This window comes from Gymnoscopelus microlampas, assembly GCF_963454915.1.
Source record: "Gymnoscopelus microlampas genome assembly, chromosome: 20".
NCBI lineage: Eukaryota > Metazoa > Chordata > Actinopteri > Myctophiformes > Myctophidae > Gymnoscopelus > Gymnoscopelus microlampas.
The window spans coordinates 17,212,350-17,320,356 of record NC_139957.1 but is presented as its reverse complement, the minus strand read 5'-3'; the positions used below and the strand labels follow the sequence as shown (position 1 = coordinate 17,320,356).

The window sequence follows — 108,007 nt, the reverse complement described above, 5'->3', positions numbered from 1 at the left end:
CTTGTCATTTTTACAGGATAGGAAATAAAGTTGGGCCTATTAAATGTACTCTGCTACTTTCCATATAATTACTTTTATCATTATGGACCATGCCAAGAAAACAGCAGTGGTATTCACTTGGTGTGTTGAGTATATAATGCTCTTGTGAAGAAAAACACTCCCGCTACAATGAAGTTTATGTTTTACCTGTCTGTCTGTCTGTCTTTCTTTCTTTTTCTTCCTTTCTTCTTTTGTACTTTTTTGGGGCTTTTCTGCCTTTATTTGATAGTCACTTGAGAGACACTGGGGACAGGGAGAGAGAGCTGGGGAGGAACGTGTAGAAAATGGTCCGGCCTGTCCGGCAATTGAACCGGGGCCTATTTGGTACTTGTCCTAAACATTCGGTCACCCTGTTTGCCTGTCTTTCTTGAATATTACAAATGTTACTTATTGTCTCTGCTATCAACAGAAAGAATCAGAATCAGAATTTTAACTTGTAAAACTGCCCACTAGCAAGCTTACTGTATAGAAAAGGCCTGCAAGTACCTCTGTTTTATAAACATCCAATGATACTCAGTAAAATCCTGAGTGTTAATTTAACTCAGAGTTAAATGAACACTCAGGATTTGACCCTTGCCCAGTGTCCTGTCTTTTCCACACAATCACTGTCCCGCCGGAGCTCAGGATGCTGTGGGCTCACTGGTCCTGTGAAGACCGGGACCTTTGTTTGCCCCCAGTTCACTTCTCCAGCCTTAGTTAGCCAGCAGAGAAAGGAACACGTTTTCTGGATAGTTTCAACAACACCCCCGACCCTTTGCTTTCTCCAACACCCCCGCTTCCTCACTCTCTCACCACCCTGTTCTCCCAATGTGCCAGTGGGGATGGTACGAGGGGTCCCATGCGAAGGAATAACCCCCCCTCCACCATCACACCCGGCCTCCTCCTCCTCCTCCTCATTGCAGCAGGGGAAAAGGTCTCTGAGACAGGGCTGTTAATTCAATCAGCCGAGTGGTATGCTCAATTAGGCATCCATAAGGGCCCAGGATGGGTCCTAGGGGCCCCGTAGAGGGCAGGCGGCCCAGCCCCCAGGAGGTATTAATTGTGGCTGACAGTGTGTAAACAGTGGTGTGAATAGACCGTGCAGGTGCGGGACACCCAAGTCCAGACTCAATGGGCCTTTTCACACCCGTGGCTCTATCTTTCTGGCCACTTTCTCTTTCAAGTCTGCCCCCTCGCTATGAAAAAATAACACCGTCCCTCGCACATCTCCCTGGTTAATGTAACAGAAAAATTGGCTTTGTGCAGGCTGTTTGTTTGTTGTGTTTTGCAGGTTTTATGTGTTTGTGTCACGCGTGCGTGCGTGCGTGCGTGCGTGCGTGCGTGCGTGCGTGCGTGCGTGCGTGCGTGCGTGTGTGTGTGTGTGAACAGTGTAATATGAGGCAGGGTTGCTGCTGTCCAGAATTATTGGCCAGTCAAGGACCATGCATCTCCCCGTATTCAGGAGCTAATGAAAATTGCGGCCAGTACATGTAAAGATGTGGAATTTATTAAATGAACTCCAGATGAGACTTTAAAAGGAGAGGGCACTCAATCTGACCTCAGACTTTTCTATTTAATGTCCCCCACGCCTTGTCTGTCTTTCATTCATTTTTATAATTGTATTCAATTGTATAGCTTCATTTATAGTCATTAGTCATCATTTAAATGTGCATCAAAGCCAGTAAGCTTGGAATACACTTTTAACATAAACAGATAATTAAAACATTTAACAACTTAAACATTTGAATTGTATAATAAATAATACAGATTACAGCACTGTCATTGTGTTAGCCTAATTAATTATCCATATCAGTCAGCATACCATGATTGAACTGTGTGCACGTGTGTGTGTATGTCGTGCACATGTGTGTGTACGTCATGTATGTGTGTCTCGCTATATGTGTCTGACCTGTGTGTGTGTGTGTGTGTGTGTGTGTGTGTGTGTGTGTGTGTGTGTTGTACTTGATGAACATCTGACATAATTGAACATCTGTTCAGACCCTCCCCATGGTGTCAGATCTTTGGGTGGCCTGTGGTCTACCCCGTCTGTTTCTGTGTGTACAGACACCTGCTAATTTTCGGCCTTGTGTGGATGGTGGATTAATAAGCTGGCAGGGGACAGCAATTGATGGGATCTGTTGGAAGGGCCGCCTCGGTAATTGGGAAGTACATCTCCTTTCAGTGTGCTCATTCATTCCTGTCCTTGTTTTGTGTTTGTCGTGGTTTTCTTTCATGCTCGGCCAAATGACAACAGAATTAAAGTGTCGAGACATTGCTGCTTTCCCTACAACACTTTCAACACCCCAGAAAACTCTGTCTTCTTTGTTAGGGTGGAGGATTGGAGTGAACGGGCGGGGGGAGGAGTGGGGGGGCAGTAGATATAAACTGTTCTCGTTAACATTCCCGAAAGACACTCCTGTCCTCCCCCCTTCTCCCCTCCCGTCCCCTGATTCCCCTGTTACCCCCCCCCCCCCCCATACACACACACACACACACACACACACACACACACACACACACACACACACACACACACACACACACACACACACACACACACACACACACACACACACACACACACACACACACACACACACTCCTTCTCCCTAACCACACTCTGTGCCAGTCGGTCCACACTCTTGTTCCAGGCTGTGTGAAGTTATGCTGTGGGAGGTGAAATAAGTGTGTGTGTGTGTGTGTGTGTGTGTATGGGGGGGGGGGCTGATGTTATTATCCAAAGCCCCAGGGTGAGAGGCAGCGCCATGCAAGGCGCATCCCACCTCTCACGGACTCTGGTGGTGATAGTGCATGCACAGTCATGTCCAGTAAAGAAAAGTCCAAGTTAACTAAAACATTTTACATTTTGCCAGCTTTTTCATCCCCCCCCCCCCCCCCCCTTTCACCCTACTCCACCAAACCTTTCATTTTGGTTTTCGCCTTTCATCTGCTGCCTCACCCCACCCTAACCCCCATCCTCCTCCTCTTCAAGTTTGTTGCCCTGACCCTCTCAATGAATTGTCTGTGTTCCTCGTCCTTACTAAGAAAAATGCCCCTCTGTTGAAGCCGTTTGTTGCACACAAGAAATCATTAATACTGACCCTAATTGTGCCAATTCCAGCAGCTCAATAGCTCTAATTACAAGGCTCTTCACTGAGGCACTCAAAAAGCCGCTGAACTGTCATAGACAACAATTAAATAATATCTATGGGACAAAGACTGAGAAGAGGGTAAAGGGAGGGGGTTGTCACCCATGCCATAGCTCTTTTCAACTCTTTAAAAGGCCCACTTTCTGTGGATGGTAGCTGAACTAGAGCTGGACACCTGCATCCAACATTCTCTCTATTCCCTCGCTCGCCCTTTCCTCAACAGATCTTCCGGCTCTCTCTTTTCTTTTTTACCTCTCCCTTTCTCTTTCAAAGAGCCACACAATTGATCTGAAAGGGGGGAATATGAAGGGAGAGTGAGAGAGAGGACATGGGAGGCTGGGTGACAGGGTTGTATAACATTACAAATACGCATGAACATTTCATGAATTCAGTTTTCATATACAGTAGTTTTATGAAGCATGTTTTGTGTGAACGTGTTTTGATTTTGCATAATGCACTTTCATGTAACAAGCAATAGTGCAAATAGTGTCCTGCAGTCTCCAAGCCTATATCACTCAGAGATTGAGATATTAAAATAAGGTTTATTTTCAAAATAAACGAAAAGAGAATACATGAGGATTGAGGATAAACCAGTACAGACAGATGTAGTTTGCCCAACAATTACTCAGATCTCTATCCTCCACAGCACTCACACACGCGCACACCTCAAACTGAACTAGACGCTGACCTCCTGATGGGCTGGTGACAAGTATTGACGTGTCAGTGGATGTTTGACATAGTAGTATACAGGTGTACAGGCTGAATGTCACAATAGCAAGGCTTTTTATAGACGATCATAATTATGTCTTTGAATAGGGATGAGAACACCACATTTGTATCTTTGCTTTTGCTTTGTCATTTTGTTTTGAGACCTGTGATAACATCCACCAGCTGAAACAGTGACACCAAAGAGACAAAGAGATTTTTTTGGATTAAAATATTCAATGTCAGCCCAGACCGCTGGCGTAGCGGTCCGGGCACCTAGGCTACAATGTAGCCTGACAGCGCGTTGCGGGTTCGAGTCCTGAACCCGGTGGCCTTTGCTGCGTGTCACTCCCCATCTCTCTCTCTCTCTCTCTCCATTTCCTGTCAGCCTACTGTCCCAATGATAATTAAAGGCATCAAAAGCCCCCCCCCATACATTCAATGTAGCCAATTGATGAACCAAATCAAAACCCATTCATGTGGGAGCCCCCCCCCCTCCAATATGAATAGATAAATATGTAGCCTATAACTGATCAGCATTCCAGGCTTCTTTTATGGACCGTTCATTTGCTCTATATAAACCTGTAAGAGGTGAGAGGACCATCTTTTTTTTGGTCTTATGCTTGAGTGCGAAATTAACCCTTAACCACTTAAACCCCAGCATCGGTATATTGTGGGGAAAGTTTTAGCTTAAAATAGCAGATCCAACCGACAAGCTCACAACGCCACACAATAACAGAAAACAGAAATACACTAGTATTGAGCCCTGAAGGACTCCGGTTACCCATGTGGGGGTTTAAGTGGTTAAAGGGGGCGTGATCATATGTTCCTAATGCTTGTGATCATTGGACGGTTTGCGCGTCAGTCCGTGTTTCTGTGCCCACCCTTGCTTTTTAAATGAAGTTGCAATGGATGCAGAGCTCAACCTGTCGGAGTAGGGATGCACACAGCTGACCCTCACCATTGGATAAAACAGTCAGCAGTCATTATGGTGACACATACATTCTTAATTTCTCGCACAACCGACGGCACTATGTGAACAGTTATTGAATAAAAAAAAGCAAAGGACGTTCGCTTAGAGGAAAACAGCGTGGAAGAGTGTCAAGGATTTGGGTTTTTTAGGTTTTTTAAACATTTTTTTTATCAGTCTGATTGAAATAAAAGTGCACGGCACTCTCACGCCCTCCGATCTGTGTTTTACCGCGATCATAATTATTATTAATTATGTTATTGCCAAGCTTTGTTATTTTTGCCTTTTCTCACTTTTTTGCACTTTTGCTGCTCTGTCATCTGCCTCAAGTCTTCGCACAGAAATCGACTGGTCCACGGGTGAGTGCAACTTAAATAGTCTGCTGTAGACCTACCTGTGTACAGTGGTGGAAGAAGTACTAATATGTTTTACTCAAGTTAAAGTATCAATATACCACAATGTAAACATACTCTGTTACAAGTACAATTTCGGTATTCTGAATTTAATTGAGCAAAAGTACAAAAGTATTGGCATGACAAAAAGTAAAAAGCATTCATTATGCAGAAGTGTAATGTACAATTTTCAAAATGTAAAAAAATCTTTTGAAAATAGATTGAATACGTATATTTAGGCCTGAAGTGGTTAATGTATGTTTTGTAATAATAATTAGAATCTACAAATTAACTAGTAACTAACGTTTTCAAATACTTAGTGGTAGTGGAGTAAAAGTGCAACATTTGCCTCTGAGATGTAATGGAGTAGAAGTAAAAGTATTGAATATTACTCCAGTAAAGAAAAAATACCTCAAAAGTGTACTCAAGTACAATACTTGAGTAAATGTACTTTACTCAAGCCTGTATGCTGTTCTTGGAAGAATGTCTCCGAATTACTTTGAAGGCTAGGGTTAAGCTATAACGCAATAATTGTAAAAACACATTCATGAGAGATCTGCCCGAATCAGAATCAGCACCACGTCTGTAGATAATTTAAATAAAGTGCGGTGCCAAATTAATTTGCTGCCATGAATTCCCCTGAGAAGTCATTGAGTCAAATATCTGAAATTAATAAGCAGCAAAAAAAAAAAGAAGACGCTTGAGCTGCCGTTTCCCCTTCATTAGGCTATTTATGTTCTTTTTATTTTTGCATAAAAGACATACAGTATTGTCACTGACATGAGACGGTTCGCACTGCCACACAGGTGCCAGTGCCACTGCTTAATTATAGCGTGCAAAAGACTCATTTTGGGATGATAGTCTGCAGAAGGCTACACACTGGCTCATGGAAACACTATATGTTCAGAGAGAAATGTTATGACAGAACTCTAGGCTATGTTTGCTATGACACGTTGGTGACATGTTTATGACATGTTGGATCCAGGCTAGAGTACATTGTAGGCCTATTACCGTTTATTAATTTAGATTACAATATGGTAGTCTATTTATTTTGTCAGTATCTTGTTGCATCACAGCCCTCAATCAAACCTTTGTAGTCTAGATTAACTAAATATTTGAATTTTGCTTTCTCTTCCCTCCTAATCAGGGATGTAGTGGAGGGTAGTTCATTCATTCAAGCTCATTTAAACTTAATGTATAGTTAAATCTTGATCTGTTAAAAAATAAACTCATAATAACATCATAGCCCCCCACCCCTTGTACTAAAATGCCCTGGTCAAAGAGAGAGGGAAATAAGTGAGACAAAGTGGTGGGGAAACGGCATTGTTCAATTCACAGATATTTGTGGTTAGAGAGGGGGAAGATGACTCAGGAAGGGATGAATATGTAATGCGTTCTCACATATTGAAGCCATTTCACAGTGTCTTTGAACCCTCCCTCCCAAGATATCGTGGTTAAGACTGTTGTAAGACGTTTATATGCTGTTCAATAATACTTCGTTTTTGTTTTTTGAGAATTTTCAGTGGGTTCTTACCATTGTGTCTTTCAGGAAATTAACTGGGACGAGTGATTGGTATTGTTTTATGTTCTTGAAGCTTAGATGTATCTTTTTGCCCATCATGTGTACCTGTCCTGTGTTTCATATTGTGGTGCTGCTATGACAACCGAATTTCTGTCATGGGATCAATAAACAGTCTATCTATCTAACTACTTTCAATCTGGCATCCCTATTTTGGGCATGTCATTATAGGTGACATTTTTCAAAAGTAGTCAAAAGTAGCGAAAATAGCAGCTCTAAAAGCTCACAACGTGGAGCATCCCAATGCGCTCTGAGCTTGTGGAATGGCTATTTTCAGCACGTAACACCATCAAATGAGGAAGTATAAAATAGGGCTTAAGTGGTTAAAAAAAGATAGGTTTTCCCACCGCAGGATTGGTACAGTATGTGTTGATGTCACAGAGGACTGGAGTTCCTTGCTGTGCATCTGTCATATGATAACCATAGACCCCCCCTTCCCATCTGCCTTATACAAAATCTTCCTTATACTGGAGAATATTACAATGGAGAAATCATTATGTGATTGTTTGTAGAGGGATGTACACATTAGACCGGTGCTCTGAAGAACACACTGTCTTGCAATAAGGCTCGATAGGAACAGAATTCAAGGTTAACCAGATGAACCAGAAAACAGAAAAGTGTCCCTTTTCTGGGAATGTCAAAATAGACAAACTTTATGCTCAAACAGCATATCTACAACTCACAAATGCGCGGCAACGTGACACGTTGTGAGCTTGTGAATTGGTTATTTTTGACAAAGAGAATTGGTGTAGAGGGAAAAAGGAGTGGGCCAAGGATAGAGCCCTGATGGGGGACCCTTGTCAACAAAGTATATACGGTTTAAGTGGTTAATAATAAAATACATCTACTAATACTACCTGGGACTCCTTGCAGGCTTAAACAAACTCTTGAAGTTATTTACTAATGCTTTTTTATCCAAATCTGGTGAAGAGGCACATCATCTATTCGCCAATATTTGTTGATGGATACTAATGAAGGACTGAGAGTGGATAAAAAAACATTTCTCCAGAATTGAACATTTCTCAATGTTCTGTAGAGTTCAAACCCCTGTCTTTGGAACATATCTATCGGTGAGGCTATATCCCCATCCCTATCCTATAAAACTCTCACTTCATCCGTTTCAGTTAATGCTCTTGGCAACGCTCGGTGCTGAGCACAAATAACATGGCTACACACAGTCTGCTGTCTGCCTGCAAGCACACCCCAACTAGTACCATGGTAGATACTTTTAACATTGCTCACAGCTGCTGTAATCCCAGAATTCACCCTCCCTCTTTTCCACGTTGATATGAGGGATAACAAGGCCAAGCTCAGCTAACTCGCTTCATAGCACCATTCCTGGCTCATTCCCCTGAAGGCTCCATGATGCAACATACGTCATAAAGCCAATATGTCCAGCTACTTTGGGATTCTAGGATGGCAGGAGACTAACACAACTGTCAGATGCAGATCATTTAATAATAATGTTGTTTTTTGGTCATGCATGGAGCAGATATGCAGAACTTTCACTCCAGTCCCAATTATCATTCCATTAACTAGATCCTGGGATATAGAACTCTGATTGCTTATTGATTCCTATACTTCGTTGATAGCGGTCCCCCAAGGGTATATGCTTTTTTCGAGACTCATACATTTTTTGGCATGTCATGGTAGCTCAGTCGGTAGAGCTGTGTTTAATCCCAGGCACTGCCAACTCAGCGTATGAGTAACATGGCTTGGAAGACATGTACTAAGTACTGCACAACGTGTCGTACCGCTTACATGTTGTGAACTTGTAGATCGTCTATTTTTGCTATTCGTCGTACGACAAAGTATACAGTAGGTCTTAAGTGGTTAATTGAATCCCTACCCCTGGCAGAGTTGTTGCCATTGTGTAACCAATGAGCTAGACAAGACCAGAATCGATGTCTGATGAAGAAATGCAGCAAATGGACTGGACAGTTAAGGAATCCTAACCATCCTTGCTATGTGCTGGGAATGTCTTGTGTTGGTCAAATGGCTGCTGGTCCCATTGAGACAGCTGTTCAAATTAAAGCCATCCAGGACATTTCACATACAGTCAAGTCGATTTAAGTCTGGTCAAGTTAATATACAAAGTGCATTTTTAACACACAAACAAAGACAACTTTTGCTTTATCAAATATTGGCTTTATTTGAATTGCAAATAACCAACGAAGCATACAACTTGTTGTATGGCACTGGAAGTTAAAATAATATAAAGTCTAGGACTTATTTCCATTGTGGTGTGTGTGTCATTATACAGTATACAGTTAAGTGGATGGAGGGACAGATGGACGAATGTACTGTATCGTATACAGCAGTGGTTTTCACATTTTGAGGGGGGGGGGGTACTCACTCTGAATATTTTTTATTATTTTTTATTTGTACTCCCTCTGAATTAAATTAACACTGAAGACTTTACTGTGTACCGACATGGCTATTGTCACACGCAAAGAAATTGCACAGATGTGCAGATTTCAATAGTGTATTTTTCTGAAGGAAAACATTCTTGGCAAACTGATGAGGCTGTAGTTTGGCATTGTCATCTTCTGTGTGACAAGGACAAGACATATGAATCTCTTAGATGTTTTTGTACTATGTCCTGGATTTTTGTAGCACCAGTTTTTGATTATGTGTTCAACACATTTAAACAAACTAGCGTGCGCACACACACACACACACACACACACACACACACACACACACACACACACACACACACACACACACACACACCGCACACACACACACACACACACACACAGACACAGACACAGACACACACACACACACACACAGACACAGACACAGACACACACACACACACTCTTATACTCACAAAAAAACACACACGCACTCGCACGCCCATATGCACTCAAGCACACATTCAGGTTCACGAGTCAAAGACGTACGTACACGCACGGGCACCTCGGCACCCCTCATGTTTCCCTGGAAGTTGACAGCTGGCTTTTAAGGGTGACTCCAACCAGTGACCAATCAAATTGCTTTCACATGCCGCTTCTCCCTCTGATGAGCGGCTCAATCAGCCAATGCATTTCATGCTTAATTTCAGGTCTTTCTAATCAGCGTAATGAAACGCAGTCAAAGTTCAGTGAAGGAGGGGTGGGGGGGGGGGTTGCTGAGTATTTCATGGAATGCACGATCACTGCTTCACTCAACCTCTCGTGCCTAATTTATACTCCATCATACGGCCGTGTTGAGCGCCCAAAATAGCAGATAGCTCCCAACACGTTGCATCCCCGAAGATCATCTATTTTTGGTGTTCAACACCATCTTACCACGAAGTACAGGATAAATCACTGGCTTCACTGCCACTCAAAAAATCTTCACAGTAGTTGTGGTGCACAGGGCACGTTTGCACGTTTATTTACTATACAGACCTATGTCAACCTACTGTGTTAATGACACAAGCTCTGTCTTGTCTTTGCCTGAATAGATTGGAACCCCTATTACTTCCCTTTACTGTTTAGCGTAATAAGAGTTATGGCTGTAATCTTTTACATAATCAGGACTGTAGAAACACTTCCCTTTCCCTCTCCTCCTGGCTTAGTGTAGATTAGCTTGGTCACTCTGCCTTGCATTTAATCACTTCCTTTGATAGAGCCGTGTGGTCTCAGCTTAGGCATGCGAAGGAGGTGTGGAATGATTTTGATGTCACACACACACACACACACACACACACACACACACACACACACACACACACACACACACACACACACACACACACACACACACACACACACACACACACACACACACACACACACACACACACACACGCACACTTCCTGGGTACAGGGGAGACAGCTGACTGTTATGTAGTGAGGATGTGTCATGATAAGCAGATTTACACGCATTTCCCGAAAAAAGGGAAGATCCCCCACCCCAATCTCATTTCATTTTCCTCATAATACTTCACAAGAAAATAAGGAAGTCATTGACTTCCTTTTCATTCATCTGATGTTTAATCTCTCCCTGAACATTATCGTAAGAGGAAACGGCAACTTAATGTGGAAAATGTTTTCACAGGCTTTCGTTATCAGATATATTGGATAAAAGCTAGCCATTATGATTAGTTATGATATTATTAACTGATAAGAGTGCTGTTACTGTTCAAGTGATCATAGTTTGTAAGGGAATTTGCTAGATTTTTATTTTAGATTAGTTTTTATTAGATCACATTTCATGTTATTCTTTATTTCTCTACCTAGCAGTAAGATCATGGTTTGCTGTTTGAGTGTAATTTCCCTTTTCTTATATAATATTTTATTTCAGGACATCACTCCAGTATGCACCTCCCCGATCCTTCCCAATGTGTCTTTCTTTAGCATGACATTAATACTGCAAGAGTTGAGGCTTCCTTTCCCTGCCTAGCTCAGTGGGTAGAGAGCATGATACTGTAGGGAGTATCATGCTCCGACTGGGGCCACACATGCAAAAAATGTACTGTAGGCCTACTCATGATGCTGTACAGCGCTTTAGACTTCCAGGTAAAACACTTGCCCACCACAGCAGAGGGCCAGGTACCCCTGGTTGCTGACAGGTGAAAAGAAGCGGCTGGCAACTGTATCGGAGTAGTAGTGTACTCTAAGCCTGCATCGAAAAAAGATCGGGAACTCGATTCAGATGCCTTTGCGATCTCATTTCCAAATGACGGCGATTCTATGACGTCATGCTGCACGTGTGTTTAATTATTAGCTTCTGAACAATCTGTCCATCATACTTATTGCAAAAACAACTCTATTAATTGAACATTAACGTTAAATGGAATCAGGTCCAAATACCATAGCTATGTGCCGTGCAGTAGGCTACTTAAAAAGGAGCACAATCAGGTGTGGATTTGCAAGGAGTTATAATTTGCAAGCAATGGTTTGAGAAACAAGTGATGCAAGGTAACAAACACTACAACTCTACAACCACCCCGAAGATCACGTTGAGATCATTTAGCAAAACACATCACAAAACCCCAGCCGCCACACCACAAAAATGTAAATAACGCAAACGCTATATCAACATTAATGGTCAAAAACCTCCACTTAAGCCATATTTTGGTAAAGTGATGATAATATAAGGAGACATTCAAGTACCTGACAATGTATAAAGTCACCAACCCACTCTGATGAGGCAGTATTGTGTTGTTCTACAATTTTTTTTCCATTTCATGAATAGTTAATATTTTGGACATAGCTGGTTTCTGCCCGACAGCAGAGATATCATACTCACATACATGTACGAGTGCAATCAATGTTTATGTGTATATATCGTGATTCACATTTTAGCAAGAATCGTGCAGCTCTAGTGTACTCCCCCCCAGGACAACACTGGGGGAGTTTGCTATAGACAGGGAACCACATACACACTGACAGTGCACTAAATTGGAGAGAAAAGTGGGAAAAACAAACAAACAAACAAACACGCATACAAGAAAACAGTCAAAAGTACACGTTGTTGGTTCAGCAGTGCCCTTGGTCTGACGGCTGTTTGGTTCTAGGACAGGGTAGCATTTAGACCTCTCTTTCCCTGGTGACTTAGATAAGGTTGAGTGGATTATCACATTGATCATTGTTGTATACATACAGTCCGATACAGTACCATTTACAATCCATGTCCTTTGCCAGTTTTTAACCCACATTTTTTTAACTAAGTTTATTTAAGGCATTTCTGCCGCAGTTGACTGCACAAATAAAGCGGAACGAGGCAGGAAGGAGAGGGGATGATGTATGACACATAGCATGAGCCAGATTTTAACCTGTAATGTTGCCAGCAGACTTTGTGTTAAGCACATTAAATGGATGGACCAGCTGTGATACCTGACAAACGGCTTAATTAGTATCAATGTATTAAAACAAGCAAATAACAAAAATAATGAAACATTAAAATCACAGACTTTGATGCAGTGTGGGGATTATAGCTCGCTGCACAAGTCCCGTCCCCTGCTGTGAGTGGCACACACACTTTGCACCTTCTGTGTGAAATTCATCCAGCCCCCTTCTGTTCCTGCCAGTTCACAACATGCGGGAACCCAGGTTTTAAGAGTTTACTTTGAAAATGTTAAATTACAGGTTTCTTTTTAACACAAAGGCTAATTAGAAATTTAAAAGGAGCGGGCGGGGGGGAAGGGGGGAGAAGGGCGAGGTTTTTCTTTAATACATTCCTCTTTATTTTTTTATTTATTTTTTTATAATATGGTTAAGTAAAGTGTGTTAATTGGAACAGCATGGGGGATGGCATTCGCTTTATAGATTTCCTTAAAACAGAAATGCTAATTATCGGACAAAAGTGATTACATTGGCCTGTTAAATCCACATAACAGCACACAATTAGTCCTGGCATCAGTGGACTCCGTTAGTTAGCCGTCGTAATGTGGTACCTTTCTGTTGGCTCGCTTTTATCCTCTGCACTTCCTCTTTTCTGTGGCTAGCGAGGGAGCGCCGGTGGCTTCTGGCCATTAATCACACAAGGATGTGTAAGATGACTGTGTGTTTGTTTGTGTGGTTATTGTTTATTGTTTTTATACCCAAGTGGGATAATGAGACCCTCACACGTTAGAGTGGAGTTGGCACACATAACTCGCCTTTGTCTCTCTTTCAGTTCTCTCTCTGACTCTCTGTTTGATTTTCTCGCTCACTCTTCCCCCCTCATATACTCTGATTCGGTTTCGTTCTTCCCTTCATTTTTGACTAATCCACTTTCTTTCTCTTTCTCTGTCTCTCTCTCTAACTCTCTCCCTCTCCCTCTTGCTCTCTCTCCCCCCCTCTCTCCCCCCTCCCCCCTCTCTCCCGTCTCCCCCCTCCCCCCATCTCTCCCCCCTCTCTCTCTCCCCCTCCTTTCTCCCCTCTACCTCTCTTTCTCTCTTGCCCACCCCCTACACCCACTAGTGTATCACCATCTGTGCATGCAGAACAACATCCTTCTCAGAAAAAATGATGTCATTCATGTCAAGGTGTGTGTTCCTGTTAAGATACAGCACTGACTGGACAGTTACACGATCATCCTCCTACAAAAGAATTGCATGCCTGTGACCTCATACATGTTTCAGTCATCTTTTAGGTGTCTCTTTATACGGTGTACTCAATTTGATTTAATGGGTGAAGTCATGACTTTTCATAGCTTTTTTCCATAATTGGCCTGGTCAATCCTTTGCCACAGAGAGCATGCTGTGGTCACGCAGTGTATCATTATGTGGTCCCATTACTTATCAAATAATATGCTGTATACTGGTATATGACAAATAGAAGATCAAAGTGATACTCATTCCAAAAAATGTTCAAGTGCACAGTGTTGTAATTTCTGTCACCCTACTGTTAAAGCTATACATTAACACTCGTAACTTTTCTGTGTAGGTTCATACCCCCAGAGGAGTTTTGAAAGAGGTGGCCTCCTTTTCTAGTTGTGAGATTTGATTGCTGGTTAGAGCAGATGTGTGTCTGGATACTGATTCTGATTTACTGTAGAGTATTAGAGCATGTTTTATTTTCAGTAGTCGCTGTTACATGATGGATAAAGGAAAGATGCTGGGTAGACAGTATGCAGAGCATAATCTGTGCTCTAAATTGGCTAAAATCTCATTAAGCCTATGTTGGCAAGCCAGGGTACCTACTAAAGCAAGAACTGCACTGCAGGTAAATGGTACGATATCTACATTTTATATAGGGTTTTATTGTCTGGTTTTAGGAGAACAACTGTCCAAAGAAATTAACCATAAACTGCACACAAAATATCAATTGGAAAGTTACATTTTATTGGTTTTATTATGTAACCCATTTTTCTCTTTCTTATGTGGTCTTTGTTTATTTACTGTCTTTGTTACATTTCATGTAGCTTGCCTTTTCCTCCTTAAGCCTTTTTTAAGATGTGTGTATAAAAATGATTGTTCTGTAGGTGTATAGGTTATTGTTCCACTGCTGTGGGTCAGGCTGGGACTGGAGCTCTCTGCCAGTGATGGTAAAAAGACTGCTTAGCTAATGCCGTAATGGTTGCACAATGGGGTCGTATTTCACTTGTTTTATGAGTGGTGGAGACTGAGCTAGGTGCGTCGTGTGCTTCTGAGTGAGAGGTGGGGAGAGTGTGTATGTGTACAGTATGTGTGTGTGCATGTCAGGAGAATTTGTCTCGCTAAGGACAGGATCTCCGTACACCTTTTTTCTGTGTTGAGACATTGGTGGCCACAGAACAAACTGTCATGCATATCCCTAGCATATTTGGTTTATCCGACCTCTACACTCTGACCTTCCTAATGGGGGTTTATCATGGGCCACAAAGCCATGCCCACAACATCATGGGTTTGAGTCCCACTCAAGACCATTGACATCATCCTTGCTCTCTCCCATCTTTCCTGTCTCTCTGCTCTGAACACTATATAATAAAGCAGAAAAAGCTATTAAAAATAACCTTTTAAAAAGTGCGTCTCTCGATGTTTTAGCAACGTGCAGGAGGCTGAATACGTCAGCATAGTTTCTGTTTACATGGTAAAGGGCTCTCAGCGGTCATTAAAATGGGATTGTTGGCTCAGGGGAGCATTCATCGCTCCATTAAGTTGTTTGGCACATTGTCTGGCCACTTTGTAAATCTTTGATGCATTGGCTGTTATAGTAAAGCATAAAAGGTACCATATAATGTATTGTGTGTGATGTATAATGGCGATTAACGGGGAGAAACAGCGTGAGGTTCTCACTGTAGTTTTCGCTAACTCTATTACACTGTTTCACCAAGCAAAGACAAGCCAAATTGTATTATATTTCATAGACATGACAACTCATAGGTCATATTGGGTGGGTCATACACTTGGTCATTATTATTCTGAAGGAATGGGCTGTTTTCCTTGATAATGGTATCCCCTCAACTCCTGGCTAATACTGTATTCGCTATTTCTGCTATCGGCTAATCTGACACACTGCCCAATTTTACCAGTTGCAAGTAAGAGTAATAATAACATTTGTGGGGAACCTGAATGGTGGTAACCTGACGCTACCAGATCCAAACAGCTTGCTCCACACATTGTTTCGTAGCTGTCTTGAGGAACCTGGTTACTCAATACCGCCACCTCTGGCAGGGTCAGGTTAGAATGGTGGGGCTGGGCATATCAAATTAAGATAATTCAGATACCGTAGCACAGTGGTTCTCAATCTCAACCTATTCTGGATCAGGGCCCACTTGAAAATATCAAAAGTGCCCACTTATCTGACCACAGATGGGTGGACTCAGACTGCATGCATTTTCAGAGTTTATTTTAATGATCAATCAAGTGATTATGTTTTATGCTTGGATCAATGGAACCAACATAGTATACTTAACATTTGTATTGATTGGTATCACTATGATCTATGTTTTAAATGTTAATTGCATATTATCATTTAAATCTTAGTGTTTTGCCAATTATTTGGGGCCCACTTGCAATACCCTCACCACCAGTGGGCCCCGGGCTACAGGTTGAGAACCAGTGCTGTAGCATCAGGTAAGCTGAAAGTCAAAGAAAGATAACAAGTGCTTTTCAAATACCTGGCTATAAATATCCTGAAACCTATCATATACAGTGTATAGTACTGTTCTGCCCTAGTTAGAACATCAGAAAATTCTCAAATACTATAGCTATTTGCAAATAGTAGGTGATTTGACCCAACCAACCCTGTTGTTACTTACTTGATGGGAGATTCACTTGATTGTTCAATTTCTTCCTACATAGAAAATGAAAAATGTGTTCTTGTGAGTGGTCTTACATTTTAAGATTTTAAGGATAACATCTGAATCCATGAATGTGCTTCTGAAGGTCTTGGTGGCCCTATAGTGACCACTGTGAGACATGCGTTGCATTATCAGTGTAAAACCATAAGAAGTGCGCCTGATGCTGTGCTGTGCGTCTGTTAAACCAGATTATATAGGACACAGCGTTCTGATTTAGTATTATTTTGCAGCGATAGTGGCAGGGCTCTAAAGCAGGTGTCTTTTTTTAGCTGAAAGAGAGATGAAGCAGGGACCGCCACTACAATTTAACATTTTCATTGATTTCAGATGCAGATCTACAAGCTCACAACGCCTTGCAGCTCGAGGCGTTGTGAGCTTGTAGATCTGCTATTTTCGGCTAATGTTCCCCTCAGAAAAGGGATGCTACACTGTAGGTTTCAAGTGGTTAATAAAAATAAAAAAGTAACTCTGAGGACTCCCTAGGGGTCATGGACCCCCTGTTGAAGACCTGTGCTCTAAAGCATAGCTATGTCTTTTGGTAGGTCTGCCCATCCACCACTTTACTTCCAAACGAGATATCTGAAAAACTATTGGCTGAAATGTAATTTTCTATGCAGCGTCATGCTCTGCTGAGGATGAACCTTACACATTTTGGTGACCCCATGCTCCTTTCCACCATGATTAGTCATTTTTTTTCAAATTTCACACAATACAGTATATCGTCTCTATATTTATGTCCAAAACTGTTACTTTTCAGGATTCAAAAGTAGCAAAAGTAGCAGATCTACAAGTTCAAAATGTGTAGCGGATCTGCTACTTTTGATGCTTTTGTGTGACGCTCTAGTATGATCAAGTAGGGTATTCATTTACTAAAAAACACAAAAAGTTAAAATATAGGAGGTTTGTGTCCGACAGTGACAATATCTCAAAATTGAATGGCCAGATTGCCATTATACTTGATAAGTGTATTCATGCTCCTGGAGGATGAACTCTTACCATTTTGTGGTACTTCATGACCTTCCCTGTATTGCACTCTCAGGCCAAAATGTCAACTTTGCACACAAGATGTGTCATAATAATCTAAATGGCAGATGGGAGCACATTCATGCTCCCCAAAGGATTTTGATTTTGGAACTGCTTGTTATTTAACAAAATGCCCTAGCCAGTGACCAGACGGGGAGCTTTTTTACTTTATTGGTGATGCTTATTATGAGGTGCTTCATAGATGTATGCTACTCAGTGGCCCTTTTGTTTTGATACATGGGAACATTGGGAAGAATAATTAATCAATACATTAATATAATAAGTTGACATCTAACCTGTGTATATTAACAAATTATTTCCATGCCAACATAGTGAAGTAACCTAAAAGAAACTCTGATCTGAACTCTGATCTCAGCAACTCGACATTGCATGTATTTCCTGGAAGTTCTGATTTCACCTTTCCAGACCAGGTGGCTGTGGGTGGTACAGTGTGACTAAGAAATGACCGTAGTTACCACAGGGTACTAGTGGGAGTGTTCAGTCTTGCTTACACACAATGGTTCCCCCAAAATCTCCTGATTTACTGCTTTATTGTGACAGAGGAAGTACTGTGGAAGGCTAGAAGCACTATGGGCCATTTCCATTAGGGTTATGAGTAAGAGAGAAGGAGGATGGAGTCACTTGCATCTGTGTGTGGGTAGAGAGGCCAGACTCCATGGCTCTGATGGAGCAGATTTAACCTAGGGGAATGGATGGCTATAGGTCTAAATCACTTTTAAGAATAGCTTGCTACAGATGGATGATTTAATGGTTCATCACGTAGGAGCAGTGTGTTCTTTCCAAAACAGTTTGGCTCAGTACAGACTTACAAAGTCTGGGAAATACCACATAATTGAAATTTTTGGTGTTTTTCTTGTTCTTGGTAGAATTGAGAGTTGACACGGTCAGTGTGTTGAGTGAGTTTCATGAGCCCCGGGCCACTGATACATGTGTATGTTATAAACTCTATTGTGCGATTTCAGAGATTTATGGGCTTCGATGACAATAAGCATTCTTCTCGTCGATCCTGAAAATGAGTTTTTGGCAGATTGGTGGTGTTTTTCCTTTTTTTTGGGGGGGGTTGTTTGACAACAGAGATTTATTCCTGTCCTTCGCCAAAGACAAAGGGAAGGGGAGATCTTTAACGCAAGTTATAAATGAAAGGATCTGGTATGTTTTCCTCCCGATTTGCAGCTCCTCATAAAAAAGGGAACATCATGATTTAGTTTTTTCCCCATTCACTGTCTGACAAGCACTCAACTTCTGCGCTTCATCACCAGAGTTTACCTTATAAGCCTTTTGACCTGCTCAGGACACATTGTTACGATGGGGAGTTTTGGTGTTTTATTATAGCCCATAAATGATCAATTTAGTATTTAAATTTCCTAGTACCTTGTTACATCTATAGAATCTTTTATGGAGGTTAGAGAACAACAGTTACATACGCAGAAAAGATACATTATTAATAATTCGTTTTCTTGCATATCCCTTTGAGATGCACATATTTATGGTGTACTGTACTGTACATACTTAGTTGTACATTTTACCAGAGTGGCACCTGGTCAAGCTAAGCATTCAGTGACAGTAACACATTGCATGTTGCAGCAACTGATTCTACAACTTTGTAGTGCCTCAGTCTTCTCTGCCAGTGACCTTGTTACCTTTTGACCTAATTTGACTTGTTTCAGTTTTTAGACTGTCACTGTGGTGTATTTCTTTGTTCTGTTCTGTTTAAAATGTTCTAGACCATTATCTACGCTAGTACAGTATACTGTCAGACCTGTCAGCACTGGGATATATACAACGCTGAAGTAACAAAGACACACAAAATCTTTTCCGTTTGGCCAGTTGGGCGATTGGCATATTATTTTCTAACCTGAATCTCATTTCTTTGCTACATTCCAGTGTTTTTTCTTCTTGTTTAGCTTATTACAAAAACAACCCCATCTAGATTTGTCTGTTTCTTGTTTGTTTGTGTAAAAACAACTTTTTTTATGGCAGAACTTGAAAAGCCATTAATGTCAAATAGCAAGAATAGGCTAAATACTACTGTGACCGCATGATTCATTTTCAAGATTTTCAATACCGTTTCACTTGTTTTGCTGCCTTCAAGTTTTTAACTTTCAATTCATTAATATACAGACACTCTACAGACACTGTAAAGGAAGATTTTCATTATTATACAGACAATTTACATCAGTGGTCTTCAAAGACCCTCATATTGATTGTATGTATTTGGCTTTGAACCCCCATCTGAAAAGATTTTACACAGAAAGAATATTTCTTGCTTAAATGTTTCAAAACTATTCAAAATGTTCAGCATTTTTCAAGATTTCCCTAAAACATTCAAAAATAGTAGATCTACAAACTCCCAACTTGTCGCGATGCAAGTCGCTGTGAGCTTATACATTTGATATTTTTAAATAGCCAAAGTATAAAATAGGGTTAAAGTGGTTAAACTTATTTTGATGTGATATTAACTCATGTTGCTGCATGGGACCCCCTGAAACCACCTCAGGGACCCCTGGGTGTCCCCGGACCCCACTTTAACCACTGCTCTATATGTATTGCTGCAGGATCATTAATATACAGACAACTCTACAGGTACACTGCTAGTTAAACTACTCTGTTGCGCCTAGCTACACTGTAAAATCTGTGAGTGTTAACTTAAACACTGCTGGGTAGTTGTAGGTGGAGAGTGCCAGATTGCAGCCCTCAAACCACAGGCCTCAGAGGTACATTAACCGTCAGGATTTTATTGTAGAAGGAAAGCAAGAGGGAGACAGTGTGCGAGGGAGGGACAGACTTGTGGATTTGAACAACAGAAGGGCATGCTGTGGTTCCACAGGCGAGTGTCTTAACCACTACACCATCGACGGGCACCGTCCTCTTCTTAAAAAAATATTGTGATGCAGTGCAGAGCCGGACAGGAGTCTCATTATGGAAATGTCAGAGATCTTCTGCTTAAATGTTCACCGAGTTGTGAAAAGAAAGATTCTGGGGAAAGACGTAGTGTAATTGGGAAATATTTAAAGCATGCTTTTATTGGCTATTGTCACATACTTACAAGTTAGAGAGAAAAGGATTGCCTACAGCATAATGGAGGCTTTCTGAACTGGATTCTTCTTTCTTTTGACTTCTTTTTGTGTTATTTCCACAATATGAGTGATACTACTGTACATCACAATCAACTAAAAGAATAGAATACAGCTGGACAGAATTGAAGCTTTATTGTCCACGTGTGGAAATTTGCCTTTAGCGTCACTGTGGCAGATGTACAGTATAAACAGGCAGGATACATTGAACACACAATCAAATCAGCACAATACAAAGGAACAACAACAGAGCTTCCAGTATGGTGGTATAAAGTGCAATCACTGGTGAAAAGCTTGTGTAATTCAGATTAGAATTCAATAAGGCAACGGCATAATAGACCAACAAATGGATGAACTCTGAGAAAGAGTTCAAGTAACCACATGAACCCTATCGACCCTATTCTGGGCGAACATTGGGAGAAAATTGCCAATTCACAAGCTCACAACGCATCTTTGTGAGCTTGTAGATCGTGTAGAGGGTGCTGTACCCCAATGAAGTACAGTATATAGGATGTATAATAAATAGTGAGTGGTTCAAACCTTTTTGTTGTGCAGACAGGACGTCCAAAATAGAGACATAGATTGCCTTCTTGTAAATCTCTTAAGAAGGACTAAAGTGATGAATGGTGATTTGTATATGTGATACTCCAGTCATGCACTAGCACATTGATTACTGCAGTGGTTTGGCTTTCTTACCTTCTGCATGTTGTGCAGGTCTGCCTGATTGCTTTTTATGCTGCTTAGACCGACCGAGAGAGTCTGTCTCCCAGCAACATTTCATGTTGTTCAAAATAGTGCTCCTTTTTTTTTACTTGGAGAGAGAGAGAGACACACGCAGAATATATTTATGAGTTCTTTTGTGATTGTGTGTACATGTGTGATTGTATGTGTGCGTGTGCAGGCTTTGCACATTTGCATTGTGGCTCATTGTGAAAATGGCCTCAGATGCTGTGATAGGATTTGGCTTAGCTTGGACTGGAAACTGTGCCCTTTGTTTCTGGCTGTGTTTCATTTTCCACCACCTTCCTCCCTCTGTACCTGCCCTTAATGAGATCTCCTGTGTCAGATCAGAGCCCAGATCCAGTGTTACATACAGTTCTCTGGTAATTGTTGAAGAGACCTTGGGTGACAAATGCATTAAAAAAATGGTTTTAAGCTTTTGCCTGACCACTATAATGGTTTGGCATTGGCCATTATTTGACTTTTTGGATGACATTGGTATCAGCATTATGCAGCCGATGTGTCCCGATGTTTAACCACTTTAAAACTTGCGTCCCCCCCATCACCATGCCACTATAGACAATACTTTTCAAAGATTTTCAAGATTTTTTGATTTTCACCATTTCACCATTTTCACCATTTCTCCTATACGCACCAAACTTGCCACAAACACTGTTCATATATAGGTCTGCCATGACAATAGTCATGGCACACTGTTGCTCCAATTTGCACCATCTGTCATGACTATAGTCACACCAAAAATATAGTAATTTGCACAAATATGTGGCACTACAGCAGTGTTACAGCAGTGTCACACATTTCAAATGGCCATAACTCGGTGACCATGCTCTGATCAGTGCAATATAGGACTGGATTTGAAGGCCGCGTATAGGTCAAAACATCAGTAATCATAATCTGACCCAAAGATCTGGCATCGGTTGGGCTAGTTTTTCTTACAGAGAATCAGGCCTAGCAGCTGCAAAAGCACAATCATCACACACAAGATAAGAAAAACCAAGCACTCCCTGCTGTGTCTGTTCAAATAGTCTGGCAATTGCAGGACAGAACTCGCAAAAAAGGAAAATGCATTTGAAATGTTTTGTGTAACAAGGCATCTGAGCAGCTGCAAAAGCAGAATCATTACAGGTTAACCTGATGTCTTTTTTCAAGTAGCATGCATTGCTTGGGGTGAAAAGGTCATTTGAAATGTTTTTTAAAGTATGTTCCTAACTTTTTACCACTTAAAACCTATATACTTTGTTGACCGGGGTCCCCCAGGGCTATCCTTGGCCCACTGCTTTTTTCCGTCTACACCAAATCTCTTCGGCGACTAGCCGAATTTCAAGCTCACAACGTGTTGCGTTGTGATGTGTTGTGAGCTTGTAGATAGGCTAAATTTTCTGAATGTTCGCCCCCAGAATAGGGATGCTAGAGTCTAGGTATGTGGTTAAGCTTATGAAACACACTAGGCATTAAAAAAGCTGCAAAAGAAAAGCGATGCCACTCAAGTAACCCAGTAAACGTAATTGCCTGCAGGATAAAGAATGCAAAATGTTTTTTGAAATTAGTTCAGATATTAACTCATTGTTTGATTATTTCAAAACATTGTCTTAGCAGCTACAACAGTGCTACCATCACACACAAGATGGGACAAATCGACTGCTCCATGTATCTTTTCAAATAGTTGAATAGTGTTCAACAGCAGTTGGCTCAGGTGTGCAGCTGTTGGTCTGTCATTCATGGCAGAGGATTCTGCTGCTGCTCAGTGCACACTTTCTCTTTTTTCTCCCTTTTTTGTTTTACTGTTATTTAGTTTTCTTTTTTTCTTACTTCTTTTGCTACTTCATGTTTTTGGCCAAGTTTCTGTTGCTCTGAAAGCCCTTAGACTTTAGATATATATGTCAGATGGACAGGAAGCCAAGAGTCATTATGCCTGTCAGGGGGAAGACCTCCATCCAACAGTACAGTAGAATGGATTCACTAATAGAGTGTGTGTGTGTGTGTGTGTGTGTGTGTGTGTGTGTGTGTGTGTGTGTGTGTGTGTGTGTGTGTGTGTGTGTGTGTGTGTGTGTGTGTGTGTGTGTGTGTGTGTGTGTGTGTGTGTGTGTGTGTGTGTGTGTGTGGGGGGGGGGTGTTAAAGAGGATTCCCATTGCATTGACTGTGGTTTGGCTGCTTTGAAACATAATGATGGTTCTTTCAGACTACCTTCAGCCAAAGATCCACAAGATAAATTAGTGTCCATGTTGGGCTTCCATGTAGAGGCTTGCACATGACCACATTACACTAAATGAAGATGGCAGTGTCTGGAGAGTGTGCGCGGAGCACAGTGATGTATTGAAGAAAGTGTAATTTGTACATTGTTCCAGCCAAATATGAGCATGAGATTCCACTGAATTCAGTTCAGCAACTGTTTACTCAGATGGGGGAAAACGTTGTTTGAAAGGTGTGCTCTGGAAACTAGCACAAAAAAAAAATTGGAAGGAAAGAAACAAAGGATGAAAGTGAAATAAATGAATGGACTGCATTTATATAGCGCCTTTCTCCAAGGCGCTTTACAATGTATTTCACATTCAAGGAAACCATGCAAGGAGCCAACCTGCTCATCAGAAGCAGTTAGGGGTTCAGTGTCTTGCTCAAGGACACTTGCCAGGAGGAGATATGGATCAAATCGGAAACCCTCTGATTCTAAAACGGCAGCTGAGCCACTGCCGCCCCATATATAATGTATAAAACTTGTAATGGTTGGGATTGGCATCGTTGTGGTTTGGATAGCCTATTATTTTTAAGAACTTTACGGTATTTCTTTAAGAGAGACAGGAAGGAGACTGTGCCTGCGTGCGTGCGTGTGTGCGTGCGCCTTGTGATATATAATACCTTGTGAAATATAATACTTACACTAATTGATACAATCCCAACATTGTTTTGCACATCACCTCTATTCACACTCAATGTCCTTGCTTACATTGAGTGTATGTCTATCCCTGCAGTGGCTGATCGGAGACAGGGAGAGCCACTGTGGAATCATCTGCTCGCGGACACAGGGGAAGCCGGTGTGCGGCTCCGATGGGCGGAGTTATGACACAGGCTGTGACCTGCAGAGGGCACGCTGCAAGGACCGCACTCTGACGCTGGCCCACCGCGGCCGGTGTCGAGGTAAAGGGGGCCCGAATCCCTGCAAGTGTGATCTATGCACCACGCTGGCTTGCACGTGCACAAAGAATCTGATATGTACATCTAAACATGCTTACATACATACAACCACACATGCAGCAGCAGCACGCACGCACACATGCATGCATGCAGCCAGGCACGCAGGCACATTATTATAATTCATGCCCAAATAGTCAAAGAAAACAAGTACTGTGTGCAGTACGCACACATGCCATACAAACGTGCACAGTTGTTTCTCATGTGCCTGTGACACATTTGTTTACTATTTAAGATGCCTGCAAGACTGAGTCTGCTCACTAACTGGTCTTGTGTTTTTAGGTAAAAACTGGGTGAGGATTGACCAGCCGCCAGTTGTCCCCGCACCAACCTCCTCTTCTGAGGGACGGGACTTGGAGCTGAAAGGTAAGGTCCTGTCCTGTTCCTGTCCTGACTTCCACCGCAAAAATCCCCCCAATGATTTTGAACAATGGCCTGGCAATAGGCTGGGAACACAAGAGGGTGAGTCAAGTCGACTCATAGTTTTGGCGCTGTTTGTTGTCGACCCTCTGGTGCCTCCCAGACTGGTGTGTGTTCTTTTTTGGCTGATCTGAAAAGGAGGAACTTGTCATAGGGTTCTCCTAAAAAAAAGAGGGGATTATTGCCCTCGTTAGTCAGCCCTCGTTAGTAAAGAATTGCCGCAAATGTAACTATATTCTCACTGGGGTTCTCATGCCTCATCCTAACTTTAAATGGAAGAGAAAGTATTGTGGGAGTGAAGCATTTTTTTGTGACTTCAAAAATAGAGTGTTGTATTGTAGCTGCACTATTGTAAGGCATACTGTTGGGATTCTAGTTTTCTCCTAAACGTGTGATCATTTATTTTAATATCACTAGAGGCCTTATGTCTAACCTTAATTTTGTTGGAATCAATCTTTTGTTGTCATCATCTGCTGCCACAGATGCAGATTTAGAATGTTACTTACAGACACAACACATTTAATTTAACACAGAGTTTAATTATCATTTAATATGATAATTAAAGTTATACTGTATTACTTTTTTAATTAAACAAAAGTTATTTTTTTTTACAAATCTCTTTTATTGATTTTAGGCAGAAAACAAAGACTTAAACAAAAGTAATTGATGGTATAATCTTCCCACATAAATGTTTCAACTTATTATTAAACATTATTTTTATTTGCAAGTGTCTGCCCTCAACTCTCATGCCAAAATGACTTAGGCACTGGAAATGTACCGGAAATGTATTTATTTATGTATTTATGTCACTAAAGCAGACATTCAACATACATACTGGTGCCCTGGTGTGTACTGACAATAGCGAAAGTAGCAGATCTACAAGCTCACAATGTGTCACAACACGTTGTGAGCTCGAAGATCAGCTAATTTCGGTGAAGAGATTAGCTATAGAGCGAAAAAAGGAGGGAACCAAGTATAGACCACTGGTCAACGATGTAAGGTTTAAGTGGTTAAATTCTCTTCTCCTGTGCAACCTTTACACAAGTCTCTCAGCTCTCTGCTTTCAAATGTAACTCTTTATAAAGAAACCTAAAAAGAAGTCCTCTTAGTAGACAACTAACTCCTCTAAAAGAAAAACTCCAAATCAAAAGGAATGCCAACCAGAGGAGTGGGAGTTAGCAGAGCTGAACAGAAGATGTCTTTCATTTTCCACCCCTCGGTAGGCGTGTAAGTCTTTACAGACTGTGATCATACAACTTCTTCAGTCTGTGGATGCCAGCCATTCAACAACAGCAGAGATTGATAGGGCTAGAGTCAAGGTTGGAACATGGCATTTATGTGCCTTGTTTCGGTTCCCATTCCCTTTTAGAAAAATAACAGCAACAATATCCATTTTTGATTTGGATTGGATTTGTTTTTGCTCACCCTCTATATGGTAATACATGATTTAATTTCACATCTGAGATCTTCCAAGGAAGGGAACACTGTGCTAAGCTCTATTTGCCTTTGTAGAAGGAACAGGCCAGTTTAGTTATAAGATAGTGCTTAATTTAACAAGGCAGGTCAAGAACATACTGTATGTTTGTTTACAATGGCAAGGCCCTAGCAAAAGCCTTTGGAAGGGTGGATAGGATTTGGATTAAAGTGCATGCAACAAATACACTTGACAATCAGACACTTAAATTACTAACAGATTCCAGCAACAATAGTAGAAACATGAAGGAAAACTATAGATTTGACAATTACCTGACCATAAAACAACCTAGTCACAACTCTGACTCAGATTAAAATAAATATGGCATTATCCCACTATTATCTTTCAAGTCTAGAGGTTATGGTTAGTAAAAGTATTATTTGGTTAACCAGGGACTATCCTCTATGAACTAACAAAAAGTACCATGACTTGTTAAGTACCATGGTGCCAAAACGTATTATAATGTTTGTATGTATCCAATCCAAAAGGGTCACTAAGTGGATAAGTCATTTAAAATTATACCCTCACTTTCTCCTCTTGTCTTTTGCTTCAAGCATTTGGACAGGATTATGTATGTGAGCACACTGTTTGTTATCCCTAGCCAACCTACAAGCACATGTTCATAAGCAAAGACATAATGAAGACATTTTAAAATGCTATAGCCACTGGTCGTAAAGTTGTTGTTTTTCACAGCAATGTTGCTATAAATCGGGGTTAGCGGTCAGGACCCATTATGGGTACGGGGTTGTTTGTGGTAAGTCCCCATCTGAGAGCAGTGCAAGCGTATTTTAATGAGCCTGCATCCCAAAACAAGACTGAATTAAATCAGGTTTTAAAGGTCTGGGAAGTCTTTTTGTTTATCTTCTATCTGTTCTGCTTGATGACATCATCGCCCACGCCCAGTGTTTTCACTGAGCGTTCCGTTTTGAGCCGCTAACTGTGTGTTGTGTTTTTAACCATTACCCAGAGATGGGTTATGTAGAAGAGCATACATGCACTTTTTTTCATCACTAGCAACACCACATGAACCCATGTATAAATCAAGCAACACATGCTTGATTTATACTCCATCGTATGGCGGTGTCGAGTGGCAAAAATAGCAGATCTGCAAGCTTGTAACGTAGCGGATACGATGAGTTATGACCTTATAGATCGCCTATATTCAAGCTTGCAGATTGGCCATTTTCGAGCTTATAGATCATCTATTTTCGAATGTGTAGATCTGCAATTAAATCAGACAGTAATCTGAGTTATGTTTAGTTTAGATGAATTCTAGTTTATTATTTAAGATTAGTTCCAGATACCAAAGAGTAGCTTGAGTAGTGAATGATACAACAAAAACATGCACAGCAATAATAAACATACATAAAAATACACAGTCACATCTGTGGGAGCTTGCCAGTTCTCCACTGGAGTATCTGGTGTCCTGCTGAAGGACACATTGACAGTAGAGATTCATGTCCTTGGCCTGGCCCCTCAGAGCTGCAGTGACACAAATTCAGCTTTATCTGTGGTTTGAAGATGTTGACCAACACACTTTTAAGTAGACAAATCACGCTGCAATACTAATTTCATACTTTCAGGCTTGCTTTGGTGCCTAGAGGTGTAGTGGTAACTTTTCAATATACAATCATGACCATCGTTGGACTTAGAATATACTAGCACAAACCAAGCTGTGTTCCTCATAGCTTACAGTACATCAGTGTACCTACATATGGCAAGCCATCTATCACTGAGTGAAGCCAGTGAAAGGCAGATCAGCAGGTGGTTAATGTTTAACCTGTACTGGGCATAGAGTGTGGAAGCATGTGTTGAGTACTGTACATTATGCACACTACGGTGTGATACTCTGAATAGGACCCACACAAAATTGTTAGTGTTAATGTAACTCTGAGAGTGTAAACATTTACCCAAAGGTAAAGTTCAGGCCTTGTTTACTGTTTTTGGGCGGTGCAACCGCCCCTATATGTGAGGTTTGGACATTTGGACCCACTGCACCCCCCCAACCCTGCGCTGTGATTGGCCACCATTGTACCCCCCTAACCCTGCACCGTGATTGGCCACCATGAGACTATTCCGGACTGTGATTGGCTAGAAACACATGACACATGTGCATAGCCCTATAAATAGGACTATGCACTTAAAAAAAACACTTTTATGTTTTTTTTAAGTGAATAACTTCCATCACTGTGATGACCACTGTGACCACACCGCCCACTTCACACTGGGTGTGATTTTTACTGAGCAGGAGCTATTGTTGAGACTTTGTTTTGTGGAAGTGAAATTTGGTTCCAGTTTAGGTCAAGTAAAGTCCAATTTAATGATATAGCACATTTTATTATGCTTAGTTTAGTTGATTTAATCAGAGTTATTGTTTAGATTAATTCTAGTTTATTATTTCAGTCTAGTTCCAGTATACTCAAGAGTAGTTTGAGCAGTGATAAAACAAAAACATGCGCAGCAATAATAAATATAAATGAAAATAAATTAGATGGTGAATAAAGATGATTCATCATTCTAGAAACTTGTAGGATGTGTAGTGTAATTTGTATGGGAACTTGAGTTGCCTTTTTTTCCTCCAAAATTCTAAATATGTGAGTAATGCCTCTTTTGACTAGCTGTGATGAGCTATAGTGCTGTTTAGGCTGCAACTGGATGTATGGAGGGACTGGGAGGGAAGGAAACGAGGGTCTTGTGTTTTATGGATGTCTGAGTCATGAAGCGTCTTGAAGCCTTTTATGCTGTGAAATCCTGATCCTGTTAATTAGACTCGGGTTCATTTGGTTACACATGTAACCAAATTAACCCGTAAAGGGTCCATTTGGTTTACATTTGTTGGCGAGTTACAAATGGATAAAATAGGTCTGGACTCCAAATAATCTGGACTCCAAATGATGAATGAAAATGATTCAACATTTCACAGATAGGAAGTTGAAAAACAAGGAAGCGTATTTGATCAAATAGAATACATTTTCTGTTACTGCATCGTCTATTTCTCGCTTCAAATGTTTTCAAAAACATTCTTGAGAACAACATTTAGGTGCAAATGACATTGTGTGTTTGTTTACATGGCTGTCATGTTGGATACAGCATAAAATCAAGCAGCGCAGGTTGATATGAGCAAGTGCTCTGTGTCTTTGATTAGACAGAGGTCTGTTATTGAGCTCATCGGTCATTATCCAGAAACAACACACCGCTGAATTCAGCGATTGACCAATCAGAATCAAGCATTCAACCAAGCCGTGTAATAATAAATAATAATCAACACTAATCAAATACAGTATATGTATCAAATATAAATGACCAGGTACAAATGATCAGAGATATAAAATCAAATTATATGGATCTCGGGATCCGCATGGGAATGGCGTGGCTCCAATGTGGATCTTGGACCAGGATCTTGGATGAGGTTAGTCATCTGTGTCGTAATGGATATATGACATATGTCTCAAAATTTGTGCAAGATTGCAGCCTGATTGACCTCATTGAATTCCATTCTAAAATTAAATTAAATATTTAAGAAATATTGAAAAGACATAAAGAAATGCATGATAGTTGACATACTGACTCTCTCTATACACAAGATATTTGTTGCTGATTGGTTCAGCGGTTTGAAAAATCTCCAGACAAACACACAGACACACACACACAGACCGATCCTCTTATAGATGGCTAGCCTCCAGCAGATCTATGCCGTAAGAAGAAGGAAAATACAGTATACCTGGTCAGTGGACATAGTTTTACAAGGTGGAATGTGAAAGCTGTCGTGGCTCACGTTGTGATTTTTACAGATGGAGGACAATCCAAATGTCGAGTTGAGAGGAGCCAGGCCCTGGAACAGGCCAAGAGGCCGCAGGCGTCCACCTTCATCCCAGAATGCAATGAAGACGGGACGTTCGCCCAGGTCTGTATGACTGCCTTCATTTATCTCCTCTCTTCTATGTCTGTCTTTGGCTCTCACCTTGTCTCACTCACTCACTCTCTCTGTCTCTGTCTGGCTTATTGTCTGTCTGCATTTGTTCAGACTTTTTATTAGCTGACTTTATTTATCATGACATACTAAATATGCTATTGTACGTGTTATTGTATATTTCCTATCTTATGTATGACTAATTTGTATGTTTCCGACTCCCCAGGTTCAGTGCCACACTTTGACTGGGTACTGTTGGTGCGTGACTAGTGATGGCAAACCAGTGAGTGGTTCCTCTGTACACAACAGGACCCCAGTGTGTTCAGGTACTGGCACAGAGGACCTGGTAGGCTGGAGAAAGAGACTTCTAGCCATTAACCACATAAACCCTAGCGTCCCAATTCTGGGCATGTCATAATATGCGAACATTCTGTGAAAACAGGCAAAGATTTGGCAAAAATAGCAGATCTATAATTGTCCATGTAGCCTATTAAAAAACAAACCTGTACCTTTTGACAACAAGGAGTTTGAGGTCCTACTCCTCTGGAGGATCTAGAATCATATCCTGAGAATGCGTATCCCCCGCGCCTGTCCTACATTGATTTGTTCTTCGTGTCTGCCTCGGCAAAGAAAAATACTTAAAAAAAGACTTCTCATATTGCAATTTACATAATAATTATTTTCCAAGTAGTCATGGCTACCAAAGCATCAACTCATCACTGTCTTGAGTGAATGAATGAATGTTGAAATTAATTTCGGAGATAAAAAAAAACATAAAATACAAAAATAATACACAATACTAATGCATTAAAAACATTAAAAACAAAATAATGCACAATAATAATAATCATAATTCCTATACAATAACAGGAGTAGGAATGAAGCTATGCTTATCTGGTCCTAACCCTATTCTTACCTCAATGACCAGTGGAAAGCCTCACTACTGTTCCTCCCCCAAAAAATCTTTGCTGTAATCATCTTTGTTTGGTACAGATTTAGCCAGCGTATAAGTTCCCATTTCCAGCATTTATATCCCGTAATACTATTGCAGGATATTTCCTATATCTGAACTGGCCTCAGTCTGCTAGTATGCACACAGTAAAATCCTGAGTCTTCATTTAACTCAGAGAGTGAACAAATGGAACCAAATGGATTTGTACACTCTCTGAGTTAAATGAACGCTCAGGGTTTTACTGTACACACATTTAGGAAAGTGATCCGTCTGTGGAAGGCCACAAAGCCACTGCGGTGTTGAGATTACAGTTTACTGTTAGTAAAGAGGGGCACACAGCCAGATGTGTAGTGTATGTCATCTGGCGTAGCAGGTGCGAGGTCAGGAAGAGAGGGCTAATAGCCATCCATCCAGGGGCCTCTTAACCCCCTCCATCCCCTGTCCTCCCCCGCCCCCCTCAACCCTCACCTAATGCTTGATTTATACTTGGTTGCGTGGCGCGTTGCGCAGCGAAAATAGCAGATCTGCAAACTCGCAAAGCATCACTCCGCCACGCGTTGTGAGCATTGTAGATCTGCCTTTTTGTGGTGCGCAACACCGGCACGCTAGTAAGTAGAAATTGCGCTTAACTGCTCTCAGCAGGCCAGAGCAGAGTAGAGAGAAGCAGGCTTCTCTGGTCGCTGTTCAACCTGGATGGGAACACTTTATGATAATCACCATCATTTTCTCTGTGAAGATAATACACAGGGGCCTTTGCCAGAACGTGGCTTTGTGGAGCCGCGAGAGCATATGGTGCAAATTTGGTGTGGAGAGAGCAGTGAGAGAGTGGTTGCATGCCGCTCTCTCTGGCTGGCTCTGTGTGTGTGCGTGTCTCTCTCTCTCTCTCTCTCTCTCTCTTTCTCTTTCTCTTTCTCTTTCTCTCTCTCTCTCTCTCTCTCTCTCTCTCTCCTTGCTTCCTCTTTCTCTTAGTCTCTATCCCCATGGTGTCTATCCCTTTGCCCTCTCTCTCTCTCGCTCTTTCTCGCTCTCGCTCGCTCGCTCTCTCTCTCTCTCTCTCTCTCTGTCACCTGTATGATCCCAGATTCAACCTGTGGCCACGCATCATTTCTTCACTCATCATTAACGCTCACATACCGAAGATGGAAATAATGTGTCCATTCATAGCCAAGAGCAGTTCAGTTTTCTGTTCTGAATAATGCACAGTATAAGAAAGCAGATTACGACACATCGCACAGTGTCTACCAGTCTCCCCTTGTGTCCTGCATAAGCTCCAATATTTTCGTTGTTTCTTGCAAAGGTGTATGTACCCCACTGTCAGCCTCAAACAAACACTGACTCAGACACCAGGGGCCAGTTGCACCACCTCACACTAAGTTCAAACGTAGCCCAGTTATAGCTTAAATGGCTTTTAAAAAAGCCATTTAACCCATTTAGCCGGGAAAGTGTCTGTGTCATTTTAGATTTCTTTGGCTATTAAAAAATAGCATATATACAAGCTCATAGCGTGGCACCGAGTGCCGCACTATGAGCTTGTAGATCTGCTATTTTTTGTTTTTTTATGTGAAAATTTGTGCAAATCTTTAAATATATATAATTTAAGAAATATATATTCAAAGATTTGCACACATTTTCACGCTTTTTCCAAAAATAGCAGATCTACAAGCTCATAGCGCGGCACTCTGTGCCGCGCTATGAGCTTGTATATCTGCTATTTTTGAATAGCCAAAGAAATCTAAAATGACAGAGATACTTTCCTGGATTGAATGTGTTTAAGCTATAACTAGGCTAAGTTTGAACTTAGTGTGAGGTGGTGCAACTGGCCCCAGAGGATTAATAGCAGTGGCTCTCTCGTTCTGGTCCTGGGGATTCCAGAGTAGGCTTCTACTGTTTTTTGTTTTGTTAATGTTAACGACAGGACTGGAGTTGAGAAGCCACTGCCTTACAGTACTGTATGTGTTACTGCAGTCTGCACCTAATAACTCTGCCCTCAATGCGCTCTCATTGCAAACAGCGTTTAACTCACAACTTCAGATGCCCCCCTCTACACCCTTTGACCCAAATCAATCATTTCACATACATTTGCAGGAAACTTCCGTGAGTTTATGGGAACTCATGCTGGGACAAGTGGATTGACAGGTAGTAAATTTAATTCCAATTGCCTTCATCTAAATCCCCCCCTCACACCTCATATTGTAATGGGTTTGAGTCGTATTTAATTTCTTTTTGGCCTATTCCCTCAGTATCCATGCATGCCACTTGACTTCCTGCATGCACAAAATCAGTTAACGTGTCTCAATATGATCATAACGGCTCACCCGCTGAATCAATAATCACAGATACATGTAGCTCTCAGTTTTGCCATATTTGGTGCTAAAATATTAAAATATTTGTTTTATATTGTTCAAATCTTGGGCCTTGGGTGGTATAATGGGACCGTATGGGAGTGGATTGGTCTACTATTTTGTGCTGTCTGCTGAGTTGATGAGGGAAAAAGGTTTTTCCTTTCTTCCAAAATTAGATCCAGCCGTTTGGATTCAATGATTGAGATTTTATTGACATAATACATACATGAACATGCATATCTGTAAAAATGATAAAACACCAAAAAGCTTGAGAGCTTATACAGTATTTAAGACAGTCACCTGCAAAACAATTGTTTGTAATGTGTGACTATTATTTGAATGATTTGAGTTTTTGCTGAAAATATAAAATGCTATTTAGGAGAGAAACCTTTTGCTTGTATTGGAGGGAGGACTGCTGCTGTTGTCCAGTGAGTGTCCAATGCAAATGTTGTGGTTTCTCTCTGAAGGGTCAGTAACCGACAAACCACCTGGGCCCCCCAGCTCTGGGAGAAAAGGTGAGTTGAGATCTGCTGTAAGGTGTGTGTGTGTGTGTGTGTGTGTGTGTGTGTGTGTGTGTGTGTGTGTGTGTGTGTGTGTGTGTGTGTGTGTGTGTGTGTGTGTGTGTGTGTGTGTGTGTGTGTGTGTGTGTGTGTGTGTGTGTGTGTGTGTGTGTGTGTGTGTGTGCGTGCGTGCGTGCGTGCGTGCGTGCGTGCGTGGGAGACCTTGTGTGATGCTTACTGTATACAGTACATGTGTAGATGCATTTGCGTGTTTGTGTATGTGTTTTACATAATGTAAAGTTCAACATCTCTTTTGACCTGCTTTCGTTACATTTGTGTACAAAGTCCAAATGTGTGCAAAGTTGGAAGATACAACCCCCACTGTTTTTAATGTTTTTAAAGAAAGAAAGAAAGAATTGTGCTCAAAATGTAAAACTAGCCTAACATGTGTCTAAATCAATTAATGTGTAAGGCTACAAATTCACAGACTTTGACCTTTCACAGGTGATTTGTACATGACCTGCCTATTCTGTTTATGGCAGTGTTTGTTGGACACAGACTATTAGACTTTTTATTAGAGTTTACAGTAGGTAAATTTGTAGCCATTGTGCTTTAAGTTAACACACTGGGATGAACATTCTGCATACTGTGTCTCTTGCCAAGCACACATAATATATATTCATTCATTACTGCGTTTTCTCTTTGTCCTATAGCAACATTCTATGTATCAAAGCTGCTATACAAATAAAGTTGATTATATATATATATTTATAATCATATATAACGGTTGCCTTCAAAATAGCTTTGGCAGCTAAATCAATCTTGGGGAAAGTTGCAGGTAAAAAAAAGTGCTGTGTGTCGTGCTCCAGAGATTCCTCACCTCTGGCAGTGGAGCAAGCTATCCTCTTGACCAGACTACCCCCCCCCCCCCCCCACACACACACACTTTCCCCCCTGAAACCCCAAACTAGATATAGATACATTCTTTACACCTCCAAAGGACACAAGGTTTACTACTGTAAACCACCCCTTGTCTTTTCCTAGCCCCTAGGGTGGTGTATACCGGTGGAGCCTTAATGTGCTTGAGTGGTGTGTGTGTTGTGTGTGTGTGTTGGGAGGGGAGGGGAGGGGGCGGGGGGTTGGTTGGTGGGGGGGGGGGGGGCAGCAGATGCATGTGTGTGCTGGACTGGTCTTTCCCCCTTTGTAGCCAAATGGACCCATTTGGTTACATTTCTACACTCTCTAAATTACAAATGAACATTGAGGATTTTACTGTGTACTTGACAAATAATTATTGTTTTAATCTACTTTCAGCAGCAGCTGATAAGTGCTATTTATGACATCAGACATTTCAATACAGATGTTTACAACACATAAAAAACACTATGTTTTTACTGTAACAGTTAGTGTAATCACATTGGATAATGCAAAGTGTAACAGAAGCATTTCATTGAGTTACTAAACAGTTATAGTAAACAGAATGAATTCTACATACATATGTGTACATTCAAGTCACGGGAAGTGATACTTAACTATGGAATATAGCTGTGGAAATGTGATGGGGTTTAGTTATTAAAGCTGCTGCCATCACAAGACTCCTCAGTCGTTCGCATTTGGTTGGAATGTTCCGGTGACTACAAGACTGGATACACACAGGTAAGTATTTAAGGCAGCTCAATTCACTGAAAAAGGGAAAGTACCCACACACTGTTTTTGTGTTCCTGAGTATGATTTATTTATTTAATTGGATAATTTCTTACTGTGAACACGTTTTGCTCAAGTCTGGTCTTCGTCAGGTAAAGGTGATCACGTAATCACGTGGATTGTGTACTGTACATACAATCAGTGTTATTCAAAAACTAGACCATACCCGGTCGACGCATCCGTGGGGGGATATGCGCACATGATCTGGCAACCCGGGAGGCGACATTGTTTCACACATAAACGCTAATAAGAAGCTGAGATTTGATGAAATTGAAAAACGGGCTTCACAGTTAAGTTCAGATGGTAATGGTCAATGGCTGTGTGCAAAATCAGAGCAATTGCTCCAGCCACTGAGGAGAAAACTGAGGAGAACCGGGTAGCTTCACGCACCACTACAGACAGACTCACCCCTTATTAGAATTGTAGTAGGATAATATAGTTCATGTTGTAGTGTAGTAGCAAGACGTCTGAAGACCTTACTTGCAGTACCTAGAGTCCGTGCTGCTCATTACACCCAAATGAAAATGTTGGCTCAAGAAGGATGGTACCAGAGGAAAGGCTATAGGGTCACCAAAATTCAGTAGGCTTCATCGTGAATCTCACTACATTATGAGATATCCTTAGTGCAAAGCTGACATTTTGGCCTAAAGGAAAGGTCATGGGGTTACGCAAATAGTTGGGGTTCATCATCCAGGGAGCATGACTTTAAAAGTTTCATGGCAATCTGCCCAATATATTTTAAGATTAAGTGGAAGGTTTGACCTAAGACGGCGAACAGATCGGCATAAATTTAAACTACTTCGTCTATGACCAGCCTAATTACAGTATAAGACAATGGCATGTGTGGTCTGTAAATACAGGTGTGTTCACATTTACCCGATGAAGACCAGACTTGGTGAAAACATTGCGCTCCCAGCAAGATATAATCCAATAAAAAATAAATCCTTCTGGGGAACACAAAAGCAGTCGGCAGGTATTTTCTATTTTTCTTTAATTATTTTTTGCTACCCAACGCCTGCAAAATTACTATGGATGTGTGTGTTTCTTTGAGACCTTTAGCCCAGCACAAGACTGGAAGATGACCTATTCACTAGACCTGAATTAATTATGACTTGAAATCCTTTAAACTTCTTTCAGCAGAAAAATGGGCAGTTGTTTGACATTTGGGATAATCTAATTGAACCTCTATTTGTGCCAGGTGAGATTAATCTATTCTAGAGACATAGTTGGAGTCACTTCAAATGCTAATTTGAACCAGATCTGCTTTGAAATATTTCGCTTCCCCTTTCCTTATCTACTGGCACCCTAGTCCACCCTAATACAGAATTCATAGGGAATTATTTATTACAATTTAATGAGCTTTAGTTTAGCGAATGTGAACATGAATATTGCTTTCCCAAAGCTAGAACAATATTATGGGGCGTGCTTTAATGTGGGGAGAAACAAATACAGACTGAACTGAAAAACACATAGGAGGAAACCGGCAAAATCTTAGCTCTTGAACACTGCTGGTGTACTGTATTTATCCAACAAACAATTGAGATTAATCTTCTCCTGTTCTTTAGTAGTGGGGCAGCCTTTCTTTTGTACGTTTTTTGTTGTTTCCTTTGTCAACTGTACCCCCATAGAAAGCTACATGAGAGCAGGTGTACACCTGCAGCGCTCATGCGGGCTACAGTCAAGAGAGATTCTTGATTGGGGGGGGTCTCCTCATTCTTGTGTCTGTGTATGTGTGCACTGCTTCTGAGCATACGCACTTGTGTGTAGGGATGCATGGTGGATGTATCGTATATGTGATAGCCTTATCATGCTGGTGTGAGAACGAATGCCTATGAAAGGAGTTAATTTCCTGTGTGCAAGTGAGATATACAGTAGACGTGTATGTGGGAGGTCTGTCTCCATGATTCTGTGATTCAGTCTCTTATTTAGTCTGACTTTATCTCTAGTCTCACTCTTTATTCTCTCTCTCTCTCTCTCTCTCTCTCTCTCTCTCTCTCTCTCTCTCTCTCTCTCTCTCTCTCTCATATTACTCTGCTCTCTTGGCCGGGCCATGTGCAAATCCCAACCATTCAACAGTTCTGGAGAGTAGATTGTATTAACCTCAATAATGGTAGTCTCCTTCCGTTTCTTTCTCACCCTGAACCCAGATGATGGCTCCAAGCCCACGCCCACCATGGAGACCCACGTCCTCCCTGAAGGTGAAGGTAGGTTCTCTCCATTCTTAACCACATGATCACTAGCGTCCCTATTCTGGGCATGTTATAATAGGCAAACATTCGGCGAAAGTAGCCGGTCAACACGCCCCATTGGGAGATCGGCTTTTTTCTGCGAAGATATTTGGGGTAGAGGGATGGAGATGGCATACTACAGACCCTGGGGGACCCCGGTCAACAAAGTATGTAGGGTTTTAAGTGGGTAAAACAACAGTTATCTCATCTCATCAGATGCAGCCTGTGGTTATGTAACTTGCAGTCTAGTGTCTTCCTTCTCTCACTCTCAAATCATTCATGCTTCTGTCTTTGGGTTTTGATTGATTGAATTGATTGAATACTTTATTAACAGTTTGCAAAAAGTACAAAGGTACAGTTATACAATAATGCTGATTGGATTATTGAAAGGATAACAAAAAACAAACAAAAACATCCATTGTGGTTCTATCTATTCAATTAATGGTAATACTTGCTCATAAGGTACCCGTAATTAACGCTTCATTTATGATTACTTAATTATTTAAGTGTTAATTAAGCGTTAATTAAGCATTAAGTAAGCATTATTTCATCATTCCTTGAAATTCATCATTAGTTAACATCATTAGTTAATCATTAGTTAAGCAAAGTTACTTAATACATGAACTACAAGGAATTTATGATGAATTCATGATGAATTAACGCTTAAATAATGTATTAGGTAATCATAAATGAAGCATTAATTACAGGTACCTTATGAGCAAGTGTTACCAATTAATCAAGTACAGGTTCATTAATGCATTAATCTATGAATCTGTTTTCCGCATACATGTATACTTGTATCGCTATTGTTCTGTAGTCCATCTATGCATTCATCACGCATAGATGGAATCATTTATATTAAAGTAAGCTTTCCATGTATATCATTTAGAACATGGCGCGAATAACAATCAACACCAATAATTGTGTATACCTCTTATTTTGTCCATGCAACAAGTATTATTTTAAAACAAGACTCAATGAAGGGGAGGGAGACAGAGGGACAATTTCACTCACACCTGATTATGCTGACCAGCACTGATCAGTGCAATAACCCTGGCAACGCCGGGCAAGCTGACAACGCAGTGTCTACATTTACATGAATAATAGATATGGGCAATCTTAGTGAACATCTTTGATTTGTCCTTCTGTACTTGCAGAGATCACTGCTCCCACACTGTGGATCAAACAGTTGGTTTATAAAGAGAACAAGCAGAACAGCTCCAACTCCAGGAGGCCAGGTGAGGGAAACCCATTTACTGCACCCATACACCACTGTACACAGATACATATACTGTACATCACTGTACACCAAATACATACTGTATCCATAAACCACTGTACACCAAATATATACTGTACACCACTGTACACCAAATATATACTGTACGCCAAATACATATACTGTACACCACAAGTGAATGGCCTACATTGTTGTGTAAGAGTGTCGCGTAAAAGTTGTGAAATGCGTGGCTTGTAGATCTGCCATTTTATCTACTTTTGAAAATGGTTTTAAATGAAAGTGGTTAAGTCTGTCTGTCGTTTTTTATGAATATTTATAAGAGCTTGGGACTAAATAATAACTACATTGGATTCACTGGAACACAGGTTTCAATTTCCTGAAAAGTAACGGGTTTTTACACAACAGTGTTGTTATACTGACCACACTCTTTCCTGATCTTCCTCTTGAATCACGTCTTCGGAAATTGATTGTGTGATTATGAAATATTGAGCATATTGGTTCCTGGGAATTACTTACATTTCCTGTAACAGTTACCGGTGTGTCACCTCTTTCGCCTCTTACATAGACTCTAAAATATGCTAATGTTATAGACAAAATGCTTTTAGCAAACCAGTCTCGCCTCAGTACACTGTCCGTACATGATCAAACATACCACTACACCACAAGCTCCCATGAATAATTATTCTATTTTAGTTTATTTTCACAATAATAAAACTAAACAAATACAACGATATGATGTACAATGTTAACAGAAGTACTATGATGAAGCCAGAGTTTTCTACTGTACATCCAGATTCCACCAATAATTAATGTTGCACCCCTCAACAGGCAGCTGCTACTACACCACTGTTTTGACGACATTATTGAGGGGGGAAAAGCCTCTTGTGATAACTAAATAAATTGTATACTTTGAAAACGTCAATATGGCTCCAGTCTAATTCGTTGCAAACCTTTTCGTGTTTTCCACCAGGTTCTGAGATGAAATGTAAAACATTTTCAAGGAAAATCCAGGCCATGCTCCGCGCTGCTGGGATTAGGTTTCTCTAGTTTCTTTCCTTTGGTGTAATTTGTTTAGCTTTCTCTGTCTCCATGTTCACTGCCCTCTAGGCATGCCCAGTCCACTGGGCTGCTTTCACGCTCCCTGCACCCAGTCACAGAGTGAGGTTGGTGGGGGGTTTGTGGGTCTGCGTATGTGTGTGTACGGGCGCACAGTAAAATCCTCAGTGCTAAGTTAACTCAGAGACTGTACAAATGTAACCATTTGTACAGTCCACTCTTGGAGTTACAAATGGATAAATTATCACAGTGTGTGTGCGTGTGCGTGTGCGTGTGTGTGTGTGTGTGTGTGTGTGTGTGTGTGTGGATCCATGTGACCAAGTGTGAAACTCAGCATTGGTGTATGCACAGTACCTGTTGGTGAATATTTGAGTATGGATGTACACAAGACATACATCCATTCATGCATGCGTGTGTCTATACATGCATGCAGGCATGTATTTGTGAGTACTCACATGCTTACATGAAGTGAGCATGTATATGTGTAACGTGTAAGTAGTGCTAAATACCATTGCACCTAAACATGGGCTCCAAATCGCTTCTACAGTAGTTGTAGGTACCATTTTATTCATTACAGTGATTGATGTTTATTCGATCTGCTCTCTGTCCGGCATCCACGCTACACTTCTGTGCACAGGAGTGTGAAAGGAGTTTGGTTGTAGCATAAGGAGGATATCAGGGAGGCAAGACAGGGAAGTGGTTAACTTTGAGTGATGGTGTTCCAACAGGGGAATTTGAAGTTGGGGGCGGGGGGAGTGAGGAAGGACTGTATTTAATGGACAGATATTCACTGTGACAGCGCTTTGAAACTGCTATGGAAACACCGGCTTCCTGTTTCTGATTAGCATTCGACGTCCTGCGAGGGACGGAGGACATGGCCGACAGAGGGGATTTGTCAACACTTGAGAGGCTTAGAGAGGAGAGTGTGCGTGTGTGTGTGTGTCTGCGTGCGCACGCGTGTGTGTGTGTGTGTGTGTGTGTATGGGTAGTTGGGCGAGTGAGTGTGTGTGGGTGAATATGCATTTGTACAAAGCTGTATTTTTGTTTGTAGGTCTATTTGTGTTTTGGGATGTTGCAGTGAGGTTGTTAAATTAAGTGGCACTAGTCACTAGATATAGTTATAGGGTGAATTAAATTAAAACTGTGAGCTGCTACTACAAGACATTATTAGTCAGAGTACTTTGGAGAAGAATATCTCTTTTTATGTACCTTTTTCTCACCCTCTGGTTGGAAAACCTGAGAGCTCAAACACTTTGAAGAGTTTGACAAGTACAACATTATTAACAAGATTCCTTTCCCTTTCTTACTCTAATCCTTGCTCTCTGTATCCCTCCCCATCAATGTTCTGCCTATGTCCATTCTCCCTATGTCTTCCCTTCTTTCACTGTCTCTTTCTGCCTGTCTTCCTTGGAAAAGCTGAGTGCTCACCATGAGAAGCCCTCCTGCGTTCTCACTTAAAGTGCTCCGTTCATTCATTGGCTCCTTGTCTCTGGCTATTCCGTAACTCTGATTTAGGGAGATGTATTGAGTGGAAGTGTGTGTTTGCTTGGGCAAGAACAAAAAAAAACTACCGAAAGCCAATTTTTCAAACCAAGGCAGCCATGTCAGGTTTTGACACAATGTTGTTCGAGTACTGCAAAGAGAAGAGAAAAAATAAACATAAACAATACATGCTCTGTCATAGAGAACATTTATAACCTGTAACAGAGAGCAGAACATTTGAGCAGCCGTAAACCACCAGCTTCCCTCTTCATGGGCTAATGAAAGCACAGCAATAGGGCTGGGTGATATGAACAAAATCTAATAGCAAAATGTTTGACCAAATACCTCAATATCGATATTGTGACGATAACACTGTATTGGGATTGTGACACTAATACATTTCTTTTTTTTACATTTTCAAACACATTGTGAAAGATTTGTGCAACCAACTCTGGATCTTTACAGATTGGATGTGTGTTGTCCTAAACAGCACTTTTATTTTTAGGGAACCTACTCTTTATCATCTGCCTCTTTCTTTTTTATCTAGAATCGCCCGTCTCTTTGTCATAGACACACACACGCACACACACGCGCACTTTCCACAGTTTTTACAGCACAGAATGCTCCAGAGAGTATTGCCGTGATTAGACCACAGCTGAAAGTGATTGGAGTGTAGCGAAGAAGAGAAAGAGTGTGTGCGTGTGTGTGTGTGTGTGTGTGTGTGCGTGTGTGTGTGCGCGGGCGATATTGCTGGACTAGTGTCTAAAAGAAATGGAGAGAGATTGAAAGAGGGAAGGAAGAAGAGAGGTTTGGGGATAGTGAGATAGTGGGATGGATTGAAAGCGTGAGGAGGGAAAGAGAGGGAGGATAGAAAGAAGACAGGGAAAGAGAGTGGGATATAAAAAGAGGAAGAGGGCTTTCTCTGATTTCACTGTGGATTGTTGGACTGTCATTTTGCATTCCTCTAATAATCACAGAAGTAGGTCCAGCTCTTGGTTAAAGATCTCACACACACACACACGCACACGCACACACACGCACACGCACTTACGAACTCCACCCCAACTCAGTCTTACTTGTACACTTCTTTTAGGGACACTGATCTGTTTCTAAATGTTCTGCAAATGTTCTGCATTTCCAATGCAGTCCCTATCATTGGAGCAAGTGAATTGGAAAACAAAAATGAAACCTCCCCCATCAATAAACAGTAAATAGAGCAGAAATGAATCTTTGTGAGGCGGCTCAGGACGAGAAGCATGTAGATTAAGTTTCACGTACACACAAGAAACTTGCGGGGGCTTACAGAGCCTGTGTCCAGCCTTTTTCCATTTGAATGTATAAAAAACAAATTTCTTTTGGGAATCGCACTGCCTGGCGCCAGCATACCCCTCTGTATAATAAACAGTGCTAAATAATTTTGATGTGAAGAGACCTTGGCAAGGAGTGGAGCGGCCGCACAGCGCTAAGAACACTTGAGCGTGAGCCCTCTGTGGAAAAGTTCTGGGGGAACGGAGGGGGACACGCTTGGCCTTGTGATGGCAACTTTGCTCAGAAAGCAGGCGTACATCCTCTCTCTCTCACACGCACGCATGCACGCGCACACACACACACACGCACGCACACACGCGCACGCACACAAGCGCACTCACACGCACACGCACACACACACACACACACACACACACACACACACACACACACACACACACACACACACACACACACACACACACACACACACACACACACACACACACACACACACACACACACATATACATGCACACACTTGTGCTGTAGATGCATACATGCAGACAGACAACTAGACACACATCAGACCAGGCTAGGTCCCACTTACAGTGGGTCTTGAGATGATAACTTACAGTATTTGTAGGTTTAACGCCCAATGTGGTGCTAGAGATATTACAGTGTGCAGACAAAGATTAAAGGGTTAATTAAGGGTTAATTTATACTGGGAAGAGTTTGCCAAAAATACCTGATCTACAAGATCGCACACTTTAGTACTACGGATTATGACTTAGGCTTTACAATGTACAGTAAACCGCTATCTGAGAAGCATGTGTCAACTGTGGCTTGGCTAGTTCTATACATTTCTTGGTAAATGACCACTTTTATCAGTTTACAGCAATGTGGTAAGCACCAGTTTCCCCCCCAGGGTTTTTCAGTATTTATTTAGTTTGCTGTGGGTGTGGGTTTTGTAAATCCTCTAAATGAAGTTGACTTACAGTGTACTAGCTGCCTTCGTGTCCCATTAGAGGTAATATGGAGACATGTTAAACAGCCTCTGCTGGACCCAGTGGGTGTTCAGACCACCTCATCAAAGCAATCCAAACTAAATGAACCAAATGCACCCGATTTGGTGCCATTTGTATGCTCTCAGAGTTAAATGAACAGTCTGGATTTTAGAGTGTAGTGTGTCCATCCTCCAAATGGCTATATCAGGTACCATACTTGCCTGAATACCCCTTGAGCTCAAACTACAGTACCTGTGTGATACAACTTAGCTCTGCGCTGTGAGGAACCATAAAAGGATTCTTCTGTTGTTGCATCGTAATGGTTTATAAACACACTTGATTGTAAAAATGAGCAGAGGTGGACAAAATACTCCACCACAGAACTCAAAGTAGATACTCCTGCAGTCAAACATTATTCAACTGCAAGTGAAAGCTGCTCTGTCAATTTGTACTTGAGTTAAAGTATGGGAGTATTCAAAAGTACAAATTACAAAGTACATTTTCTTTTTTTATTATCAATGCTGTATTGAAATTTAGACATTTCCCCAAAATTCAAAGATTTTCCCTGAAAATCAAAAAATATAAATAAGTGAAAATAGCAGATCTACAAGCTCACAACGTTGTGATGTAATGTGTTTTGAGCTTGTAGTGAAAGTCATCCAAAAATACAAATACTCAAGTGTCCAGATATACCACATACTGTATACTACATGTACTAATAGTACTCAAATAAATGTACTTTGTTACTGGAAAATCAGAAAGAGATAAGTGTTTTTAAAAAAAAAGGAGGTAAAAGGCCCTCTTCATCGCCACAGCAACAGGATTCGCTTTCACATGTGGCCATTGTTCTGCTTTGTCCTTGTCGGTGCGTTGAGAGTGAGCGATGAACTAAATGGAGGTGAATGTAAATACAATGAGGTGAAGGAAGGTTTTACATGAGCATCTCTCAAGTGCTGAGCGCCTGCTGTTGAATGATAGTGGATGAGATTGTGGTGGATGAAAACCCAGTTTAAAGACTAATGCGACCTGGAGAGGGACTGGAAAAGGTCCCTGAGGCCAGTCTGGGGTGAGGGGCTTGGTGTAACAGACAGAAGAATATTGTCTAGAAAACGTTTAGAGAAGAAGAAACACAGCAACCATTCAAAAGCATTTTTCTGTTTTGTAAAGCAATCATTTAATTTGCTATCTTTCACTCCGTCCCACACAACATATTTCTAAGTCCATCGAAGACGGCCCTTAAACAACTTTTTAATTTGTCATGTATGTGTTCATTGTGTGTCAGCAATGATATGTCCGTATTGAGTGTGCTTCTCACGATTTTTAGAGAAGGTTCCCTCTTGTGACCAGGAGAGGCAGAGCGCTTTGGACGAAGCAAGGCAGAATCCCCGTGAGGCAATCTTCATACCAGATTGTGGGCCCGGAGGGCTCTACAAGCCAGTCCAGTGCCACCAGTCGACGGGCTACTGCTGGTGTGTTTTGGTGGACACGGGGCGGCCTATTCCTGGAACCTCCACCAGGTACTATAGGATTACGTCATATCTATCTGTCTGTGTAACTGTCTGTCTGTCTGTTTCTCTATATAGACCTATTATTTACTACTTTAGCACCTGGACACCACTTTAGTATGTTAGAATGTGAAAAATTAAACTCATTGTTTGTTTCATTGGCTCAGAGAATCCTGTAACTGGAAATAGAACTGTCCAATTGCTCAATTTGAATTTCACTACAAACTTTGGCTTGAAAGAAACTCTGAACCCATTCACCACAGTGGCCGATCAGCATGAAAAAAAGTTTTCTTTCACCCCAACAGCAATTTATATCCTAGCAATATCTATCAACAACAGCTTGCTATGACATTTCTTTTCAGTACAACTGCTACTGTTTACATTGTTTTCGAGGAATGGCAAAATCTGAATGAGTTTTTGTGGGCACCATGTCAGGATAATGGATATGATGCAATAGCAAAAAGGACAAAAACTGTTAATGATGCCTTCCGTCCATGTTTTGATATGTTGTCTGAGATTGTTTAAAGGACTTTTATGATTTGTTTTTAGAATGTGAATATTACAATTGAGAAGATTTACTGCAGAAAAAGACAAAGAGATCGGATGTCTAACGGATTGAAAACTTTTGCGGGTCAGTAGATTAGCTATTTTTGGTCTCCGAGGCATCATTATTCTCACTGCAGGGTTTTAAGTTTACAGGATGTGCTATACACCTTTTCTGTGAGAAAAACAAATTGATGAATGAGTTGTGTTACTATTCATACTGTATGAACATGCTACAGATACAACTGAATACAACTTGTGAATGCTGCTGGGAACGCTATATATATATATATGTATTTAGCAAAGTGTGGCTAATGAGGTAGAGTGGTTGTCTCGACTCTCACTCCTCCTGGCATCATTTTCGTTTTTTGTGTTTTTTAAAGTAAAGTTTATTCAAATAGTAGAGACATGTACACATGACCTGGCATCATGTTGAGGAGAAGCGGGGAAACCAGTCCTTGAGCAAGTTAGTGATTCCCTACCTGCTGCCGATGAGCACATTGGTGCTCTGCATTACTGCTTCTGCCATTGGTGTGTGGATAGAATTCATACATTTTAATGCACTGTGGAAAAAGGTGCTATACCAATGCAGACAATTTACCATTTAATCCTCCTGCACTGAAACAATTACTGTAGCAATAGCACTGTAATGTGGTGTAGGTTGCATGCCTTTTGAGGGTCTCTTGGCACCTCACATTATTTTAGCTATATCTGGAATGACAACAGAAAAACAGTTTGTGGTATATCTGGTGCCTTGAATATCCAGTTCCAGCCAAGTGTTTTATCTCTCATTCTTATTTTTCAACTGCATGCTGTATCCATATTTGACTGATCAAATTTACCAGCATTGGCTTGCTAACTCTTTGAAGTCTTTTGGATTCTTCGCACTTTTCCAGGGCATTTTTCATTCTTTCCATCATTCTCTTTGTCCTCTGTGATTTGTCTCTCTCATGCAAGCCTCTCCCCTCTGTCCTCTCTTCGCTCTGTAACAGGTACCAGACCCCAGACTGTGACAGTGCAGCTCGCTCTCGAGTCTCAGACACAGAGGATCCTTTCCAAGGCAGGGATCTGACAGGTCAGATGCCAAGAACTTGGAACCACACATACTCACACATCCTGGCCAAGGATGGAATCCTACTGTGCCTCAAAGACAACCACAAAAGGGCAGCAGGCTGGCCAAGAGATTTAGGATCAATCAAGACCTCATTTTACCATCAAATCTAGATGTGATGGCTGTGATAGTATTCGCCAATAATTTGCAGCATTTGTTTTAACCTGCATGCGGTTCCAGATTTGTAGGGTTTACCAATACAATTAAAAACAGTGACAAATTAATTGCCATTATCAAAAAGTATATTCACTGGAACTAGTTTCACACTCATTTTATTGTCCTTTGTGGCAAACCCTACTCATTTGGCACCAAAGTAGGGCAAAACAAACCATATTGGCAAATACTGTTGACGCAGGTGTTCTCTGACATGCTTCACATACCAGCCAAGACCAACTTTAATGTACTCATGGAAATTATTTTACTCCAAAAAATGCATGCCCTTTCAGTGAACATGATTGTGCTGGATTTCAAGAACAGTGTGTTGTGTCAGTGCACAGCTTGGTAAAATCTGATGTTAATCCACGCGCCCTTTAAGAAGCCACCAAGCCACACTTTGTGGTGTTTGATTCCCTGTGCCGGGAAAGATCAGAGACTCGACTCCAAACCCCAAGGTCATAACCCTTAGCTCTCATACGCCTCTGCCGCTGTTACTGCTCACTTATTTTTTGTTACCCCTGTGTTTCCCCATCATTTAAAAGTTGCATTGTAACTCTTATTTAATTCCCCCATCTGGTGAGTTTACAGAGTCAAGCGTGGCTTCTGACTGCGCAGCAGATGTGTGGTATGTTTTTATGGAAGGTGTGAGTGTTGCAGAGGTGCGGTGGGAAGGCCGCAGAAGGCCACTTGTGGTGTTGGAGACCATGGTGTGTGTGTGTGTGTGTGTGTGTGTGTGTGTGTGTGTGTATGTGTGTATGTGTGTGTGTGTGTGTGTGTGCGTGGTTTGGGCTGGGAGGAGATATTTTGATGTACTGCAGTGGGATGTTCTGAAAGGCCACAACAAAGTGTGAGATTTCATCACAGTCACATAAAGGCTGAAGGGGTGGGTGGGGGGTGGGGGTGCTTGCGATTGCACGCAAGGCTTTGAAAATGAGGAAATAGTTCAGAGGGCTGTTGGCAGGTCCAGTATGTCCACTACTTACTTAACTGTCCCTGGAACCCCACATAATAAAGCAACTTCTGAGCTTTTCATCTGAGACCAGGTGTGGGATACAAATAACTTTCAATTTAGTCAGTCGAAAGATTTTACTTAACAATTCAGATATATTAAAAAAGTAAGTGGTCATTGGGTGTTTTAAGTGAAGTCATTTCATTCCTGAAGTTGTAGGCAGAAACATCTTGTGTTGTTCTTGCATAAATTACATTTATTTTACTTCACTTAACCACTTATAGTGACTTATAGTCACACTATAATGTATTTTAACAGTGATTATAATGCATTATAATTATTATAATGTATCATGACCATTTTTTAAAATAATTATAATAGAATTATGATCCCGACCAAAAAAAGTCTGTGAGTGACCAGTAATTATGATATTACTGTTATGAGTATTTATATATTTGACCTAATAAGTCATTCTAAAATGCTGTATAATGTGTTATGATTGCATTATTAGTACTTGTAGTATAACTGTAATTATACAGTGTTATAAAACAATTACATTGCTTTTATACTTGACCTCATTCTAAATTATAAAATGCTTTATAATGTGTTATGATTATTGTTACAAAGCATTATGAGTATTCATGAGTTCTTATAACTAATTATACAGTGTTATAAGCAGAATATAATGCATTATTAGTTTTTATTATAAAGAATTATAGACATGGAATGCATTGCAAGTGTTAGACAAAATTGTGAATGTGTTTTGACTCACCTGTCTTTATAATCACTAGGCCGGTGCCCTTTGGGCCTTTTAGAGCCATGCATGTCGGGAACGTAATTCCACTTATACTGCAATGCAGCACAAATGTTACGCGGGTTAGCCGACCCATCGGACGGCTAACCCGACCGATGGTTTAGGTTGGCCAATCGGGGTAGCCCATGCACACAATCTCATACAACACAAAGATAATTTCTGCCTCTTTCTCAGACCCACAGGCAGACAGATAGTACAGATCAGGGACGCAGAGAGCGTTTTGCAACCGAAGGGAAACCCATGCACGCGCGCGCAGGTGTTTCGTGCGTGTGTGCGCGTGCAAAGCGAAAATTTGCAAGAACCGTCGTCGCAAGAACCACCTAAAACACCCGCGCCCCGGGTCTAATCCGGCGGCCTCGGTCCGCGGGAAAAATGTGGCAGTGTGTTTTAGGACGAGCTGGATAAGTCTTCAGGTCATACTGTACTGTATGTCAAATCAAACCAAAAAATCTTCCCAATCCTGTCTGAGTGTGCCAGTGGTCCTATGGCCTACACACAGTGCGCCCTTTTTGCCACATAGGGCACCATTCAACATACAGGGGTCGTGCTTCATAACGTCCTAATTTAACACTTGGATAAAGGTGCAGCGAAGCAGTGCATCTCAAAGCTTGTCATGTTGTAGGAATTGCTAATTGGATTCACCTGGCTGGGGCACCGGACCACCTCCCACAGAATGCCCTGAGCCAGCAGAAAGGGAATGAAAAGAACCTTGGACATTGAGGCCACAAAGGGGGGGGGGGGGGGAAAGAGAGAGAGAGAGAGAGAGAGAGAGAGAGAGAGAGAGAGAGAGAGAGAGAGAGAGAGAGAGAGAGAGAGAGAGAGAGAGAGAGAGAGAGAGAGAGAGAGAGAGAGAGAGAGAGAGAGAGAGAGAGAGAGAGAGAGAGAGAGAGAGAGAGAGAGAGAGAGAGAGAGAGAGAGAGAGAGAGAGAGAGAGAGAGAGAATAATAAGGACTCATTGAGAAGATTAGTTTACTATGCAGCGAGCAGTGTTTGAAGTTACTCTTTTAGAGACACAATTAGCAAGGAAAAAATTGCACTGGTTGAGCATGCTATTAAAACCCATACATCTGGGCAATTAAAGAGAGCTACCCAAGGTGTTCAGCATCATGCCATAAAACTTAACAGGTCTGCACTGCCCAACAAAGCTCTCTTATCACCGTGCACTCCTGTGCCTCTTCTCCCCATGGGCCTCAACTCTGGCCCACTCTCTTTTCCTGAAACCCCCACAAAACACAAGCCTTTCAAACTATGCCTTTCCTGCGGGGGGGAAAAAAAGTTCCCAAGGCTTTTCTGTAATTGGTTGGTTTATCTCTCTTATTCATTAAAGGCTTTGGCTAAAGTTTGCATTCTAGATTTTACTGTGGAACACCCCTGTTCCTCTTTTACATTTCTCATACTGGTTCATTTGTGCCGTGGCTTTAGAGGCACTTCGCTTAAACTGTGCCGTAACGACTCTAATTGGTTGTGGAAGGTTAATTCTGGTGTTTGTTGTCTTTGATTTGTGCCAGGCTGCCCCGAGGGAAAGAAAGTGGAATTCATTACAAGTTTGTTAGATGCCCTCACCACAGACATGGTACAGGCCATAAATTCACCAGCCCCCTCCGGTGGTGGGAGGTAAGTAATGGCCTGCACCCCACAAGATCAACTTAAAACTATAATATTACTCATTAACACTGTAGAGCCTTTCCTTTCTTTGTTGCCTGAGAGTATACATTTATATTACCCCCAGTGGGAATTGAATCCATAAACTCCTCCTGGTAGTGTTAGTGCTCTTCCTATTTAATCTGGAACCTTTCCTGATTAATTTCAAATACTTGATCTGGTAAAAACATATACATAATGCTAACCTTTGACTGATTCCTATCCGAGTCTAGATTTAAAATATCTTTGAAATACCTAAAAATCCTCATCTGCCTTTTTTATGATACCTTCCTTTGTCCCCAGCATCGCATAGAAGTTGAATAGGTCCATGGTGTGGTCCCAGCCCAGTCACTTCTTCTGACCCCCACATGTGTCTTTACAGGTTTGTTGAGCCCGACCCCAGCCACACCCTGGAGGAGAGAGTTGTGCAGTGGTATTTCGCCCAGCTGGATAACAACGGCAGCCATGACATCAACAAGAAAGAGCTCAAGCCCTTTAAGAGGTATCTGAAGAAGAAAGCCAAACCCAAGAAATGCGCCCGCAAGTTTACCGACTACTGTGACTTGAACAAGGACAAGGCCATCTCCCTGCAGGAGCTGAAGGGATGCCTGGGCGTCAGCAAGGAGGGTGAGTAAGGAAGATTAATGCAGAGGTCGACTTGAGTAGGAAGAAAGGAAACGGCATGCTCCTCGATGGCCTGATGTAAGCTGCAAGCATGCTTACAGAGTGTTGAAAACAGGGAGGCACGTATATACTTTTTGCCTTACTCCCGCATTTAGAGCATACTCTAAATGTACCAAAGACATTTTATAGACACTTTCCATGGACAGTTCACATGGATAGCGGATAAAAACAATTACTGCTGCAGGACCGGTGTCTGATCAGCGATGTCTGATCAGCATCATTATGTCCTCAATTACTTTGTTTTGGAGACATTATTGTCAGGATGCCCTTCAGCAAGACACTTACTGTAGCCTAAAGGTTATTTTATTCTTCAGCATACAGCAAGCTCTTGAGCAAAGCACTTATCCATCATATTATACCTGTCCACCATGCATTGTGAATGTGTGTAAATGAATGTATGAAAGTAAAGAGTTTTTTTTAATTAAAACTTCTGTGGATGGTCAGCAAACCAATTGCCGGATTAATAAAAGTTAATAAAATCTTTAATTGTTTTAAGATGAGAGTATTCCCTGTTTTTTAAAATGGTCAAACAAATGAGACACTTGCTGAAATTTTAGGATAGCGATATTCCCACACTTTTCGTTGATGTTGCTTAGTATTTCATTATAATGACTTCATTAAAAAGCGATCTGTCATTTGGCGGGGAAGGAATGAACAAACTCTGTGATGAATGTGACAAACAGATGTCCTGGCAGTCCAAACAAGGTGCACTGACTGCTCCACTCAGCACCAGCTTTAATGCAGTAGTAGGGTATCTCTAGACACTGTCTGGGCTCTGAGCTTGGAAAAACTCATTGTGGCTTCACAGTTTAGCCTTTAATAAAGATTGTTAGCATCTGTCAAAGGGCCTTAGACTAAGGCATTGCTGTCAGTTAAGAATAGTGCATCTGTATAAAAAAGAAAGGAAAACTAACAATAATAATACTACATTTGCAAATGAAACAAGGAATGCTTATTATTGGTTGCACACTTTTGATATCATACTGTCCCTGTCAAAGCTCCTTAAATAACTATATTATTAATCTGAACTGGAGCTCAGGTAAATAGCAGTTTTATCGATTTCAAAAGTTTAATCCTCAAGGAGCTCACTCGACACGTCCATATGCACTTTCAAATCAAGGGAAAAGAAAAACATGAACCATAATATGTGGTTTAGCAATTCACCAGCAATAAGGTATTTTTCTTTTAAACAGAGGGACTCGTACTGCATTCAAGAAATTCACTTTCACCCTGGGACCCAGTCTAATAAAAACATATTAATATTCCTGACAAGTGTGGTCCCATCTGAAACATTCAGGGTCCCAACCCACATTCTTTAGGAACAGTCTTAGAGCAGTATATTGAGACCCCCCAGGTGGACGCCAGGCCATTTTGAGGGGTATGTGAGATGAATTATGGAATTCTAAAACAAAAACTGTAACACCATTCTCTCGGCCAGGCCATCAGATATGGGACAGCCAGAACTAATACTGTCCACTGTCCATGACCAGAAGGATCATTAAATAATATCTTAATTGATCTTAAATTACAGTTTAACATCAATCATCAATTAGTGACATTTGTATGTTTTGTTCTGGTTTTTGTTTCTCTCGCATGCAGGTAGCCCTACAAGCAGCATCAGCCAAGGGACAAGGCAAGGGACAAATTTGTTCAGTAAGGCAAACTAATATGCTTCCACTAACCCTGCTTTGGCTTACAGTGCTGTATATCAGCTTGAGGCATAATCCATTAACTTCCATATTGATGACGTATGAAAGTTTGCACTGGAATAGTTCATCATAGATCATCTGTTCACATGCAAAGCTTTAGAAATGTTTATTACAGTATGATTCAGTTTGTGTCATTTGTGTGCATGGGTGTCTGTGTGTGTTTGTGTGCTGGTGTATTCTATATGTTTGCTGTTGTATATGCTGGTACTTATACAGTATGTATGTATGTATACAGTATGGTGTAGCTAGCTACACACAGCTGTGCACTGTAGGTTATTTTATGTTCCCTCAGTTGCCAATGCAATCTGGCTGGTGGTCTTCCTATACTTTCATTGATACATTTAGACTCTGGTGTCATTACACAACAAAGAAACCCATGTACCTGTCAAACGACTTCAAAAACGTCAAAGACGTCCACAATCACAACACCAGAGGGAGCTCCACAAATCACGTTCAACCCAGATTTGTCTCAAACAAGGGGTTACATTTGTTCTACTGTTTTGCCACCAAAATGTTGCTACCAAAAGAGCACTTACAGGTGGCTGCAATTCGGAGCTGGCCCCTGTTTAAAGTCAAAGCCTTTTCTTTTTCATTACTATTCGTTTATATGATGTTTTTGCATAGTATTGTATATCTGTCTGTCATGAAATGTTTTGATGAATTGAGTACACAGGACACCAATGGAAACAAGCCAAAGCGCTTTCTTGGGTATAATCCACTTAGCAGACCTTGTATTGAACTGTACTTTCCTGTGCTTTTTTTGCAAACTGCTTAAGTATTCAATCAATCAATCAAAGGTAGAACACGTACTGTTTGTAGTGCTGCCTTAAGCTCATTATGTGTGGAAGAGCGGTGGAAATTTGCCTTCTCATGCCGGGAGACACAGTTTCAAATCCAAGGCAGGACCTAAAAGTGACAGATTGCAGCTTTAAAATAACACTGAGGATTGTACACTGTAGATTGGGGTCCCAGAGATATGAAGTCCTATAAAATGGGGGTCCGTTGCCTAATGCATATCAAACTGGGGGTCATTAAATTACAAAGGTTGAGAATCACTGAAATGTTGTTTGTGTTCAGCTCTCCATCACTTTCTGACACACAGGTCTTTCTCCCTACTTGCTCTTGTGGAAACAGACAGCATCTGGTGACAGCATGGTCCCACTGCTCTGCTTCACGCTTCACCTCCACCCTCTCCCTCTCTCATCATTCACTTTAATCCTATGGTATAGCTGGAATGTTGGGGTTAGCAGCACTGTTCATCGTGGCTTCTCCTTCCCTCACTCTCCTCTTCATGCGCTCCTTCCTCGTCCTTCAGGAGGCTGTGCGATGTGGTGGAGGATGCGGATTAACAAAACAGGTCCAAGTGAATAAATAAGCTCCTGTGTACCTTGCTGCTGCTGGGGCCAAAGTCTGGTTGCACTTCCCTTTGCTGTTGCTCACAGGGCAAACATTTAAATGTAAATACTTGAGAGTAGAGTGTGATGCCTGACCTATACCTGGTTGAGTGGTGGTCTCGCTCATTGAAAACAGCAGCTCTACAGGCTCAGAATGCAACTAAGTACAGTATTACTCACACTTAAGCCAAGCAAGTCATTTGTCTGGATTGCAGTCTTATGAACACTGTTTTCATTTTCCCATTTATGCTCTCCTCTTGAATTTCTTTCGAGTTGCTAAGCTTTAGTCTCTTTCTTTCTGTTTTTGTCTTTCGGTTCAGTTAACTTAATCTCCCCTCTTTCTTTCCTTGCACACAACAGTGGAGAAGTTAGTCATCTCGATGAGGATCTCTCTCGCTTTCTGTCTTTCTGTCTTTTGGTCTGTATGTCTTCCATCCATCTTTCTCTGTCGTCTGTTCCCCACCCCCCACCTCCTCTGTCGTTCCATTATTAGTCCCGTCGGTGCTGTTGACTCTGGCCGTGCGCGTGCCTTGCTAAGCGCCATGGAGTGCTTAGGTCATGTGTTTACCCTGGCGCCACCCGCGTCGGAGGCCCGGAGAACGGAGAACAGGGCTGCTTGGAGCGGGCATAACGTCAGGGGCCTCACAGGCCCTGGGCACGGTTGCCAGGATAAACAGCCACGCTGCTGTTGACAGAGAAAGGGGGCTTGGCCCTGCATGCCAGGGCCGGGTCTTTGCACATGCATGTAGGGAGGGTTTGTTTTTAAGCTGCGGTCACTGGCTGCCTCACCTTCATGGTTAAGAACTGGAGGTAAATGGTCTGACAGCTTTATACGGGTCCTTATGCTGCCACTCAGACTCTCCACTGGGCAACAGATGAGTCTGGATGGAGGGAGAGGAGAGGAAGTGAGGGAGCAGAAGCGAGAGAAAGAGATAGAGTACGAAAAATCTGGGGTGGGGGTGGGAGTCTGGAGGAACATATGGCATCATTCTGCCTTGACTAAGATAGACTGCCATTGTGTCTGATCAGTCAGGTATGCCTAGTTCTGTTTAAGCCTACCCAGCTTCACCTGTTTCCCTTCAACTCTTGATTGTTTTGCCAGGCATTAAATCTTATCACGTTCGGTCATCGTTCTGGATCTCATCGGCGCTGTCGGAGTGAAAGTGCTGTCAGGAGATATTTGCAGAAACACTCGCCTCTTCATAAGGGATTGTGGGCATGAGTGGAGTGGGGGTTATTTGGGGGGGGGGGGCACATCTGTGAACGGCTCCTCTTTCTCGACATATTGGCAGCGACGCAGGAAAACATCTGAATACCTTGTGTGTGTCTTGGAGCGTTGGGCCGGGTGGCATCCATGACTCTGAGAGGAGTCTGTGGAAACCACAATGTGGGCCAGATTTGTAGCTGAACCCCAGGGCTTCCCATGCGCAGTAAACCATTCTCACACTCAGCCAACATTATAGCCAGTCAGTGTCCAAGCCATGGGAGACCAACAGGATGCCCGGATGTTGGTAAAGCCGCGCCAAAGCTTTGCCTCATCCACCATAACGAATTAAATATATTAAAAGTTAATGTCTCCATTAAAGTTGTTGGTGTGGGAGGGAGCTTCAGAGTTTATGAAGTTCTCACCAATAGACTGTCTAATCCCACTCGGGAAGACATACACATGAAACACAACATTCGCACTCAGGTACACAAATACAAATGCAGGCACGCATGCACGCACACACGCGCACACACACACACTCGAAATGTTCTACCAATCTCTTTTTAATGTTCTTCTGTTATTTTTTATCTTTTTTGGACCAAGAAGACTTCAGGTGGGCAATCACAGCATGTATCCTCCTTACGCTGACCTGAGTTCTGCTTACAAAGCTTTTATATCTTCCAGGAATCTTGAGTATCAGTTGATATTGCTGGAAGGGCAAATTTGGGTTTGAGAGCCGGCTTCACCCTTTCTTTCCATTTAGTGATATTATATAGGGGCGTATAGTAAAACCTCGGGACCCCCTGTTCGTAACAGATCAGAGCGAGTTGTGATTCTGTCATCCCTGATTGTGGGTTTTATGACGACTGAGAATTAAGATCTCTCCACTGCCCCCCCTGTACCTCCCCCTCTCTCGTCAAATCTTCTCCCCTCTCCAGCCCTCCTCATCCTTGTCTTCTCTCTTGTCCTTTCACCACTCTTCTCTTTTCCTTTCACCACTCTTCTCTTCTCTTCTCTTCTCTTCTCTTCTCTTCTCTTCTCTTCTCTTTTCCTCTTCTCTTTTCTCCTGTTTGTCCTGGCTGTGTCCATCATTAGGCGGGGATGAAAGAAGCCTTTTATGAAGCGGGCCTGGCACAGGGGCTCCAGGACCATTAGGGAACACCAGAGCTGCACTGACTGTCCTCTCAGAGCCAACGGCAATTACTCCACACCGCTTGTATTTTAATTACTGTGACGTCAGCTCGATATACCGCGCTCCGTCTGTTTTACATGTTAATGCGCACTGGAAAAGGCTGCTGTAAATCAGACAAGGTGCATCTCTGGTGTCATTATGCTCAGAGTTGGTGCATGCGGTACTCACCTGTTACTACAAACCCAAATGGACCCATAATGTATGAATAGTGCAGTAGAGTGTAATGGTACCGTTTGTCAACCATTACAGTACACTCTGCCATTACAATGGTTGTGTCACATTTTACATTTACAGTACAATGGCTGACACGCTTAAAACTAATTTATGATTTGTTGAATAGTTGTTGTGTGACATATCGTGTCGACGTCGTTGTTGTCAAGCGACATGTTGCACAGCACTTTTTTTGCTGAAGCATAAATTAGCATTTAACCAGAGCAACTAATGACAGCATAACAAGCTTCAGTTCCTAGTTTTATGAGCAACCATTAACATCAGAGCCTATGTACCCAGACACTATCCCTGTGATTATAAGATAATGCTTATTTAACAGAGAAGGGCTGGGACAAGAAGAGTTATGCAGAGTGGCAGAAGATCTGCAGCCATGTTTCAGAAACAGGAGCCAGTCCCTTGCCCTACTCCATGTCCTTTAGCCCAGGTCTCTTTCTACTGAGCCTGCCAGTATACAGATACAGGTATACCATGATTACCTGCTCCCAAGCTAGGGCTTCTTTATTGGACATTCCCTTGTGAGACGAGGTGATTCACCGCCAGACAGGGTCCGCTTTCAGCTCTTTATCGCGAGTGGGGCCAAGGTGTCCGGGGAGAGACCTGGGATGCTTTGTGGTGTTAATGGCACAGACAGTGTCCTCAGTGACTGCTAGAAGAGAAGGTAGAAGAGCATTTCACACAGTGGAGCCTAGTAATTGCCAACGTGATTCATCACTAGCAGTAGATTGGGCCCTGTACAGTACAGTACTGTAAAGTACAGTAACAGAGACATCGATCTGTGTCTCAAGAAAGAGCCGACATGACTCCTGCTATAAGGAACAATGGAATGCAATGCAATGCAAATAGCCATTACAAAAAGATCACTGCATGGTTGTTGTACTGCTTTAATATTGCATCAGTGAGAAGAGTTTGTAAATGTTTGTGTTACTGTGGTACTTATACACTAGTACTGGAGAATATAATTAGAACAGTATAGAGCTTCCCTGCTTCTTCCACAATCCATGGAAAAAGGTTAAGCTTAAAAAATCTTCTAGATCCTCTAGAACATCTTTATCTTACATCATCTTACAACCCCCCAATGACATCATGGATTTAGGTGAAACCAATTGCGGATCATAGCTTTTACCTGGATGGATTCACAGTCTGTCTATTTCATTGGAAGACCAGGTGGCCTTGATATTTTGTACATTCAACGTGTAGGTGCAAGCATCCACTCTTGTTGAGCAAATGTAGGGTAACCTAGCTACTGATTTATGTAGCTATTGAGGGATTTGGATACATGTTATACTGTACACTTTTATCTGAGGTGAGGGGATTGCATTGGGGCTCTGCAAAACCTCCTTAACTTTGGAAAACTGTAGAAAAGAGAGTCAGCTGGCAATCTATGTCATGGCTTTGATAATAAGCACTGACAGGAAGCACACCTGCAGCTCCCTGCCCCCACAGCCTAGTACGCACGCACGCACGCAGGCATGCATGCGCACACACACACACACACACACACACACACACACACACACACACACACACACACACACACACACACACACACACACACACACACACATGCGCAAACGCACACAGTGTGTATGAGTTCCCTGGGGCCTGAGAAGGACTCCTCTGCTCCTCTGCCTCCCCCCTACAGGGAGAGGGGTTCTATTCACTTCTCTGACAGCCATCTGTAAGCAATCTGGATTCTTTACCCATCTCCTTTCCTCAGATCCCAGACCTCTCTCTCTCTCTCTCTCTCTCTCTCTCTCTCTCTCTCTCTCTCTCTCTCTCTCTCTCTCTCTCTCTCTCTCCCCCTCTGTCTGTCTGTCTTGTTTAGACTTTGTGTCTGTCTCTCTTTCTCTCTCTTGCTCTGTCTTTCTGTCAATGTCTCTTCCGTCTTTCTTGCTATTGTCTGTCTCACTCATCTCAGTCTCTCCATCTCTCTCTGTCTCTGCCTCCAGCTGTCTCTTTCCCTCTCTCTGATTGATGCACCCAGAAGGACACCCATCCTGTTGTAAAGTATTCTGTCCCATGTAGCATGAGAAGAACGCCCCCACAAGCCAGTCAAGGTCCTTCAGAACCCTTTGAGCTGGTCTTTGTTGTACTCTAAACATGTTTCCCCCACATGATCCCACAGTCAACAATTCCTCCTGTTCATGTACCACTGACCAAATTTATACAGCGGCCATTTGTTTGGAGGTGGTGACCACACTGTACAATATTGGCTGTCTTAGTGTCATCCCTGACACAATTTCCACATCTTAGCGTAAATGTGGTTAACGCCAGACCGTAAAACATGTACAAATAAAGGGACGGTCATTGTTTGTGTTAACAAACTGCTTCCTTTACTGGAAAAAATCCTGCGGCAATTTGACCAGTTCATCGGTTGAATGAAATGAAAATGGCTTTTAGATATTATCAGCTCCCTTTGAAGAATTACCAGCCCATGCTATCCTCTACTGAATAAATATAAAAAATGGGGCTACAAAATGTAAATGGAATCTGCACAGTGTGTCTGTAAACTGTAATCCTGTTACAATATCACTTTTTTTTTGTTCAGAAGTCTTATGGCCTGGGGTTAGAAACTGTACGTGAGCCTGCTCGATTGATTCATGATGCTCCACTACCATTTTCCAGATGATAGCAGAGTGAGCAGTCCGTTGTTGAGGTGACTACGATCTTTGATGATCCTCTGGGACTTCACCCTATTCCTCTGGGTGTAGAGGTCCTGCATGGCTGCCACCTCAGTCCTGGTGATTTGCTGCATTTTAACCATCCTCTGTAAAACCTTGCGGAGTCCATGCAAACCTCTTTAGTCTGCAGAGGAAGAAGAGCTATTGTCTCATCTCCTTGATGATGGTGCCCATGTGGTGTGGTGTGGCTAGGTCCTCTATGAAGTGGACCTCGATCGGAACTTGAAGCCGCTCACTCTCCACTGCAGACCTGTTTATGTGGATGAGGGCATGTGTTCCCTGCAGGCTCCTGTAGACCACGATCATGCTTTGTTTTGCTGACATTGCTAATCCAGAATGCCGCAGCACACATGGTCTTGAACCAGACAAAATATTCACATGTCTCTTTTCCGTTCCCTCCATTGGCTCCCAGTTACTGCCCGAGTACAAAATACTGATGTTGTCCTACAAGGAATCCAAAGGCATAGCACCCCCTTACCTTCAGAGCCTGATCCAACCCCTCACGCTCACTCAGATCAGCTAACACAGGAAAGCTGTCTGAACCTTCCCTAAAACACACGGGACAACGCTCCACAAGTCCCAGACTCTTCTACCTCATGACTCCCAAACTGTGGAACAAACTCCTCATTGCAGTCAGAACTGCAGACTCACTTCCAATTTTACGCCGTAGTCTGGAGACTCAACTCTTCAGACTCCACCTCACCCCTAGCACTATACCTGTACCCCTTCCTGCCACCTTCTGCTGTGATTGCTAGCGACTAACCAAGATATTGCTGTGTGTGGCTACATGATCGTGAACAGGGGGTACAGGAGTGGCCTGAGCACACATACTTAGGGGTGTCCCTGTGCTAACTGTCAGTGTGAAATTATACCAAATGGGGTCTGTCTTTTGGGTAGTCCAGGATCCATTTGCACAGGCTGGTGTCGAGTCCTGGTGTCGAGCTTGGCGACGAGTTTGAGGGCACAATGGTGTTGAATGCTGAACTGTAGTCAATGAACAGCATTCTCACATATGTGTTGTTCCTCAGTTCTAGGTGGGAGAGGGCAGTGTGGAGGGTGTGGGTGATGGTGTCATCCATTGACCCATTTTGTCTGTGGGCACACTCAGTGGATTAAGTGTTTCGGGCAGTGAGGAGTGAATATGGGCTCCTTTGACAAAGTAACTAGGCTGAGAGTTTTTTGTTTTCTTAGTGACAGGTACTGTATGTGGAATATTGTTTATTGGATTAGCTTGTTGCAATGCAGACTATACCTTTTGAAGTCTTTCACTGAAATGTCAGCAAAATCTGAATCTGTCAATCATAATATTTGATTTGATCAATTCAAATAAATGTGTGTGCCTGTGTGAGTGTATCTATCTGAGTTAAGGCATGACTTAACAAAACTGTGTGTTAACAAATAGTTTGTGTGTGTGTGCGCATGTGTGCATGCATGCATGTATGTGTATCTTTATGTCTGTCTGAATGAGCTAAGAAACATTGAGTAATGCCGTTGTCTTTTCTTGTCACGCAACTGTTATGTGTGCAAGCGCATCTGTGCATCGGATACTAAAACAGACGAGTAATGGTATCCCCCCCCCCCCCCCCCCCCCTCTGTTCCTCCTGCCTGTGTATTCCCAGTAGGTCGTCTGGTGTGAGAAGAGAAGGTTCCAGGAGCTGAGACAAGAGCAGAGGGCACAGAGGGAAGGCATCTGTACGCTCACTGACAGGAAAAGAGAAAGACGGAGCAGAAAAATTAAGTTCCTGAGTTTTTTTTTCTTTAAGAAAGGTGAAACACGAAAAAGAAGCAGCGCCAAAATATTTGCACTTTCTCCTCCCAATGTTTGATGTGTAATGTTTGTACATGTGTTTTGACGTTTATCTTTTTTTTTTCTTTTGATGGGACTTAAAAAAGTAAGTCTACATAAGGAAAATATGTAACTAAAAGATGTCAGACTCGTCACTGGAACATCAAGTACGTTATAATGTAACCCTATCACATTTGCCCTTTGTTTGCATTCAGCTCTCCCCATAACAACAAGTAATGGTGTTCAGCTATTGTAGCGATTAACTGTTGACTATTTCCCTACCTATTAAGTGTAGCTGCATACCAAGTAAAAGAGGTCCAGTAATGAGGACCGCACAGCAGGTCCTGTAACGTTCAACTAGGAATAGCCCAAATGTCCCTTCCCTAAAAACATTTCCCTAAAACATGAGTTCTGCTCCGTAGGTAGAGAAAGTTACGGACAAGTAACTGAGAGTGTACAGTGCGTCCACACTGTACGTCCACACTACACTCTTGAGTTACATTAGCACTGAGGATTTTACTTTTTAGACCAATATTTCAAACAAATGTCTTCTGTAACTGCATATCACCTGCAATTATTGTTATATGAACAGTGCATATTAAATTAAGCTGTGAGAGTGAAGTTGAAAGTATTAGCACAGAGTTAGCTATACAAATATCTTTGCACTGTGTGGTACAATATAGAAATGGTACGCTTCAGTGGTGGAGAATGAGAGCCATGTGAGCCAGCCAGATGTTGGTAGAGAGTCTATGGGGTTTCAGCAGACACACCTGTGCTATATGCTTGAATTCTTACATGTACAATTCTAGCATTATACAAATTGTACTGTGCAACTGTACGTAGCATGTTGTATGTGAAACATTTCAACATACTACATTCAAACCATGCTGAAACCTGAATCGTTGGATTGTCGCTGCATTTAGGTTAACTCTATCTTCTTATGTTGGGTGTTTTTTTATGTTAGTATTCAACACATTTCCAGTGAGAATTTTGACAAAGATGATGTCCACTAAATCAAACTTCAATGTATTGATGGTGGAGGGAAATTCACCCTCTAGATTATACTGAGACAGCCTTCTGATCAGCCAGCAACAGATGGACATTCAGACAGCAGGGCATTGGCTTTTGTAAGTTCTTCATCATTGACAATCTGACTTCAGAGCTGGTTCCAACCAAGAGCTGGTTCCAAGAAGTTATAACTTGTAAAAACTAAGTGTACTCCACTTGTAGATTCCCATCCAAAAAATGCACTCACAGATCATCAGCAACCCCACAGCAAACCTTTATATTTACCCAGGGTAGGTTTGTTGAGCATAAATGCGTGTGCACACACACACACACACACACACACACACACACACACACACACACACACACACACACACACACACACACACACACACACACACACAGTACAACCACAGTTTTATACTGTTGACCACTGAGCAGTTCCACTGCAGTTGGGTTAAGTGTTTTGCTCAAGGGCACTTTAATGGTGGGTGTTGAGGGAGGGGTGAATGTTGGACAATCACTTCCTAACGTAACCTTTAACCACTGCTGCCCCTTCATTTTGTTAGCATATCACGCCATCAGCCATGCTGACCTTTTGCTATGGAAGGCGTTGAGATTAATTGCATTGTTAGCAAGATTGCAAGTGTGCAAGACGACGGCGCTTGTCCATGCGTATCAAAAGAACACTTGTTCCCTGCAAATATTTGGAGCGGCACCACCTAATAGTAGACATCGCAAATACCACCAGTTGTTAAAATGCCGGCGAAGGGTGTCCTATTATTAGTAGGGACATAGCTGAGCAGGGGAAAAAAGACTGTATGCTAAGTTTACGAAAATAAATAAATAACATGAAGTAATAATTGTTCCTCCCATTTGGACATGACTCTTTCTAAATTGGAAAGAGCTGAGTCGCTGTTGTGGTTTGAATGCTAGTATGTTTTTGTTTGTGTATTTGTTTCACATGACATATCCCTCGAGAGTCATGGCAGTGACTCTTGAAAGTAACGCAAGAAGGCTCCCTTTGTAAATATGTAAATAATTTGTTATTTTTTCTTTGTTTGTTTGTTTTACCATATTTCATTGTGGGGCTTGGTGTTTCTCACATACTTTCTAAAAGCAGGTCCATCCTTGTACTGGCTTTGTGTAGGAAATACAATTACATTTTGTTGAATGTTAGATTTTTTTTACGGTAGCAAAATCACTACAATGAAACACACCATGCCTTATGCTAACACTGACAACAGGATTATTTTAGGTTTCTCTTTTTTTTCTCATTTGAACATTTAGGCTGACATCACTATAAATAGTATGTAGACCTGGAGCACATCACACTAGTATCACAGATTCAGTAGCATTTCATTTGACTTAGGTCATCTTTTGGACCGTATGACAGCATAGTTCACTGCCCTTCCCAGTAGTTCTCAAACAATTTGATCTATAAACCATAGCATCTTTGAGAGCCCCTACCAGGTCAGAGCCCTTGGAATCGTTTAACCCCTATTTGGTGCCCCTGTACTGGAAGTCTCACCCATCTTCTGTGTTCCTGGTTTGAACACTGGGTCTGTCTGCTGAAGTGCTTCCAGACCAGAATCAGGCCTGTAGCAGAGGAGGCTCACATATTACTTTGTCAGTCACAGATTACTTTGATTGGGGCAGCCCCAAATTTGAGTCCAAGGCCAAGGAATGCTTGTCAGTACCATTTCAAAATGTCTAATACTTTTGTTGTTGTAGGCTCTTTGCTTCCACAGAGATTTGCAATGCAATAACCTTCAGTTCCTAGATCACAAACATTACAAGCAAATAATAGTAGGGTTTGTAAAGGTCAAAACCCAGACAGGATTTCTTGTGATGACCACATGGAAGATGATCGTGTAAGAAGGAATAGTCAGAAAGGAAAGTGGAAGCACAAAGAGAAAGAGTGGGAAACTAGCTAGCCTATTCTTTATAAGTACAGTAGCTTGTGTCAGCTCTATACAAAAATGGTCAGGATTTCCCCCTCTCATCTAGTTCTAGTGAGCCAGAGTTAAGCTGAGGGTCAGCATGATGCTTTTGACTGAAAGATTCTAGAAAAGGAAAAAGAGAAGCTACCTGCAGACTTTCAACAATTGCAAAAAAAACATAGAGTACATTTGTGGCAATTGATGGAAGTGGATGGATAGCTTCTCTCCTTTACCTTTGCTTCTAGTAACTAGTAGATTATCTTTTTAAACAAAAATATTCTCTGAAGGAATTGTGTAACATAATGTGGTAACCCTGTTTGGCACAGCTATACTACGTATGCTCTAATTTACTATGCCATGAACATCATGGTCTCAATACACAAGAAAAACAATAAAAGAAACTGGTGCTGATACCAAACTACACCCATTCAGATTGAGAATACAGTATTGATATTGTGCAGTGGACAAAGCATCTCAGCTACTTGTGCTGAAAACCTGAAGCGAAAGTAGCAAGCACTCTGGTAGGGATTGATGGAGCTCTATACTAACACCTGATGGTTCATTGCTTTTAGAATGGTCCCACTGAAATACTCACTCCCTGATTGCATTTCTTTCCCCCATTCTCAACTCTAAGGCTGCAATGTTAGTCCACACAATTACAATCACACACACACACACACACACACACACACACACACACACACACACACACACACACACACACACACACACACACACACACACACACACACACACACACACACAGAGAATACTGTACTTTCAACCAAATCAGCTGATTTTCATGAACTGAAAATAAATGTTTTTGAAAAACGACTGTTTTGTAATTTTTTGTATTCTCTGCACCCTCACTTTTAAACTACAGGGCTGTCAACTTTTCAATAAACCTTCAAGTGAGATATGATGGTACTGTATGAGCGCTGCAAATGTTTTTGTGGCCTGTTTGGGGTTTCCGCCTACGGAGGGCCAGAGCTGCCATATTTAAAAATAAATAAAGGAATAAATGAAAGAAATGTAGAAATACAAGTGCAGGTTAATTTGAAAATAAATAAATATTCACAGGAATAGACAAATAAATGAATACATGTATATTTATGTGTGTGGCAAATTACTTATATTTGTATTCATTTCCAACTATTTATTTCCCAATTTATTTATTCAGCTATTAAAGATATATTTCACTTTCAAACATGTTTTGGGTCATTTTAACGTCTACTCAGGCTATTAAAAGCACCCCAGACAGTTGAAGTTGCTTGATTCAGTATTTAGATATTTGATATTCATTGAATCAGAACCCATTCCTACACAAAGCCATTGTAACTTCAAACTCCATTTTAACAATGTTAGATTCATTGAAAACACACGTCCTTGGTTCTGGTGACTGATATTGTCCTTCTAATATGTGAGGGGGCTGTGTTTTTTTCAATTACGTTTTTCATTTTTGGGGCGGTGTAGCCGCCCCCTATAAGTGAGTTTTGGACACCGACCAAAAAATTTGTGTACCCCCTAACCCTTCCATTGTTAATGCAAATCGATACTTTTTTCATATCAGCCAATCACATTACAGCTAGTGTCATCACCACTAACTGTAATGTGATTGGCTGACTTTGCAAATTCAGGACTGTGATTGGCTATAGCGAAACACATGACACATGTGCAGCCCTATGAATAGCAGTATGGACTTTTAAAAAAGTCTCCTTTTTATAAAGTGAGTCATGTTGTGATGACCACACACTGCCCACTTCACACTGGGTGTGATTTTTTAAAACTTTGTGATATTTGCGTACACAGTGAAATGAGGTATTTGCATTTAACCCATCCTAAGTAACAGGAGCAGTGTGTGTTATGAGGGCAGCACCTCTGGAAGGATTTAGGGGTTAAGAGTCTTGCTCAGGGACACTTTGACACATTGCTGAGGCCTGGGATCGAACCTGGAACTTATGGGGCAGGGGGGGGGGGGGGGGGGGGGAGAGAGAGAGAGACAGACAGACAGACAGACAGACAGACAGACAGAGAGAGACATGGATACTGGAGAGAGAGAGAGAGAGATAGAAACGGAATAGATTGGAGAGAGAGAGAGACATGGAAACGGAATAGATTGAAGAGAGAGAGAGAGAGAGAGAGAGAGAGAGAGAGAGAGAGAGAGAGAGAGAGAGAGAGACATGGAAACGGAATAGATTGAAGAGAGACTTGGAAACGGAATAGATTGATGAGAGAGAGAGATGGAAACAGAATGGATTGATTGGACATCTCAACCTATTGCCATTAACAGGAATCGAACTCTCAACCTTCGGACTAATATGCTGCAACACTACCAATAGTGATATAGCTTTGTCCAGGCTGATGTTGTCTGTTGAAGATCATAAACTCTTGCCTTCTGTCATGAACCAAGCCCCTGTTTCACTAACACTAAGATCACTCGTTCACAAACCATTTACCAATGAAGAAATTGTACATCTCCTCAGATGTTAGCTTTTGGGAATCTGTACCCTTTTGAAACCTCTCTCAGCAGCGAGTGGAGCTACTGTTGTTTGGACACCTAACTCCATTTCAGCTTGATTTCTGCTCGTCTGAAACTTCTAACTCCACTCGCGCTGGGTAAAGTGTTGATTTACCCACGATTTGGGTAAAGTGTTGATAATATAATGACACATGCAAGTATCTCACAATATATACAGTCACTATACCAACTTTGACGAGGTAGTATTGCTTTGTTTTAAAAATATAAGGTTTTCTTCATTTTCTGAAAAACGTATATTTTGTTTTTTCGTTTCCTGAACAATGAGCGTTTTGGAGTTAGCAGTTTCGGGCTGGACAGCAGAGATATAGACACTGACACTATATATAATATAGACACTATATTATAGTGACACTAACACTATAATATAGAGACACTATAATATAGTGACACTAACACTATAATATTGACACACTAACACTATAATCTATAATATAGACACTATTAGTAAGTATATTAGTTAGTTATATATATATTAGTATTAGTAAGTATATTAGTTATGCGATAGTAGTTAGTTATATATTAGTATTAGTACGTATATTAGTTAGTTATATATTAGTAAGTATATTAGTTAGTTATATATTAGTATTAGTAAGTATATTAGTTAGTTATATATTAGTAAGTATGTTAGTTAGTTATATATTAGTATTAGTAAGTATATAGAAAAACAAGTTAAAACCGTTTCGGTGAAATACATTTTACCGAAACGAAAATTACCGATCGACTCTAAATTGCCTGAGACGTACTCCTAACAGTTTTTTGGGGGGACGATTTTGGCCTCCACACTTAGTGATTTTTAAGGATTTAACTTTCGTTTCTGTAAAATAAATTTTACCGAAACGAAAATAACCAATCAACTCTAAATTGCCTGAAACGTACTCCTAACAGGTTTTTGGGGGGAGTATTTTGGCCTCCACACTTAGTGATTTTTTCGGATTTAACTTTCGTTTCGGTAGTGACAAACTTTCGTTTCGGTAGTGACACAATGGTGAAAAAATAAATTTACTAAGTCCAGAGCTCGATGAATGTTAGGGACCAAAAAAAGTCACTACAAAGTACTACCAATCAACTCTAAATTGCCTGAAACGTACTCCTAACAGGTTTTTGGGGGGACGATTTTGGCCTCCACACTTAGTGATTTTTTCGGATTTAACTTTCGTTTCGGTGGTGACCAACTTTCGTTTCGGTAGTTTGATTACAAAATGTAAGTTGTGTAAAAAATAATCTGACTATACTAAGTTGTTATTTGTTTGTTTAAGTCAGGCTATACTCTACTCAGAGTCATAAGTTTACAAAATGTACTAAAGTACAGTGAACGTCCTCGGCGGGGTAGTAGTGATCCCCGTCGAGGTATATCTTTCAATAAAGAAGTCTTTTAATCCAGCTTGTGTCGGAATCTTCACTGTTCTTCTTTTGTTTTAAATGAGTTTGAACTGCGCAGCAGCGATTTGGCGGTCGGGAGGTGTATTGCGCACGGCTTCTTCTTTTGTTTAAAATGAGTTTGAACTGCGCAACAGCAATTTGGCGGTCGGGAGGTGTATTGATACATTGTGTGTTCAATGCGCAATACACCTCCCGACCGCCAAATCGCTAATGCGCAGTTCAAACTCATTTAAAACAAAAGAAGAACAGTGAAGATTCCGACACAAGCTGGATTAAAAGACTTCTTTATTGAAATATACCTCAACGGGGATCACTACTACCCCGCCGAGGTCGTTAACATTTGGGGCTTTGCGGTAAGCACCTTTTATTTTCAATTTGTACATGTTTGGAGTGTCTACGGGGTAAAGTGCAGAAAGTGCTCGACTCCATGGGGGGGTGCACCCTACAACTCTCGTAGATTGAAGACGTCAGAATCGTAAATACGTCTACGAGGGTTGTAAACTACAGCTATAGGCTACTGTACTACATCATTACATATTTTGATGGGTTTACAATTATTTAATTAACTGAATGTCAGATGCGTGATAGTGATATGCAACTGACTTCTGCCAAGACCCGCCCAGACCCTGAAAAGTCGCGCTGTGATTGGCCAGTGGTCACTTTGAGTGACAGTTGGGGCAAACGCAGTCCCCACAACATCATTTACTATTCTGTCCCTATCGGTACCTAGCATGTTGTAAATAGTACCACTGTATTCCTCATCCTTGAAAATGTAGGATTAGTCACCAGAATCAAGATCCTAGGTGGTCTAGCACCTGAGTTATTGGTAAAATGACAGCAGGTGGCGGCCATTTTGGAAAATGACTGCCATAGTTACCACAGGACAAAACTGCGATGGCCCTATAGCCAAAAATGTTCCTTATGGCATGCTCTAACGGTGTGCCAAATGTCATGCTTTTTTGGTAAAGTGTACAATTTTTGCCCGAAACGGCCGGACTAATATTGTGTTGAGTTTATGGACGGTTAGCTTGGTTTGTTATCGGTTTATGAAATACAGATTGAAAAGTATTACAAAAAAATGACAAACATCACTGAGTTGTTAATTAGGTGTGTAAGCCTATTAGTGATCTGTTTAATGTTTTGTTTCAAATACGCTTTATTTTCTCTTTTTATCCCACGATTTTTGTAACCCATTTTTTTCACCCAGTGCCAATTGACTAAGCTGTAATCCTGGGCACTACTCTCCCCCTGCCAGCCTGGGGGAGAGCCCCGAACTGAGCTCAATGAGCTTGTAGAACTGCTATTAAAAAAATATATGTATTGAATATGTATATTATTTTAAAGCGAACATTTGTAACTCAAATCTTTGCTTCTAGGCGGGGGTCCCTGGAACAACATGGTCTCACCTACGTCCGTGTTCAAATACATATCACTTTGGGGGTCCTTGACATGAAAAAGTTTGAGAACCACTGATATAGCATCATTTTTTAAAACAATTTGTAGACTCCCTCAGAAGCAAAGATTTGAGTTACAAATGTTCGCTTAAAAATATATAAATATATATTCAACGATTTGCACATATTTTCACGACAAAAATAGCATATCTACAAGCGCATAGCCAGCCAAGGATATGAAGACTGACAGATGAATTCCCCCAATCACATAACACCCCTCTACTACTTGCCCCGCCCGTTCTCTGTCTCTGCCACATTCTCTGCTGTGAATCCCTATTCCTACAGAACCAACCTGGCAACCTGCACTGCAGGAGAGAGGGACAGAGTCACAGAGCCCAAACAAATTATACTAATCTAAATACATATGGAAGCCACACAAGACAGCACACACACCTTGCCCATCATCTCAGTCTTCCCAGAGGGCTAAGAGTTCCTTTCTGATAACATTGGTGAGTTGCTACAAACTTTTGTTAGCTACTTTAGCAGCTAAGCAGGTGTTTTGTAGTGATACAAGGACAGGACTATTGCTAAAAATGCATTGCTTGATTTGTTTACCTCTTGTTCAGCATAAGGTATATTGAAGGACTTTGAATGAAAGAAATGTATTTCTGCAACAAAGGAATGTGGTGCTATGGATAATAAGAACAAACTAAACCAGAGTTGAGTTTGCTACTCTTTCTGTAAAGTGTGTTGAAAATGAAAGGTTTGAATTGTACATAGCAAAGGAAGGTATTTGATATGACTGTATTTCATACATTATGGTTAAAAAACACGTCATTATTTCATGTCATTATAAGCCCTTGAAAAAGGTTAAAAACAGTGTTTCATGAGTTAAAAACAACTGCTAAAAAATCATCACTTATTAGAATAAGTGATGATGTCGAAGTCATCTGCCTTAATTCATTGTAAAGTAATTACAGTAATGCTGACTGATCGTCAAAGCCATGTTAAAAAGCACTTTCAGTACAGTTTGAATGTTCTATTATTTACATTTGGAGCTTAAGTGAGCTAGTGTTATGATAGCCACCTGTTGTTCTTGCACAACGTATGGGAAACTAACAGAGTATTTTATTTGTTTTTGTACTGTCTTGCCAGTTCTTACGTTGATCTTTGGATCGTAATCAATTCATGATCAGTTCAAGTCTTATATCTTTCGGTGGGGACCGCTACACACAACTTGATGAAATTGTCTGAAAATTCCAATGCACTGCATGATTCTTTGATGCCTCTTATTCCAAATGATGAACAAGAAAGGCAAAATGATTGGTTCTCAAAGGTCAATAAATATAAAGATGGATTCATTAAAGATGTTGATGCCTGGTTCTCAGTAGCCAGAGGACCCCCAAGCCAACCTCAGCTAGAGGCTCATGACAGGCCTACTGAAAGGCCCCAGCAGCAGAAGTAAAAGTAAAGCAAGTAAAAGTCTGGAATTCAAAATGTACTCGAGTTAAAAGTACAGAAGTATTGGCATCAAAATGTACTTAAAGTACCAAAAGTAAAAGTACTCATTTTGCAGAAATGTCCCATTTCAAGTTTTCAAAATGTATAAAAATCTTTTGAAAATAGCAGATCTACAAGCTCACAATGTGTCGCATCGCGATGCATTATGAGCTTGTAGATCGGCTATAACTATTTTCAAAAGATTTGTATGCATTTGAAAACTTGAAAAGGGACATTCTGCATGAGTACTTTTACTTTTGGTACTTTAAGTACATATACTTTGGTACTTTATGCCATTACTTTTTTACTTTTACTCAAGTCAATTTAGAATTCTGGTTTTACTTACGTATTTCTATATTGCAGTATTGATTGTTTTACTTAAGTAAAACATTTGAGTACTTTTTCCACTACTGGTCTATCAGGGGCGTCAATTGGGTATAGCAAGGTATGGCATTATTTTCAATCATACATGCAAGCATTAAAAGGATATGCTGCTTGCTATTTTCCAAATGGAATAGTTACAAGACATGTGCTTCATAAAATAAAATCATGAATGTGATCTATGTCTACAACATTGATTATTATGTTATTAAATTACTGTAAAATAACTACAAATTCAAATTAGAACAAAATGATGGCTTTCACAAGGTATTATATTCTCCACAACACTTGTATTCCCTATGGTATATACCCAAATGGTATATTCCCCGGTTCAGTAGGTCAGCACAGGTGCAATGCATTATTGTTAAGATTTTTTTCTAGTCAGTGGCAGACAGTTGTACCACTGTTTGACTAATCATGCCTGTTTCATTAAGTTCATCTTAAGGTATAACAGCACTAGTCTTTCTTTCCAAAATTTGGGGTTCCTCCCTGGGGGAGACTAGGGTTGGATCTGGACGTCGTGGCTGCACGTCATTGAGCTGGACGTCTAACGATGACACACGAAAGAAGAGGACGCCTGAGTATCACTTCTGTTTGTAATCTATGTAATATCTGTTTGTTTATCTTTGTAATATATGTTTCATTTTGTTGATTTGCAGTGACCTTTGGAGTTGCATCATGGCGAGGTAACTACACAATCCAAACCGCACACACACACACAGGCACACCGGAAAAAGTGGAGTGGATTCCTGGAGCTACCCCCCCCCCCCCTCCTCTCACACAAACACGGTATACAGCTGGTTGCCTCATTCATTCGTTCGCCACCACGGTAAAGGTCGTGGGGCATTTTTATTTTGTCTTTATTTCATTTTGGTTAACCAAGGTTTCAATACATTTGTGAATAACCTGTTTTGAAGGAACAGTGGGTTGTGAATAGTGACTCTCTGTGAACTGACACTAAACTGCGTGGTATTGGACAAACTGTGGACTGGATTGGGGATTATTTTACAATACAAAGTCAAACTGAGGTTTTTTGTGTCTGTGTATTTCATTCATTCTGTTGTTTATTGAGTTGAAGGTATTCTTTTGTGGGTAATCAATCCCTGGTTTCCGGTTTTAAGGTTCATTTGGTTCTACTAATTGTGCATTTAAATCCTGTGTAAGGTTGGCTTTTAAAAAAGTGTTTTTTTTTTTGTCCAGACTGGACTAAATTCGTGTTAGGCTTTGGCCTAACTGGCACCCCAAACAGTAATATCAAAGCTAAACCGTTACATAAAAAGTGGCACCCCAGATGTTTAAAAGGACCTCAATCTCAAGCAAAAACAACTGAGTTCACAGGTGCAAAACCGGATCATTTTCAACAAACAAAGGAACAAACAAGCAAAACTGTGCAAACAAGCTCAGTGGGAAATAACAATTTTATTTATTCAAACGCAATCAAAAAGGGAACATTTGCAATTTCAAAATGGAAAAGTTTGATGGAAACTTGTGGGTCTTTGATGAAATAGAAACTCAGCACCCGTGTTGGTGTCAAACCCACCACCCTCAAACAAATCATCACCACCACCACCACCCTCAAACAATGTCAACTCAAGCTAACCAGCCTCAAATACATGAACCGGATGGAAATTCACCTGCAGTAAGTGAAATAAATCAGATCAATGAACCGGATGGAAATTCACCTGCAATAAGTGAAATAAATCAGATCAATGAACCGGATGGACATTCAACTGCAATGAGTGAGCATGAACTGGAAATTGAAACGCCATACTGAAGTTCTGAGGGTTGTAAATACTGCTCTGCCCCTATTGTACACAATTTGGAACACACTCAATCATCAGTAGCAACATGCTTGAAAAATCTGGAGACCATGAATACAGAAATATTAACAATATTAACACTACTTCAGTGGCTGGAACTGCTGTTCAAACCACACTACAAACCAGTTCTCCTGTCATACCACCTACTGCACCATCTGGTAAGGCGCATCAACATCTGCAGTCCACGCTACGCACTGGTGGAAGTACACGTCGGGAGAACGTACAAGGTGACCTGCGAGGAGGATTTATGGGCAAATCTCCCATTAAACTCCAATTAACCACCTTTGGACAGCGTGAGGACACCTCAGATCTATTGCGTTATTTGGAAAAGTGCCGTGACTTTCTCGCCATGCAGCCCCTGTTGGATGAGGAACTCATTGTGACACTCAGGAATGTGTTGCATGGCACTGCCAGAGACTAGTGGGATGTAGTAGGCCAGGAGACCAACACCTGGGCGTGTTGGTCTATGAGGACGAATTGGCTGAGAGTTCGAACCCGAGTACAGGGTGAAGACGAAAGCCTTAGACATTTTGCCTATATGTACAGGTCTCTGTGCCAACGTTGGCAGCCTCAGCACAAGCAAGCTGCGAAGCAGTGGAGTGAACACGGTGGATTGCGTTGGTTCGACTTGGACAACAGCTGGCAAAAGACAGGGAAAATCGGCGTGTTTATGACCAGAGAGTACAGACAACAACACCAAAAACAAGACAGAAATATAGCTGCAAGCAGCGATAATACGGGGCCAGTGAATAGAGAGAGAGAGAGAGACATGGAAACGGAATAGATTGAAGAGAGAGAGAGTGACATGGAAACAATAGATTGATGAGAGAGAGAGAGATGGAAACATAATGGTTTGATTGGACATCTCAACCTACTGCCATTAACAGGATTCAAACTCTCAACCTTCAGACTAATAGGCTGCAACACTACCTATAGTGCTATAGCTTTGTCCAGGCTGATATTGTCTGTTGAAGATCATAAACTCTTGCCTTCTTTCATGAACCAAGCCCCTGTTTCGCTAACACTAAGATCACTCGTTCACAAACCATTTACCAATGAAGAAATTGTACATCTCCTCAAAACCAAAACTAGTGAAAGTAGCCGATCTACAAGCTCACAAACCATGAAAAGTTGTGAGATTGTAGATCAGCTATTATGTCATACGTTAAAAAAACGTACTCTCAAATAAGCATTTCAGGTTATCTTTACCATTTGCACATGTATTCATTGATACAGTCATGTTGTTTGCAATTCAACTTAAATGAAGTCTGCATCAAGTGAGGCTTGAACTGGCGACCTTGAGATTGTGAGGCATTCATTTAAGGGAGACGCCATTGGCCCAACAGACAAGTACCTGTGAAAAAGGAGATCAAACAGATGATACAGTTTCACGCAAATAGCTGAAAAATCCTGGGTTTAAGTGTTTTTCAAACTGCTCAAAATTGCGAACAATCTAAGGGCGGAGCTTACTGGTCAAAGCGATAGATGTGTTCCTCATGAGTCAAGGCACAAGTGTAAGCAAGTTTCACGACTTTCGGCCAAACGAGGCATGACTTTTGCCTGTTTAAAGTTTGCATTTTCAAACAATTGCTATAGCGCCCCCCTTTGGCCAATTGGAGTGAGATTGGTTTCAGTGATATTTGGAATGACCCTGTACATTTCTGCAAAGTTTCAAAGAAATGTGAGTCTGCATGTATGTTTTAGGCACAGATGAATAATTTTCATAAAACTGTAATAGTTAAAATCTATCTCCTCCTGGGATTTTTGAGCAATCTGCACGAAACGTTTAACACTTGAACTTTGGACCACTGCCTACAAAAATTTCCAACGGATTTTCCATAAGTGAAAAAATGCAGAAGTTAGGAGCCAATGACTGTTTTTCATATAATTCAAAATGGTGGGAGATCTAAAGGTCAGAGGTCAAAAGTCAGACCACGAAAGTTGTCGGGCATGAAGAGACGCATGTGTGTATCGAAGTTTCATGGCTGTAGGTCATACAGGGCATGAGTTGTACCTGTTCAAAGTTGGCATTTTCAATTGAGTGCTATAGCGCCACCTTTTGACGAAAGATTGTGAGAATTATTTTTTGATCGTTTTTCATGACCATCTACCATATGGCCGAGTTTCGTAAAAAGCGTATGCACGGTTCAGCCAGAACTAAGATTAGCCTTGAATTGAGAGGGAGCGAAAAACAATTCGTAATATAGCTGCAAGCAGCGATAATACGGGGCCAGTGAATAGAGAGAGAGAGAGACATGGAAACGGAATAGATTGAAGAGAGAGAGAGTGACATGGAAACAATAGATTGATGAGAGAGAGAGATGGAAACATAATGGTTTGATTGGACATCTCAACCTACTGCCATTAACAGGATTCGAACTCTCAACCTTCAGACTAATAGGCTGCAACACTACCTATAGTGCTATAGCTTTGTCCGGGCTGATATTGTCTGTTGAAGATCATAAACTCTTGCCTTCTTTCATGAACCAAGCCCCTGTTTCACTAACACTAAGATCACTCGTTCACAAACCATTTACCAATGAAGAAATTGTACATCTCCTCAGAACCAAAACTAGTGAAAGTAGCCGATCTACAAGCTCACAAACCATGAAAAGTTGTGAGATTGTAGATCAGCTATTTTCAGAATGAAGTATGTCATACGTTGAAAAAACGTACTCTCAAATAAGCATTTCAGGTTATCTTTACCATTTGCACATGTATTCATTGATACAGTCATGTTGTTTGCAATTCAACTTAAATTAAGTCTGCATCAAGTGAGGCTTGAACTGGCGACCTTGAGATTGTGAGGCATTCATTTAAGGGAGACGCCATTGGCCCAACAGACAAGTAACTGTGAAAAAGGAGATCAGACAGATGATACAGTTTCACACAAATAGCTGAAAAATCCTGGGTTTAAGTGTTTTTCAAACTGCTCAAAATTGCGGACAATCTAAGGGCGGAGCTTAATGGTCAAATCGATACGTGTGTTCCTCATGAGTCAAGGCACATGTGTAAGCAAGTTTCACGACTTTCGGCCAAACGAGGCATGACTTATGCCTGTTTAAAGTCTGCCTTTTCAAAAAATTGCTATAGCGCCCCCTTTTGGCCAATTGGAGTGAGATTGGTTTCAGTGATATTTGGAATGACCCTGTACATTTCTGCCAAGTTTCAAAGAAATGTGAGTCTGCATGAATGTTTTAGGCACAGATGAATAATTTTCATAAAACTGTAATAGTTAAAATCTATCTCCTCCTGGGAGTTTTGAGCAATCTGCACGAAACATTTTACACATGAACTTTGGACCACTGCCTACAAAAATTTCCAACGGATTTTCCATAAGTGAAAAAATGCAGAAGTTAGGAGCCAATGACTGTTTTTCATATAATTCAAAATGGTGGGCGATCTAAAGGTCAGAGGTCAAAAGTCAGACCACGAAAGTTGTCGGGCATGAAGAGACGCATGTGTGTATCGAAGTTTCATGGTTGTAGGTCAAACAGGGCATGAGTTGTACCTGTTCAAAGTTGGCACTTTCAATTGAGTGCTATAGCGCCACCCTTTGACGAATGAGTGTGAGAATTATTTCTTGGTAGTTTTTCATGAGCATCTACCATATGGCCGCGTTTCGTAAAAAGCGTATGCACGGTTAAGCCAGAACTGGCAAAAACAAGTATTTTTCAAACTGCTCAAAATTGCGGAAAATCTAAGGGCGGAGCTTAATGGTCAAATCGATACGTGTGTTCCTCATGAGTCAAGGCACATGTGTAAGCAAGTTTCACGACTTTCGGCCAAACGAGGCATGACTTATGCCTGTTTAAAGTCTGCCTTTTCAAAAAATTGCTATAGCGCCCCCTTTTGGCCAATTGGAGTAAGATTGGTTTCAGTGATATTTGGAATGACCCTCTACATTTCTGCAAAGTTTCAAAGAAATGTGAGTCTGCATGTATGTTTTAGGCACAGATGAATAATTTTCATAAAACTGTAATAGTTAAAATCTATCTCCTCCTGGGATTTTTGAGCAATCTGCACGAAACGTTTCACACTTGAACTTTGGACCACTTTCTACAAAAATTTCCAACGGATTTTCCATAAGTGAAAAAATGCAGAAGTTAGGAGCCAATGACTGTTTTTCATATAATTCAAAATGGTGGGAGATCTAAAGGTCAGAGGTCAAAAGTCAGAGTGTGAAAGTTGTTCAGCATGAGGAGACGCATATGTGTATCCAAGTTTCATGGCTGTAGGTCAAACAGGGCATGAGTTGTACCTGGTCAAAGTTGGCATTTTCAATTGAGTGCTATAGCGCCACCTTTGGAAGAAAGATTGTGAGAATTATTTTTTGATCGTTTTTCATGACCATCTACCATATGGCCGAGTTTCGTAAAAACCGACTGCACGGTTCAGCCAGAACTGCGAAAAGTGGCAGAAGAAGAAGAAGAAGAAGAAGAAGAAGAAGAAGTGACAGAATAATGCGAATAACAATACGTGTCCAGAGCAGAGCTCTGGCCCCGTAATAATGCTGTAAAAGTCAAAGTCACTGTGAATACAACCACTTCTTCCAAAGCTCCAGCACCGTTCTGTTGGCGTTGCAAGGGCACACATGCTCCTGCTACACGTCCCCTTGCGGATGATGGAAAGAAAAGTAAGGGATATCAGTCTTTTTCAGGACAAGGTCCCCAGGCTGGTGCCAACACGGTAACTTCTGTGCAATTATTTTCCCTGAAGCTTTCCGCATCTCACCCACTTAAACAAACCTCAAAGCAGCCATCACTCCAATTGATGGTGCCCGTAGCGATAGGACATTGGAAAGGGAGAGCGATTGTGGACACTGGCTCCTCCTTCACACTGCTTAATCGGGGCCTATGGACAGCAATGAAGGAAAGGGGAAAAGGTGACATGACTCCTTGGACTAAGGGTCCCATATACTTGGCCGATGGAGAGCAGAAAACACCAGTGGGTCAGAGTGAAGTGAAGTACAACTTACATGGCAACTTACAATGGACTCAAGCCACTGCTGTAGGTGTTAGCTTTCGCTAGCAGAAGCCTAAACAAAGCGGAGAGAATTACTCAACCAGCGAACTGGAGTGCCTAGCTGTTGTGTGGTCCGGAAATAATAAAATCTTCCGACTTTATTATTTTTTTCTAGATAAACTTTATTTTGACGCGCTATTCCTCCCACAGTTTGGGCCTGACAGACTGCAGTATGCTTATGCAGACTGCCTATCACATAATCACCTCTGTGTCCTGTACAGGCCACCATCGGAGGCCGGTCTCTTTGATGTGGGACCTGAGACGAGGGCGTGGCTGCACGTCATTGAGCTGGACATCTGATGATGACACACGAAAGAAGGAAAACGCCTGAGTATCACTTCAGTTTTTAATATATTGTAATATATGTATTATCTGTTTGTTTATGTTTTTAATATATGTTTCATTTTGTCTCTCTGTTGATTTTCAGTGACCTTTCGAGTTACATCATGGCAAGGTAACGACACAATCCAAACCCCTACCAAAGTGTGTATGTGTGCGCGATTTAGTGTTGACTATAGTAGACTATAGATCTTCCGGGTTTCTTCTTCTTTCTTTCAAGATAAAGTTTATTTTGCCGCGCTACTACTCCCACAGTTTGGGCCTGACAGACTGCACAGTATGCTTATGCAGACTGCCTATCACATCATCACCTCTGTGTCCTGTACAGGCCACCATCGGAGGCCGGTCTCTTTGATGTGGGACCTGAGACGAGGGCGTGGCTGCACGTCATTGAGCTGGACATCTGATGATGACACACGAAAGAAGGAAAACGCCTGAGTATCACTTCAGTTTTTAATATATTGTAATATATGTATTATCTGTTTGTTTATGTTTTTAATATATGTTTCATTTTGTCTCTCTGTTGATTTTCAGTGACCTTTCGAGTTACATCATGGCAAGGTAACGACACAATCCAAACCCCTACCAAAGTGTGTATGTGTGCGCGATTTAGTGTTGACTATAGTAGACTATAGATCTTCCGGGTTTCTTCTTCTTTCTTTCAAGATAAAGTTTATTTTGCCACGCTACTACTCCCACAGTTTGGGCCTGACAGACTGCACAGTATGCTTATGCAGACTGCCTATCACATAATCACCTCTGTGTCCTGTACAGGCCACCATCGGAGGCCGGTCTCTTTGATGTGGGACCTGAGACGAGGGCGTGGCTGCACGTCATTGAGCTGGACATCTGATGATGACACACGAAAGAAGGAAAACGCCTGAGTATCACTTCAGTTTTTAATATATTGTAATATATGTATTATCTGTTTGTTTATGTTTTTAATATATGTTTCATTTTGTCTCTCTGTTGATTTTCAGTGACCTTTCGAGTTGCATCATGGCAAGGTAACGACACAATCCAAACCCCTACCAAAGTGTGTATGTGTGCGCGATTTAGTGTTGACTATAGTAGACTATAGATCTTCCGGGTTTCTTCTTCTTTCTTTCAAGATAAAGTTTATTTTGCCGCGCTACTACTCCCACAGTTTGGGCCTGACAGACTGCACAGTATGCTTATGCAGACTGCCTATCACATAATCACCTCTGTGTCCTGTACAGGCCACCATCGGAGGCCGGTCTCTTTGATGTGGGACCTGAGACGAGGGCGTGGCTGCACGTCATTGAGCTGGACATCTGATGATGACACACGAAAGAAGGAAGATGCCTGAGTATCACTTCTGTTTTTAATATATGTATTATCTGTTTGTTTATGTTTTTAGACTATAGTAATCTTCCGACTTTCTTATTCTTTCTTTCAAGATAAAGTTTATTTTGCTGCGCTACTACTCCTACAGTTTGGGCCTGACAGACTGCACAGCATGCTTATGCAGACTGCCTATCACATAATCACCTCTGTGTCCTGTACAGACCATGTGGGACCTGAGACGAGGGAGTGGCTGCACGTCATTGAGCTGGACATCTGATGATGATACACGCAAGAAGGAAGACGCCTAAGTATCACTTCTGCTTTTAATATATTGTAATATATGTATTATCTGTTTGTTTATGTTTGTAATATGTTTAATTTTGTCTCGCTGTTGATTTGCAGTGACCTTCAGATTAATCAAACTGTGTGATGAAGCAAGGGAAAGTCATTCATCATTGGTGGTTTTGCCATTACCTGAGGAGGAAATTGCAAGGCAAAATTCATGGTTTCAACCAAAAATGTATATTCTGGAAGGTTTTGTACAGGATGTACACCTGTGGCTATCAGAGGTGAAACAGAAAATGCATGTCATTATTCAGAAGGAACTACCAATACATGTCACTGTTGAAAAGGAGCCACAAACACCGGTCACTGCTGAAAGTGAAATGTGGAGTGCTGTACATTCTGATGACATTGGACCCCATGACAGTATATCAAATGTATCAAAATCCACACACAAATCCACTCCATCAAAATTATCTTCAACTTCATCTGCTCATCATAGCTCAGGCTGAAAAGGCTGCTCTCATGGAACAGGTGGCTGGCTTACACAAAAATATGAAATTGAAGCATAACAGGAACAACTCAGAATGCAAAAGGAGCAACTGGAAATGGAGACTCAGCTGGAAGCAGCAAATGCAAAGGCCCATGTACTGGAAACCATGGGCCAAGGAACTCATCAAGAGTGTCAAGTGGGACAAACTCAAAGAAAGGAGCTGCTGCTCCAAAGGAAACAACCCCATTCAACCCAAATGCAAATACATACCTACCTACCTAAAAAGGAAACAATGGAAACCACAAAGCCTCCCTCCCAGCCACAGGTTGTGAGACCAAAACAACCACTTCATGAAAAATCTGCCAAAGCTCATTACATGACTCCTCTAATGCAATACTCTCTCCCCAGGCAAAATGTTCAAACCGAAAATATAATGAACCAAAATGTGCAAACTGAAAATGTACAGCTTCATGGGAAAAAGAATGTTCAAGGTCATGTCACTCACACTACACCCCCTGCAGGTGATATTTGTAATGTGCTACAAAGACAGAATGAAAAAACTGCTTTACTGGTTAAGCAAAATCTGTATTCCACTTTACCACCAAGAGACATTCCAGTTTATGATGGTGACCCATTGCAATATGAAATGTTTATCAGGGCATTTGAGAGAGGAGTGGAGAAAAAGACTGACGATTACAGTGACTGCTTACATTACTTTGAACAATATACAAAAGGCCATCCATACAAGCTCGGATAAACCTGGAGGAACAAGGCATGCAAGCTACAGGAGAGGCATGGACATCGTGCTAAGCTTTCTGACCTTGTACAATTCATAGAGAGACAGGTAAAAAATACTGTCTGACCCACTGTTTGGAAACATACAAGATGCTAAGCAAACTACAACTGTCAAAACCTCAACCATCATCAAACCAAGAGACACAAGAGACATTCCAAGAAGCAGTTTTGCCACAACAGTAACACCCATAGAAACGGCAGTGCAGTCAAATGGAGTGGAAAGAAGTGTATTCATCAGCTATCATAATGATTGTCTTTTCTGCAATAAAAGTGGTCACACATTGGAGCGGTGTCCACAGATGAAATAGAGAAGACACAGAGAGAAGATGGACTACTTAAAGGAAAAGGGAGTCTGTTTTTGGCTGTTTGAAAAGAGGACACTTAAGCAGAGACTGCACAAGTCGTTTAACCTGTGATACGTGTGAACAAAACCATCCTGATATACTCCACATTGAAGAAACCAGTGGTGAGCTGTGGATTTTTGAACTAAGGGTACTGTATTTTATGACGTCACGTGCGCAGGCATGTGCACATAGCCACTTACTAATACTGTATTCAACATGTGATTATTAATGTATTTATATTTCTTATTATTTTGTTGCATTGTTAATTTGTTGTTTTTATTTTTGTTTCAATTAATCAATTATTTTATTTTCCTTTTAGTTTTATATAAAAGCCCTTTACATAGACTCACCCACAGATAAGCAGTTAAAATAATCAGACAACTTGTCTTTGTCTTGTCTCAGAGAACTGGGTGCTCTGCTAAGCAATCCCCTTCACACTCTGCAGTGCACATTCAATTCAAGTACATGGCTTTTCTCCAGTAGCCTAATGTTATGCAAAGCAGCCAGGTAGACACTGACGGCGCTAACCTTCAGAGGCTATTGTTTAAACTTTAAGGTGTTAACGACCGCCGCTGACGGTGAGTGCATGTTGAGCACGCGCGAGCCCCCAGCCCCCACAGTCTCATAACTAAGGGTACGCCGTACCCGCCCGTACCCCCTAGAGCTCAACCCTGGAAGAAACGGAAAAGAAACCAATAGGAAACAATGCTGTCGTCTCACCTCACACATGTGGTCATATTGGGGCCGGTGATGAAACCTCCATCTTCTCCATAGTACCCGTTCAAGTGAAGAGCCACAGGGAGACAGTGTTGCAAACATATGCATTTTTGGACCATGGAAGCACATCCACATTCTGCACTGAAAACTTAATGAGAAGGCTAAACATTACCGGACAAAAAACAAATATTCTTCTCCGCACAATGAACCAAGTGAAGCCTGAGACCAGTCACCATATCTCAGGTTTGGAAATAGCCAAGTTGGACAAAAATGATTTCATACAACTCCCTAATGTGTTCACTCATAAAACCATGCCTGTCTCACAACACAATATTCCAAAAACAACAGGGCTTGTCACCATGGCCTTATTTGAAACATATCAAACTGCAAGAAATAGACTCTGGTGTTGACCTACTGATTGGCAGAAATGCTTCAAAGTTATTGGAACCTTTTTGGAGGTGGTTAACAGCCAGGCAGATCGACCATATGCTGTGAGGACCCTATTGGGGTGGGTCATCTATGGTCCCTTGATAGGAGACAACAATGTCAGGGATGAGACTGGCTGCACTGCTGCGGCTGTCAATCATATCATATATCCAGAAAAACAATCCGGACTTCAGTGAAAGAACAAGCAAGGAAATGGAAGCCAAGTCAGGGTAGGATGAAAGATGGACTACTGCGTGAAACAGATCTGTTCCGCAAGGTGGCTTGCCTCCCACAAGAAACGTTGGTGGTTATGTCCTCATACCCTTTCGCCATGGTCTGGAACAGCAATATTAAAGGTTACATTTTCTTTTTCTTTCAGCTAGTTCCCATCATGGCTGCACCTTCCTCGATCATCACCTGCTTGTCTCTCTCAGCACACCCTAAATTTGCTATTTGTCTTGCGTTTCAGCATCCTTCTCCCTCCGCCTCAGATAAACCATCTCTACCTCACCTCTCGCTTTATCCACCTCTCTTGCTTTATCGTCTAACCTTCTAACCTGTGCTTATACTCAAATGTAGTCATTTCTGTTCTCATCCCTCCATGTTGCTTCTAATGAGAATCGTAGCATTTTCAATCCGGCCGCCTCTAGTTCTTTGCCCTCTACTAACATGACCTCTTGCCCGGTGATTTATTGACTATGGTTCACATAATTTATTTTCTGATATTGCACTAACATGTTTGTGCTGTCTTTTTCAGGTCATGTATGCCAGGGATGTGTGGTTGGAGGATGGAAAGGAGACAGAGGGTACAATTCCTAATAATTGGATCGACAGGGGTAAGGGAACCATTAGATGGCCAAATGCCAAACAAACACAACTTACAAGATGAGAAAGGACCCCCAGGAGGACTGGCTGACGTCCCAGTTAGTCAAGATAAAGATGACTTCAGGCAGGTTTTTGGATCATTTACTCAATAATTCAAGTACAAATAGTTGAATCAATGTTTACAGTTGAATTGTATAACTTCTAGTTAAAGCTTGTGAATGTGACTAACTACAACCTGACCAGCCAAGCAGAGGAGGAAGAGGAGGATGTGGATGTGGTGATAAGGGAAGAGGAAACCTGTTAAAAGACAAGATGATGACTGATGTAGAGTTCATATGTTTCTCAAGTAACTTCTAAATATGAAATGTGTTAACAGAAACTGGGCCTCACATTGTAGACCATTCATGTTTTATATGACGTTTTGGACCATTATGGGTAACTTTCTTCTATAATCAATTTATAAGTCCATTGTCAAAAATGACAATCAAATGCTTTAATAAGGCTGTCTATTTTAGATATGGATATGTTTATTTTTACTTTATATTGCAGCCGTATAGGTGCCCTCCTTTCCTATCGCACCAAGGAAGTTGCAGTCCAGCCAGGACAACAATGTGTTACTCAATGCTTGTTGAGTATTGATGTCAATTTATGAAATATGATAATGATGTATTGGGTACACACAACATGAAATCAGTTACAAGCTGATTGTTATGTTTCAGACTCTGAAAATCAAGCCCTGGATGGCCTGGTGGATGTCGTGGTGGACACCATGTCTGTCGAGTTGGAGCATGCTGAGGGGTCTTGGCACAGGGAGATGTCTACACACAGTGAGTATGAATCACATTTAAGCAGTCACCTTTTGTATTTGGTATCTAAGAACATTCTTTGTCTTTTCCAGGCTCCCGACATGCAAGTGTAGCACCTCGGAGCAGAGAAATGTCCACACCCCGTGAGTATTCACTTTCTCCATTGCACCAACACATTTTAAGTACAGTCAGTACAAGGTGTTACATGTTGTGCATACTAAAGAAATCATTACCATACCTAATTCACAAGCAATGAGTAAGTAGTTACAGGCTCAATATGTTGAACTATGTGTATCAGAGGAGATGTGTGATTGTCAACATCTAAGACCAACCAGTAGGGGTAGTCTTTTTCAGTGTGACATGGTGTTGTAGTAGTATTATGTCCAAGTATTAAGTCTTTAGTGATGGCTCCAGCCATCAGGCACAGTGATGGCTCCAGACACAGTGTCGGATACCGGCACAGCATCAGGACCAGCCACGACTCCAGGTACAGCAACAGCTCGGAGGCACTCTGTCAGGTCCAGACATGATGACAGGTCCCACCGCAGTGATGGGTCGAGGAACACGGTCAGGTCCAGACATGACAGATCCAGGGACACGGTCAGGCATGGTGAGTTGTCCAAAGGCCCCAAGTAATCAAAACCTTTACAATTCAGCAAGTAGTATCGTGCACCCCTAATTGTTACAATATGACATATTTATTATTTCTCATCTAATGTATAGTCATCTGTCTTGGAAAGTTTTAATGCAAAAATATCACTTTGTAATTTCTAAAATGTACTTTTGTTCTTATTACAGGTGCTATGCAGTGACTGAGAGGCCAACATGGGCATTCCCATTGCCAGCACAAGGTAAGTTCTGAGCTATTTCAATGAAGACCCCCAACAAACTGGGGGACACTTAATTTGCAACCCTTCTCTCTTCTGCCCATTCTCTCCTTTCTTCCTTTACTGTTCTCTCTGTCTCCTCTCCTATCGGGACACAAAAACTGCTCTTCAATTATATCAGTGTTTTGTATCATTGTAGGGTGGTGTCTATAACATGTCTCTGTGTACACTTACTTATTTTTCAGTATACCAGAAGAAAGTCCTGACCATATCAATATTCACTAAAGAACCTGCCTCTTCAGCGGCCAGTCATGTTGAGAGAATGGAGGACTTCCAGAGAGAGGAGCAACTCCTCAGTGATGTCCAAGCTTTTAATACCCTGGTAGGCTTTTCAAGAGTCTGGAAGTAATGAACAGCATAAGATGCACTCGCACACTTTTTACGTTCCTCTGGGATATGTCAGTGAAAGTTTTCATGGACTTATTCCAACAGGTGCTGCAACTTTCCCGTTATAGAGGGAAGGACGTTAAGGACTGTGTCCACAAAGTTCTTGACAGGTATGTTTCAACATACACTATGAATTAACCCCTGTGTGATGTTTGGGTGCGCTGTGGTTTTCAATGTGTGAACACTTATTTGGTTAATTCTTCTAGATGAGCGCCTGACTGCATGTTTCCATTAATTTGCCTTTTTTTTTTTTAGCTTAACACCTGAATCCTCTGTTATGTCATGTCAATGACATAATGGTTGAACATTAAGTGAAAATTAGTAGTATAAAGGGTTTATACCATGTTTTACAATAAATCCTACTACATTATCAAATGTAATTTGTTTTTCTTAAGGCTCTTCAGTAACAGTCTGATGGCACAGTTGAACATGAAGGGGGAAAAAGAGAAGACTGCGGCTTTCAGCGCAATACAAGGTAAGCCCATATTTCATGTTGACCAAGGACAAATCAAAATGTAATTGGGTAAAACATGTCCTTTCCGGTTGACATAAAAAAAATACAATGCCAACTGTCTACCGTTACCGTCATAACATTTTAAATAACTGGTGGTTAGGTGTAGAAGGGAGATGGCTTTGTATTAAACTAGTTGTGGATGTACAAGCATTTTTGCATGTCAATATGGAGACTCGCAATCAGTTTTATTGTCACTTCCACAACACACACTAGGCAAACAGGGGAGCAAAATGCCATTCTCCTCAACTCATGATGCACATTAAAAAGAGGCAAACATTAAAAAGTAAAGAGCAGACAACATTGGTAAAAAGTGCTGATGCATTCAAAGTGCAATCCATCTTTCAAGATGTTGGTTTTGGGGGCAATACATGGTTCAGGGTTCTGATGGTTTGGGGCAGCTGTTGGATGACCTGCTGGTGCTTCCCCCTGAGCTCTTGAACCTCCTACCAGATGGCAGGAGTTCAATCGAGCTGTGTATTATGTCAGATAGGGACTAGGACAGCATGTTGCCTTTGCACATTTTTTATTGCCTTTTTCTACTATGCAGATGCAGTCATGAAATTCGACCCAGAAGCCACAGAGGACCTCATAAGGCAGCATGCCGCAGACCACCTCAAGCATGCTCCAGCGAGAAGGGGAGGACACACAGCAGGCACTCAGGACTGATTTAACTTGAACTTTCACTGTCCATTGTGGGGGATCTTAGTGTCACAGTATTGTACAGTGTTGTGTAATTTGAACTTGTGTTCTGTTCAACGAAGTAGCTCTGGTTGGACCTTACCCTGGTAGCTCACTGGCTATTCAGTACAGCACTTGTTTAATATGTTTCAGTTGTTGTGGAACCGGCCCAAGCAAAAAGGGTGTCCCTGCAAAGTAAGCTGTGCTATTATGTTTTATTATTATTTTATTTTCATTCGACTAGTGACGTGGACTTGGACTTAGCCCCCCTCGGACATACCTGTGGACTACACCAGGTACAAATGACTTTTTTGTTGCTCTCCCTCATGGAGCTACTTGCGGATTATACCAGGGTCAGTCCACCCTAGGTGGACACGCACTGACCTTTTGCACCTTAATCCCATGTATAACGCACTGACTTTTTTGTCTTTTTTTTAATAATAATAATAATAATAATGTTTATTGTCCCCAAGGGGAAAATTGTCTTCACAAGGTCTGTTCACAACAAAACAACATAACAACATGACAACAGAAACAACATATCACAAGACAAAGACATGAGGACCCCACTGTACACAGAAAACCCTCCTATGGACGGGGCAGTTGGTTTAGTGCCGCGAATTGCGAATTTTATTGTACTCTTTTTCTCTAAGCACCTTAACGTCATAAGTATATCATGCACAGTATACGTACATTGCTGCTATGCTCAGGCACCTTAGTTTTTATTATCTCAGGTACTTTGTAAATATGTAGATAACTTGTTTGGCCTTCTGCTGTTCTCTTGTTTGATCTCCTTCCCACTTGCCCCCCACCCCTCTTCTTCTTCCCCCCCTCTTCTTTCTATGGAAATTAACGTTGCGCTGGGAACGATGTACAAAAACGAATTTCACCCACTTTTGTACCTTGTAAACCTGTGATGTGACAATAAACCTGATTCTGATTCTGACGTGTAAAAAAAAAAAAGAGAAGTTAACTGCTCTGTTCTGGATCAAGCTTAATCAGCCCTGGTGACTGCTTTGTGTGTGCTTTGTGTTAAGTGGCTGTCCCGCTTCTGTTCTGTCAAAAATAATTCAAAGCTGGCTTGATCTGCTGTTTGTTTGAATACTTAATTAGTCAGATAGGTAAACGTCATGAGGTACGTTAAGGCTAAAAGGATAACACAAGTCCTGGGGACTTGTTTCCATTGTGGTCCTATGAACTAGATTCCATTTCAGGGGGTCTAGTTCCAGTCCACAAATATTCCACAATCATATGGAATATTTGTGGAATACTGTAATTGTGGAACATTTGTTTGCGCAGCTGTGTATTCACAAGAAGAATAAAGAGATAATAAGGAAATAAGTGTGTATTGAATTGTGATTTGTTTGTAAACCTCTGTGTACTGTATTCCCAGTTTTCAGAAGGTGGCATAACCATTTGATCTTGTTCATTTTCCTGTAGCTTTGTTTGATTAGCTTAGCAGCATGTTAACTACTAACTATGTTAAAGCTACAGGAAAATGAACAGGAAATGGGGATTACAGTTATGCACCGAGCCTAGAAGAAGTGGATTGTTTGATTAGTTTATTGAATATTAAAATTCAAAAGGATAAAAAACACAAGAAAGCCCGTAGGCTTGTTTCAATCGTGGTCCTTTGGGAAAGGGGACATAGGGAGCTACAATACAATACAATATAATAACATAAAAAACATAAAACAAGGCCAAATAAAACTTACAAATTCAAAAAGGACAAACAGAAGACTAAACATCAACTAAACAAAAATTAAGATTGGGGTAAAGATGTCTATAATTAGTCTAAATTTGACGTAGAAAAGATGACCACATTTGGACTAGAATAAGCCCTTATGTAGAGGTTTGGACGTTCAGAAGACATCCGACAAAGACGCAATTAAAACTTTCATTCTGCACCCTTCAGGGACCAAAATGGGACGTTCAAAAATGACCTCATTGCACATTGGGAATAAAATAATATACTGTATATGTGAAAACATCTGTTCTATTCCTGTTGTTCCCTGAAGATGAAATGGTCGAGCTCGTTTGCCTGACCCCCAATTGTTATAATTGATCGTTCCTTCCGACCGACCGAGAGGCATACCGGACCGAGGTGGAAGGGCAACACTGCCCTCTAGTGGATACATCCAGTTTGTACATGCACATGTTAACCCAGAGTACAGAAGTCCTGACGTCACTCGTCCATCCCCTGGGTCGTAAAGTCATTTCCCTATGGAGAATAACATTGGGTCATCATAGAATCGTCTCATAAGAATTGTGGTCCAAAAATAAACAAACTGCCTCGGCGATATTGTCAGGGAGGAGCCTCGGCATTGTTTATGATAGTCAGTCACTCATATTTGAAAAAGTCAGTTTCTGGCAAATTTAACTAATTCGGCAGAAGTAACATTAGCGTTTTCTCACCGTCAGTTGATGCTTCATATCCATAAGAGTAAAACCGCCGGGGTCATTTGTTTATGTTTGGAACACAGTTCTTATTTGACGCGATATTAAACACGTCTATGGGAATTCAGAACAGGGGGGAAAAGGTTTTAAAGGTTTACGGTTCTAGAGGTTTTACATCTTCTAAAGCTCTAAGGTATTCTCTAAAATTCAAATGGTAGCCGATATGTCCTAAGTAGGCCGAACGTTGTAGAGTTGGAACGGAGTTTGTAGCTAAAAGTATGAAGGACTAGTTAGGGGTCAAAAAACGAATACGTAGTGACAATAACGTCAGTGTGCTCGCTAAGTATATACTGTTAGGCACATACGTGAAATGTGGCCTCTGCACTTTAACAACTAACAGCCTCAAATCACTCTAAGATTGCCACATTGTTGACCTGACCTGGAATCGTACCCAGCACATCCAGGACCTCTGGTTCACCAGGCAGGCCCACTAACCACTCAGCTATAGCACTCTGATTAACATCATGTCAGAAAATGAAATGAAACAGAGGTCTGACTATACTGAGTCAGAGTCAAGCTTTACAAAATGTAAGTTGTGTAAAAAAAAGTCTCACTATACTAAGTTGTTATTTGTTTGTTTAAGTCAGGCTATACTCTACTCAGAGTCATAAGTTTACAAAATGTACTAAAGTACAGTGAACGTCTGTGCGGTTTGTCTTCATCACTGAAAATAACGTACATGTAAACAGATATAAAACTGCTGTCATGTGCAGTTGGGGTGAAGAAACACAACCATTTCACTCCTAATAGTACCTATTTGATTTGACATCCTGACTTGCTGCTGTGGCTGAGGCTTGAACCTGTTACCTGCGGCTCACTAGTCAGTGACTCTATCCATTCACCTACAGCTGTTTCCTTGTAATCTGTGGTTCTAAAACGTTTTGTTGTCAACCCCCCAAATTGACATGTATTTGGGCAGTGGACCCCAATGTGAAAAGATGTAGTGTCAGGGCCCCCCATGAAAAAGATTTATATTTATGCTGTAACACATTTTAAAGTTATTTGTCTTGTTTGTTGTTCAAGTCAAAGCACCAGGAAGGCTGTACTTGAGAGCCATCTGTTAGCTCAATGGGTTGAGACACAGTATTCATGATCCAGAGGCCATGAGTTCAAATCCCATTGATGTCTTTCCTATGAGTCTTTCCTTTGCAGACTGGCTTCCAGAAGATCAAGTGAAAACCATCAGGAAGGCTGTATTTGTCATCCAACTCTTAGCTCAATGGGTTGAGACGCAGTATACATGATCCAGAGGCCATGAGTTCAAATCCCACTGGTGTCTTTACTGTGATGCTTTCCTTTGCAGACTAACTTCTAGAAAAACAAGTTAAAAGCACCAGGAGACCTGTAACTCTCAGCCAACAGCATAGCTCAACTGGTAGAGCGTCTGTCCAATAACATGACTTGACTTCACTTGAGTGGGTTCGATTCCCGCTCGAGTGAAGTTTCCCCGGTATCTTTGGGCAACGGATAAATTGACTGATATCCTTAGTGATGCTTCCCTTTGCAGACTAACTTCCAGAAAACAAGTTAAAAGCACCAAGAAACCTGTAACTCTCAGTCGACAGCATAGCTCAACTGGTAGAGCGTCTGTCCAATAACATGACACTTCACTTGAGTGGGTTCAATTCCCAGTCGAGTCAAGTGTCCCCGGTAACTTGGGGCAACGGATAAATTGACTGATATCCGTAGAATAACTTGTATGAGTGTGCTGGTTCAAATCCAGTTCAACCCAGGACCGAGCGGTCCTGGGTTCGATTCCCACTAACGTCAAGTCCCCGGTAAATTGGGGCAGCGGATAAATTGACTGATATCCGTAGAATAACTTGTAGGAGTGTCCTGGTTCAAATCCAGTCACCACCTTAGTAACTGAGACCGAATCTGGCCAATTCGGTCTCAGTTACTGAGATAGATAGAGGGTGTGTAGAGTGGGCGGAGTAGAGTAGGGGTAGAGTAAAGAGGGAATGTAGTGGGAGGAGTAGGACTAGGGGGAGGATTAGGAGTAGGACTAGGGGGAGGAGTAGAACTAGGGGGAAGAGTAGGACTAGGAGTAGAACTAGAGTAGGGGGCCAGAGTAGGAGTAGGGGGAGGAGTAGGGCCAGAGTAGGAGAAGGGGTAGGGCCCAGAGTAGGGGGAGGAGTAGGGCCAGAGTAGGAGAAGGGGGAGGGCCCAGAATAGGGGGAGGAGTAGGGCCCAGAATAGGGGGAGGGCCCAGAATAGGGGGAGGAGTAGGGCCAGAGTAGGAGAAGGGGGAGGGCCCAGAATAGGGGGAGGAGTAGGGCCCGAGTAGGAGAAGGGGGAGGGCCCAGAATAGGGGGAGGAGTAGGGCCAGAGTAGGAGAAGGGGGAGGAGTAGGGGGAGGGCCCAGAATAGGGGGAGGAGTAGGGCCCAGAATAGGGGGAGGAGTAGGAGAAGGGGGGGGGCCCAGAATAGGGGGAGGAGTAGGGCCAGAGTAGGGGGAGGGCCCGGGCCCAGAATAGGCCAACAGTAGTTAAGGCCAACATTCCTATTTCCCTCTAGTTGTCCTCTTATTGCAAATCTCCACACACGCGATATTGCAAATCTCTAATAAAATTTCACCTCCATACAGAAACCAAAACCATATCCCTCTCCTGGCTCCCTACTCCACCCACCTACTCCTCCCCCTATTCTGGGCCCTCCCCCTACTCTGGCCCTACTCCTCCCCCTATTCTGGGCCCTCCCCCTACTCCTCCCCTACTCCTCCCCCTATTCTGGGCCCTCCCCCTACTCCTCCCCCTTCTCCTACTCTGGCCCTACTCCTCCCCCTATTCTGGGCCCTCCCCCTTCTCCTACTCGGGCCCTACTCCTCCCCCTATTCTGGGCCCTCCCCCTTCTCCTACTCTGGCCCTACTCCTCCCCCTATTCTGGGCCCTCCCCCTTCTCCTACTCCTCCCCCTATTCTGGGCCCTACTCCTCCCCCTATTCTGGGCCCTCCCCCTTCTCCTACTCTGGCCCTACTCCTCCCCCTACTCTGGGCCCTACCCCTTCTCCTACTCTGGCCCTACTCCTCCCCCTACTCCTACTCTGGCCCCCTACTCTAGTTCTACTCCTAGTCCTACTCTTCCCCCTAGTTCTACTCCTCCCCCTAGTCCTACTCCTAATCCTCCCCCTAGTCCTACTCCTCCCACTACATTCCCTCTTTACTCTACCCCTACTCTACTCCGCCCACTCTACACACCCTCTATCTATCTCAGTAACTGAGACCGAATTGGCCAGATTCGGTCTCAGTTACTAAGGTGGTGACTGGATTTGAACCAGGACACTCCTACAAGTTATTCTACGGATATCAGTCAATTTATCCGCTGCCCCAATTTACCGGGGACTTGACGTTAGTGGGAATCGAACCCAGGACCGCTCGGTCCTGGGTTGAACTGGATTTGAACCAGCACACTCATACAAGTTATTCTACGGATATCAGTCAATTTATCCGTTGCCCCAAGTTACCGGGGACACTTGACTCGACTGGGAATTGAACCCACTCAAGTGAAGTGTCATGTTATTGGACAGACGCTCTACCAGTTGAGCTATGCTGTCGACTGAGAGTTACAGGTTTCTTGGTGCTTTTAACTTGTTTTCTGGAAGTTAGTCTGCAAAGGGAAGCATCACTAAGGATATCAGTCAATTTATCCGTTGCCCAAAGATACCGGGGAAACTTCACTCGAGCGGGAATCGAACCCACTCAAGTGAAGTCAAGTCATGTTATTGGACAGACGCTCTACCAGTTGAGCTATGCTGTTGGCTGAGAGTTACAGGTCTCCTGGTGCTTTTAACTTGTTTTTCTAGAAGTTAGTCTGCAAAGGAAAGCATCACAGTAAAGACACCAGTGGGATTTGAACTCATGGCCTCTGGATCATGTATACTGCGTCTCAACCCATTGAGCTAAGAGTTGGATGACAAATACAGCCTTCCTGATGGTTTTCACTTGATCTTCTGGAAGCCAGTCTGCAAAGGAAAGACTCATAGGAAAGACATCAATGGGATTTGAACTCATGGCCTCTGGATCATGAATACTGTGTCTCAACCCATTGAGCTAACAGATGGCTCTCAAGTACAGCCTTCCTGGTGCTTTGACTTGAACAACAAACAAGACAAATAACTTTAAAATGTGTTACAGCATAAATATAAATCTTTTTCATGGGGGGCCCTGACACTACATCTTTTCACATTGGGGTCCACTGCCCAAATACATGTCAATTTGGGGGGTTGACAACAAAACGTTTTAGAACCACAGATTACAAGGAAACAGCTGTAGGTGAATGGATAGAGTCACTGACTAGTGAGCCGCAGGTAACAGGTTCAAGCCTCAGCCACAGCAGCAAGTCAGGATGTCAAATCAAATAGGTACTATTAGGAGTGAAATGGTTGTGTTTCTTCACCCCAACTGCACATGACAGCAGTTTTATATCTGTTTACATGTACGTTATTTTCAGTGATGAAGACAAACCGCACAGACGTTCACTGTACTTTAGTACATTTTGTAAACTTATGACTCTGAGTAGAGTATAGCCTGACTTAAACAAACAAATAACAACTTAGTATAGTGAGACTTTTTTTTACACAACTTACATTTTGTAAAGCTTGACTCTGACTCAGTATAGTCAGACCTCTGTTTCATTTCATTTTCTGACATGATGTTAATCAGAGTGCTATAGCTGAGTGGTTAGTGGGCCTGCCTGGTGAACCAGAGGTCCTGGATGTGCTGGGTACGATTCCAGGTCAGGTCAACAATGTGGCAATCTTAGAGTGATTTGAGGCTGTTAGTTGTTAAAGTGCAGAGGCCACATTTCACGTATGTGCCTAACAGTATATACTTAGCGAGCACACTGACGTTATTGTCACTACGTATTCGTTTTTTGACCCCTAACTAGTCCTTCATACTTTTAGCTACAAACTCCGTTCCAACTCTACAACGTTCGGCCTACTTAGGACATATCGGCTACCATTTGAATTTTAGAGAATACCTTAGAGCTTTAGAAGATGTAAAACCTCTAGAACCGTAAACCTTTAAAACCTTTAAAACCTTTTCCCCCCTGTTCTGAATTCCCATAGACGTGTTTAATATCGCGTCAAATAAGAACTGTGTTCCAAACATAAACAAATGACCCCGGCGGTTTTACTCTTATGGATATGAAGCATCAACTGACGGTGAGAAAACGCTAATGTTACTTCTGCCGAATTAGTTAAATTTGCCAGAAACTGACTTTTTCAAATATGAGTGACTGACTATCATAAACAATGCCGAGGCTCCTCCCTGACAATATCGCCGAGGCAGTTTGTTTATTTTTGGACCACAATTCTTATGAGACGATTCTATGATGACCCAATGTTATTCTCCATAGGGAAATGACTTTACGACCCAGGGGATGGACGAGTGACGTCAGGACTTCTGTACTCTGGGTTAACATGTGCATGTACAAACTGGATGTATCCACTAGAGGGCAGTGTTGCCCTTCCACCTCGGTCCGGTATGCCTCTCGGTCGGTCGGAAGGAACGATCAATTATAACAATTGGGGGTCAGGCAAACGAGCTCGACCATTTCATCTTCAGGGAACAACAGGAATAGAACAGATGTTTTCACATATACAGTATATTATTTTATTCCCAATGTGCAATGAGGTCATTTTTGAACGTCCCATTTTGGTCCCTGAAGGGTGCAGAATGAAAGTTTTAATTGCGTCTTTGTCGGATGTCTTCTGAACGTCCAAACCTCTACATAAGGGCTTATTCTAGTCCAAATGTGGTCATCTTTTCTACGTCAAATTTAGACTAATTATAGACATCTTTACCCCAATCTTAATTTTTGTTTAGTTGATGTTTAGTCTTGTTTGTCCTTTTTGAATTTGTAAGTTTTATTTGGCCTTGTTTTATGTTTTTTATGTTATTATATTGTATTGTAGCTCCCTATGCCCCCTTTCCCAAAGGACCACGATTGAAACAAGCCTACGGGCTTTCTTGTGTTTTTTATCCTTTTGAATTTTAATATTCAATAAACTAATCAAACAATCCACTTCTTCTAGGCTCGGTGCATAACTGTAATCCCCATTTCCTGTTCATTTTCCTGTAGCTTTAACATAGTTAGTAGTTAACATGCTGCTAAGCTAATCAAACAAAGCTACAGGAAAATGAACAAGATCAAATGGTTATGCCACCTTCTGAAAACTGGGAATACAGTACACAGAGGTTTACAAACAAATCACAATTCAATACACACTTATTTCCTTATTATCTCTTTATTCTTCTTGTGAATACACAGCTGCGCAAACAAATGTTCCACAATTACAGTATTCCACAAATATTCCATATGATTGTGGAATATTTGTGGACTGGAACTAGACCCCCTGAAATGGAATCTAGTTCATAGGACCACAATGGAAACAAGTCCCCAGGACTTGTGTTATCCTTTTAGCCTTAACGTACCTCATGACGTTTACCTATCTGACTAATTAAGTATTCAAACAAACAGCAGATCAAGCCAGCTTTGAATTATTTTTGACAGAACAGAAGCGGGACAGCCACTTAACACAAAGCACACACAAAGCAGTCACCAGGGCTGATTAAGCTTGATCCAGAACAGAGCAGTTAACTTCTCTTTTTTTTTTTTACACGTCAGAATCAGAATCAGGTTTATTGTCACATCACAGGTTTACAAGGTACAAAAGTGGGTGAAATTCGTTTTTGTACATCGTTCCCAGCGCAACGTTAATTTCCATAGAAAGAAGAGGGGGGGAAGAAGAAGAGGGGTGGGGGGCAAGTGGGAAGGAGATCAAACAAGAGAACAGCAGAAGGCCAAACAAGTTATCTACATATTTACAAAGTACCTGAGATAATAAAAACTAAGGTGCCTGAGCATAGCAGCAATGTACGTATACTGTGCATGATATACTTATGACGTTAAGGTGCTTAGAGAAAAAGAGTACAATAAAATTCGCAATTCGCGGCACTAAACCAACTGCCCCGTCCATAGGAGGGTTTTCTGTGTACAGTGGGGTCCTCATGTCTTTGTCTTGTGATATGTTGTTTCTGTTGTCATGTTGTTATGTTGTTTTGTTGTGAACAGACCTTGTGAAGACAATTTTCCCCTTGGGGACAATAAACATTATTATTATTATTATTATTAAAAAAAAGACAAAAAAGTCAGTGCGTTATACATGGGATTAAGGTGCAAAAGGTCAGTGCGTGTCCACCTAGGGTGGACTGACCCTGGTATAATCCGCAAGTAGCTCCATGAGGGAGAGCAACAAAAAAGTCATTTGTACCTGGTGTAGTCCACAGGTATGTCCGAGGGGGGCTAAGTCCAAGTCCACGTCACTAGTCGAATGAAAATAAAATAATAATAAAACATAATAGCACAGCTTACTTTGCAGGGACACCCTTTTTGCTTGGGCCGGTTCCACAACAACTGAAACATATTAAACAAGTGCTGTACTGAATAGCCAGTGAGCTACCAGGGTAAGGTCCAACCAGAGCTACTTCGTTGAACAGAACACAAGTTCAAATTACACAACACTGTACAATACTGTGACACTAAGATCCCCCACAATGGACAGTGAAAGTTCAAGTTAAATCAGTCCTGAGTGCCTGCTGTGTGTCCTCCCCTTCTCGCTGGAGCATGCTTGAGGTGGTCTGCGGCATGCTGCCTTATGAGGTCCTCTGTGGCTTCTGGGTCGAATTTCATGACTGCATCTGCATAGTAGAAAAAGGCAATAAAAAATGTGCAAAGGCAACATGCTGTCCTAGTCCCTATCTGACATAATACACAGCTCGATTGAACTCCTGCCATCTGGTAGGAGGTTCAAGAGCTCAGGGGGAAGCACCAGCAGGTCATCCAACAGCTGCCCCAAACCATCAGAACCCTGAACCATGTATTGCCCCCAAAACCAACATCTTGAAAGATGGATTGCACTTTGAATGCATCAGCACTTTTTACCAATGTTGTCTGCTCTTTACTTTTTAATGTTTGCCTCTTTTTAATGTGCATCATGAGTTGAGGAGAATGGCATTTTGCTCCCCTGTTTGCCTAGTGTGTGTTGTGGAAGTGACAATAAAACTGATTGCGAGTCTCCATATTGACATGCAAAAATGCTTGTACATCCACAACTAGTTTAATACAAAGCCATCTCCCTTCTACACCTAACCACCAGTTATTTAAAATGTTATGACGGTAACGGTAGACAGTTGGCATTGTATTTTTTTTATGTCAACCGGAAAGGACATGTTTTACCCAATTACATTTTGATTTGTCCTTGGTCAACATGAAATATGGGCTTACCTTGTATTGCGCTGAAAGCCGCAGTCTTCTCTTTTTCCCCCTTCATGTTCAACTGTGCCATCAGACTGTTACTGAAGAGCCTTAAGAAAAACAAATTACATTTGATAATGTAGTAGGATTTATTGTAAAACATGGTATAAACCCTTTATACTACTAATTTTCACTTAATGTTCAACCATTATGTCATTGACATGACATAACAGAGGATTCAGGTGTTAAGCTAAAAAAAAAAAAGGCAAATTAATGGAAACATGCAGTCAGGCGCTCATCTAGAAGAATTAACCAAATAAGTGTTCACACATTGAAAACCACAGCGCACCCAAACATCACACAGGGGTTAATTCATAGTGTATGTTGAAACATACCTGTCAAGAACTTTGTGGACACAGTCCTTAACGTCCTTCCCTCTATAACGGGAAAGTTGCAGCACCTGTTGGAATAAGTCCATGAAAACTTTCACTGACATATCCCAGAGGAACGTAAAAAGTGTGCGAGTGCATCTTATGCTGTTCATTACTTCCAGACTCTTGAAAAGCCTACCAGGGTATTAAAAGCTTGGACATCACTGAGGAGTTGCTCCTCTCTCTGGAAGTCCTCCATTCTCTCAACATGACTGGCCGCTGAAGAGGCAGGTTCTTTAGTGAATATTGATATGGTCAGGACTTTCTTCTGGTATACTGAAAAATAAGTAAGTGTACACAGAGACATGTTATAGACACCACCCTACAATGATACAAAACACTGATATAATTGAAGAGCAGTTTTTGTGTCCCGATAGGAGAGGAGACAGAGAGAACAGTAAAGGAAGAAAGGAGAGAATGGGCAGAAGAGAGAAGGGTTGCAAATTAAGTGTCCCCCAGTTTGTTGGGGGTCTTCATTGAAATAGCTCAGAACTTACCTTGTGCTGGCAATGGGAATGCCCATGTTGGCCTCTCAGTCACTGCATAGCACCTGTAATAAGAACAAAAGTACATTTTAGAAATTACAAAGTGATATTTTTGCATTAAAACTTTCCAAGACAGATGACTATACATTAGATGAGAAATAATAAATATGTCATATTGTAACAATTAGGGGTGCACGATACTACTTGCTGAATTGTAAAGGTTTTGATTACTTGGGGCCTTTGGACAACTCACCATGCCTGACCGTGTCCCTGGATCTGTCATGTCTGGACCTGACCGTGTTCCTCGACCCATCACTGCGGTGGGACCTGTCATCATGTCTGGACCTGACAGAGTGCCTCCGAGCTGTTGCTGTACCTGGAGTCGTGGCTGGTCCTGATGCTGTGCCGGTATCCGACACTGTGTCTGGAGCCATCACTGTGCCTGATGGCTGGAGCCATCACTAAAGACTTAATACTTGGACATAATACTACTACAACACCATGTCACACTGAAAAAGACTACCCCTACTGGTTGGTCTTAGATGTTGACAATCACAAATCTCCTCTGATACACATAGTTCAACACATTGAGCCTGTAACTACTTACTCATTGCTTGTGAATTAGGTATGGTAATGATTTCTTTAGTATGCACAACATGTAACACCTTGTACTGACTGTACTTAAAATGTGTTGGTGCAATGGAGAAAGTGAATACTCACGGGGTGTGGACATTTCTCTGCTCCGAGGTGCTACACTTGCATGTCGGGAGCCTGGAAAAGACAAAGAATGTTCTTAGATACCAAATACAAAAGGTGACTGCTTAAATGTGATTCACACTCACTGTGTGTAGACATCTCCCTGTGCCAAGACCCCTCAGCATGCTCCAACTCGACAGACATGGTGTCCACCACGACATCCACCAGGCCATCCAGGGCTTGATTTTCAGAGTCTGAAACATAAAGGACCCCCTGCCACTGCAGCTCACATAAAATGCCGTAACTCGGGGGCTTGCCCCCCACAAACAATCCCTCCACACAACTAGGAACCAATCGCCGTTACAGCCCTCTTCTGTATACATGTGACCTACGGTCGCTTATCTCCCGATTAGGGAGTCTTACTGGTATTTCATAAATTGACATCAATACTCAACAAGCATTGAGTAACACATTGTTGTCCTGGCTGGACTGCAACTTCCTTGGTGCGATAGGAAAGGAGGGCACCTATACGGCTTATTAAAGCATTTGATTGTCATTTTTGACAATGGACTTATAAATTGATTATAGAAGAAAGTTACCCATAATGCTCCAAAACGTCATATAAAACATGAATGGTCTACAATGTGAGGCCCAGTTTCATACATTTCATATTTAGAAGTTACTTGAGAAACATATGAACTCTACATCAGTCATCATCTTGTCTTTTAACAGGTTTCCTCTTCCCTCTTATCACCACATCCACATCCTCCTCTTCCTCCTCTGCTTGGCTGGTCAGGTTGTAGTTGTCACATTCACAAGCTTTAACTAGAAGTTATACAATTCAACTGTAAACATTGATTCAACTATTTGTACTTGAATTATTGAGTAAATGATCCAAAAACCTGCCTGAAGTCATCTTTATCTTGACTAACTGGGACGTCAGCCAGTCCTCCTGGGGGTCCTTTCTCATCTTGTAAGTTGTGTTTGTTTGGCATTTGGCCATCTAATGGTTCCCTTACCCCTGTCGATCCAATTATTAGGAATTGTACCCTCTGTCTCCTTTCCATCCTCCAACCACACATCCCTGGCATACATGACCTGAAAAAGACACCACAAACATGTTAGTGCAATATCAAAAAATAAATTATGTGAACCATAGTCAATAAATCACTGGGCAAGAGGTCATGTTAGTAGAGGGCAAAGAACTAGAGGCGGCCGGATTGAAAATGCTACAATTCTCATTAGAAGCAACATGGAGGGATGAGAACAGAAATGACTACATTTGAGTATAAGCCCAGGTTAGAAGGTTAGACGATAAAGCAAGAGAGGTGGATAAAGCGAGAGGTGAGGTAGAGATGGTTTATCTGCGGCGGAGGGAGAAGGATGCTGAAACACAAGACAAATAGCAAATTTAGGGTGTGCTGAGAGAGACAAGCAGGTGATGATCGAGGAAGGTGCAGCCGTGATGGGAACTAGCTGAAAGAAAAATAAAATGTAACCTTTAATATTGCTGTTCCAGACCATGGCGAAAGGGTATGAGGACATAACAAAGCAAAGCAAAGCAAAGTTTGTTGATTACCCAGGGTGTCGGACTAAGCACGAAGCTTGTTTCCAGCCGGACCCTGCATGGAAGCCTTGCTCAAGGGCTATTCAGCGGTGATTCATGATTGATGTGATGAATTGGGGAATCGAACTAGGGACCTTCCGGTATCAAGGCCGCCCCTCTAACCACTAGGCCACCGCTGCCACCAACGTTTCTTGTGGGAGGCAAGCCACCTTGAGGAACAGATCCGTTTCACGCAGTAGTCCATCTTTCATCCTACCCTGACTTGGCTTCCATTTCCTTGCTTGTTCTCTCACTGAAGTCCTGATTGTTTTTCTGGATATATGATATGATTGACAGCCGCAGCAGTGCAGCCAGTCTCATCCCTGACGTTGTCTCCTATCAAGGGACCATAGATGACCCACCCCAATAGGGTCCTCACAGCATATGGTCCATCTGCCTGGCTGTTAACCACCTCCAAAGGTTCCAATAACTTTGAAGCATTTCTGCCGATCAGTAGGTCAACACCAGAGTCTATTTCTTGCAGTTTGATGCGTTTCAAATAAGGCCATGGTGACAAGCCCTGTTGTTTTTGGAATATTGTGTTGTGAGACAGGCATGGTTTTATGAGTGAACACATTAGGGAGTTGTATGAAATCATTTTGGTCCAACTTGGCTATTTCCAAACCTGAGATATGGTGACTAGTCTCAGGCTTCACTTGGTTCATTGTGCGGAGAAGAATATTTGTTTTTTGTCCTTAATGTTCTCATTAAGTTTTCAGTGCAGAATGTGGATGTGCTTCCATGGTTCAAAAATGCATATGTTTGCAACACTGTCTCCCTGTGGCTCTTCACTTGAACGGGTACTATGGAGAAGATGGAGGTTTCATCACCGGCCCCAATATGACCACATGTGTGAGGTGAGACGACAGCATTGTTTCCTATTGATTTCTTTTCTGTTTCTTCAATGTGGAGTATATCAGGATGGTTTTGTTCACACGTATCACAGGTTAAATGACTTGTGCAGTCTCTGCTTAAGTGTCCTCTTTTCAAACAGCCAAAACAGACTCCCTTTTCCTTTAAGTAGTCCATCTTCTCTCTGTGTCTTCTCTCTTTCATCTGTGGACACCGCTCCAATGTGTGACCACTTTTATTGCAGAAAAGACAATAATTATGATAGCTGATGAATACACTTCTTTCCACTCCATTTGACTGCACTGCTGTTTCTATGGGTGTTACTGTTGTGGCAAAACTGCTTCTTGGAATGTCTCTTGTGTCTCTTGGTTTGATGATGGTTGAGGTTTTGACAGTTGTTTTGACAGTTGAACATTTTGCCTGGGGAGAGAGTATTGCATTAGAGGAGTCATGTAATGAGCTTTGGCAGATTTTTCATGAAGTGGTTGTTTTGGTCTCACAACCTGTGGCTGGGAGGGAGGCTTTGTGGTTTCCATTGTTTCCTTTTTGTGGAGTTTGATCAGGTAGGTATGTATTTGCATTTGGGTTGAATGGGGTTGTTTCCTTTGGAGCAGCAGCTCCTTTCTTTGAGTTTGTCCCACTTGACACTCTTGATGAGTTCCTTGGCCCATGGTTTCCAGTACATGGGCCTTTGCATTTGCTGCTGCCAGCTGAGTCTCCATTTCCAGTTGCTCCTTTTGCATTCTGAGTTGTTCCTGTTATGCTTCAATTTCATATTTTTTGTGTAAGGCAGCCTGTTCCATGAGAGCAGCCTTTTCAGCCTGAGCTATGATGAGCAGATGAAGTTGAAGATAATTATGATGGAGTGGATTTGTGTGTGGATTTTGATACATTTGATATACTGTCATGGGGTCCAATGTCATCAGAATGTACAGCACTCCACATTTCACTTTCAGCAGTGACCGGTGTTTGTGGCTCCTTTTCAACAGTGACATGTATTGGTAGTTCCTTCTGAACAATGAAATGCGTTTGCTGTTTCACCTCTGATAGCCACAGGTGTACATCCTGTACAAAACCTTCCAGAATATACATTTTTGGTTGAAACCATGCATTTTGCCTTGCAATTTCCTCCTCAGGTAATGGCAAAACCACCAATGATGAATGACTTTCCCTTGCTTCATCACACAGTTTAATTAATCTGAAGGTCACTGCAAATCAACAGCGAGACAAAATGAAACATATTACAAACATAAACAAACAGATATTACAATACATTACAAACAGAAGTGATACTCAGGCGTCTTCTTCTTTCATGTGTCATCATCAGATGTCCAGCTCCAATGACGTGCAGCCACGCCCTCGTCTCAGGTCCCACATCAAAGAGACCGGCCTCCGATGGTGGTCTGTACAGGACACAGAGGTGATTATGTGATAGGCAGTCTGCATAAGCATACTGTGCAGTCTGTCAGGCCCAAACTGTGGGAGTAGACGTGCGGAAAAATAAACTTTATCTTGAAAGAAAGAAGAAGAATAAAAACATAAACAAACAGATAATACATATATTACAATATATTAAAAACAGAAGTGATACTCAGGCATCTTCCTTCTTTCGTGTGTCATCATCAGATGTCCAGCTCAATGACGTGCAGCCACTCCCTCGTCTCAGGTCCCACATCAAAGAGACTGGCCTCCGATGGTGGTCTGTACAGGACACAGAGGTGATTATGTAATAGGCAGTATGCATAAGCATACTGTGCAGTCTGTCAGGCCCAAACTGTGGGAGTAGACGTGCGGAAAAATAAACTTTATCTTGAAAGAAAGAAGAAGAATGAAAACATAAACAAAAAGATAATACATATATTAAAAACAGAAGTGATACTCAGGCATCTTCCTTCTTTCGTGTGTCATCATCAGGATGTCCAGCTCAATGACGTGCAGCTACGCCCTCGTCTCAGGTCCCACATCAAAGAGACCGGCCTCCGATGGTGGTCTGTACAGGACACAGAGGTGATTATGTGATAGGCAGTCTGCATAAGCATACTGTGCAGTCTGTCAGGCCCAAACTGTGGGAGTAGTAGCGCGGCAAAATAAACTTTATCTTGAAAGAAAGAAGAAGAAAGTCGGAAGATTACTATAGTCTAAAAACATAAACCAACAGATAATACATATATTACAATATATTAAAAACAGAAGTGATACTCAGGCGTCTTCCTTCTTTCGTGTGTCATCATCAGATGTCCAGCTCAATGACGTGCAGCCACGCCCTCGTCTCAGGTCCCACATCAGAGAGACCGGCCTCCGATGGTGGTCTGTACAGGACACAGAGGTGATTATGTGATAGGCAGTCTGCATAAGCATACTGTGCAGTCTGTCAGGCCCAAACTGTGGGAGTAGTAGCGCGGCAAAATAAACTTTATCTTGAAAGAAAGAAGAAGAAAGCTGGAAGATCTATAGTCTACTATAGTCAACACTAAATCGCGCACACATACACACTTTGGTAGGGGTTTGGATTGTGTCGTTACCTTGCCATGATGTAACTCGAAAGGTCACTGAAAATCAACAGAGAGACAAAATGAAACATATATTAAAAACATAAACAAACAGATAATACATATATTACAATATATTAAAAACTGAAGTGATACTCAGGCGTCTTCCTTCTTTCGTGTGTCATCATCAGTCGTCCAGCTCAATGACGTGCAGCCACGCCCTCGTCTTAGGTCCCACATCAAAGAGACCGGCCTCCGATAGTGGTCTGTACAGGACACAGAGATGATTATGTGATCGTCAGTCTGCATAAGCATACTGCAGTCTGTCAGGCCCAAACTGTGGGAGGAGTAGTGCGTCAAAATAAAGTTTATCTAGAAAATAATAATAATAATAAAGTCGGAAGATTTTATTATTTCCGGACCACACAACAGCTAGGCACTCCAGTTCGCTGGTTGAGTAATTTCTCTCCGCTTTGTTTAGGCTTCTGCTAGCGAAAGCTAACACCTACAGCAGTGGCTTGAGTCCATTGTAAGTTGCCATGTAAGTTGTACTTCACTTCACTCTGACCCACTGGTGTTTTCTGCTCTCCATCGGCCAAGTATATGGGACCCTTAGTCCAAGGAGTCATGTCACCTTTTCCCCTTTCCTTCATTGCTGTCCATAGGACCCGATTCAGCAGTGTGAAGGAGGAGCCAGTGTCCACAATCGCTCTCCCTTTCCAATGTCCTATCGCTACGGGCACCATCAATTGGAGTGATGGCTGCTTTGAGGTTTGTTTAAGTGGGTGAGATGCGGAAAGCTTTGGGGAAAATAATTGCACAGAAGTTACCGTGTTGGCACCAGCTTGGGGACCTTGTCCTGAAAAAGACTGATATCCCTTACTTTTCTTTCCATCATCCGCAAGGGGACGTGTAGCAGGAGCATGTGCGCCCTTGCAACGCCAACAGAACGGTGCTGGAGCTTTGGAAGAAGTGGTTGTATTCACAGTGACTGTGACTTTTACAGCATTATCCTGTCTTGTTTTTGGTGTTGTTGTCTGTACTCTCTGGTCATAAACATGCTGATTTTCCCTGTCTTTTGCCAGCTGTTGTCCAAGTCGAACCAACGCAATCCACCGTGTTCACTCCACTGCTTCGCAGCTGGCTTGTGAGTTTAGGATTCACATTCTCTAAAATGAGTTTAATGACGTCCTCCTCACTGATCTGAGGCTGCCAACGTTGGCACAGAGACCTGTACATATAGGCAAAATGTCTAAGGCTTTCGTCTTCACCCTGTACTCGGGTTCGAACTCTCAGCCAATTCGTCCTCATAGTCCTCAGAGACCAACACGCCCAGGTGTTGGTCCCCTGGCCTACTACATCCCACTAGTCTCTGGCAGTGCCATGCAACACATTCCTGAGTGTCACAATGAGTTCCTCATCCAACAGGGGCTGCATGGCGAGAAAGTCACGGCACTTTTTCAAATAACGCAATAGATCTGAGGTGTCCTCACGCTGTCCAAAGGTGGTTAATTGGAGTTTAATGGGAGATTTGCCCATAAATCCTCCTCGCAGTTCACCTTGTACGTTCTCCCGACGTGTACCTCCGCCAGTGCGTAGCGTGGACTGCAGATGTTGATGCGCCTTACCAGATGGTGCAGTAGGTGGTATGACAGGAGAACTGGTTTGTAGTGTGGTTTGAACAGCAGTTCCAGCCACTGAAGTAGTGTTAATATTGTTAATATTTCTGTATTCATGGTCTCCAGATTTTTCAAGCATGTTGCTACTGATGATTGAGTGTGTTCCAAATTGTGTACAATAGGGGCAGAGCAGTATTTACAACCCTCAGAACTTCAGTATGGCGTTTCAATTTCCAGTTCATGCTCACTCATTGCAGTTGAATGTCCATCCGGTTCATTGATCTGATTTATTTCACTTATTGCAGGTGAATTTCCATCCGGTTCATTGATCTGATTTATTTCACTTACAGCAGGTGAATTTCCATCCGGTTCATGTATTTGAGGCTGGTTAGCTTGAGTTGACATTGTTTGAGGGTGGTGGTAGTGGTGATTATTTGTTTGAGGGTGGTGGGTTTGACACCAACACGGGTGCTGAGTTTCTATTTCATCAAAGTCCCACAAGTTTCCATCAAACTTTGCCATTTTTAAATTGCAAATGTTCCCTTTTTGATTGCGTTTGAATAAATAAAATTGTTATTTCCCACTGAGCTTGTTTGCACAGTTTTGCTTGTTTGTTCCTTTGTTTGTTGAAAATGATCCGGTTTTGCACCTGTGAACTCAGTTGTTTTTGCTTGAGATTGAGGTCCTTTTAAACATCTGGGGTGACACTTTTTATGTAACGGTTTAGCTTTGATATTACTGTTTGGGGTGCCAGTTAGGCCAAAGCCTAACACGAATTTAGTCCAGTTTGGACAAAAAAAACACTTTTTTAAAAGCCAACCTTACACAGGATTTAAATGCACAATTAGTAGAACCAAATGAACCTTAAAACCTGAAACCAGGGATTGATTACCCACAAAAGAATACCTTAAACTCAATAAACAACAGAATGAATGAAATACACAGACACAAAAAACCTCAGTTTGACTTTGTATTGTAAAAGAATCCCCAATCCAGTCCACAGTTTGTCCAATACCACGCAGTTTAGTGTCAGTTCGCAGAGAGTCACTATTCACAACCCACTGTTCCTTCAAAACAGGTTATTCACAAATGTATTGAAACCTTGGTTAACCAAAATGAAATAAAGACAGAATAAAAATGCCCCACGACCTTTACCGTGGTGGCGAACGAATGAATGAGGCAACCAGCTGTATACCGTGTTTGTGTGAGAGAGGAGGGGCGGGGGGGGGGGGGGGGGGGGGGTAGCTCCAGGAATCCACTCCACTTTTTCCGGTGTGCCTGTGTGTGTGTGCGGTTTGGATTGTGTAGCTACCTCGCCATGATGTAACTCCAAAGGTCACTGCAAATCAACAAAATGAAACATATATTACAAACATAAACAAACAGATATTACATAGATTACAAACAGAAGTGATACTCAGGCGTCCTCTTCTTTCGTGTGTCATCGTTAGACGTCCAGCTCAATGACTAGATTGGTAGATTACATCGAAAGAAAATGTAATTAATTAATGAATTCATATAAGGAGACATGTTCAGATACATGTAGACATAAATTGCTTTTTGAATTGTATTAAAGGACTATAAGGGCAAAAT

General features: G+C 41.8%; 3 protein-coding genes across 13 annotated transcripts; 2 read left to right on the top strand and 1 right to left on the bottom strand.

Moving 5' to 3' along the window:
• Window positions 1–4,811: 4,811 nt before the first annotated feature.
• smoc1 (SPARC related modular calcium binding 1) lies at window positions 4,812–65,515 on the top strand. 6 transcript variants are annotated; one of them, XM_084045285.1, is made up of 14 exons: window positions 4,812–5,201; window positions 24,345–24,510; window positions 24,847–24,930; window positions 30,250–30,362; window positions 30,595–30,694; window positions 34,130–34,177; window positions 38,014–38,070; window positions 39,252–39,332; window positions 45,452–45,644; window positions 47,168–47,250; window positions 50,714–50,819; window positions 51,229–51,477; window positions 53,134–53,163; window positions 61,564–65,515. In XM_084045285.1, the coding sequence occupies exons 1-14, from the start codon at window positions 5,097–5,099 to the stop codon at window positions 61,601–61,603; spliced, it is 1,455 nt and encodes a 484-aa protein (XP_083901411.1). In that variant the 5' UTR covers window positions 4,812–5,096; the 3' UTR covers window positions 61,604–65,515. The 6 variants fall into 6 exon arrangements, with proteins under 6 accessions (XP_083901411.1, XP_083901410.1, XP_083901409.1 ...); XM_084045284.1 differs by having other exon boundaries at window positions 37,981–38,070; window positions 51,229–51,473; window positions 53,130–53,183; XM_084045283.1 differs by having other exon boundaries at window positions 37,981–38,070; window positions 61,567–65,515.
• Window positions 65,516–84,514: 18,999 nt separating this feature from the next.
• LOC311036846 (uncharacterized protein) lies at window positions 84,515–87,936 on the top strand. 4 transcript variants are annotated; one of them, XM_084045858.1, is made up of 8 exons: window positions 84,515–85,076; window positions 85,148–85,198; window positions 85,470–85,665; window positions 85,854–85,906; window positions 86,128–86,264; window positions 86,375–86,439; window positions 86,725–86,804; window positions 87,391–87,936. In XM_084045858.1, exons 5-8 carry the CDS (start codon window positions 86,205–86,207, stop codon window positions 87,507–87,509), a joined length of 324 nt encoding a protein of 107 aa, XP_083901984.1. In that variant the 5' UTR covers window positions 84,515–85,076; window positions 85,148–85,198; window positions 85,470–85,665; window positions 85,854–85,906; window positions 86,128–86,204; the 3' UTR covers window positions 87,510–87,936. The 4 variants fall into 4 exon arrangements, with proteins under 4 accessions (XP_083901984.1, XP_083901986.1, XP_083901985.1 ...); XM_084045860.1 differs by having other exon boundaries at window positions 85,127–85,198; XM_084045861.1 differs by having other exon boundaries at window positions 85,057–85,076; window positions 85,127–85,198; window positions 85,458–85,665.
• A 9,206-nt stretch (window positions 87,937–97,142) lies between these two features.
• LOC311036506 (uncharacterized protein) lies at window positions 97,143–100,122 on the bottom strand. Of its 3 annotated transcripts, none has more exons than XM_084045231.1 (8): window positions 99,995–100,122; window positions 99,873–99,923; window positions 99,406–99,601; window positions 99,165–99,217; window positions 98,807–98,943; window positions 98,632–98,696; window positions 98,267–98,346; window positions 97,143–97,680 (listed from the first exon to the last, which is right to left on the bottom strand). In XM_084045231.1, the coding sequence occupies exons 5-8, from the start codon at window positions 98,864–98,866 to the stop codon at window positions 97,562–97,564; spliced, it is 324 nt and encodes a 107-aa protein (XP_083901357.1). In that variant the 5' UTR covers window positions 98,867–98,943; window positions 99,165–99,217; window positions 99,406–99,601; window positions 99,873–99,923; window positions 99,995–100,122; the 3' UTR covers window positions 97,143–97,561. The 3 variants fall into 3 exon arrangements, with proteins under 3 accessions (XP_083901357.1, XP_083901358.1, XP_083901359.1); XM_084045232.1 differs by having other exon boundaries at window positions 99,873–99,944; window positions 99,995–100,022; XM_084045233.1 differs by having other exon boundaries at window positions 99,406–99,613; window positions 99,873–99,944; window positions 99,995–100,014.
• Between the last annotated feature and the right edge of the window lie 7,885 nt (window positions 100,123–108,007).

Coding starts and splice junctions, on each gene's coding strand:
- LOC311036846 (XM_084045858.1), top strand. CDS start 86,205: ATGGAGGACTTCCAGAGAGAGGAGCAACTCCTCAGTGATGTCCAAGCT. Junction 86,440..86,724: donor GTCCACAAAGTTCTTGACAG/GTATGTTTCAAC, acceptor GTTTTTCTTAAG/GCTCTTCAGTAACAGTCTGA. Junction 86,805..87,390: donor GGCTTTCAGCGCAATACAAG/GTAAGCCCATAT, acceptor TCTACTATGCAG/ATGCAGTCATGAAATTCGAC.
- LOC311036506 (XM_084045231.1), bottom strand. CDS start 98,866: ATGGAGGACTTCCAGAGAGAGGAGCAACTCCTCAGTGATGTCCAAGCT. Junction 98,697..98,806: donor TCCAAGCTTTTAATACCCTG/GTAGGCTTTTCA, acceptor TTATTCCAACAG/GTGCTGCAACTTTCCCGTTA. Junction 97,681..98,266: donor GGCTTTCAGCGCAATACAAG/GTAAGCCCATAT, acceptor TCTACTATGCAG/ATGCAGTCATGAAATTCGAC.
- smoc1 (XM_084045281.1), top strand. CDS start 5,097: ATGTTATTGCCAAGCTTTGTTATTTTTGCCTTTTCTCACTTTTTTGCA. Junction 5,202..24,344: donor AGAAATCGACTGGTCCACGG/GTGAGTGCAACT, acceptor CTATCCCTGCAG/TGGCTGATCGGAGACAGGGA. Junction 38,071..39,251: donor CGTCCTCCCTGAAGGTGAAG/GTAGGTTCTCTC, acceptor CTGTACTTGCAG/AGATCACTGCTCCCACACTG.